This window comes from Mauremys reevesii, linkage group 19 (genome assembly GCF_016161935.1).
Source record: "Mauremys reevesii isolate NIE-2019 linkage group 19, ASM1616193v1, whole genome shotgun sequence".
NCBI classification, from domain to species: Eukaryota; Metazoa; Chordata; order Testudines; family Geoemydidae; genus Mauremys; species Mauremys reevesii.
Window position 1 is genome coordinate 4,098,898 of NC_052641.1, and position 140,408 is coordinate 4,239,305.

A 140,408-nucleotide genomic window follows, 5' to 3' on the forward strand; every position below is an offset into this window, starting at 1 on the left:
CCGTGCCGCTCTCCCTCACCACCAGCAGAATGATTGTGGAGAAAGCCGGCCTCCATCAGCACTGCCCACGGACTAACGTCTCAGTGATACTGCTTTGCTGACCTGACATTTCAAGGAGTCTAAGGTCAGCCTGGAATACAGAGAAGAATCGACATGATCAGGCTGCAGCTTATGAAAGCAGATATGAGTCCCGGCTGGTCTCCCACGCGTCCAGAGCTGGGTCAGTGGGCCACTCCACCCCAATCTCAGGGAGGCTGCCAGACAAATCTCTCACCCCCAAGCAGTGACCCATCACCAGGAACACCCGTCCCAAACGTCCCTCAGAAACCATTACGTGCACGTCACTCCTGTCTTATGCCAGACGAAATATCAGATCCACTCCAGTGTCTGTGGTGATGCCGCGCTCTGGAGACTGGAGCACTCTTACGGTGATCAGGGGCTCTTTTTAGGTCAGCTGAGTGAACATGTGTTTTTGGAGATAATATTGCAGCGTTCTGCCCACCGTGTCATTGATTGGGATGAGTTGGGGGGGGTTAATTAGTTGTGAGCACAGATTAATTTACTCCCGGGGGAATTCCGCACCAATGCACATGCCCAGAATTTATGTCCCACACTTATTTCTTTGTTTTCCCACAGAAAAATTGCTTTCCGATGGGGAAGCAAATTCAAGCCACAAGACCGGTCATGCAACTCTCCCCAGCAGTGTGTTTCTGGTACCCAGGGCAGCCAGCAGAGAGGTAAATCACTGTGGGGCATGGGGCGGGACTGGGGAAAGACATGGCTGGTGGCTCCTACCCTGCGTCAGGCTCAGCTGCTAGTCCCAGCTGAGCAAGACAGGACTTCCTCTTTCCCTGCATGGCATCCGGGGCTGGGTCAGACCCACCCCAGATTTCTCCCCTGGCTATAGGAAACTCGGCAAACTCCCCACCACCACCACCACCACCATGCTTCCTGCATCCATTGCTCCTCAGCTGCAGGGAGGAGAAATCACTGTGCAGGGAGCTGCTCCCCCATCTGTCCAACCCCCATGCAGCCAGACCCCCTCATACCCAGACCCTCCCAATGAGCCTCATTCCTCCTCACACCCAGACCCCCCTCCCAAGCCCCACTCCCCCTGCACCACCCCGATGAGCCACCCCCACCCAGATCCCCCCACCCTTGAGCCACAACCAGCTTCACCTGGATCCCAACCCCACTGAGCCCCACTCCCAGCATCTAGACCCCCACTGCACCCAGACCCCGCTGAGCTCTATCCTCCCCACACTCAGACCCCCCTGCTGAACCCCAACCACCTTCACCTGGACCCCCTGCAGAGTCCCATTGCCCCTGCACCCAGAACACCCCCCAACAAGCCCTTGTGCATCCAGATCCCTCCACACCCAGATCCCCCACTGAGCCACCCGCACCCAGACTGCCCCACACAGAACCCTCTCAACCCACACCTGGATTCTCCCCACACTAAGCCTGTCCACATTTGGATCCTGCCTTGCTGAGCCTGCCTGCCCACACCTGGCATGGAGGGGCAGGGCCCTGGGGTGTTTCTGAGACAGGCCCGTTCCTTGCGCCGTGTCAGGGTTGGGTGCAGCCTCAATACTGAGTCTGTGTTCCGGGGTGCAGCTGCACTATGATCTCCCACCTCTGTGAGCCAGTGGCCTGTGCTCCCCAAGGCCAGGCTGGAGCCTCCACATTTATTTGACAAATAAAATTTGCAGAATTTTTAAATCTTTGGTGCAGAATGGCCTCAGGAATGTTAATTCCATTAACACCCAAATATCCCGTCCTACTGAGCTATGCACGTGGAATATATAAGAATAAAAGACAGAGGGGACAGAGTCTGTACCTGCTTTATACATCCTTGGGTCAGGGCACAGCTGGAGCTTTACCTGACGTTTTCAGACACTTTAGTCCTTTGTCCCCTGCACCTTTCAGATCAGTACCTGCTGGTAGCTATGGGAGCCTCTGGAGGTGAGAGCACAACAGTGCCAGCACAATTCACAAGGACTGAAGGAGCCAACTCCAGCCACAGCTGTGACTCTCTTCCTCTTGGCCACCTCCATGTGCTATGGTCAAGGTGGAACCCAGCCAGCTTTCCTTGCAATCATATGGCACCATGGGAACTTGGCTGCTTCTGGATCTTACTCTCCTGCTGGAGCGTCTCACCTGGGGTCAGTTCATTCGGGATGGCCTGGAAGCGGTATCCTGTCCCACGCAGCGCATGGGCAGCTATGGCAACAGGGGGACAGCTCCACAAAGGGACAGAAGTGCTTCAATCCAACAGGAAGGCACCACTCAGAGCCTCAAAGGCCCAGCTCAGCTAACCCTGTAGGTGCGTAATCACCCTACTCTGCCTGAGCTGGAGCAAGGACTTTAACCCACATCTCCCTGCTGAGCTCTGACCAACACAGTTCTGGGCACGCTCAGCTGGGGCTCTCTCAGTCTCACCTGTTTTCCTTTGTATTAATTAGCTATTCAGTGGGCCAGAGAAGCACAGGAGGATGGCTCTGTAGCCCAGTGCTTGGGGCACTCAGCTGGGAGATGAGACCCAGGTTCAAATCAGGCAGAGCAGGGATTTGAAAGGGTCTCCCACAGCCCAGCATGGTGCCGTCACATCGCTATTGTGAGCACACGCCGGCCTGTTATGAGGAAGGGCTGCCCTGGCTGAGGCACCTGACTCCAGGAGAGACTGGGACCCCCCACCTGGCCAGTCCCTTGGGGAGGTGGGGTTAGGCCACACCCCTTTCCTCAGCATCGCCCACAGGCTATTTCAGATGACTCCCGGCTCAGCTTGCTGGTTTCTGAGAATCCCTTTCCCAGGCATCTCAGTCTATGAGTTGTAGGGGGGGCCTGGGCATCGCAGGGTGCCTAAAAGTTAAGCATTGCAATGTCCCTGGCTGGTATCCTCAACCAACTCTGCCGTCAATCTCCCAAGAGGGATTTTCCATCTAGGTCAATTTCTCTTCCTTCGAGCTAACAGTATCTGCCAAGGTCTCCATCTGCAGAACGAAGCTTCTTGACTCTGAGTGAATGGAGGCTCTTGGACCAAACTCTGCTCTCAGTTATGCCAGTTAAATCCAGAGAAGATCCACAGAAGTCAAAGCTGAGTGATGCCCATAAGCCTGTTTCAGTGATGATCCTGCCTGAATCCCACCCCTCCCCTTGTTTAACAAATGATCCTGGAATTTCGGGGGAGTTTTGAAAGCCATGATCACTAGGGGAGATGCTGGCTCTGCTCAGGCAGCCACTGCTGCAGAGATCTGCAGGGAGATCAGCAAACCTTGGTATGAATGTGATTTATATCCCACAGGCATGGTGAATACAGAAGAGGGCCTCATTCTGCTATTTGACACTGGCGTAAATCTGGAGCACTCAGTGCTGAGGTTTTCTGGCACTCAGGACTGCCCAGACCAGGGCAAAGCAAAGATGGGATATACAAGTAAATCAGCCATCTAGTTACAGAAACATGAAACAGCCAAGATGACCAGTGTCAGGCAAACCTCCAAAGATTCAGATATCAGTTTGATTCAACCAAGTGACCACACGTAGAAGCCGCTGTGAACAACATTGGGTCTGCAAACCAGCCTAGAAATCTCAGTGGGGCAGGCGCCCTCCCAGCACTTCCAGTACGTTCTGGTTCCCAGCCGGCCAGAGCAGACATTGCTGGGACATTCCTGCTCTGCCCAGTTGTGCTGGAGACTCACTGGCAGTGCAAAAGCACATTGGACGCCAGGCCTGTCCACAGAGAGGGGCGTGGAAATGAGCAGTAATGGGGAGTAGCTAGTGAAACATTCAGTCCTCACAGAGATTCATCTGGGGTCAGTTCTAGAGGTGAGGCGAGGGGGCCAATTTGCACTGGTCCCAAGAGAAGAGAAGGACTAAGGTGCATCCAAGTGTGGCCCCCTGCAATCACAGCTCTCTGGTCCCAACCAACCTCTGCCGAACCTTGCACACTGCTTTAGACACTGGCACCCCCTTCCCACTGCCATGGACAGTCCCTGCTGTACATGCACTCAGGGGAAAATGTGTTCCCTGCCCCAACACCCCCCCAAGAGGCAAAGGTGACTCCCCAGGGAGCACTGTGATCCCAGCACCAGGCAAACCCCCCCCACACACACCTGGCCAGGAAGCCTCTACCCCAGCAGCACTGACAAGGCTTGTACATTTGACACCCAATAACCAGCTTTCCATCTCCTATTATTATTAAATGTGCCTTTTATCTGCTCGCCCCACAGACACGCACAGAATCACCTTCACACCCACACCCGGGGCCTGACTTGCCACTGCCCTGCGCCTTGTGCACTCAGTCACAGCAGTGCAATGTGCTTTCACACACACACGGCTCCTCCCAACACACAGGCAAATGCCAGTCCGCTGTGTCTCCCTCTCTCACCGCCCCCCCGTCACCAGCACATTTACCGGGGTGGGGGGGAGAGCTCTCAGAGACAGGCCAGAGGAGAGGGGAAGCTGCTCCGAGACCCCAGTCCTGGGGGAGTGCCGTTGCCCGGGGATAGTTTCTGGCAAAGGGTGTGTGTAAAGATTAATGGAGGGGGAAATCTCTGAAATTCAGAGAGAGCTGCCAGTGAAACTGCAGCAGCGAGGAAGAGTGTGTGTGCACACACACAGGGCATGGGATGTAGGAGTGCAGGGCATTATGCTTGTGTTAGTGTGTGTGTGTATGCTAGACAGACATCTTCAAATCACCAGGGCCTGATGAAATGCACCCTAGAATACCCAAGGAGCTGACTAAGGAGATATCTGAGCCATTAGCAATTATCTTTTAAATTTCATGGAAGGTGGGAGACATTCCAGAAGGCTGGAAAGGGGAAAATCTAGTGCCCATCTCTAAAAAGGGAAATAAGGACAACCCGGGAAATTACAGACCAGTCAGCTTCACTTCTGTACCCGGAAAGATAATGGAGCAAATAATTCAGCAATCAGTTTGCAAACACCTAGAAGATAATAAGGTGATAAATTACAGTCAGCATGGATTTGTCAAGAATAAATCATGTCAGACCAACTTGATAGCTTTCTTTGACAGGGTAACAAGCCTTGTGGATGGGAGGAAGCAGTAGGTGTGGTATATCTTGACTTTAGTAAAGCTTTTGATACTGTCTCGCATGACCTTCTCATAAGAAAACTAGGGAAATATGACCTAGATGGAGCTACTATAAGGTGGGTGAATAAGTGGTTGGAAAATCATTCCCAGAGCGTAGTTATCAGTGATTCACAGTCAAGCTGCAAGGGCACAATGAGTGGGGTCCCGCAGGGATTGGTTCTGGGTCTGGTTCTGTTCAATATCTTCATCAATGATTTAGATAATGGCATAGAGAGAACACTGATAAAGTCTGCAGACGATACCAAGCTGGGAGGGGGTGCAAGTGCTTTGGAGGATAGGATTAACATTCAAAATGATCTGAACAAACTGGAGAAATGGACTGAAGTAAATAGTATGAAATTCAATAAGGACAAATGCGAAGTGCTCCACTTAGGAAGGAACAATCAGTTGCATACATACAAAATGGGCAATGACTGCCTAGGGAGGAGTACTGTGGAAAGGGATCTGGGGTCATAGTGTATCACAAGCTAAATATGAGTCAACAGTGCAACGCTATTGCAAAAAAAGCAAACATCATTCTGGGATGTATTAGCAGGAGTGTTGTAAGCAAGACACGAGAAGTGATTCTTCTGCTCTACTCCGCGCTGATTAGGCCTCAACTGGAGTATTGTGTCCAGTTCTGGGTGCCACATTTCAGGAAGGATGTGGACAAATTGGAGAAAGTCCAGAGAAGAGCAACAAAAATGATCGAAGGTCTAGAAAACATGACCTGTGAGGGAAGATTGAAGTTTAGTTTGGAGAAGAGAAGACCGAGTGGGGACATGATAACAGTTTTCAAGTACATAAAAGTTTGTTACAAGGAGGAGGGAGGCTAGGACAAGAAGCAACGGGCTTAAATTGCAGCAAGGGCGGTTTAGGTTGGACATTAGGAAAAACTTCCTAACTGTCAGGTGGTTAAGCACTGGAATAAATTGCCTAGGGAGGTTGTGGAATCTCCATCATTGTTGCGTCTCGGTGCCTCTCAAGCGGGCATGAACAAAGCTCTTCAGTCAGTATGATTGGCAGCTAAGTCATTTATTTCTCTCCAGCATATTTCATTTATACAATTAATACAGGCAATCAAGCAATTGCTAATTGGTTAATAAGGTACAGACAAGCACAGCTATAACTTCATTGGCTATTTAACATCCTGGCCAACCCTCTAATTTATTATCCTGTTATTTCCTCCCAGCAGATAAGAACGAGCCTCATCCTTGAGACTTGCATGTCAGTTTCCCACACTCTTATGCAAAACAATCCGACACTTCCCCCCTTTTCTCATAATAAAAAAAAAGGAAGGCACAGCAAAACATTTTCAACTTATAGCATCACATTACTACAATCTATTACACAGCAAAACTAAAAGCAAATCTAAACACCAGCTGCCTAACTAAACCGTAACAATATCTTCCGCAATGCCCTATTTTTACCTATACATCCCTCCTCCAGGTAACGCAAGTGGCCCAAGGGGCCAGGAGGGTTCTGCCAATATGCAAACACCCACAAAGCAGGTTTCCAATAAGGGCTTTCACTGCAGCAACATGGGGCAGCAGGCAGAAGGCCGTTGTATTTATGGCACTCTGCGCCAAAATCAGCCAAGGCCGGACCCACTTCGCCGGAATCCACCTTGCTTACTGTCTTCCCATTTCCCATGCGCCGTATCTGATCCAATTAGGCCACCTGGCCTTTGCCTCGCTCTGGCAGTTCCCTACTTTCTCATAACAACATTATCTCATCCCTCTATTCTCGTAACCACGCAGCTGTGATTTTCCACCAAGGCAGCATAGGGAAATTCTCCCCTCTATTCCAAAAACATAAAAAAATTAACAATAACCCATTAAGCAAAGCAAAACTAAAAACCAAATAATACTTCCTCAATCTATAAGGCTTATCCATAACCATGCAATTCATAACATACAACACCAACAACATCAAACAAAACAAACATAAATACACAACAAATAAATGGTGTAAATTCTACAGGATTCCCCCCTTCTCTATAGCACACCAACTTGTGGCAAACTTCTATTACCAAATCATCCCTCAGATGTCAGGCGATCAAACTGACACTGAGGGAGTGGGGGGGTCCTAGAAAAAACACAACATAAACCACATAAAACGCAAAAAACAATTCTGGCCAGAAAAACAAACAAATAAACACCACAAAACAAAACATAAGACACATAACATAAATTTAACTCCATAAATAAATGCATGGTACATAAAAATGCTATACAGCTAACACCAATTTTCTTAATATCTAAAAAACAAAACAAAACTACCCCTACTGGGCAAGCAATCATCACATACAATATACAAATACCCTTAATACCATCAGGCAAAAAAAGAAAAATTACATCATCAATTAAATCATTTACAGTAATACAATTGCATCCTAACTTACTTCTAAATTCAAAGCTATTCACAGCTTAAGGGTTCTTACTATTAACTTCTACTTTTAAACACAAAAAAAAATCACCACTTATATGCCCGTAGCCTAATACAATTACAATTACATAGCACAATATACATTCTTCAGCTAATGCAACAAAATTATTCATAGCCAAACAATTACAAACTAATTTCTTTGCCTACATGTATTTACAAAAATTTCAAAACACCAAAAACTTTTCTCTCTCAGCATTTTTACAAAATTCAGCTATTATTCCCTTTAGCAACCACAGAGTTAACTTTTTACTCTGCCTAACATTACTCGCTTGTAGTTAATTACCTTTTCTATCAACTACACCCTCAAGGTTATCAACCAGTTTTCCAAGCTTGTTGTCTGTTGCCCGCCGCCTGGGCCCGATCCTTTTTTCCTCTTCAAGTTCTCTATCTATTGCGTGCCTGCCTGGGCCCGATCCAAAGCACTTTACATAAAGGTATTTTGGGTCACATAAATTCAAAGCCATTCTCCCAAATTACCTAAATTTATGCCTAAATAACACCATAAACTCCCCCCCCCCTTGAGAATACTCAACAAACCTTTTGGCTGAGTTTTCTCAAACTTTAAAAACAAAAGACAATCAAACTCTAAAAAACCGGGGTTAGTAATGGGGGGGGTAATATCATTACAATCCAATTAGGGAGGGCAATATATGCTAAAAATTTTATCCAAAACACAGGGCGCAGCCTGTAGAATAAATCCCAAAATCCAATTAACATCACATTTCTCAGCAGGAGTCCCAAATTTCTTCCTGCCAGTGTACAATTCTTTGTTTCTTCACCAGGGTCAGTTCTCAATGTCCTTTTAGTCAGGAATTTCTGGACTTTGGCAATATCAACAACGTGAGTGTTTTTTCTTCTTTTCCACCACCGTCGTGGTTCAGCTTCTACGGGGGAAATAATCAGGACGTGGGGGCTGCAGCGGACAAGGGAAAGATTAGCCAGCACGTTACCTTGTCCTTTTTTCCTGCTATTTAAAAGCACAATGGAACTAAAAAATAATTAGGCCAATCATCAGTAGAAAAATTCTTCTGATGTGAAGGGGTCTTTTGCAATAAAATCATGGGTCCCAGCAGTCAGTCTCCTGGTTGCAAAAATGGCAGGGCTGCTAGAATCTTTGGGCAGCTCTTCCATACCTGTAAAAGGAGACAGCTAACACAGTCCGTTAGTGCCTGGCAGGATTTTGCAGCTCTCATTAGCTTTTTTGGGCGGTTTTTCAGCTCTCATTAGTGTGAGCTGTGAGCAATATGTCCTTGACCGGGGCCAAAAGAAAAAAAAAATGAGCTGTCTTCGATTAACTCATGCTGTTCTTTTACTTTCCCTGCTTGGCTTCTTTTAAACTGTAAATCCTGTGTCAGAACACCCAGTTGTTGCTGCTCATACCGGAGAAGCACAACGGTTTTCCCGGCACTGTCCCCGCCTCAGACCAGCCAGCGTGGGACGCCTTCTCCGGGCTGCTGCCAAAACAACTTACTTGCTTGTAGGTCCGAACGACCTCCAGGGCCACGGCATGAGCCTCTGCCTGCGCCGTGCACTCCAAAGTTTTCCCGTCCAGGGCTCGCTTCCAGCGGAGCACCTCCTCACGAGCCTTTGCCTGCTCACGAGCCTCTGCCTGCGCCATGCACTCCAAAACTTTCCCGTCCAGGGCTCGCTTCCAGCGGAGCACCTCCTCGTCCTGTGCCCGAAGGCCGGTCAGGAGGAGCCTCCCCAACTCCCCCTCTCTTCTTAATAAGTAAATCAGTGCAGCAGGGGAAATCTTTTCCCCCTGTCGGTTCATAATGTGCAATAAAGGCTTCTGTATTTTCTTCCTTGTTTTACTCCATACTTGACTCAGGGAGAAAGCTTCCTTATCGCCCTGAGTCACCGACTCCCAAAGCTCGGAGCGTAGCCGCTCCCAAACAGTTTTATCAAAGACTGTATTTGGTTTAACGAAAAGTCCCCTTCTGTGTCCCCACCAGCGGGCGGATAACATATCAGAGGGGAGCCTTTCTCCCTGCCGCTTCATAATGTGCAATAAAGGCTTCTGTGTTATCTTTTCTTCCGCTGATGCAGCGGTTCCCATATTAGCCGCTCACCTCTGAGCTCAGATGCGCCTCTCCTTTGGACGCCCGGGGGCCGGCCCTTCTCCAGCACTCCCCGCCGCGGCTCTTCCGCCTGGAACAGGCCACCGAGACTAGGCCACCGACACTTTCAGCATTCGATACGAATCATGTCGGATAGGCACTCCCCGCCTCTGGGCTCAGGCTCCTGGCCGTTCGCCTCTGGGCTCAGGCTCCCGACACTATCATGATTCAATACGAATCACGTCGGGGTCACCATTTGTTGCGTCGGTGCCTCTCAGCGGGCATGAACAAAGCTCAAAAGTCAGAATGATTTGCAGCTAAGTCATTTATTTCTCTCCAGCATATTTCATTTATACAATTAATACAGGCAATCAAGCAATTGCTAATTGGTTAATAAGGTACAGACAAGCACAGCTATAACTTCATTGGCTATTTAACATCCTGGCCAACCCTCTAATTTATTATCCTGTTATTTCCTCCCAGCAGATAAGAACGAGCCTCATCCTTGAGACTTGCATGTCAGTTTCCCACACTCTTATGCAAAACAATCCGACACATCATCAGGGATTTTTAAGAGCAGGTTGGACAAAAACCTGTCAGGGATGATCTAGATAATACTTAGTCCTGCCTTGAGTGCAGGGGACTGGCCTAGATCTCTCCAGGTCCCTTCCAGCTCTATGATTCTATGCACAGGGCAGTGCATGTGTTTGCATATGCAGGACCGTGTATGTGTGTGCAGGAGTCAGTGTGCCCAAAGTGCACAGGACTGTGTGTGTTTGCATGTGCAGGATGGTGTGTGCGCACATGTACAGCAGAGTCTGTGTGCGTGTGTGTGTGCAGGGCACTGTTGTGTGTCTGCATGTGCAGCAGTCAGTGTGTGTGTGTGCATGCAGGGCACTGTGTGTGTGCACATGTGCAGCAGTCAGTGTCTCTGTGTGTGCCTGCAGCAGTTGGTGGGTGTGTGCGCATGCATGCGCAGGGACTGTGTATGTGCAGGGCTTGTGTGCTGCAGTTGGGGGTGTGTGCATGTGCACGCAGGGCTCTGGTGTGTGTGCGCAGCAGTCAGGGTGTATGTGCAGGGCGGTGTGTGTGTGTGTGTGTGTGTAGAGCTCTCTCTGTGTGCAGAAGTCTGTGTGTGCGCAGCAGTTGGGGTGCGCAAGCACATGTACAGCAGTCTGTCTCTGTGTGTGCGTGCTCAGCAGTCAGTGTTTCTGTGCCTATGTGCATGGCTGTGTGTGTGTGTGTGTGTGTGTGTGTGTGTGTGTGTGTGTACACAGCAGTGTCTGTGTGTGGCTCCGTGTGTGTGCAGCAGTCAGTGTCTCTATGCCTGGGTGCAAGGCTGTGTGTGTACAGCAGTCAGTATGTGTGCCTGCAACAGTTGGTGTCTGTGTGTGTGTGTGTCTGTGTGTGCAGCAGTCAGGGCATGTGTCTGTGCAAGACTGCGTGTGTGCACACACATGCAGCACTCGGGGGGGTGCAGGGCTCAGTATGTGCAGCAGTCAGTGTCTGTGTGTGCAGCAGTGTGCATGTGCAGGTCTGTGAGTGTGCAGCAGTTGGAATGTGTGTGAAGGGTTGTGTGTTTGTGCAGTAGTTGGTGTGCATGTGTATGTGTGTAGTGTGTGCAGTGCTCTATATGTGCAGTAGGGCTGTGTGTGAGAGAGAGTGAGCAGGGCTGTGTGACAGAGAGAGAGAGCGAGCAGGGCTGTGAGAGAGAAAGAACAGGGCTGTGTGTGAGTGTGAGTGAGCAGGAGTCTGTGTGTGTGAGAGAGTGTGCGCGAGCGAGCAGGGCTGTGTGGGTGTGTGTGAGAGAGAGCGAGCAGGGCTGGGGGGGTGAGTGAGAGAGTGAACGAGCGAGCAGGGCTGTGTGTGTGAGAGAGTCCGCGAGCAGGGCTGTGTGTGGGTGGATGTGAGTCCGCGAGCAGGGCTGTGTGTGTGTGTGTGTGTGTGTGTGTGTGTGTGTGTGTGAGAGAGAGAGAGAGTCCGCGAACAGGGCTGTGTGTGTGTGTGTGTGTGTGTGTGTGTGTGTGAGAGAGAGAGTCTGCGAGCAGGGCTGTGTGTGGGTGGATGTGAGTCCGCGAGCAGGGCTGTGTGTGTGTGTGTGAGAGAGAGAGAGTGTCCGCGAGCAGGGCTGTGTGTGTGTGTGTGAGCCCGCGAGCAGGGCTGTGTGTGTGTGTGTGTGTGTGTGTGTGTGTGAGAGCATAGGCGCCGACTTATATGGGGCTCTGGGGCTTTAGCCCCATGAATAAATCCCAAGCAGGGGCTCTGCCCCACCAATGTTTTTTCTCCCCTGCTTGGAGCGCCCCCCCGCCGCTGCCGCCGCCGCCGCCAGGGCTGCCCAGAGCCCTTTAAATCCCAGCCGCCGCCGGGAATCAGAGGGCTCTGGGCTGCCTGCTGCAGCGGGAAGCCCAGAGCCCTCTGATTCCCGGCGGCGGCTGGGATTTAAAAGGCTCTGGGCTCCCCGCGGTTGCAGGCAGCCCAGAGCCCTTTAAATCCCAGCAGCGGCTGAGATTTAAAAGGCTCTGGGCTCCCCGCGGTTGCAGGCAGCCCAGAGCCCTCTGATTCCCGGCGGCGGCTGGGATTTAAAAGGCTCTGGGCTGCCCGCCGCAGCAGACAGCCCAGAGCCCTCTGATTCCCGGCTGCGGCTGGGATTTAAAAGGCTCTGGGCTCCCCGCGTTTGCAGGCAGCCCAGAGCCCTTTAAATCCCAGCAGCGGCTGAGATTTAAAACTCTGCGCTCCCCGCGGTGGCAGGCAGCCCAGCGCCCTTTTACTCCCGGCCGCGGCCGGGAATAACAGGGCTCTGGGCTGCCCGCAGCAGCGGGAAGCCCAGAGCCCTCTGATTCCCGGCTGCGGCTGGGATTTAAGGCTCTGGGCTCCCGCGGTCGCAGGCAGCCCAGAGCCCTTTAAATCCCAGCCGCGGCTGAGATTTAAAAGGCTCTGGGCTCCCCGCGGTTGCAGGCAGCCCAGAGCCCTCTGATTCCCAGCTGCGGCTGGGATTTAAAAGGCTCTGGGCTCCCCGCGTTTGCAGGCAGCCCAGAGCCCTTTAAATCCCAGCCGCCTGGGATTTAAAAGGCTCTGCGCTCCCCGCGGTTGCAGGCAGCCCAGAGCCCTTTAAATCCCAGCGCGGCCGGGAATCAGAGGGCTCTGGGCTGCCTGCTGCAGCGAAGCCCAGAGCCCTCTGATTCCCGGCCGCGGCTGGGATTTTAAAAGCTCTGTGCTCCCGCGGTGCAGGCAGCCCAGAGCCCTTTAAATCCCAGCCGCGGCTGAGATTTAAAGGGCTCTGGGCTCCCCGCGGTAGCAGGCAGCCCAGAGCCCTCTGATTCCCGGCCGCGGCTGGGATTTAAAAGGCTCTGGGCTCCCCGCGGTTGCAGGCAGCCCAGAGCCCTCTGATTCCTGGCGGCGGCTGGGATTTAAAAGGCTCTGGGCTGCCCGCCGCAGCAGACAGCCCAGAGCCCTCTGATTCCCGGCTGCGGCTGGGATTTAAAAGGCTCTGGGCTCCCCGCGTTTGCAGGCAGCCCAGAGCCCTTTAAATCCCAGCCGCGGCTGGGATTTAAAAGGCTCTGGGCTCCCCGCGTTTGTAGGCAGCCCAGAGCCCTTTAAATCCCAGCCGCGGCTGGGATTTAAAAGGCTCTGCGCTCCCTGCGGTTGCAGGCAGCCCAGAGTCCTTTAAATCCTAGCCGCGGTCGGGAATCAGAGGGCTCTGGGCTGCCTGCTGCAGGAAGCCCAGAGCCCTCTGATTCCCGGCCGCGGCTTGGATTTAAAGGCTCTGGGCTCCCGCGGTTGCAGGCAGCCCAGAGCCCTTTAACTCCCAGCCGCGGCCGGGAATCAGAGGGCTCTGCGCTGCCCGCTGTGGCGGGGAGCCCAGAGCCCTCTGATTCCCTGCCGCGGCTGGGATTTTAAAAGCTCTGTGCTCCCCGCGGGTGCAGGCAGCCCAGAGCCCTTTAAATCCCAGCCGCGGCTGAGATTTAAAGGGCTCTGGGCTCCCCGCCGCAGCGGGCAGCGCAGAGCCCTCTGATTCCCGGCGGCGGCTGGGATTTAAAAGGGTCTCAGCTCCCCCCGGTTGCAGGCAGCCCAGAGCCCTTTGAATCCCAGCCTCTGTCCGCTGATTGCCCCCTTCCCAGACCCCTGCCCCAACTGCCCCCCAGAACCTCCACCCCCTATCTAAGCCCCACTGGTCCTTGTTCCCCACTTACCCTCCCGAGACCCCTGCCCCTAACTGCCCCTTGGGACCTCAGCCCCTATCTAAGCCTCCCTTCTCCTTGTCCCCAACTGCCCCCTCCTGAGACCCCACCCAACTTCCCCCAGGACCGCACCCCCTACCTGTCCCCTGATAAACCTCTTAGACTCCCATGCCTATCCAATTGCTGCCTGTCCCCTGACTGCCCCTTCGAACCTCTGCCCCATCCAACTCCCCCTGCTCCTTGTCCCTTGACTGCCCCCCGGAACTCCCTACCTCTTCTCCAACCCCCAAACTGCTTACTGTGCCACTCAGACCAGCGTATCTGGCTCCATGCAGCTCCAGACAGTTGCTGCCATGCTCCCCCATGGAGCCCACAGCCCTCTCCCAACCCCAGCACCTGCCTTCCAGATTTGAACACCTCAAAATTCAGGAGTGCTCAAGCTCGGTTTGGGCAGCTTTTACTTCATTTCTCCCAAATCAGTTTCCCCTGCAAGGTGCCAACTGAAGGTGTTGGAGAACAGAGAGATCAGGTGGCCTCCTAATGCCTGGAAAGAGACAAAGGCCGGAGGAGGGAGGGTCAGTGCCCGTGCGGACTGCTGGGACGTGCACGGGGTGGAAGGGATGGCTGTGATGCTTTGGAACATCTCCATACAAAGCCAGTCAGGACTCTGGGGGAGCCTCCTCTCTCGGAGCATACTGTCTCCAGGGCAAGAAGCTTACACCTTCCTGGGTCTGACCTCGGAGCATTCAGCATGCCCTTCCACGTCATGCACTTTCCAAAGTGAGTCTGCCCAGGCTGGTCCTGGGGCAACCAGAGGTCGCTGCACCCCAACTCTGCAGTCAGATGTGACTCTCAGCCAGACAGTAAAACAGAAGGTTTATTAGATGACGGGAACACAGTTTAAACAGAGCTTGTTGGTACAGAAAACAGAACCCCTCTGTCAGGTCCATCTTGGGGGGTGGGGAGCCCAGAACCAAGTTCTGGGTCTCTCCCAATTTCCCCAGCCAGCTCCAAACTGACACTCCCTCCTCTGGCCTCTGTGTCTCTTCTGGACAAGGAGGCCACCTGATCTCTTTGTCCCCAACACCTTCAGTTGGCATCTTGCAGGGGAAACTGAGGCACCCACACAGTATTCAGAGAAAATATTAAGAACATTCCCACTTCATCACAACAGATGCAACAAAATATAATACTGTATATTGAAGTAGGCAAGTGCTGCTTCTGACTTTCCACTTTTAATTGACCCTTGTAATCTTGTGGCACTGACGCGTTGTAGCTTCATTTTATATCGGCTTACAGGGCGGGAGCGGGGGGGCACCACCATTTTGGGCCCCACCAAAAATTATACAAACCTGCCGCCTATGTGTGAGAGAGAGAGAGAGCGCCCGCGAGCAGGGCTGTGTGTGGGTGGATGTGAGTGAGTGAGCAGGGCTGTGTGTGAGCCCGCGAGCAGGGCTGTGTGTGTGTGTGTGTGTGTGAGTCCGCGAGCAGGGCTGTGTGTGTGTGTGTGTGAGTCCGCGAGCAGGGCTGTGTGCAGCACTCGGGTGTGCGCGCAGGGCGGGTTCGCTCCACCTTTGCCGTCACCTGCCCCTCCAGCCCCGCCCGCCGCTCAGTTCCCGGCACCTGAGACAGGTGCCGCCCGCTCCCAGCAGCTCCCGTGTCCGCCCGGGAGCGGCTCCGGCTCCGTCCTGCCGCGAGCGGGGCCCATGGCGCAGGAGGGGACGGGGCTGCCGCCGCCCGTGGACGCGGAGCCGGGGAGCCGGAGCCCGGCGGGGGCAGCCGGGCGGGCGGAGCCGGAGCCCGAGCCCGCTGCGGGGCTGGGCGGGGAGAGCTGCCCGGAGCACGGGCTGGAGCTGGGCTGGTTCTGCGCCGCTCACCGCCGGCCGGTCTGCGCCCAGTGCGCCAGGCTGGGCGGCTGCCGCGGCCACCGCGTGACGGCGCTGGAGGCGAAGGCTGCGGACCTGCGGGTAAGCGGGGCTGGGGCCGGGGCACCGCTGGCCTGGATCCGCTCCGGGCGCTCCCCGGACGTGGGAAGGACTCGGGCCGGACGGCTGGCGGGGAGAGTCCGGCGGTGGAGCCGGCGCTGCCCGTGAGCGCAGGGGGCTGCCGTGGGGCCGCTTCCCAGCCCTGGGGGTGACGTCCCTCGGGGCTCCGGCCGCGTGTGACGGGAGCGCAGAGCCCCAGGTGCGCGCAGGGCCGGGGTGTGCCAGGCGCTGCGCAGACACGTGCTGGGAGACAGGCCGCCGGGTCCCCCTTGGGCGCTGGGCTGGGCGCAGCCTGGGTCCCTGCGAGCGCCCGGCCGAGGGGGCGCACCCGGGGCAGGGACCGCGCCCACCCCAGCGCTGCCTGAGCCGCGCCAGCCTGCCCGGCCGCTCCCGTGTCCCGGCCTCACCCGCTGGGCGCACACGCGGGGCGGGGCGGGGCCGGGTTCCTTCCCCGCATTCGGGTGTAACCGTGAAGCCTGACAGCGGCCCGCACCGGGCGCCCCTCCCCCGAACACTGAGCCTGGAAAGTGGCCGGCGCCCCAAGCTCCTCTTTAAAAAAGTTTCAGCCATCCAATCAGAGCGCAGAAACGATACCGCGTGACCTAGGTGACCGCTCACGCATCTTCGGGAGTGAGCAATGGGAAGCGGAGCGCGTGTGAGCTCCCCCGGCCGGCCTGGTCATAGCGCCCATGGGCGGGAGGCTCCCCAGGAGCAAGGAGGTGCGCGGGGATCTGGGCCTGGGCCCTCTCTGCGCTACCCTGGGAATTTCAGGCTAGATCAAAATAACACAAATGAAGTGTAAACGCCTCCTTGTTCCTGCCGGTGACTTTCGTTTTGACATGTAAACCCCAGTGACAGGTTTGGTTCCCAGCAATCCCATGGGAATTGTCCTATTGCCAAGGGAAATGACAGATTTCAAAGGCAAAACTATGGCTCAGAGTCTGTTCTGGCAAAACTGTGCTTGTTGCAGGAGGGGGCAAAGGCTGCTTTATGCTCTGTAGCTTGGGGAGGGGGAGGGATAGCTCAGTGGTTTGAGCATTGGCCTGCTAAACCCAGCATTGTGAGCTCAATCCTTGAGGGGGCCATTTAGAGATCTGGGGCAATAATCTGGGGATTGGTCCTGATTTGAGCAGCAGGTTGGACTGGATGATCTCTTGAGGTCCCTTCCCACCCTGGCATTCTATGATTGGGCTGCCCATTCACAGCATAAATTAGAGCAGCCCTAGGACTGCTCCAATTTATGTTTGGCTGCAACAGCCCTCCAAAGTCATCCCAGTTGAGAATAGCAGGAGCTATTTTGATCTGGCCATGCCTGCACCCTCCCCTTGTGCACATGCTATGCCAGTGGCTAGGGAGGTGGCTAAAGCCACTCTGGCAACTCTGCTGTATGGAGAAAGCCATTATGCCAGGGATCGTCCCAGAGGCCATTTCCACTGAGGTTCTGTCGTCTCACATGCCAGAGTGATGTAAAGGAACAAGAACATGACAGAGAATCTGGCCTAGGTGATCTGCATATAATCGTTTCTCCCTTCCTTCCACCTCTTCCTCTCGCACAGATCCTATCGCTGGCAATCGGGAGTCCAGGACAGGTCTTACCAAGGTGGATTGTCATATGATTAAAACCCACTAACTTTTAGGGGTATTTTAGCCCATTTGTGACTTTTTCAGGCAAGGATTGGGTTTTGTTACAAATCTGGGGTTCGTTTCTTTGTGTAAAGCTGGGGTGTGCTTGCAGCTGACTGCAATGGGGCTGAGAGCTCCCGGGGAGCACATGCAGCCCGTGCTGTAGTGAAGGACACTATCTGAGTACAGCACTTCTGAAAGCTGAGCGCTCATGGTGCCCGATGGCAGAGGATGCTCCGAGAGAGGCTGTGAATCCAGAGCTCTGATTCTGTATTTCAGAATAAAATTGTGGATCAGTGTGAGAAGCTCCAGCTGCAGAGTGCTGCGATCACCAAATACATGGCTGAGGTGCTGCCAGGGAAGAACCAAAGTGCTCTGGTAATTCTCTTTTCTTTCCATGACACCGTAATGTGGATCTGAGCTTGCTAGTGCAGCCTGCATCTCACAGGCGAACAAAACCCCACTCAGCAATATTAGTGCTGGCTGCCCAGGGTTGCTGAGATGGCTTTACTCTTTGGTTACTGATTTTATTTAGGCCCTTCTCCCTACCTGACCATCCCCCATAACGGACAGACAGTTTTGCTTGGTCTCCTGCGGTATAAACCCCGACTCTGCTCCGTGAGGCAGCCAGCTGAGCGTATGCACTGTACACATTGCACTGCTTCCAACACCCTCTCTGCTGCCCCATCCTCCTGTAGATGACCTTGGCCTGGGTTCTGGGGGTGTGCTTGGGAGTCGAACCCTGAAGTTTGCTCTTGTATTTGCTCATCTCTCAGTTCAGCTGGTGCTGCTTCCCGTGCTTCCCTCGGGCAGTGCTTTCCTTTAAAGCGACTGTGTCAGGATAACAATACTAGGCCTATTTCTCCCTTTCGCTGAGGCCATGTTACACCTCTCTGGCCGCATCTCTTTCATCCTACACTGATTTTAAAGCCCATTTACACTGCGAGAGCAGGGGAAAGTGGCCGTAGTATAACTGAGAATCCGGCCAGCTATTTCGGTGTAAATCTCTGTGGGTATGTCTATGCTTGTAATGCTGCAGTGTAGACGTTATTACCCATCAGCCTGAGTTATCCACCTCCCCAAGAATTCTTCCATCGACCTAGCACTGTCTACCCAGGGACTTAGGTCGGCTTAACTACGCCACTTGGGGGTGTGGATTTTCCAGTTCTCCGAGCGATGTAGTTATGCCGACCTAATTTTCTAATGTAGACCAGGCCTGTGTTAGCAATAATGGCTTTGAACACTTCAATGACCCTAACTTTTCTCGGTTCCCTACTGGTGCCTGTGCTTCAATAAAAGGCTAGTCAGTTTCAGTTTTGTTTCTAGTCAGTTCACTTCCAGCCTCTCCTGCCCTCCTGCAATGGCTGGGCTGCAAAGACTGCACAGACATGCTTCAGTGCGAGCAGACCCGCTGCTGAGTGAATAGGAGTGTGTGTGGAGGGCGGGGAACAGCAGCTGTCAGGCCTAATCCTGCAAACCCTTCTTAATGTGAGCTGAGTCCAGTGGGACTGCTGCAGGGAGCCGGAGCTGCTATCCTGCACCAGGGGTTGTAGGCTGGCCCTTTGGCTCGTCAGCATGAGATCGTTTCCCTGGTGTAAAACTTGGTTTTTGTATGAAGCTGAAATTTTGGGCCTTGCTGGGTGTCAAGTTGGCACTTAGTAGCCATGGCGATACCAGCTAGTGCCTTAGAAACACCATAGCTGGTAGGTAGAGCGGCCTGGTGCCGATCTCACACTGGTTTACACCACTTTAATCCCAGTGATTTCAGGTGGATTGACTGAGCATTAGAGTGCACTGAAAGCCAGTTCCAGTGGTAACTTTCCAGCATGCCAGTGGTACTGCACGCAGTGCTTGCTGAGCTGAAGCAGGGGCACCTGATACTTCTCCCTGTCCTTGCTGTGGCAGAATGCGGCCAGCTGGGCCCGGGAAGTGGTGATCCAGAGATTGATCTTTGTGAGAAATGTGTGTGAGAACGAAGAGCAGCGACTGCTGGAGAAGGTGCACACGGAGGAGGAGAGGACTCACCAGAGCATCCTGACCCAGCGAGCTCACTGGACTGAATCCCTGCAGAAACTGGCTGCCCTCCGCACCTACCTAGTGGATATGATCACCAACCTGGATGACCACGGCCTGGTGGTAAGTACCACAGTCCTGTACTGAGGAACCGGGCTAGCCTGCAGCCAGGCTTCTCTCGCTGTAGCTGATGACTCTTGAGCGCAGCAGTTCGGCAGCTTGTTGCACTGACAACAAGGAGGCCAGAGTTCAAGAGAGACTCGGGTTTGCATTCCTGGGAAGCAGCTGTGGCTACCCAAGGAGTCACCTGGCTGGAATCACCAGAGAAATGTGGCTGCCCCGTAAGAGCTAGGAACAGGTGAGGGAGCTTCTGAAATGCTCCCACTGGTCTTCCCCTTACTGTGGGTGATGGGAGAATATCAGAATTGTGGTCCAAGCTCGGGGATGCACCATCCTTTGGATGGTCGGCTAGAGCAGCACTCGCTGCTGCATTGCGTCCCCCTCGCCTATTCTCCCTTGCAAGCAGTGGGGCCACAGGGGCCCAGGCAGGGCCTCAGCAGCTGAGGACTGGGCTCGGGAGTCAGAGAGGGAGAAGGCCGGCACATGGTTTTTCATGGGTTTTTCTAGTTCTTTGTTGATTTTAAACACTCCGGGCAGGTCTACACTTAAAACGCTGTGCTGGTGCAACTGCACCGCTGTAGCGCTTTAATGAAGACGCTCTAAACCGACGGGATGGGGGGGGTGGCCAAAATTTTTTTTGCTTGGGGCAGCAAAAATCCTAGAGCCGGCCCTGGGGGCGGTGTGAGGCTTGTAAATGTTTCCACACTGGGTCAGAGGTTGGTCTCTGGCAGGAGCTGACACTTGATGTTAGTGTGACCAGATGTCCTGTTTTTATAGAGACAGTCCCGATATTTGAGGCTTTTTTTGTATAGAAGCCTATTACCCTCCCAACCCCCGTCTCGATTTTTCACACTTGCTGTCTGGTCACCCTACTGGATGTGTGTGAGGAAGGGTCTGGCAGTGCTCCACTCATGAGTGCTGCGTGTTTGTCTTTCCCTTCCTGGCTCTGTGGTGCTCAGACTATGGCCTGAAGCAGGAGAGACGAACACACTGACCTTACGTATAACTACAAATATGATTGATCCTAGAATTGTCCGGTCCGGGGATAGGATTCTCTAACCCCACAATGGAAAATGCCACCAATTGACCACACACTGTGCAAAGAAATCTTCCTGAATTGACTTTGGCCAATTAATGCAGGCTCCATAATGAGAAAGCTGATACAAATGTGAGGTTTGGCTGATAACAGAATGATGTCTGCTTTGGAAACAACAACTCTCCGGAGCTGTCATCACCCCCAGGTCTCAGGCCTTTCCCCGAGGAGCTGGGGGCCTGGGACAGACTGGGGGGGCAGTCAGCATCTGAAACGCCATGAGTCAGACAGCTGATGGGGGCTGCAGTGACTGTGCTAGAGAGCTGCGCTTCCTGTGGGGCTAAACGCACTGAGGCGTCACTGCTGGGCAGCTGCCGGTATGTTATAAAGTCGTTCTCTTGGTTCAAACAAATCGATAGATGGTGGTTGTGCAGAAGGCACTGCGTGTTCTGGAGCTGCCGGCCTGTGGAAATGGCTGGGCCGCTCCATCTGCCCCACAGAAATAGATTTCTGTTAATGATGTCAGACTTTCCTCTTATCACTACTGCTCAGCTGCCTCTGAGCGAGCACAGGATGTCCTTTCCGTGTGGACGTGGGGGAGGGAACGCCACTGACAAGTGCAAGTGGCGGGGTCCCACACCGAGGTGCTGAGGGAATGATGCAGCAGGAACAGGCTCCTGGGTGCAGCGGGAGACCCCGGAGCACTGAGGAGTTTGGCTCCAGAGTTGCCCTCACCCCTGACCGAGGTCTCCCGCGTGTTTGCCTCACACCAGACAAGCCAGCTCTGCTTTTGAGAGCAGCGGTGCCAGCCCGTGGCTCCTGCACGCAGCACCGCAGCTCCCTGTGCCCTGTCCACACTGTGCTGGGCCCGCACTTGGTCTGAGCGTGCAGAGCCCTGATGGCCTGTGGGAAATGCAGCCCAAGAGGCACTGGAGGATGTGCCCCAGCCCAGCCTGAGCCGGGAAGAGGGAGATGGGCAGTGGAGCAGCTCCCTGCTCCTGCGGCGGATGGGGCTGCTCTCCCCCGGGGCCCAGGAAGGACAGTTGTGCTTCCCACAACCCAGACCAGCAGGAGAGAGGGGAAACCGCTGAAGTGCTGCAACGAAGCCTTCTGGGGTGGATGTGGGGCTGGGGAGCTGGAGGACTCCTGCTGCAGATACCTGACTGCAAGGGGTCTGCACTGAGGGGTCTCGGATGCCATTGTGGGAGGCACATTAGATAACAGGCCATAGAGCAGCTGGTAGGAGAAGCACCAGGAGACGGAGCCATCAGGGACGTGGGGGAGAGGATCCTTGGCTACCTGTGGCAGGCGGATTTTCCTGCTGCATGAACTTATTCAATTCACCTGCTTTGGGCATTGCCAGCAGCACAGGTTAATCCCCAGGAGGCCGTTTTAGCCATTTTCAGGGGTTCGTTGTTCGCTGTGACACTGTCTGTGCCCGGGGCGGGCTCGGTGAGGGGGATGGAGGACTTGGGAAGACATCCAAACCCACTGAGACCTTTGCATAAGTGCCCAGGGAGAGAGTTTATTGTGTGAGAACAATGACAATCAACGGCACCCCAGGTACAAAATATACGGGAGTGACAGGGTAAGTCACGCTGGTCGGGCGTTGACCCTCTGGGGAAAAGCATAGGGCCAAATACAGTACAACTCGAAATGAATCGAACTGTGCCAAAGAATCACTGCGCACAAATTCCATGCTTGAATACTGAGAGTCCATAGCTGCAGGAGTATAGTACCGACCACCTGACCAGGATGGTGATGGAGATTGTGAAATGCTCCACGAGATTAGAGAGGCTACAAAAATAGAAAACACAATAATATGGGAGATTTCAGCGATCCCCATATTGACTGGGGACATGTCACCTCAGGACGGGATGCAGAGAGAAAGTTTCCAGACATCATCAATGACTTCTTCTTGGAGCAGCGAGTCCTGGAACCCGCAAGGGAAGAGGCAATTCTTGATTTAGTCCTGAGTGGGGCGCAGGACCTGGTCCCAGAGGTGAATGGTGCTGACCCATTCAGTAATAACCATCATGTAATTAAATTTAACATCCATGCAGGGGAAAATACCAAAAAACCCAACACAGTTTAATTTCAAAGAAGGGGAACTACACAAAAATTAGGCGAGTCCCATGGAACTGAAAAGGAACAGTCACAAGAGTGAAATGCCTGGTAAGCTGCACAGAACTACTTACAAATACCGTAACAGAGGCTCAAATAAATATGTACCCCAGATAAAAACAAAACAATAAGACCAAAAAAATGCTACCATGGTTAAACAGCAGAGTAAAAGGGGGTTAGAGGCCAAAAGGCAACATTTTAAAAATGGGAAGTCAAATCCTTGGGAGAAAACTAGACAGAAGCATGAACTCTGGCAAGTCGAGTGTAGAAGTATAATCAGGCAGCCAAAAAAGAATTCGAAGAGCAACGAGCAAAAGACACACAAACTTACAGCCTGTCAAAGGCTCTGGCGACCCAGCTGTTCGGCTACAGCCATACTGCTAAAAGCCACGTGGTGCAGCTGCTGCTTGTCAGCAGGAGAGCGCTCTCCTGCGGACAAAAAACTTCCACCGCTCGCGAGTGTCAGCAGCTTCGTTGGCAGGAGAGCGCTTCTGCCGACAAAGCACCGGTCAGACTGGTGCTTTTCGTCGGTAAAACTTTTGTCGTTTCGGGGTGTTTTTTTTTTTAACACACCTGAACGACAAAAGTTTTGCTGATGAAGTGCCAGTCTAGACAAACCCAAATAGTCAGTGAGGCCTTTGGACGATTGAGGTGCTAAAGGAGCACTCAAGGAACACAAGGTCATTGTGGAGAAGCTAAATAAATTATTTTCATTGGTCTTCATTGCAGAGGATTTGAGGGAGATTCCCAAACCTGAGCCATTCTTTTTAGGTGACAAATCTGAGGAATTGTCCCAGATTCAGGTGTCAATAGAGGAGGTGTTGGAACAGATTGCTAAATTAAACAGTAATAAGGCATCAGGATCTGATGGTGCTCATGCAAGAGTTCTGCGAGAACTCAAATATGAATTACAGAACTACTAATTGTGGTACGTGACCTACTGCTAAAACCAGCCTTCATGCCAAATGGAGGATAGGGAATGTAATGCCAATTAAAAAAAAAAAAGGCTCCAGAAGAGACCCTGTAAGCCTAGCTTCAGTACTAGGCAAATTGGTTGAAACTAATAGAAAACAGAATTCTCAGACATATCAATGAACATGATATGTTAGGAAAGAATCAACACAGCTTTTGTAAAGGGAAATCATGCCTCACTAATCTATTAGAATTCTCTGAGGTTGTCAACAAGCATGTGGATACGGGTGATCCAGTGGGCATAGTGTACTTGGACTTTCAGAAAGTTTTGACAAGGTCCATCACCAAAAACTCTAAAGCAAAGTAACCAGTCATGGGATAAGAGGGAAGGTTCTCTGATGGATCATTAATTGATTGAAAGATAGGGAACAAAGGGTAGGAATAAATGGTCAATTTTCACAATAGAAAGTGGTAAATAGTGGTGTCCCCCCGGGATCTGTACTGGCACCAGTGCTGTTCAATATATTCTTAAATGATCTGGAAAAAGGGAATGGTGAGGTGTCAAAGTTTGCAGATGATACAAAATTATTCAAGATAGTTCAGTCCAAAGCTGACTGCGAAGAGTTACACAGGGATCTCATAAAATGGGATGATTGGGCAAGAAAACATTGATAAATGCAAATTAATACACATCGGAAAACATAATCCCAACTATACATACAAAATGATGGGGGCTAAATTAGCTGTTACCACTCAAGAAAGATCTTGGAGTCATCGTGGATAGGCCTTTGAAAACATCTGCTCAATGTGAAGTGGCAGTCAAAAAAGCTAACAATATTAGGAACCATTAGGAAAGGGATAGATAATAAGACAGAAAATATAATAATGCCTCTGTATAAATCCATGGTACACAGAAACCTTCAATGTTGCGTGCGGTTCTGGTTGCCCCATCTTAAAAAAAGACAGAATTGGAAAAGGTACAGAGAAGGGCAGCAAAAATGAAAAGGAGACTTCTGAGACTATTGATTGCCACAGTCTCAGGTTTCATTAAAAATACATTAGTTTCTAGCTTTAATGGTTGCAGAGGGAAGCTTTAAAATGGGACCAGAATGCTCCTTAAAAGCTCAGAGACCAGAAGGCAATAAGAGGATCACACTTTTGATTATTTTTAGGAATCATGTGATTTCTAAGCTAATCTCCTGATTTGGAGGCTGAACTCATGATTTCTGAGTGTTTGGGGTTGGTGAGGCTGAAACAGAAATGACTCCATGGCCTCAAGAAAATACGAGGAGAAAATAAAAAAACGGGGGCTGTTCGGCTTAGATAAGAGATGACTAAGGAGGGATCTGATGGAGCCTATAAAATTGTGACTGGTGTGGAGAAAGTGACTAGGGAAGTGTTATTTACTCTTCACATAACACAAGAACCAGGGGTCACCCAATGAAATTAACAGGCAGCAGGTTTAAAACAAACACAAGGAAACATTTCTTCACACAACACACAGTCAACCTCTGGAACTCATTGCCAGGGGATGTTGTGAAGGCCAAAACTATAACCGGGTTAAAAAAAATATTAACTAAATTCTTGGAGAATAGGTCCATCAACGGCTATTAACAAAGATAGTCAGGGATGCAACCCTATGCTCTGGATATCCATAGCCTCTGACTGCCAGAAGCTGGGACTGGACAACAGGGGCTGGGTCACTCAGTGACTGCCTGCTTTGTTCATTCCCTCTGAAGCACCTGGCACTGGCCACTGTCAGAAGACAGGACACTGGGCTAAACGGACCATTTGTCGGACCCAGAATGGCCGTTCTTATGTTCTTATGAGAATTTCAGCTTGTGTGATTGTCTCTCTCCTTGTCCCCAGCACGCGGAGCAGGAGATCTTCGAGAGGTGAGTAATCAAATGTTCACGGCCCCCCTGACTCACCTTGCCCATTCTGCGAGCACCACGGCTCGTGTGCAGCATAGAGCCGCGGACCATTCCCAGGCAGCAGGTGACGCTGACCTTTTCCTGACTGGTGCTGCTTTTGGTCAGGGCATAGTGCCAAGGGGCTGAGAAGTTGCATGCGTATAAAATGCCCCTTCCCCAAAATGTCCCACTGTGGCTTTGCTTCACGTGCTGCACTATGGCTCAGCTGTGAGGACCTAAATTCTTATGTTTGGCACCTAGAAATCCTGGTGGCCAGGACACACCTGTTGGATCTAGATGTAGTAAAGCTGATTTACACAGATGCCCGAGACACGCTCGCACACGTGTGCTGCACACATAGGCACACGCTTTTTCAGTGTCAGCAGATGATTATTTGGGGCTTTATCTAGCTCCCATTAGAGCCTGTGGAAAAGCTCCCCTTGTCTCCCATAGGAAAGTGCTGGGCACTGCCTGTCCACAGAGCCTGCAGTGCTCCTTACCTGCGGACGGGCCCAGGACAGCGTTGCACAGAGGGGTAACAATTTAAAGCTGTCTTCAGCCTTCCTAGCTGAGGGCTCTACATTCACGCAGCCTCCTTATTAAACAGACAAGTGAGGTGCAGCGTGAGAGCCTGGCAGCGCTGCCACTGGTACCAAGCACCCATTGCTGTGTCTGTGCCTTTCACTGCTCCTGAGAAGGGGAACCTGGCGTGACTTGCATTGTGGCCTAAGGCGAAGATTGAAATTGGGCTGTCCTTCCCTGGGTGGGCATTGGTGCCTTGAGTGCCCCCTAGGGGTAGTTCTAATTATAGCACTTCTTAGCACTACCTGGAGTCCTGATTATTTACTCCTGAGGCCATTCTGTGCCAAAACAAATACAAATTCTGCGCACAATATTTTAAAATTCTGCAGATTTTATTTGTCAAACAAATGTGGAGGCTCCAGCCTGGCCTTGGGGAGCACAGGCCACTGGCTCACAGAGGTGGGAGATCACTGTGCAGCTGCACCCCGGAACACAGACTAGCAGTGAGGCTGCACCCAACCCTGACACGGCGCAAGGACCGGGCCTGCCCCAGAAACACACCGGGGCCCTGCCCCTCCGTGCCAGGTGCACCAGATGTGGGCAGGCAGGCTCAGCATGGCAGAGTCCAAGTGTGGAAGGCTTCATGTGGGGGGATCCAGGTGTGGGTTGAGAGGGTTCTGTGTGGGGCAGTCTGGGTGTGAGCAGCTCGGTGGGGGGGATCTGGATGCACAGGAGCTTGTTGGGGGTTCTGGGTTTAATGTAATGGGACTCTACAGGGGGTCCAGGTGAAAGTGGTTGGGGCTCAGCGGGGGTGTGTCTGGGCATGGGCCGGAGGGATAGAGCTTGGCAGGGGAGCAGGGGCAGCTCTAGACATTTCGCCACCCCAAACACGGCAGCATGCCACGGGGGGCGCTCTGCCGGTCGCCGGTCCCACGGCTCCAGTGGACCTCCCGCAGGCATGCCTGTGGGAGGTCCACCAGAGCTGCGGGACCAGCGGAACTTCCGCAGGCATGCCGCCGAAGGCTGTCTGCCTGCCACCCTCCCGGCGTCCGGCAGAGTGCCCCCCGCGGCATGCCGCCCCAAGCACGTGCTTGGCGTGCTGGGCCCTGGAGCCACCCCTGCAGGGGAGTCTGGGTGTGGGGGTGCAGTGGGGGGTGGTCCAGATGCTGGGGGAGTGGGGCTTAGTGGGGTGGAGATCCAGGTGAAGCTGGTTGGGGCTCGTTGGGGTGGGGATCCGGGTACGGGTGGCTTGTTGGGGTGGTCCAGGTGCAGGGGGAGCGGGGCTCATCGGGGGTTTTGTGTGTGGAGGGGTGAGGCTTGGCAGGAGAGTCAGGTATGAGGGCCCTGGATGGATGGGGGTTAGGTGGATGGGGGAGCAGCTCCCTGTAGAAGGATCCCTCTCCCTGAAGCTAAGGAACGATGGGTGTAGGAAGCAGGGCAGGGGAGGAGTTTGCAGAGCTTCCTACAGCTGGGGGGAGAAATCTCAGGGTGGGTTTGACCCAGCCCCAGATGCTGTGTAAGGGAAGAGGAGGCCCCATCCTCTCCAGCCCAGCCAGGGCTAGCAGCTGAGCCTGACGCAGGGTAGGAGCCACCAGCCGTGTCTTCCCCAGTCCCGCCCCATGCCCCACAGTGATTTACCTCTCTACTGGCTGCCCTGGGTACCAGAAACACACTGCTGGGGAGAGTCATATGACTGCTCTTGTGGCTTCCCTTCGCTTCCCCGTCAGAAAGTCAGTTTTCTGTGGGGAAGCAAAGAAATCTGTGGGGGACATAAATTCTGTGCATGTGCAGTGGCGCAGAATTCGGCCAGGAGTGATTGTTGCACATTTCTGCCTTGTGCCTAGCTTTAAAGCCTGAGCAATAAAGCATGGCAGGTGATTAGTGGCAAACTTCAGGGCCTCAGCCTTTCCTTATGAGCCCAATAAACACCATGTGTGTGTGCCACTTACTGTATGGATTTAGCTCCTTTCCATGCTATGTCAGATCCTTCAGGAGTCTCAGCCAGGGCCGGTGCAACCACTAGGCGAACTAGGCAGTTGCCGAGGGTGCCAAGATTTGGGGGCGCCCTCCCCACCCCGATTTTTTTTATACAGTGTTTCAGCCTGCTGCCCCCGTGAGTCCCCTGAGTGTCCCCCAGCCCCAGAAGCCTCCCTGCCTCTCTCTCCTGCAGCTCCACGCTGCCTCCGCTCTGCTCTGCTCCCGGCATCAACTGCTGCCGCAGGGTCCTAGTGCCCCTCAACCACTAGTGGCAGGGCAGGCTGCCCTTCCCCCTCAGACCCTTTTCTTTTCCGGCGGGACCCTCCACCAGCACAGCCCCAACCCTCCCCCCCTTGCCTGCAGTCACCGCTTCTGCCCCACACTGGGCAAGGGTCACCCCCAGTGAGGCTACAGTGAGGGGCAGCAGCAGGGGAGGAGGCACACATGTGATGGCAGCTCCCCCCCGACACCCACCACTGGGGAGGCAAGGGGGCTTCCTGGACCTGAGAAGGGCCCTAGGAGCATGTGCAGTGACAGTGGTGCAGTGTGAGTGTGCTACTGGGGTGGGGGCAGAAGTGGGGGGCCCCTCCCCCAGAACTCACTGCTGCTGGCAGAGAGAGAGCTGGGGGAGTCCTCCTCTCTGTCTCCATCCCTGGGGCAGCCTGACTGCACCCCAAACTCATCCCCAGCCCTGCCCCACCCGAGACCCCACACCCTTCGCCAGTGCCCAAGAAGCAGTCAAAAAAGTGGGACTCCCTGGCACCAAGCAAAAAGGGTCAAGGGACATCGGACAAAGGACCTAGTTCAGGCCAGCTGCCCACCCCAGAGCCGCATGGGGGTTTCTCTCCAATTGGATCCACTAGTCTCCCCAGGGATTCACTGCTGACTCCCGAGAGTGGCACGGGATCCAAACTCACTGTTGTGTGAATATGCATGTGTAGGTTGTTGGAATTTGTCATATTGATATCGTCAGTTGTTGTATGACGGAGTATCCACCATTCTAATTTTATAAATTTTATTAACAACAATAATTGGATATTCTAAAGGTAGAATAAAATATAGTAGATTTGTATATGAAAGAATGAAGAAAGGAAATATACGTGACTAAAAAGGGTGTATTTTTGAACGTTTCTAATACGCAATGGTCCGGGAGGAGGGGAGGGAGAAGGGGGGCGCAAGGTGGAAGTTTCACCTAGGCGCCTAATATCCTTGCACCGGCCCTGGTCTCAGCATGTTACTCTGCTGGCTGTCCCTACCCCACAGCAACGAGGCTTTGTCTATAAAAGGCCTTACAGGAAAATCTGATTGCCCCCCCTTAACACGTTCATTGTACACCCCCGTTCTGTGGAGCTGTCTCAGACCGATTTGCTCTGTCGACTGGAGCTGTGGGAAGCTGAATCACTCGCCAGTATTGGGGTTTCATTTTAAAATGTCAATGTCTGTTTGTAGCTGCCTGGAGTCAAACCCACCTGAAACCAGGCCTGGGGATTCTAGCTGAAGAGACACCTTGTCCCTGGTGTAACTTCGGTTGAAGTAGTTCCTTGTGACACTAGGTTGTGTATCTTCTAGCACCTGACACTAAATCAATCCATTTCCTAATAAACCCTCTCTTTTACTTCCTAGGACAGAGGCAGCGGAGGGAATCCTGGAGCCACAGGAGTCCGAGAAGTTAAACTTTAATCAGAAATGTGTTCAGAGTCCATTACTGCACCAGCTGTGGGCCTCTGCTGTTCTCAGCTGTGCCACAGGTCAGTGTCTCGCTCACAGCCCACATTCCTCTGGGGACTCCTGGCAGGTTGATTCATTCTGCGCCTAAGCAAACATCCTGGCTGCCTGACGTTACTGCTCCCCAGGTTTGTGTGTGTGGAAGCAAGTGGGTGTTGAGAGTCAATCTGTAACTTCAAAGTGTGCTTCAGATTCACTGCATGCACAAGTGCACTTTACGCCAAGCACTTTATGCCTGTTAGTGGGAATTGCTCCCCCACTGGTCACGATTCTCTCAGCAACAGCAATCGCTGAAGAGAACAGAGCTGATCCTTGTTTGCTTCAGCAGGGAGATGCTAAAGAGAAATGACCTAAAGTGCAAAAGTGATGCCAGCTCTTTCGAGCAGCACTGGCCCAGAGCGGAGGCCCCAGGCCTAGCTATAAAAGACCTCATGTTAATAGCAGTGTTGCCAAATCTCACCGCTTCATTGCAAACCTTGTGGATAGCGGCTATTTTACTTAAAAACCCAGCTCCTGGAGACTATTGATTATGTGACAATCTCAGCTTTCCTTGAAAAATAAATGAGTTTCCAGCCCTAATGGTTGCAGAGAGAAGCTTAAAAATGGGACCAGCATGCTCCTTAAAAACTCAGAAACCAGAAGGCAATGCAAAGAGCCTGCATTGGATTATGTTTAGGAATCATGTTGGTTTTTTAAAGCTAATCTCCTGATTTGGAGGCTGAGCTCACAATTTCTGAGCGTTTGGGGTTGGTGAGACTGTAGCAGAAATGAGTGCATGGCCTCAAGAACATCTCTCCCTGAGCCTGAGCACAGTTTTTGGAGGGATTTCAATGCATCCCTGCAGTATCTGCAGCCCTGGGGTAGTGGGTGAGAAGCAGAGAGGGAAACTGACTAAAAGCCTTGCTGGGTACACTGAAGTGCAGAAAGGCAACAAACCTCACAAACCATCCTGTACCTCCCTTGCATGTTACAGTCTCTCTGGGCCGAGTAGCTTAGGTGCTGTTTGGAACACAGGACAGGGGCTTGCTTTTAAATGTATGGACCAACATGTTCAAACGCAGGTGCCTGGAATTAGAGTCCAGGGTGACATCCTGGCCCCACTGAAGTGGGTGGGTGATTTGCTGGCGCCAAAATTTCAGCCATGGAGCCTAAATCTGGATTTAGGAGTCTAACTTCATGTATGCAGGTTTGAAGACGTAGGCCCTGATTTTTAAAAGAAACAAAATATGCTCCTGTGACAGGGTAAGTGGACCCCACACTAACCCAGACAGGGTTAAGCCCCAGGTATTGACAGCGGAAGTCCCGCCCCCCGGCAAGACTGGGCATGCTCCAAGTGCTCTAGTAGTATAAAGAGAGGGAGACGAGTTCATTCTGGGCTGGAGGCCGCAGGGGAAGGACCTGCCCGGGAAGCTCCTGCGGAGGGCCAGCCACAGCCTCTGACTGCACCGGGAATTGAAGCCGTCCACAGCCACCTGCACCCCAGCGACTGGAGGAAAGCCTGGAGCCGAACGGCCCAGCCGAACACAGAGGACCCGATGTCTCATGGGAAACCCTAACACAGACTCTGGTAGGAAGTGACCCAGGGAGGGTGATGGAGTGGTACCTCCTGCCTGGGGAAGCTCAGTGTGTTTAGGTAGGAACCCCTTGCTGAGTCAGTGGCAAGCCACTATGCCACTTTTAGGGCCCTGGGTTGGGTGGGCCCAGGCCCCCCTACTGAGGCTGCCACACCCCAACACTAGAGACTCTGGCCACTAGGCCATGCTACCCTATGCCAAAGAGTTGCTTTATGGACTTCGGCCGTCAGGCCCCACTGCCCTGTAGCAAAGTGTGGCACTATAGACCCTGGCTGCTAGGCCACGGTGCCCGGCACCAAGGGTGGCGCTATAGACCCTGGCTGCTAGGCCACGCTACCCTGCACTGAAGGGCGGCTTTACGGCCTGTGACCGATAGCCCACGCTGCCCTGACCCTAGAGGCGTGGACTGTCACAGCTCCAAACGCATAAATACTTAATACACTTCCCAGATTGAAAACTATCAGCTTAGTGTCTGTCTTCTCCCCAGGGCCACGGCTCTTGAAAGTGAGCATGGCTACCCTAACCTGCCATATGAGGCACTTGGGTACCATAGTGATGGGCATGAGCTAAATACATGGATATGTCAGCAATACAAAGCTGTTGCAAAAAAAAGCAAATGCATTAACAGAGGCATAGCATGCAAGTCACGGGAGGTGATAGTACCACTCTACTTGGCGCTGGTTAGGCCTCAGCTGGAGGACTGTGTCCAGTTTAGATCACCAATGTATGGAAAGGATGTAGAGAAACTGGGAGAGGATCCAAATGTGAGCCACAAAGATTATCCAAGGGATGGAACACAAGCCATACGAGCAAAGGCTGAAGGAGCTGGGTATGTTTAGTGTGGAGAAGAGGAGATTAAGGGGGGACATGATGGCGTCTTCGAATACTTGAAAGGCTGCCATAAAAAAGCTGGAGAAAGCTACTAGAGCCTCCCCTGGGATAGTGCTTGGGGTGTGCTACAGACCACCGGGATCTGATTTGGAGATGGATAGAGATAATGTTTTTAATGAAGTAAACACTAATGGGAATTGTGTGATCATGGGAAACTTTAACTTCCCAGATATAGACTGGAGGACAAGGCTAGTAATAATAATAGGGCTCAGATTTTCCTAGATGCGATAGCTGATGGATTCCTTCACCAAGTAGTTGCTGAACCAACAAGAGGGGATGCCATTTTAGATTTGGTTTTGGTGAGTAGTGAGGACCTCATAGAAGAAATGGTTGTAGGGGACAACTTTGGTTCGAGCGATCATGAGCTAATTCAGTTTAAACTAAATGGAAGGATAAACAAAAATAGATCTGTGAGTAGGGTTTTTGATTTCAAAAGGGCTAACTTTAAAGAATTAAGGAAATTAGTTAGGGAAGTGGATTGGACTGAAGAACTTGGGGATCTAAAGGTGGAGGAAGCCTGGAATTATTTCAAGTCAAGGTTGCAGAAACTATCAGAAGCCTGCATCCCAAGAAACGGGAAAAAATTCAGAGGCAAGAGTTGTTGACCAAGCTGGATGAGCAAGCATCTCAGAGGGGACAAAGAAAAAGCAGAAAGCCTACAAGGAGTAGAGGATGGGCAGGATTAGCAAGGAAAGCTACCTTAGTGAGGTCAGAACATGTAGGGATAAAGTGAGAAAGGCCAAAAGCCATGTAGAGTTGGACCTTGCAAAGGGAATTAAAACCAATAGTAAAAGGTTCTATAGCCATATAAATAAGAAGAGAACAAAGAAAGAAGTGGGACCGCTAAACACTGAGGCTGGAATGGAGGTTAAGGATAATCTAGGCCTGGCCCAATATCTAAACAAATACTTTGCCTCAGTCTTTAATGAGACTAATGAGGAGCTTAGGGAGAATGGTAGGATGACAAATAGGAATGAGGATATGGAGGTAGATATCACCACATCCGAGGTAGAAGCCAAACTCGAACAACGTAATGGGACTAAAGGGGGGGGGGCAGATAATCTTAATCCAAGAATATTAAAGGAACTGGCACATGAAATTGCAAGCCCGTTAGCAAGAATTTGTAATGAATCTGTAAACTCAGGGGTTGTACCGTATGACTGGAGAATTGCTAACATAGTTCCTAACTTTTTCCCCTTTCTTAAAGATATCCAGGTAACTACAGGCCTGTTAGTTTGACATCTGCAGTATGCAAGGTCTTGGAAAAAAATTTGAAAGAGAAAGTAGTTAAGGACATTGAGGTCAATGGTAATTGGGACAAAATACAACATGGTTTTACAAAAGGTAGCTTGTGCCAAACCAACCTGATCTCCTGCTTTGAGAAGGTAACAGATTTTTTAGACAAAGGAAACGCAGTGGATCTAATTTACCTTGATTTCAGTAAGGCATTTGATACTGTTCCACATCAGGAATTATTAGCTAAATTGGAAAAGATGGGGATTGATATGAAAATTGAAAGGTGGATAAGGAACTAGTTACAGGGGAGACTACAACGGGTCGTACTGAAAGGTGAACGATCAGACTGGAAGGAGGTTACTAGTGGAGTTCCTCAGGGATCGGTTTTGGGACCAATCTTTTATTTAATCTTTTTATTACTGACCTTGACACAAAAAGTGGGAATGTGCTAATAAAGTTTGCGGATGACACAAAGCTGGGAGGTATTGCTAACACAGAGAAGGACCAGGATATCATACAGGAAGATCTGGATGACCTTGTAAACTGGAGTAATAGTAACAGGATGAAATTTAATAGTGAAAAGTGCAAGGTCATGCATTTAGGGATTAATAACAAGAACTATTGTTATAAGCTGGGGAGGCATCAGTTGGAAGTAATGGAGGAGGAGAAGGACCTCGGAGTATTGGTTGATCACAGGATGACTGAGCTACCAATGTAATGTGGCCATGAAAAAAGCTAATGTGGTCTTGGGATGCATCAGGCGAGGTATTTCCAGTAGAGATAAGGAGGTGTTAGTACCGTTATACAAGGCACTGGTGAGACCTCATCTGGAATAGTGTGTGCAGTTCTGGTCTCCCATGTTTAAGAAGGATGAATTCAAACTGGAACAGGTTCAGAGAAGGGCTACTAGGATGATCCGAGGAATGGAAAACCTGTTTTATGAAAGGAGACTCAAAGAGCTCGGCTTGTCTAGCCTAACCAAAAGAAGGCTGAAGGGAGATAGGATTGCTCTCTATAAATTTATCAGAGGAATAAATACCAGGGAGGGAGAGGAATTATTTAAGCTTAGTACCAATGTGGACACAAGAACAAATGGATATAAACTGGACACTAGGAAGTTTAGACTGGAAATTAGACTAAGGTTTCTAACCATCAGAGGAGTGAAGTTCTGGAACAACCTTCCAAGGGGAGTAGTGGGGGCAAAAGACATATCTTATCAAGCTTAGTCTTGAAGCCAGTTTATGGAGGTGATGGTATAATGGGATAGCCTAATTTTGGCAATTAATTGGTCTTTGACTACTGGTGGTAAATATGCCCAGTGGCTTGTGATGGGATGTTAGCTGGGGTGGGATCTGAGTTATTACAGAGAATTCTTTCCTGGGTGTCTGGGTGGTGAGTCTTGCCCACATGCTCAGGGTTTAGCTCAGAGGTTGGCAACCTTTCAGAAGTGCTGCGCCAAGTCTTCATTTATTCACTCTAATTGAAGGTTTCGCCTGCCAGTCAGACATGTTAACATTTTTAGAAGGTCTTTCTATAAGTCTATAATATATAACTAAACTATTGTTGTATGTAAAGTAAATAAGGTTTTTAATTTAATTTTAAATGAAGCTCTTAAACATTTTAACATCCAGAGCCCCCCCAGACCGATGACCAGGACCTGGGCAGTGTGAGTGCCACTGAAAATCAGCTTGCGTGCCGCCTTCGGCACACGTGCCATAGGTTGCCTACCCCTGGTTTAGCTGATCACCATATTTGGGGTCGGGAAGGAATTTTCCTCCAGGGCAGATTGGCAGAAGCCCTGGGGTGGGGGGTTCACCTTCCTCTGCAGCATGGGGCACGGGTCACTTGCTGGAAGATTCTCAGCATCTTGAAGTCTTTAAACCATGATTTGAGGACTTCAATGTCTCAGACACAGGTTTGTTACAGGAGTGGGTGGGTGAGATTCTGTGGTCTGCGTTGTGCAGGAGGTCAGACTAGATGATCATAATGGTCCCTTCTGACCTTAAAGTCTATGATTCTATGACAGAGGACAGAACAAGAGACAATGGGTTCAAACTACAGCACAGCAGATTTAGACTAAAACTCAGGAAAAACGTCTTAGCTGTAAGAACAGTAGGACAATGCCACAGACGCCTCAGGGGGTTGTGGAAGCTCTTTCACTGGAGGTTTTCAAAAGGGGGCCGGATAACCATCTGTCTTGACTTGGATGGCTTAGTCACAACAAATTCTGCATCTGAGCAGGGGGTTAGACTAGATCAGTGGTTCTCAACCAAGGGTCCGGGGCCCCCTGGGGGCCACGAGCAGGTTTCAGGGGGTCTGCCAAGCTGGACCCGTGTTACACTTGCTGGGTTCTAGGGTAGAAAGCTAAAGTCCCACCCCATAGGGCTGAAGCCCAGGGCCCTGAGTCCCGGCACCCGGGGCTGAAGCTGAAGCCTAAGCAACTTAGCTTTGCGGGGCCCCCTGTGGTGTGGGGCCCCAGGCAGCTGCCCTACTTGCTGCCCCCTAATGCTGGCCCTGGCTTTTATATGCAGGAAAACGGGTGGTGTGACACAGCTGGCACATGGAGTTTTTATAGCACGTTGGGGGGTGGGAGGGCTCAGAAAGAAAAAGGTTGAGAACCCCTGGACGAGCTGACCCTTGCGGTCCCTTCTAGCCCTGTCATTCTATGATTCTATGTAGCGTAGATAGACTAAAGAGGCCTCGCAAAGCATAGCTCATAGATTCAGAGATTTTAAGGTTATGGGGACCGTTAAATCATCTGGTTTGATCTCCTGCAGAACACGGGCCACAGGATTCATCATGACGAAGGGCTGCTCAGCATGGGGATGTTTACTAGCACAATCATACCAGTATAATTACAGCAGTAGTTATACTGGTATAACCCCCTGGTATAATTCTGGAATAAGATCGTCCACATAGGAAGTTGTTATACCAGTGTAAATAAATCCCCCTCCGCAGACAAGCCCTAAAGCAGAGGCCCCAGCGTGTGAGGCTGTGCTTGGCTCCAGGTGTGCCTGCTGGGAGGGGTAGTCTCTGGGGGCTGCCCCTCTATATTAAAGGTGAGGGAGCCTGCATTCTGCTCCACTTTGTGTAAAGGCAGTGCCAGAGTACGTAAGAGGGTGTTCTAAAGCAGAGGGTGATAAATTGTTCTCCTTATCCACTGAGGACAGGACAAGAAGCAATGGGCTTAAATTGCAGCACAGGAGGTTTAGGTTGGACATTAGGAAAAGCTTCCTGTCAGTGGTTAAGCACTAGGACAAATGGTCTAGGGAGGTTGTAAAATCTCTATCATTGGAGGTGTTTAAGAACATGTTAGACAAATACCTGTCAGGAATGGACTAGTTATATTGTAGTCCTGCCTTTAGTGCAGGGGACTGGACTAGATGACTTCTTGAGGTCCCTTGCAGTCCTATGATTCTAGTTCATCCGCTGCTAATTCACCCACCATTCCTGAGGGGGCTTGGAGACTACTCCTAGATTCATCAATTCCAAGGCTAGAAGGGACCATCCAGTCTGACCTCCTCCATCACACAGGCCATAGAACTTCCCCACAATAATCCCGAGAGCAGATTGCTTAGGAGATAATCCAGTCTTGATTTAAAAATGGTCAGTGATGGAGAACCCACCACAACCTTGGTAAATTGTTCCAAGGCGTAATTACCCACTAGTAAAAATATACAGCTTAATTTTCCAATTTGTCTAGCTTCAAATTCCAGCCATTGCTCCTGTTAGACCTTTGTCTGCTAGACTGAAGAGCTGTTCCCCACATAGGACTAATTCCCCCCACACAGTCACCCCTTAATAGACTGAGCTCCTTGAGCCTATCACTTTAAGGCAGGTTTTCTAACCCTTTCTGTTCCTGCCCCCTCTGAAACCACGGCAGCAGGCTCAGGTCATTAGACTGCCGTGCTCTGAGTGCCAGATGCTGGTTTGTTTCTGGGTCTTACAAAAGTGATCCTGCCAGGTGCAGGACATCAGTGCAGCTGAGGGTGCTCAGGACCTGGCAGGATTAGGCCCAGGATGAGGTGAGCATGTTATTCCCCTCCAGCCCAGCCCCAGCTCAGCCCAGCCCAGCATGTCTGCCTGGGAGGAGGTGACTCACCTGCTCCCAGCCTTGTCTTTATGGTGATGTCTTAAGACACACAGCAAGTGCAATGGGGGAAGGGCAAGGAGAGGCCCCAGCAGATCGAGCCCCTGCCTGGCAGGGAGCAGGACCAGGTGACTGAGCAGCAGAGGCTGCAGCCCCAGCGCTGTACTAGAGGATTTGAAAAGCAAATCGGCAGGGACTTGGGCAGCCGCACAAACATCATCACCCCGGCACCCTCCAGATCTGCTGAGCCAGGTATCCCAGTGCAGCCCAGCCCAGCCCTGCGTGTCTGTGTGGGAGGAGGTGACTCACTGTATCCCAGTGCAGATCAGCTGAGGATGGGCTGCATGGAGGGAACATCCTGCACTGGAGCTGGGCAGAGGGATACGGCGCCGGATACCCCAGGCAGGCCAGGATCATCAGCAAGGGTGTCGGAGCCTTCCCAAAAGTGGAAAGGCCGGGGCCCCTGCCCCTGAGGCCCCTCCCCTTCCCCTCAGGGGCCCGCCCCCCCTTCACCCAGAGACTCCGCCCCCAGCCAAGCCAGAAGTAGAGCCTGTCCCCCTGCCAGGGGCGGCTCTAGTAATTTCGCCGCACCAAGCACGGCGGCACACCGCAGGGGGCGCTCTGGCGGTCACCGGTCCCGTGGCTCCAGTGGACCTCCTGCAGACGTGCCTGCGGAGGGTCCGCTGGTCCCGCGGCTCTGGTGGAGCATCCGCAGGCACACCTGCGGGAGGTCCACCGGAGCCGCCTGCCGCCCTCCCGGCGACAGGCAGAGCGCCCCCTGCGGCATGCCGCCCCAAGCATGCGCTTGGTGCGCTGGGGTCTGGAGCCGGCCCTGCCCCCCGCATCCCAACCTGTGTGGGGTGGGGCCGATAGCAGCCCCCTGCCCATGTCCCTGCCCCCCAGGTCTCCCGCCCAGCACGGGATGGGGGGGAACCAGGCTTACCACAGCTGCCTGCACAGCTCTCCCGGACCCAGCTCCAGGCAGTCCTAGGGTTGCCAGGTGTCCGTTTTTTTTTACCAGAACACCCGGTCAAAAAGGGATCCTGGCGGCTCTTGTCAGCACCGCTGACTAGGCTGTTAAAAGTGTGATTGGCGGGGCTGGCAGGCTCCTTACCTGGCTCCGCGCAGCTCCTTGGAAGTGGCGACATATCCCTCAGCTCCTAGGTGGAGGGACGGCCATGGGGGCTCCGCATGCTGTCCACACCCCAAGCACCGGCTCTGCAGCTCCCTTTGGCCAGGAACCGTGGCCAATGGGAACTGTGGGGGCGGTGCCTGCGGGCAAAGGCAATGAGTGCACACCACACAGAGCCGCCTGGCCGCGGCTCTGCCTAGGAGTGGGAGGAACATGTCGCCACTTCTGGGAGGCCCCTGAGGTAAATGCCGCCTGGAGCGCACACCCCAACCGCCTGCCCCAGGCCTGAGCCCCCTCCTGCACCCACCCCAGAGCCTGCACCCGCAGCCGGAGCCCTCACCCTCTCCTGCACCCCAGCCCCCTGAGGCAGCCTGGTGAAAATGAGCGAGTGAGTGAGGGTGGGGGAGAGTCAGCGACGGGGATGGGGGATAGAGTGAGTGGGGGCAGGGACTCGGTGAAGGCCAAGGGTGCTCGGTTTTGTGCTATTGGAAATTTGGCAACCCTAGCGGGGCCTCAGAGCTGCAGCCCAGCCATAAGAGCCACGCCGGCAGCTGTGAAAGCTGCAGCAGACGATCCACCTGCCCCCGCCCAGAGCAGCCCCTGACCTGTCTCCGCCCCCCGGACGCCTCGCCTAGGGCAGGTGGAGGCTCTGCGCGGCTCCCACAACTACTGGCCTGGCAGGGGAGTGGGGCCTCGGGCGGCAGAGGAGGGGAAGGGGGCGGGGTCTGCCCTGGCCAGGCCCATCCACTTTCAAAAAGTGTGTGTGGGGGGGCGGCTATGGCCTGAGTTCCCTGTAAGCTGCGCGGCCGCACAGCAGCCTATTGAGCACTGCGCAGGGGCCCAGGGAACCTGCCCGGACAGGACCTGCCGGGGGGGCGCTTATCCGGTGGCCCCAGCCTGGGAGCTGCTGCAGGGAGAGAGGGCTGGGGGGGAGTCCCCACTGTAGTCCCAGGGCAGTCTGCACCCCAACCCCCTCATCTCTGGCCCCACCCCAGAGCCTGCACACCCAGCTGGAGCCCTCACCCCCCTGCACCACAACTCTCTGTCCCAGCCCTGAGCCCCCTCCCACACTCCAAACCCGTCGGCCCCACCCCAACCACGTGGATTTTTGTATGTGCCCCAGTTGAAGGTGGTGTGTCACACATCACCCCCATATTGGAGCACATAAAATCCATTCTACACATGGGTGGGAAAAATTAGAGGGAACACTGGCTATGGCCCCCATAGCCCCCCCGATTCCGGCACCACTGATCATCAGCCGTGGTGAGAGGTAGAGAGCCCAGCCAGAAGGGACCCAGGATCCTCTGTCTCAGTCGAGGATTGCAGCAATGGGGGAGTCTACACCAACAGGGGATGGCTGGGCTATGAATGGGCTCCTGCACACTGGGAGTGGGGCCAAGCTCCCACCTGTGCCCCTTGCCTCCCCATCCATCAGAGCTGAGTACTTGTCTGGTTTGCTAATCTTCCCGCCACTGGGCCCAAATCAACCATTCATCCCCAGTGCGTTCTGGGCTGCCCTGGGCCAGGGCAGAGAACCGTTTGGGAGAGATGAGATGTCTCCTGCGCCTACATCTGGATCTGCACCAAGTCGAACCCAGCGCTTCCAGAGCTGGGTGGGGAAAGTGCGTCCTCAGGGCCACATGCAACCCCTGCCTTCATCTTGGGGAGCCCAGTGGCCAGGAGCCTAGTCACACGTGGGCCTGGGGGGAACCTCAGGTGTTGGACATGTTCTGCGCCGTATTACACTTTTTGTTTGAAAGGGGAAGAAGCCTGCAGAGAGGCTGCCCTGGCACCGGCCCCAGCCGAGTCAGGAAGCCCACACGAACAGCTGGATCTTCTGCATCAGGTTGGGGCGGGGGGTCAGATGGAAGCCAGGCACTATCTGTGGATGGGTGGTGGCCTGTGAATGCACCTGCCTCCTCCCTGCTTGGAAACAGGTGTGGCCAAAGCTGCCAGCCCTGTGGCCGTGCTGCCCTGGTCCCCACTGGGTACTACCCTGGGACCAAGGCAGAGGTCTCATGCCTTGCCCTGCCCCTGCTCCATCCGCAATGTGCTGGGAGCCTGAGGCTTCCTGCTCACCAGCCACTCTCAGCACAGAGCCACTCCAGCCTCTGGGCCAGCGTCTCCCTGCCCTGCTGTGTCCAGGCAGCAGGGTGGGCGAGCACTGCGGAGGGGAGATGGCTCATGATGGATGGGATGGAGGGAGCCAGTCGGGACCTACTGCAGGCTACAGCTGGGAGAAGCCCAGGAGCCAGTGCCCAGTGGGACTAGCTGGGGTACATCTAACTTGCGCAGGCAGAGTCCAGTCTGAGCTCAGCCCCTTCCCCCGGGAGCTGGCCTGCCGGCCCTGGAAGGTGGTGCTGCTGGGCGCCAGAGGAAGCCGCGTGGCCACTACACGGCTACTGCCTAGGAAGGCCTATAAAAAAGGGAATGTGGACATGAGCCCAGCTCCCTCCCCGGCCCAGTGCTGCCGGGGGAGACAGGCTGATCCTGGCCGAGGTCCCGCTGCTCAGCCTGTACTGATTGTTTGGCTTCCCTCGCAGGTTTGGAAGAGGTTCACGTAGATGAGAAAACCATCAGCCCCCTGCTGGCCCTGTCTGAAGACAAGAAGACCTTGGCGTTCAGCCCCAAGAAGACAAAGCCCTATCCAGACTGCCCAGAGCGCTTCGATCACTGGCCCAACGCCTTGGGCACTCAGGCCTTCCACAAAGGGACCCACGCCTGGAGGATCCGCGTGGACAAAAGCTGCGCGTACAAATTGGGCATTTCTTATGGCTCCCTGCAGCGCAAAGGGCCTGGCAACGCAGCCCGGCTGGGCTACAACCCCTTCTCCTGGGTGTTCTCGCGCTATGACAAGGAGTTCCGCTTCTCGCACAACAGCCGTCATCAGGTGGTGGAGCTAGTCAAGTGCCCCGCGCAGGTGGGCGTGCTGGTCGACTTGGAGGGGGGGGAAGTGCTGTTCTACGACCCTACTGCCTGTGTCATCCTCCACTCACACCGTGAAGCCTTTACTGCACCCATCTACCCCGTGTTTGCCGTGGCTGACCAGAGCATCTCCCTCGTTCAGTGAACGAGGCCTGGCACAGGGGCAGCAGCTCACCTGCCAGCTCTGTGCGGAAAAGGGGGAGCTTTCTGCAGAGACACACAATTTGGCATGCCACCTGCTGGATCTTCAGTCACTCCAAGCAGCCAGGATGGGGCTGGCAGCCCGAATGCACTGACACCTCTGTCCAGGGTCCCAGGGGGGCCACACGAAGACTGCTCATCAGGGCAAACTGCAATGAATGGGGCAGACTATCCCCCAAGCTGGAGGTTATTTCTAATAATTAGATTCACCAATCCAGCAACAAAACAGCTTCTATAATATCTTCCTGGTTACTCAGAAGCCACAAACACGTCCAGCCCTGGGCTCCCACCCAGACAGTCCAGTCAAAGATAATGAGGATTACTGAAAATCTTATTCATCATATAAAAAGTTCTACTACGCCCAAAAGTTCGGACACATTACCTGCCAAGTCACTGAATATTTCAGATCTTACCCAAATACACACTTACAGCCAATTCTTATTAACTAAACTAAGATTTTTTTAAAAAAGGAAATTGAGTATAGGTTAAAAGAGCATTATACATACAGATATAAATAAAATTCTTAGTTTCATAGTAGAGTCGAGATGATAAACTTTAGAGTTGCAAAGAGTTCTTTCAGAATTATTTCCATAGGTTATAATTAAGGCTACGATTTAGTCACGGGTATTTTTTAATAAAAGTCACGGACAGGTCATGGGCCATAACCCATGTTATTGTGACCTGTCCATGACTTTTACTAAAAATACCCCTAACTAAATCTTAGGTGCTGAGGGGTGGAGCGCTCCAGCAGACATTGCTGCTCATGGGCGTGGGGGTAGCCTAGGGGGCAGCTGCAGAATTCACGGAGGTCCCGGAAAATCATGGAAGCCGTGACTTCTGTGACCTCCATGAAAGACTTGCAGCCTTAGTTATAATACAGTGTCCACTATCAGGGTGAGCCAGACTGGAGCTGGAGACCTCAGTCCTGTGACTCAAACTTCCCCTGATGAAGCTTAAGCGGATCTGAGATAACAAGAATGCTTGTTATAGATCCTGGCAGTCTCTTGACGGCAGGTATTCCTTGGGCGAACAATAATGGCTTTGAAGTAGAACCTCCTATTTCCTAAGCACCACTGGTGATTAGCTGCATCGATTAACATAAGGCAACTGCCCATCTCCTGCCATTTACAGGCAGTTTACTATATAACACACAGAAATAAAGACAATGATATTACTACAGTTATGGTTCATCTCAATGAATTAACAGAATACGGTGACAGACAGGAACCGTTTGGGTACATTGTCAACCTCTAACAATATATATGTAAACACACACACACACACACAATCATTATCTGCTATGATGTCGCTAAAGGTTGAATCTGGGTTAGTTACCCTGTTAGTGCTAAACCCCTTCTGGCTGAGTGTCACATACCTAAATAGGCTCAGACTTCAGCCCTGGTGCCTGCTCTGAGTTTGTTTCGTAACAGCAGTAGCCCCCTAGAATTCTTTCTAGGCAATGTAGTTGCCCTACAGGATCGGCTCACTGGCCCATCTTGTCGCGTAGTGGGCCTCTGGCTGGAGCCAAGCCCTGAAGCTTCAGAAGTGGAAACTGCCCATAATGCATCTGGCCAACTGCACAACACTGTACTTAGAGGGGAAAAATCCATCCTTCCTGACCCTTGCAAGAAATCATCTTGTGCCTTGAACCATGAGAGCTGATGACCCCGAGCTTAGCCTGCAAAACTGCAACCGTTTATTGGTCACAGAATTCTGCCGTTCTTTAACACGCCAGGATTTGCCATCTTGTCCTGCTGTCTGAACTGCAACAAATTTTGCTTTGGCCTAATTCCTTTGACAACGCTCCATTGACAGTGTTGTCAGTTGGTGGCTGTGTGTGGCTCCTCTCAGCGTGCTGCACCGGATCTGGCCAGCTAGCTGATACAGCAGGCCTTGCGTAAAGTGCCCAAGACCACCACAGACTTGGTTCGGTGGCAAAGGCACTCGGCCAGGTTTATTGTGAATGAAGCATGGTCCTAGTGGCTGGTAGACTCTTTGAGGACACACACGTATTGAGTGGTGGGACCTTCTACTCCCCCGAGGATGGATAAAACAGTGCTCCTGCACCCCCTCTTTTATACACTGACACAAATACGTTACATATCCCCCCCGATGTGATTAGCCACCACCCTTTACCTTGTACCTGTCAGCTTAAGCCTGCCCTTCAGGCCTTGTTTCACTCGGGGTCGGTGTGTTTCTGTTTCATCGCCCAGCATTGTGTTTACGTCTGGAATGTGCACACAGCAATACTCTGTGCCTAGCACTTCTCGGGCGTGCCTGTGTGTTTTGCCAAGGTCGTGTGTCAGACCGGGAGCCTGCGAACAGGCAGCTGCTGTGTAACAGGGCCTGACGCTTGCTCACTTTGCTTTATAGCAGCAGGGCTTGACTTTTGCTCACTTTAGTTCAGGCCTTAGGCCTTGTATCAGGCCCCATGCTTTGGGCTCTCTGTCTACTACATACAGCAATTAGCTCTACCGAGAGCCAAAGCCTCACATACAGTGCGGCTGCTGCAGCCAATGTGGCCTTGGGGCTCCAGGATCAGCTGTCTACGTGGGGGGCTAGTTCTGCTGGATAGCTCAGTGGTTTGAGCATTGGCCTGCTAAACCTAGGGTTGTGAGTTCAATCCTTGAGGGGGCCACTTAGGGATCTGGGGCAAAAATTGGTCCTGCTAAGGAAGGGGCTGGGCTGGACTCGATGACCTTTCAAGGTCCCTTCCAGCTCTAGGAGATTGGCATATCTCCAATTATTACCTTACCTTAGAAAAGAGGTGCCCTACACTGAAGCCTGAACTCAACACTGGCACGTGCAATCTGCTCAGCCTTGGTGGGGACGTGCAGTGGTTACAGCCCTAGCCGGAAATGTGGGCAAGTCGTGATTCTGACTGTGCGACACACTGGGATGAGTCCAGTAATAGCCGTGCCTCAGTTTCCCCTCTGTATGTGGGGTTGCCCTGCCAGACCTCAGCAGGGAGTGGCAAGGCTAAATTCATGGCTGCACGAGAGGTGCACAGAGTCTACCAAGCTGAGCGCCATAGAGAAGCCTGTCGATAATACTATGTACAATCTGGTTCATTTGTTGGGGTGGGTTCAGGTTAGCAGTAGGGACCCTGGGCTGGTTTCTCCCCTTTTTAAACATAAGTATCTTGATTTTTAACCCCCTGACTGTTGCACGCTCCAGGCTTGTCTAGATGACCACTTAGTTTGCAGCAAGCTGGGCTGTGCATTTAGTTTGCCACGCACTGAAGTGCACTTTGATCTGCTCCTGTTTCAAAGTGGATCAGCAACAGGGTCACCATGGCCGGTTAGTGCGTGGCAGGGTAGTGCAGGGTAAACTGCTGCACACGAGCTGTCTAGACAAGCTCTTAGGCTGCTTTGCACAGCACCTGCTGGGGCATTGCCACACAGCTGCAAGTCCAGGCACTGGGAGCAGTGCAGCCACCACTGCGCAGCATTGGCAAAAGCATCTGCTGAGGTTTGGGCAGCGAAAGGGCCATTGGCTAGTTTCTCTTGCCAGCCAAGCTCCCATCAGCCTCTGGGAAGCAGCAAGTGCCCTAGTGCTGGGCTGCTCTGGTTTCCAATGCTCTCCTCTATGCTGCCTGCTAGCGGGTTCTGCTAAAATCCTGACTTGGAGCAGAGCTGTCAGCATCCCCAGGCCCAGTCTTTGCAGAATAGCAAGGGGGGGAATCCCATGGGATCCTCCGCCAGCATCAGGGCACAGGCACTAACTGCCCCTAGTGATGTGCCAGCTTCTACAAGAGCAGACCCGGCAGAGGTCCCATGCAGAGAGAGCCTGCAGGGGTGGGCAATGGCTGCCTTACAGGCCAGAGCACGAGCAACCCAAGAAGTGGGTGGTGCTGTCTGGGAAAAGGCTATTGTCAGGCAAGGGGATCCACTGAAGTCAACACACCTCCCATGTTCCTCGCTGGCAGAGCCACACAGGGCGCTAGGCCAGGCCAGTTGTACCAGTGCGGGGAACGAACCTGGCCCAGAGATGGGATTTCTGCTTCTGGCTTTGTCTGTTCATTCAAGTGTGCAAGAAATGCCGTCTTTCCTTGCACTAGGAGGGGTTAACACCTGGGCTCAGAGCTGCAATGGACAGGACACTAGGGGACACTCTGGAGATGCAAGTTCTGGTCTCCACTCTGACGTGCTGGGTGACCTTAGCCCTCACCCCTCGGTTCCCCCCTGTAGAATGACGATAATCCCCCCTCCCCCGTTAGGTGCTTTGAGAGCTATGGAAGAAAGAGGAAGAGAAGTGCTGAGTATCTGTAGCAGTTTATTGCACTGGATGACTAATGTGCTGTTGTGGATGGTGCTAGTAGGTACTTCTCAATGAGTTCAGAGGGGTTTCCTTAGGCCCTCTCTATAGCAGGACGTGCAGATACTCTTTAGGACCTGATTCACCTGGTGGAGAACCAATCCTCCCCGCCCCCCCGCAGCACGACTGATCCCTCTTTCTAGCGACAAGGTGTAAGGAATCTGTTTGGTCCCTGGTGATCTCTGCGGAGAGGCGAGGGATTCCCCGTTAACCCTTCTCGATAACAGACAGCAAGTGGGTAAGTGAAGGCAGGACGTGCTGCTTTGGTACCTTGAGCTCCCAATTGTTTGCAGGCCCGGCCCTCGTGAGCAGGAAGCTGTGCATGCCCACATCTCTGGCTGCCTTATAATCCCTCACATAACTGTCCCCCACGTGAGCCGCCTGATGTGGGGCTACCCCAGAAATGTGCAGCGCCTTCTGAAAGATCCGCTGGTCTGGCTTGGCAAAGCCAGCCTCCTCCGAGGTCAAGACAAATTCAAAATGGTGCCTGAGGTTGCAGTGAGACAGAATCTTCTCCAGCCTCTTGTCGAAGTTGGAGATTACGGCCATACGGATGCCCAGCTGGTGGCACTGCCTCAGAGTCTCCCTGGCGCCTGGTAACAACTCCCAGTTCTGTGCACTGCAGAACTCCTGATAGAGACTTTCTGCAATGGTGGCGAGGAGCCTGTCTTCATGGACACCAGCGAGTCTGAAGGTCTGTTTGACAACATCCGCCCACCACTGCTTGGAGCTTAGCCCCTGGTTCAGGCCATAGTTGGGGAAGTGCTTGCTCTGGGCTTTGTATGCCTGATGGAAAGATTTATTGAGCGCCTCAGGCTGTACATGAACTTCGTGAACTCGGGCTGCAGCAGAGTAATTCTCTCCTACTGGGTGCCGGAGCCGGAGCAGCGTGTCCTTCACGTCCCACGTCAAGAGCCGGAGCCGAAGCATTGCTTCACTGAGGCTGAGGAGCGAGGAGAACCTAGACCACCAAATCAAAGGAGAAGGATCAGACAAGCCGTAGACCCAACCCTCTTATAGGTCCAATGCCAACAGAACACTTCGCGTGGGGCAGCGAGTGACTCAAGCGATTAATACTGGCACTGGAGCTTTTCAGCCTGGGGTAGCCTCACAGCACCCGTGGCTCATGGGTTCAGATTCCTCCCGGGCCTGGAGTGAATGAAAATGGTTTCTATCTGATGGCTGTTCTGTAGCTTCTTTGAAGTGAATTGCTGGGTCTCAGCCAGTTCCTGCCAGATGTGTATCCGTGTCACAAACCCACCATTAGCACTGACTAGCCCTCTGCTCAGAGGCTCAGCCGTAGGTGCATGGGGACTGAACTCCCCTCTCAGCCACAGAAGTGGTCCCCCCAGGTTTCAGTAGAGGCACGATGGCAGAGCAGAGCAGGAAAGCTTGCCCTCATAGTTGCTGTGCTGTGGATACAGCGAGGCCCTCACTGCCACCGCAGTGAAGTCAGTACCGGCACCAGTACTTCAGTCACTCAAAACCTGTACGAGCACAGACTCACCCCTCATGTCTAAAATGATTTAATTCATGACATTATCATGTTAGATACAGTTTTTCAGTGAAGATCCTGTAGATCCTAGAATGCAGGACTTTGCACCTCTTTGTTTGCAGGAGAAACTCAAACTGCTGATCTTGTACCATTTGTATTTGACTTTAATTTGTATTTCTTAACATGAAATGACAAAGCTGACCAGTATCCACAGACACTGGGTAGGGAAATTAATGCAAGAGAAATAAATGGGTAACAAGATAACCTATTTAAGACTACCAAACTCCTGTAATGAATTAGAACTCTCCTGCTCTTAAATAGGTTACAATTCAGTTTTACACCTGGGGGAATTCTGCGCCAAAAAAATTAAAAATTCTTCACCAAAAATAAAAAATTCTGCATACAATATTTTAAAATTCTGCAAAATTCTGCATATAATCTGCAGTATAATCATGCCAGTTTCAATTATTTTGGTAATTTATTTAACTATAATACAATAGATGGAGAATGGGAGTGGGCAGCATTGGAGAAAATCCCCAACCCCCCTCTGTCTAATAGTAATGTAGCTAGTTAATAGTCAACAAATATATGCAGCCCTATGCTCAGTGTTACATCATAGGCAACTGAAGAGCAAGTGAGGGCTGGGGAGTCAGTCACAATTTATATTGGCTACTGAGCATTTACTGAGCATCTCCAGAAAGGTTAGTAGCAAACAGTTCATGGAGCACATTGTGATAGGAAAATTTTTCAGTCCAAAAATTTAGACCAGTTCTAATCCCTGAAGCACCATAAACTTTTATAAACCATACTGTCCTTTAGAGCACTCTGACAATGTAAAGGAGCCTTACAACTTTTACACCTGTTTTATACTCTTGGGAAAATTCACTAAGCAGGCAGGCTGCTACGTTCGGGGACAGAGCCTGCCCCATGCCTACCTCCGCAGAAACACCTCAAAGTCCTGCCCTTCCACGTTGGGTGGGCTGCAATAGCTACTGAGAGGGACAGAGTCTCTCTCTCGCACGCACATCCAGCCCCTCCACGGCAGCTCCGGTCGCCCAAACTAAGGTGCCTGTGCTGCTGGGGAGGGGCAGGTGACCAGTCTTGCAGCTTTCCTTTGCTTCCTCCATCAGAAGTCATTTTTCCGTGGGGAAACAAAGAAATCTGTGGGGGACGTGAATTCTGCATGTGCACAGTAGCACAGAATTCCCCCAGAAGCAAAGCTTGTAATTTTGCAGTATAACAGAATGATATCATAAAACAATCAGTTTCTCTATAACGACATGAACTTTTGTGCAATTAGCCTGTATGTGAGGTGGCAGGATTATTCAGCACCAAAATAATACTCTGGAAGAAACAGCCAGACCAGTTTAGCAGGAAACCGAAATCAGAGTTAGTGGCTAGGAATTCTCTCAACATCAGACAAAATGCACACCCACACAGCAGCTGTCCTGGAGAGTCTTGCAGTCTCTGCACTGAAGCCTGACTACAATTTAAGGGCAGAGTAACACACACTTGGGATAAGGATCCATTTCCTTCTGCTGTATTAAGTGATCAGTCTCAGGCCTGCTCTACACTGGGGGGTCGACCTAAGATACGGCGACTTCAATTACGCGAATAGCGTAGCTAAAATCGGCGTATCTTAAGTCAACTTACCTGACTGTGAGGACAGCGGCAAGTCGACCGCTGCCGCTCCCCCGTCGACTCCGCTTCCGCTTCTCACGAGCTGGAGTTCCGGAGTCAACGGGGAGCGTGATCGGGGATCGATTTTATCACATCTACACTAGATGCAATAAATCGATCCCCGACAGATCAATCACTACCTGCCAATCTGGAGGGTAGTGAAGACCTGCCCTCAGAGGAAGAGGCTGCACTGACAACTCTGATGAAGTCCTCTTGGCATGAGGCAGGTACATGCAAAGGCAGCAGCAGTGGGAGTTCAATTCTGGCCTCTCTGCTGAGGCTAGTGCCTAAGGACTGTGTCCAGAGGGGCTGAAACAATTTGTACAGTGGGGGAGCTGAGAGCCATTGAACCAAACTGGAAACCCTGTATGTGATGGAAACCACTTCAAGCCAGGGGGTGCTGCAGCAGCCCCCACACCTCTAGTTCCAGCACCTATGGCTGTGTCATAAAAACAGCCATACAGGGTCAGACCAAGGTCCACCTAGCCCACTACCCTGTCTTCCGACAGTGGCCAATTCCAGGTGCTTCAGAGGGAATGAACAGAACAGGGAATCATCAAGTGATCCATCCCATCGCTCATTCCCAGCTTCTGGCAAACAGAGGCTAGGGACACCATCCCTGCCCATCGTGGCTAATAGCCATTGATGGACCTATCCTCCATGAATTTATCTTGCTCTTTTTTTTAACCTTGTTATAGTTGTAGCCTTCACAACATCCCCTGGCAAGGAGTTCCACAGGTTGACTGTCCATTGTGTGAAGAAATACTGCCTTTTGTTTGTTTTAAACCTGCTGCCTAGTAATATCATTTGGTGACTCCTAGTTCTTGTGTTATGAGAAGGAGTAAATAACACTTCCTTATTTACTTTCTCCACACCAGTCATGATTTTATAGACCTCTATCATATCCCTCTTAATCGCCTCTTTTCCAAGCTGAAAAGTTCCAGTCTTATTAATCTCTCCTCATATGGAAGCTGTTCCATGCCCTTAATATTTTTTGTTGCCCTTTTCTGAACCCTTTCCAATTCCAATAGCTCTTTTTTGAGATGGGGCGACGACATCTGCACGCAGTATTCAAGATGTGGGCGTATCATGGATTTATATAGAGGCAATATGATATTTTCTGTCTTATTATTTGTTCCTTTCTTAATGATCCCCAACATTCGGTTTGCTTTTTTGACTGTCGCTGCACACTGAGTGGATGTTTTCAGAGAATTATCCACAATGACTCCACGCTCTCTTTCTTGAGTGGTAACAGCTAATTTAGATCCCATCATTTTATATGTAGAGTTGGGATTATGTTTTCCAATGTGCATCACTTTGCATTTATCAACACTGACTTTCATCTGCCATTTTGTTGCCCAGTCACCCAGTTTTGTGAGATCCTTGGGTTCTTTATGAATACTTAAGCCCCTTTGTTTTCAGTTTAAACTGATTTTTACCAAAAAATTCCTGGGTTCTATAAAAATATTACTCATTTTTTTTCCTGATTTTCACCCTACTTTTGTAACATTCAAATATATAAAAATACCTTGTTTTATTAGGAAAATACAATATATTGCATGAGGTCTATGTATTATGATCATACATTAGTCTGTATATGCAAAGCTGCCTGTTGAAGGAAAGCTATGCATTAGTCTAGAGATACACACAATAAACCAACAGGCAGGCATGCAAACTCTGAAGTGCACGTGCATCTGAACATACTGATGAATCTCACACCGAGCATGTACAGATTTCAAAGCTGTTAGCAGATAATGGTTTAAAGACTTGACACACTAAAATGGGAAGAAAACGAAAATCTGCATCCAAATAAGTTTCAGAACCCAAGGCAGTATTTGAAAGTTAAAAAACCAGGAGAAAAGGATGAAGTTGAGTGTATGCGCTGCAAATGGTCGGGCCCAATTATTAAATGTAACTATTTATGGGCTAATAGTTCTAAGTCTACAGCAGTAACTGTTCATTCAAATGAAAAGTTTTATTTGGGGATTGGCGATGCGTTGTTTTCTTAAACTCAGAGGTGGCCTGTTTTGGTTTCTGTTTTAGTTCTGCAGCAAGCTGCATTGATGAAGGGAATTCAAAGCATTAAATACTCCCCCCGCCCCTTCCGTCCACAAAAATAAACCCTGATATTTATCCAGAAAAATTATATTTTTTGCACGGTTTTTGCTGTTGTGGTTATAAACACTGATAAATTCCCAGGGAAATACAATGCAATCTGCAGAGGCAGGGCCTTGGAATATGGAGCTAGAACGTGCGAGCCGGGGGGGGGGGGGAAGGTTTTTGGGGAGCTGCCCGAGTCTCCCAGCCCATGTCACAGGGAGCACAAACAGCCAGCCGGGGGGGGGGGAGGTTCGGCTCGCTCCGCTCCGCATTGGGTTTAGATCTGACCAGGCGCTAATGCCCGTCACCAGTGTAGCGCCCCGGCCCCGGTTCCATTGACCGGCACGTTTGGGTTTAAAGCAAAGGGACGAGAATCCCCCTTTGTAAAACTCCGCTGGGGGCCCGGGCCCGGGCGGCGGGAAAGGCCCGGGGGCTCCGGGCTGCCGTGAGCTCGGGGCCGGGCCGGTCCCGCTCTCGGACCCGGCGGCGCAGCGCCCTGCGGGGAGCGGGCTGGGCCTGGCCGGAGCGGTGCCGCGGGAGCTGCCGGGAGCCCCGCCACTGCAGGCGGCTCCTGCCCGGATCGCTCCGGAGGAGTCGCCGGCCAAAGCCAGGCCGGGCCCCGGCCCGTCCGCGACCTACCGTGTGGTGCCGAGCTGAGCCCCGCCGGGAGCGGCACCTGCTCGGGCCGCCGCCGCAGCTTCCTGCCCCAGCCCGCCCCACCCCACCGGCCATGGGGTGCAGCCCCCCGCCCCCGCCTGCTGTGGGTACAGCCCCCCCCCGACCCCGCCACCGGCCAGGGGGTGCAGCCCCCCCCGCCTGCTGTGGGTACAGACCCCCCCGAGCCCCCACCGGCTATGGGGGTGCAGCACCCCGCCCCCACCTGCTGTGGGTACAGCCCCCGAGCCCGCCATCGGCCATGGAGTGCAGCCCCCGCCTGCTCTGTGTACAGCCCCCGAGCACCCACCGGCCATGGGGTACAGCCCCCGCCCCACCTGCTCTGTGTACAGACCCCCGAGCCCCACCGGCCATGGGGGTGCAGCACCCCGCCCCCACCTGCTGTGGGTACAGACCCCCCGAGCCCCCACCGGCCATGGGGTACAGCCCCCCCCGCCCCCACCTGCTCTGTGTACAGCCCCCCCCGAGCCCCCACCGGCCATGGGGTGCAGCACCCGCCCCACCTGCTGTGGGTACAGACCCCCGACCCCATCGGCTGTGGGGTGCAGCCCCTGTAGGTACAGCCCCCGACCATGGGGTGCAGCCCTCCGCCCCGCCTGCTGTGGGTAAACCCCGACACCCCATCGGCCGTGGAGTACAGCTTCCCCCGCCCCCGGTAGGGTACAGCCCCCCCGACCATGGGGTGCAGCCCCCCGCCCCCACCTGCTGTGGGTACAGTGCCCCCGACCCCCCATCGGCCATGGAGAACAGCCCTCACGACCCCCCATCGGCTATGGGGTGCAGCCCCCACCTGCTCTAGGGTACAGCCCCCCCAACCCGCCATCGGCTGTGGGGTGCAGTCCCCCCGACCCTCCCATCGGCCGTGGAGTGTAGCCCCCCACACCTTGACCCTCCCACCTGCTGTAGGGTACAGCCCACTCCCAGATCCCCCAACCGGCAATGGGCTACAGCCCCCCCATCTCCCACCAGCTGTGGGGTACAACCCCATGGATTGATACTCACGCAGCCGATGGGTCTAACTCTCTATTAAGGCAAAACACTCAGCAAGCAGTGAGTGATCTGCGGAGGGAGATGCTCATCCGGACCATCTCATCAGTCACCTCCAGCACCAGGCAATACAGCTTTAAGCTCCCTTTGTTACACGAAGGTAGCGGTAATTCGTTATCTGCTCTCACAGCCATGGGTTAGTCTCCCGTTGCCAGGTTAGCTCTCCTCCAGCCACCACAGCTGGAGCAGTAGTTCAAACCAGTCTCTTCCAGCTTTTTAGTGACTTATTTTTCTCACAGCCATGGCTATTCCACAGTGTTGTATATCCCACCCCCCCTTCTTCTGTTAAACGGACCCCTAAAATTCACAGCAGGATTCTGTGAGGCCTAAATATGACTTCATCCCATAGACCATGGGGTACAGTCCCTCCCCTCAAGCCCTGGGGTAGAGCTCTCGCCCCCTCACAAGCTGTGGGGCATTGGGCAGATTGGCCTGCAGCAGTGAAAGTAGCAGACTACCATAATCCCTTAGAAAGTGTAATCCTCCGAGTGACCAATCGGTAGGGCTCCCTCCCCCATAGCAACTGAGCGTCTCACCCACACCAGTGACTTCACCCTTACAAAACTGGGGCGCTCCACTCTGAAACAGGAATGGCGACTTCCTTCCCAGGACTGAAGGTGACCAGGTGTCCCGTTTTTAAGGGGACAGTCCCATTTTTGGGGACTTTTTCTTATATAGGCACCTATTACCTGCCACCCCCATCCCATTTTTTCACAGTTGCTGTCTGGTCACCATACCAGGAATCCACTTTTTATCCTTGAACAAGTTCCTTTCCCCTCCAGAGGGCATCGCTGCTCTGGCCTCTTTCCCTTTCTCCCATCATTAGGGTTGGCCTTGTCTTCTCGTTGCTCATCTGTGCAAACCATCAAGGGGAAGAGAGGCTTGTAAGGTAAACTACACCCAATCTGCCAGCAACACCCTACGTTTCTTTGTAGTCTGTAAACTCAGCTGAGGACGGGCCTGTCCTTTTCTTGGAAAGGCTACAATCTGTCAAGCTAACAGGGTGAGGGGCTGAGGGACCTGCTTCCTGAGTCAGAGGAACAGGGAATGCGGTTGGTGTGACTGTACCTCCAGGGAAGATCGCAGATCTGTGCAAACTAGCACAGCGTCTTCCACAGAGGAGTCAGGCTCTTCCCCACCCCTGAAATTATGGCAATGCAGATTGAAACGAAATCCCTGTTACCCAGAGGAGCGTGTAGCCACTTCAAGGTGCAGTGGAGTTCCCTCCACCCTCTTCCTTACCAACAACATCAAGCTGCCGTGGTTGTAGACTTGTGGTTTGTTTTTTGTTTATTTTCAGCTGAACTCACTCCAGGCATTGAAGAATGTCAGAGGCTGCTGCTAAGACTACCAAAGCAAAGTAGCTCTAGCAATTAATCTGAAACATCTAGACTTCATAACAGTGTGATCAACGTAAGAACCATGGTACAAATTAAAGTTCTCAGCTATGTTATTAACACCACGTTAGACTGTTAGGATGAAGTAATTTTAAAGTGTGCATTGGACAGCAGAGCCAGTCGGGCGACCTCATTGCCTGGTTCTGCCTGCTGCAATGCTGAGTTTGAAACATGGCACAGGAACAAGCAGTGGGTTAAAACAATTATTTTCACTGGAATTTTTAAAATAGGGAAACATTTCTAGTGCTCTTGGGTTTTAGAGAGAGATTATTTTGACAATACTTCTATATAAGGTGACAGCATCCTATCAGGGAATCAAAGGCAGAGCTGAACTGTGAGTTGATAGAGCCAGTGTGAGTGCTAGGAGCTGGTCGTCTTGGTGCTCAGGGCTAAAAGAACCCCTAGTAATGGTGGGCAGAATGTGCAATGGTCCATTAGCGATCAGGACATTATACTTCTGAAGCCCTTATACTGCCTAGCCCCACATGCCCTGTCGCCCTCGAGACAGCAGGGCCACAGCTCAGAACCAGGTCAATCTTCTCTAGTCTATGCAATGACAACAGGTTTAAGGCACAAGCACGTGTGGAGGGGAACCCCCGCTCCCTGAGGGCTCTGAAGCATCTTGGGGTATTTCTCCATATTAAAAAGTTTGAAACAGCGCGTTCACCAGAGGAAAGTGTTAGTGTCAGCCCAGTGTCTGGCTGACCAGCAAGGGAAGCCCTGCCTGCCTCTGCTGCTTCCACGCTTGTGAACCAGACAGTGTTTCTGTGCAGAAAGCCCAACCAGGGGAGAGCAAAGCTCTGCTGGGGGCGGTAGCAAAGGAATTATGTCACTAGTGTACTGCAGGGAGAGCATCTGCAGTGAACGCTTGAGACACCCCCAATGAACTAGCACTCCTGTGAGCAATGTGCTGGTGAACTGCCCCACATCAGCCTTCCCCTGTGTTCCCAACCCCCCGGCTAGACTGAGGAGGGCATCGGGGTAGAGGAATGGTCAGGAATGGGCGCTTCCTTTACGAAGAAGCTCATAAAAATTGCCCATCTGGTGTGTCACAGCGACACATTAAAAGAAACCATCACATTAAGAAGGTGCTTCTCCAAGGGGGGGGGGGTCGCTGGGGAGATCAGTTCTGGTCCTAAGGCATTTTGCTGCCAGAGGAGGGTCTCAGCATTAAGCCCAGTTCTAAAATAACACTTAAAAAATTGCTCTCCTTTGGCTTCTGTGGGCTCAAGTCAGCTCTAGTGTAGGCAGGTGCAGCACCCCTGCAGCCAGTGGTGCTGGACCTGCTTACGCTGGGGCTGGATTCAGCCTTGTATCTCTAAGGCCCCATAAAAATCCTCATTTTGCATATCAGTCCTTTCCGGTCCTCGCAGGTTTCCTTCTGTGTGTTGCCTTCACTCAGGCACTTCACGCCTGGTCCTCCTTCAGCCACTTCAGGAGCTGGGGCACGTAGTAGGTGATGATGATATCAGCTCCTGGAATGCAGCAGCAAGGAACGTGTGAGGAGCTGCTAGACACAGTGTCAAGCCAGCATTCCCATGCTCCACAAAGTCCCACTCCATGCCAAGGAGCTGCCATCCTTCCCTCCCACCAGCCAGCCCCCAGTGACTCTAACATGCAGCCTGCAGGCTGGGTCAGACCACAGTACTCTCTGTGTGGCCCACATGACCTTGAGCTTCTTCAGAATCTCAGCTCTCTGTATTCCTGCACCCCATGGCTGCTGAGAGAACCGTCTAACCATGCCCTGGGAGTGAACAAAGCAGGGATATCTGCCTGAGCCTGCAGACAGCCTGGAACAATGATTCTGAGGTACAACTCCCATGGCCCCGCATCACCGGGGGGAGCTTATAGTTCTGAGTGTATAACTCAGCCCATGGACCAGCATTCCAGTCAAGAACTCGCCCCTCTCCTCTGAGGGATTTGGACACCTGCTCCAACATATTCCTTAGCATCAAGCACCAGCTAGTGGGGAATTCCAGCTCCAAGAGGGGAGCCGGGTCTCGTGTCAGATCACAGGAATGCAGCTGGGAGGACGGGGGATTCCAGAGTCACAGTGGGACTGGACCTGGGTTCATTGTCTCTCAGCTAAAGGAGCTGGGAGCCTGGGCTCTAAAACAGGAATCAGCCCAGGCAAAGGGCTGCTGAGCTTGGGCCGTGTTTTCCCAAGAAAATACTGTGACGTTGCACTCTACATGATTTTCTGAAAGTATGCTGATGAGTATGAATATAATGTAACTGGAATATGCTTCATGCAAAAGGTCTCTTGTAAGGTATCATTACAAAGCTCATCATCTACTGAGTGTGATCATCCTATTTGTATAAATGTATCACTCTTGTATCTGAAGCTAGAAATAGGAAATATAACTCTGAGGGCCTACTGTAGTTATGCAAAGTGTGGGCCGTTAATGGTGGTTTGGAATCTTGATGGCTCCCATTAACCAGGACCAGCTCTGTTTTACTTGTAAGTCCTCCTGTATACGTGTGTGCTGGCAAGTGGGTAATGAAGTCTTACAGAGCCATGTGATCATGTCACCTGAACTGGAATCCATCTTTAACCTGGTGCTTTTCCATTGAGAAGGAGGGGGTGGGAACCCAGAGAGAGACAAAGGATTCCTGCCTTATGCAAAAGATATATAAGTGGGTGGAACAGAACAATGGGCGGCCATCATGAGGAATTCCCTAGCTACCACCTAAGCTGAAACACGGGCTGTACCAGGGGAAAAGAGTGTGCCCAGACTAGGAAGGTGTCCAGTCTGTGACAGAAACTTACTGAAACAACTCTGAGAGTGAGATCTTATCTGTATTCAGTTTTGTTACTGTATTAGACTCAGACTTGCGTGTTTTATCTTACTTAGTAATTCACTTTGTTCTGTCTGTTATTACTTGGAACCACTTAAATCCTACTTTCTGTATTTTAATAAAATCACTTTTTACTTATTAATTAACCCAGAGTATGTGTTAATACCTGGGGGGTGGGGAGGGGCAAACAGCTGTGCATCTCTATCAGTGTTATAGAGGGCAAAGAATGTATGAGTTTACACTGTATAAGCATTATACAGGGTCTAACGGATTTATTTGGGGTTTGGACCCCATTGGAAGTTGGGCATCTGAGTGTTAAAGACAGGAACACTTCTGTGAGCTGCTTTCAGTTAAGTCTGCAGCTTTGGGGCATGTGGTTCAGACCCTGGGTCTGTGTTGGAGCAGACGGGTGTGTCTGGCTCAACAAGACAGGGTGCTGGAGTCCCAGGCTGGCAGGGAAAGCAGGGGCAGAAGTAGTCTTGGCACATCAGTTGGCAGTTCCCAAGGGGGTTTCTGTGATCCAACCCATCACAGACACATTCAGAAATAAGCCCCAGTGAATAGATTCCTTTCATCCAGTGGGCTCCCTGCAGCCTGGGGAAGATGGAGACCCCTTTGCTAGACGAGGAGCCAGGAGATGCAGCAACTCGCCAGGTCACCCAGGAAGTGGCTGAGCTGGAGTAGAACCCAGGAGTCCGGGCTCCCAGGCCCCCTGTGTAACCACACTTCATGTTTCCTAAGGAGCCAGACAGAACTCCACTTGGATTGCTACCGAGCTGGCTGGAAAAGCACAAGCCGTGTGGGGCAGCGCGTGGTGCTTTAGAAATCGGCTTTTCTTAAAGGATTGAGGTGTTTGGAGTTCCACTGGGCCTGGCTCTGCATTCCAGGGTCAGCCTCCAGCACAGTCATGACGGTGACTGGTCCCGTAGTCTCGGGGGACTCCCAAGATTCAGGCTGCCACACCACCACAGTGGGCCCAGAGGGGAAGGGAATCCAAGGCCCCAGTTCCTCCAGCAGCTTGAGGCTTTGCTAGTCATGACGCTGACCCTGCCCAACCTCACTCACCTGCTCGCCTGAACCCGGTCATCACCTCCATGACGGCAGCCTTTAGGTTAAAGGCCCCTGCCTGTGCGCCGTGCCACAGCATGGCAAACTCCCCCGACACGTGGTAAACAGCCAGTGGGTGGGTGGGATGCTGAAAAGAGCAGCAGGAAGGTCAGTGAGACAACCCTGACCCCCAAGCTGCATGGCCCAGCTCTGCCGAGTCCTGCAATGCTGGCAGCAAAGCAGGGGCTCTAGGCAGGTTGTTCTGTAGCCACCGACTCTCAAGGGAGCAGTGTCTGCAGTGTGCCCATAGCAACCCCACCCACAAGATCAGAAGCTCTGGGGGGATGGCAGGCGCCAGCACTTCATGGGCCGGTTGTTGGTGTTTGAATGGCTGGGTTAGAAACACGCAGCTCCAGTAACGGAGGAGTCAGGGCAGAGCTTCCAAGCAGCAAGGCCTCTCCACCCCAGATGGGCACGCTAACCAAACGCCTGCCATTATCCCAGCCAGAGCAACTCACTGGACTGCTGGGGGCTACAGCAGCATGCCCAGGGGGAGCACGGTGCCAAGGAGCCTCCCGCTAGGGTCAATCACCTGGAAGGGGCTCCAGGGACTAGGCCTGCCGCAGCTTGTACTCCCAGCTCAGGGCGTTTTCTGCCTCTGCTAGGCCCAGGGGACTGTCCCTTGGCTTCAGTCTCCTGGGCGAGCCCAATGCCCACTCTACAGCCACCCACTCTGTGCCCCATTTCCAGAGACAGTCGCTGCCGAACGGGGCTCACTTTGGCCTTGACATCTCTCACGAGGTCGAGGTACGGCAGCCCCGGCTTCACCATCAGCATGTCTGCTCCCTCCCGCACATCCCGGTCCTGCAAGGAGAGAACAGGTCGTGGCTCGGGCCTGTGAGAACAGCACAGGGACTGGGGGGGACCAGCGAGTCAGCCTGATGGCTGCAGCCCAGGTCCTGGCCCCAGTGGGAGGGGAGAGTCTGCTCTTCCCAGCACCCTGGGTGCTCCACACGGCCCTAGCAAGGAAGAGAACACAGCTACGGGCAGACCAGCAGGAGCCAGCCTGCAGCCAGCCCCATTCCCAGGCAGGAAGGGGGCAGCAGACGATCCCCGAGGCTGTGATGTGAAAGGGGCGACAGCGGGTCTGCGTTTCAAGGGAAATGGTGCGCTTGCCCAGGCAGCCGCCGGAAGCCGAGGCTCCTTCACGTTAGACCCAAACACGACACCCCGTCCCCTGCCCCGCAGAGCTGGTGTTGGCTCAGCCACTCCCTGCTCTGTGTGGCTGACAAACGTGAGCCACCGCAAGCTGGGTCACAGGGGCTGAAAGACTGAGCTGGGCCCATGGCCTCTGAGTCCTCAGGCCCACATGCCAAGTGAAGCCAGGAGAGGACCAGGTGCTTGGCACTGCTGGGCTGAACAACCCCAGGGGTTAGCAATCCCCCAGCTCGCTGCAGGAGATCCTCAGCTGTTCCAGGCCAGTGCCACTCCTGGCTGCTCCCACCTCACAGTACTTCCTTGGGCCCTGACTGCCCTCTCCCCCCACACACACACTGGGGGGACCCTCCAGGTGAGGTGGGGGTCTAATCGGTGGGACAAGCTTGCCCTGCCGCTGCCCAGGTTGTCCCAGAGCAGGTACAACAGGCCTGCGGTCCCGAGGCTCTGTCACACCACGACGCCCATTCCGGTTATGGAAAGAGGTCAGGTCTCGGAGAGGAGGACAGACCCACCTCCCCACTCAGCCCCCAGATCAGCTCTTGGCACCCAGCCATGCGGAAGCCACTCTGCTGCAGGACATTACTGTGACACCAACACCTTCTGCTAAGGGCAGCTGGGCTGTGGACAGGCTCACTCACCACAGCTCGCAGGGCCAGGCCCCGGGCGCCCGGGGGAAGCTGGTAACAGCGCCGGTCTCCGAACGCAGGTTTGGACAGCGCAGCGTCTCTGGGAACACGAAGGAGACACCAGGCAGTAAAACAGCAGTCTGGCTTCAGAGAATTCCCAGGAACCGGCGCCCCCCCTCCCAGGAGAGCCCAGACACCAGGCGGCCTGCCCGTAGTGACCCCTTGCTGGGCTGGAGCAAAGCAGGGGGAAGGAGGTGCCTTAGTAGCATCCCATCCTCCCAATCCAGGAGGCAGCGGCTCGCTTAGCCGCCACGAGCCCACCACTGAGAACTCTGCCCCCAGTGAGGCCTGGCGGCCTGTGACAAAGTGGGAATTTTTGTAATATGTGTGTGCGTCAGTTTCCCTCGTATTTTGCAAGGCTGCCCAGTTGAGGAGGGTGGGGAGCAGTTTGCTGTCAGGGCAGGCTAAGAGAATATCGCCTGGCTGGCTGATGCTCCGTCTACACTACAGCTTATGTCGGCAAAACTTACATCACTCAGGGCTTGTCTACACTACCCATGGGATTGGCGGGCAGCAATCGATCCACCGGGGGTCGATTTATCGCATCTAGTCTAGACACGATAAATCGACCCCCAAGCGCTCTCCTGTCGACTCAGGTACTCCACTGGAGTGAGAGGCGCAGGCAGCGTTGACTGGGGAGTGGCAGCAGTCGACTCACTGCAGTGAAGACACTGTGGTAAGTAGATCTAAGTACGTCGACTTCAGCTACGTTATTCACATAGCTGAAGTTGCGTAACTTAGATCAATCCCCACCCCCAGTGTAGACCAGGCCTCAGGGATGTGCATAAACCATCCCACTGAGCAACGTAAGTTACACCGACAGACGCGCGAGTGTGGACAGAGCTTCTCTTACCGACAAGCTCCGGCTGCTCGTGGGGCTGGAGTAGTTAAGCCGAGGGAAGAGCTCTCGCCCATCGACTGAGAGCAGCTACATTAGAGAGCGTACAGTGGCGCAGCCACACAGCTGTAAACTCTCAGGCCATGTCTACGCTAGCACTTATGTCGGCAAAACTTCTGTCGTTCAGGGGTGTGAAAAATGCATCCCCCGAGTGACATAAGTTTTCCTGGCATAAGCGCTCGTGTGCACAGCGCTGTCAGTGGGAAAGCCTCTCCTGACGACACAGTAAAGCCGCCACTCATTGGTTTTATTATGTTGACAGGAGAGCTCTCTCCCACAGGGGCGGCTCTAGCCATTTCGCCGCCCCAAGCATGGCGGCATGCCGCGGGGCACGCTCTGCCAGTCGCCGGTCCCCCGGCTCCGGTGGACCTCCCGCAGGCGTGCCTGCGGATGCTCCACCGAACCCGTGGGACCAGCGGACCCTCCGCAGGCATGCCGCCGAAGGCTGCCTGCCTGACGCCCTCCCAGCGACCGGCAGAGCGCCCCCCGCGGCATGCCGCCCCAAGCACGTGCTTGGCGTGCTGGGGCCTGGAGCCGCCTCTGCACTCCCAGCCGCATAAGGAGGCTACTGGAGTGACCTTACAGCGGCATGGGTCATTAAAAAGGACTGGCCTGAGGACAATGGCAAATCCAGTCAACATGACTGACACCTAGCAGGGAGGTAGATTTTCCCTCTCTCAGGTGGAGAACAAAGGACTGGGAGGTGGGGGATAAGAGTTGGCTGCTGGAAGGAGTCAGGGCTCACACCTGGGAACTGACCAAGGAAGTTGGATGGAGACAGACGGAGCTTGGGCAGTGGGGTTCACTACAGCTTGGCTGGGCTCTGGACTAGCCAGAATGGTCTGTGCTTTAACCTTCAGTTCTCCCTGCCAACCTAAGGACTTCCCATGCTGTGTTCCAGCTGACTAATAAACCTGACTGACCTGACAGCACTGTCTGAGGTCTGGTCTACATTACAGATCTGTATCGGTATAACTGAAAAATCCATCCTCTGAGCGACATAATACCACCGACGTAACCCCCTGTGTAGCCAGCGCTATGCTGGTGGGAGGATTCTCCTGGTGACGTAGCTATCGCCTCTAGGGGAAGTGGATTAACTAAGCCAATGGGAAATCTCTCTCCCATCAGTTTAGAGCGTCTTCATGAAAGCACTACAGCAGTTCAGCTGCGCCAATGCAGCATCTTCAGTGTAGACGTGCCCTGAGTGTCCCTGCAAACACTCGCAGAGGTGCGTTAATCCCTGCAGAGTGTACAAGTCTCTGCCACGAGTCCGTCTCAGCTGGACTCGCTGGACAGAGCTCCCGCTGGGAAGCAGGGGAGCGGACGGCCCAGAGGTCCAGTCTAAGGAGGTGGTGAGGCCATGTGGCTTGCCCTGGAGGAAGAGTGAGACCCCAGCAGGTCTGGCACACTGCAGGGGTTCCTCCTAGAGACTGTTCCAAAGCTGGAGCATGGCACTGATCCTGTGGATCTGGACACAGCCCCACCCCAGCAAGCACACAGGCAGCAATGACACAGTCCCTCACTCCCAGCTCCCCTAGGGCAGTGGTCCCCAAACTTTTTCCCTCACACTCCCCGGGGCTGGGAGCAGGGCCACAGCTCCAGGATGGGGGAGCCGCAGACAAGGGTAAGGGAGCCTTGGCCAGGGGCTGAGGCTGGCAGCTGGGGCCAGAAGTGGAGATGGATGACACTCCCTCCCCGCCCCCCAAGGGGCCCAGGCCTCAGCCATGCACTGCCCTAAATGTTCCTCCGGGTCCCTCTCGGGGGGCATGCCCCACAGTTTGGGGACCTCTGCTCTAGGGTCTGGAATGAGTTAGTTCAGACCCCACTGTGACATTGCACTCCATGTGTTTTATGGAAATATGATAATGAGTGTAAATATAAAGTCACTGGAATATGCTTTATGCAAAGGGTCTCTTGTAAGGTATCATTACAAAGCGTATAATCTACTGGGTGTGGTCATCCTATTTGTATGAATGTATCATTCTTGTATCTGAAACTAGGAATCTGTAGCATAACTCTGAGGTCCTATTGTAATTATGCAAATCTTGCAGGACAGTGAACAGGTCACATGATACTGGAATCCATCTTAAATCTGGTGCTTTTCCATTTAGAATGAGGGGTGGGAAACCAGAGAGACACAAAGGCTTCCTGCCTTGGAACCACTTAAATCTTACTTTTTATACGGAATAAAATCACTTTTGTTTATTGATAAACCCAGAGTAAGTGATTAACACCTGGGGGAGCAAACAGCTGTGCATCTCCCTATCTGTGCTATAGAGGGTGGACAGTTTATGAGTTTACCCGGTATAAGCTTTATACAGAGTATAATGGATTTATTTGGGGGTTTGGATCCCACTGGGGACTGGGTGTCTGGGTGCTAGACACAGGAGTACTTGGTGAGCTGTTTTCAGTTAAGTCTGCAGCTCTGGGGGCATGGCCCAGACCGGGGTCTGCGTTGCAGCAGGCTGGCGTGTCTGGCTCAACAAGGCAGGGTTCTGGAGTCCCAAGCTGGCAGGGAAAATGGGCTCAGAGGTAGTCTCAGCACATCAGGTGACAGTCCCAAAGGAGTCTCTGTGACCGAATCCATCACACCCACCTCTCCCCACTTTTCTGAGCCAGAGCTCAGCCCACGCAATGGACCTGCCAGCCCAGTGAGTTGGGACCATCCCCAACACTCCCTCTCTGGGGTGAGGGGGACTCTGTGCAGTTTCACAGCAGTTCCAGTCGACTCCACCCTCCTGCTCCTGCCCCAGGTGGCCCTGTTTGAGAAGCAGCTCACAGAGCTGAAGCCAGGTGGGAGCAGAAGTCATCTCCAAGCCTGGCAGGAGGAAGAGTGAATCCCTGCAGAGCTATACTCTGAGGGACAGATGAAAATCCCTGTGTGGGAGCAAATACTAGCCTGCCCTCCCCATCCCTTTCCTGGAGAAGGAGATAAATTCCCCATTTTACAGATGGGGAAACTGAGGCACAAAGCTCAGTGCAAGTTAGTGAGAGTCCCAGACTCAGAGCTCAGGGCTCGGGAGTCCTACGTTCGAATTGCTCGGCTCTGCAGGCCAAACACGAACCCTTTGGGGTCTGACACGGAGCCTGGCCAAAACATGGCATACACCCACCCCCGCCCTGGGAGCCACTCACCTGAAAGGGCCATAGAAACAGGAAGCAAACTTGGCGCTGTAGCTCATCACAGAGACCTGCAGGGGCGGGAGAGACATGGCAGGGAGATCAGAGTTGCCTCCCAGCCCAGCGTGGAGGTGGGGGAGAAATTCTCTGCTACGATCCCTTGTACTATGTTTTCCAACCCCCCCCCAGGCAGAAGCCTTGGCATTACCTCTGCTCCCCATCCACGGGCACGCCCTTCCCATCCACACCTGCTGGGGCCTGGAAGCCCCTCCCTGTGGCCCCCTGGCCGACCACGGTGGGAAGCAGGGAGCTCCCTTCTCCGCAGGCCCTGTTCCACACCATCTCCCCTCCAGCACGCACACAGCTCCAGCTGTGACACCGCTCCGTACTGAGCCCGGACTGACCAGAGGGCGTGCTGCCCCTGCCCACCTTGTTACCCATGTTATTGGAGATCAGAGCCTCTTTCATGGCTGCGACGCGCCCGTCCATCATGTCCGAGGGGGCCACGATGTGGCATCCTGCAGGGAGAGAGCACGGGCGCTGAAGAACTGCAAGGAGCAGTCCCTGCCCCCGGAGCCACTCCTGGCATGGGGGGACTCAACATTGATGTCCCAGCAGCCAGGAGTGCCAGGACCTGCCTGGGGAGTAGAGCCACTGAGCCTCTGCTCAGTTTGGCTGGGGATCACATGTCAGAACCTGCTGGAGGAGAGCAACTGGTTCGGACACCCCAGTGTCCCACGAGCTGCAGGCAGAGCCAGGGGAGACGGGATGGGCCCACAGCCCCTCAAGGAGAGGCCAGTGGCTGCTGCCCCCCTCAGCATTGCTCAGATATGTTCCTGGTAGGGCCACCGAGCAGGGCAAAGCCAGGCAGCCAGCAAGAGCCTGCTGCTGCTAGGAACCCCTCTCACCTGCCTTGGCATAGGCTAGCGACACTTCTGCCAGCCGCTGGCAGCTGGCCTCGTTCTGGATGGTGCCATCCTTCCGCAGGATCCCTGCAAGGCGAGCCCAGGGTTAGACGGGAGCAAGGAGTCACAGAGCACCAGCCAGAGCTGCCCAGCGCCCATCCCTACAGGAGCCAGCAGCAGGGGGCTCTGGAGAGGGGAGGCAGCCTGACACCACACCCAGCTCTGCAGGATTGCAGGGGGTGACTGCGGGGAGGGAGCAGGTTCCTGGAGATGGCTGAAATCTGGAGGGGGGTTCAGCACAGCCTGGGAGTGAGACCAAGGCCCTGCTGGCTGGAGGTGGCGTGTCCATCCCAACCGCTGAGGGAGCAGGGGTAGGACAAAGGAGGGGGGCTCCCGTGGTCGTGCTGGGGAGGGAGGGCCCTGGCAGGCAGAGCCCTGCACACTAACTCACAGCTGGTGGTGGGAGCACGTATGAGGCGAATGGAGCGGCCGGCTGTGCATCGCTGAGCCCCATGGCAGGCTGGCCTCCACGCTCACTGCCCTGGCACAGCCGGCACATTGCACCACGGACAGGGGGCAAGGCGCAGCCCCAGACATCCCCAGCAAAGAGCCCACTAGCTGAGCCCACGCCAGCGAGGCCCTTCCTCCCCTCCCAGCCGGCAGCCTGGCTCATCTCGTGGCCACCAATTGGTGCAGAGGAGGGTGGGTGGGGGGTGCCCGCCCTGGTGCTCACCGCAGTGCCCGTGAGAGGTATAGGGGCACAGGCAGACGTCACAGGCGATCAGCAGCTCTGGGAAGGAGGAACGGATCTTCTTTATGGCCTGGATGGCCGGGGTGTTCTCAGCATCGGCAGCCGAGCCCCTTTCATCCTGCAGGGGGAAGAGATGCGCCCCTGTAAATCCACAGGGCACCCTGCGCCCCAGAGACCCTCACTTCTCCGCAGGGTCCCCTCGCCCAGCACAGACCCCGCAGGGGCCCCAGGCGCAGCCGCTCTGCACACAGCTGAGGGTGCAGGAAGGAGGGGCCCACCTCCTGTTGAAACTGGAGCCTGGAAAGGGCTCAGGGAGTTTCTGGAACAACAGGAGATCAGATGTGGATTTACATCTCACCCCAACCACAGCAGCTCCCCCAGCCCCTTGGGGGGGTCAGCAGTGACTGATGGGGAGCACGCTCCCCATGGAGCCATCCACCCTGCTCCCCACAGCACAGCACTGCCCCCAGTGCCACCCAGGGTCAACACTGACTCCGGGTGAGCGCCCCCTCCTGAGTCACCTGCTCCTCTCCCTGCAGCGCAGCGCCTCTAGCGCCAGGCTGGGCACTGACGAAGGGCAGTGGGCCCCACAGCCACCCAGATCACTGGGGATGGTCTGGGGAGGTCTCCCATCCAAGTGCTGTCCTCTCTCTACCCTGCTTAGCCGACAGATCTCACCAGCCAGGGCCCAAGCTCTCAGAGAACAAGTGAAAATGCAGCAGAAGGACAAAGCTGGTGGCTATGAACCTCCCAGCTCATCTGTTCCCCCCCCCCCAGTTCTACCTGGGGCACTGCATTAAACACCCCATAACCCTTCACCCCATCCCCCGTTCTACCTGGGGCACTGCATTAAACACCCCATAACCCTTCACCCCACCCCCCGTTCTACCTGGGGCACTGCATTAAACACCCCATAACCCTTCACCCCACCCCCGTTCTACCTGGGGCACTGCATTAAACACCCCATAACCCTTCACCCCAACATCCAGTTCTACCTGGGACACTGCATTAAACACCCCATAACCCTTCACCCCACCCCCGTTCTACCTGGGGCACTGCATTAAACACCCCATAACCCTTCACCCCATCCCCCGTGCTACCGGGGGCACGGCAGTAAAAACCCCAAAACCCTTCACCCCACCCCAGTTCTACCTGGGGCACTGCATTAAACACCCCATAACCCTTCACTCCACCCCCCGTTCTACCTGGGGCACTGCATTAAACACCCCATAACCCTTCACCCCACCCCCGTTCTACCTGGGGCACTGCATTAAACACCCCATAACCCTTCACCCCACCCCCGTTCTACCTGGGGCACTGCATTAAACACCCCATAACCCTTCACCCCATCCCCCGTTCTACCTGGGGCACTGCATTAAACACCCCATAACCCTTCACCCCATCCCCCGTTCTACCTGGGGCACTGCATTAAACACCCCATAACCCTTCACTCCCACCAACCTTGGGGACTTTAGTGGGGACGCCAAAGATCAACACGCACTTCAGCCCCTCGTCCACCAGGGGGCGGAGCATCCCCTCCAGCTTGTTGACTCCATACCTAGAAGAACACAGGTGTGGGGGTGGTGCTGGAGGCCACCCCAGTGCCCGTCCCCGACACAAATCAGCCAGGGCTCTGAGCTGGGTCAGTGCACGGCAGGCCAGGCACCGCTCTGCAGGCTGGCTACCCACAGGCAGCCCGGGTGCCAGACCAGTGTCCCCAGGCAGGGCGTTCCCGGGGTAGCGCAGCTGTCAAGCAACAAGGATCCCCGAGAAGGAGCCCCCACATGGCCCAAGGCTAGTGCGACTAGCCGGGCGTGGCTCTGCCCATCATTAACTCTCCTCGATGCCAAGGCCAAGTCCCCCACCTCCTGGGAAGGCCTGTGTAGCCAACCCTCAGGCACTGCCGGGGACGGGGCCTCTCCCCACGCCACCCAACAGGGCACTCCTGGCTCCCGCTGCCAGGCCGGCCTCGCCCCCAGCACAGGGAGAGCCGCGGGTGTCTCCTCCCTGCCCACAGAGCCCCACGCAGGCTCCCGGGAAGCACTGACTCTCCCATTCTCCTCTCCCATCCTACGGGGGTTTTATCCCTTTCACTGGCATGGCCATTCCTGCCCAGCCAGTGCCATTGTGTGGAGGTGCCTGGATTCGGGGGGGTCCCAGGTGAATGCTCCATGCCCCACCCTCCCCCCGGCACCAGCCAGGGGATAGGGCCAGCACTCGGTGACATTTTCCCTGTCCTTGCTTCCTGAACGGGGGCAGGGCAGGTTTCAGTCCCACTTAGTGAAGAGCTTTGCAGGCAGCTGAGCATTCAGCCAGAGCAGATGCCTGCTGGAGATCCCGGGAGCAGCCGTGGGAGGAGCAACCTGGCGCCTTATCTGGGGTCCCCAAGGGGCAGTGGGCAGGGCTGGCTGGCGTTGTCTCTGCTGCCGGGGGACCAGCCCAGGGCCCTGATAGACTGATCCCAGCCCAGCCACCTCAGCAGGGCGAGGGCGACGCTCCATTATCTCCCCGTTCATTGCAAGGCCCTGCCCAGCCTCAGCTCTGCTGGCTTCGGCTCTGGAGGTAGGACCAGCGGTGGCAGGAAATGCATGGAGGGCGCCTGGGAGCCACCACCCCACGGAGGGGGGATCGCAGAGGGTCGCCCTCCGCCCTGACCGTGAGCGGGACCAACTCCCCAAGCCCAGCAGCATCGCCCTTGTTCAGACCCAGGTCCCCCAGACTTAAACGGGCAGGGACTTTAGTCTAAAAACCCACCCCAGCTCCCGCCTCCCCACTTCTCAGGCACGACATCTCCCTCCACAAGGGCCGGGGAAGCCAGGCCAGTGCCCTGCTGACGGCGACTGCCTGTCGCCTGGTGAGATCCAGGGCCGACGGAAGGGGACGCGCCTGCTGCTGCTGGAATTAACTGGTGCATTATGGGAATTCCTGTAGCTATCCCATAGTGCCCCAGTGCGTGCTCACAGTTCACCCTCCCCAATGTCCCCATGTGCATCCCCAACACGGGGGCAGTGGGGACTCCACTGTCCTTGGCTAGAACAAGATGGAGGACACAGAATGGCCAATAAGAGCTCCCCACCCTGAGCCCAGCAGCCTGGAGCTAAGGCACACGGCAGGGAGCCCTGTCCGGACTGCAGAGCCCCACGAGCACAACGATCTCCGCAGGCTCCTACCTGGCCTGTCCGGGGAGGCTGGCGATCGGCTCCACCGCATCGGGGCTGTCACTGGGGAGTCAAACAGGACAAACAGCCAGTGAGAGTTCGGCTCCCCACGAGGTGAGGCTGCGAGCAGGGAGAGCCCCGTGACCGGACACGGCGGCTGTGTGTAAAGCCGGGCAGCTGAGCGAGTGAGCCGGAGATTGGGCTCATTCCCTGCACCAGCTGCTCAGTCCCTAGAAACGCAGCGTCCGAGGCCCATGAGCAGCAGGAACAGGCATCCCACCCCCTTGCCACTCAAGTCCCAGAGCAGGAGCTCTGCAATGAGCCCCCGGGGGCCAGCAGCTTAGACCTCGACGCTGCAGTGCAGAGCCACCGGGAGCTCACCAGAGAGCAGAACAAGGCCCTGCAGCAGCAGGGCCAAGGCAGGTGACAAAGGGAGCTCTCCGGCTCGCTAGGGGTTAAGGTCTCAACTTCCTGAGCCTGATCCCCAGGGTCCCTGCCGCTCTTGGGGGGGCGGAGCCGGGGAGAAGCGAGGGGGACACCCCGCCCCGTCTCTCCTTTAGGTGGCGGCACACACTGCATTTCCCTTGCGGCCGGGAGGGGCAGCAAACTTCATTCAACGTGCCACCCTAAGAGTCACCGCAGCGGGCAGAGACCAGTGGCTGGTCAGTTCTGCCTCCCGTGCTGGCTACAGAGGATCATCTCACGCCGAGGAGAGCCCAGCCCTGAGAGCAACCAGGCCAGGCTTCCCGAGCCCCAGAAGCTGCGGCAGGTGCCACGCAGGGAGGGGCTCAGAATGAGGCAAGTTCACAGCCTGGTGAACCGTCCAAGAGACCAGATGTCACGGAGTCCCCGGGCGCTGCTCTGGAACTGCTCCCTACGAAGCCAGGCAGGTCTCTGGGGAGCCTCCTCTCTCTGAGCAGACTGTCTGCAGGGCAAGAAGCTCACACGGCTTCACCTCCTGGGTCTGACCTCGGAGCATTCAGCTATGCGGCCATAGAGAAGGAATGTCTGGCCATGGCGTGGGCTCCCAAAGGCTGCAGCCGGATCTATCTGGGCGGCGCGTCACTGTGTACACGGACCACGCGCCCTGCCGTGGCTGCAGCAGATGAGGACTCGCTGCGGGAAGCCAGAGGGCCCTGCACCCTGACTCTCAGCCAGCCGGTAAAACAGAAGATTTATTAGCTGACAGGAACTTAGCGTACGACAGAACTTGTTAGCACAGAATCAGAGACTTTCAGCAAAGTCCATCTTGGGGGGAGGGGAGCCCAGAGCCAGGGCTCTGGTGCTCCCCCGGCGCAGCATCTGTGCAGGCACCAGGAGCAACCTCCGCAAAAGTCACACGCCCTTATTCCCACCACCTAGACATTGGCGCAATACACAGGGACACTGAGGCACACACAGCATTCATGCAGACTCGCATACAACACAACAAGGGAAAATCCCCACTTTGTCACACCAGATTCCACAGGGCTCACGGCCTCATTCAAACACAGCCCGCTCGGGGGGGATGTACAGCTCTAAGCCCGCCAGCATCCCATAGGCCACATCCGAAACCGCCCCAGCTGGGCAGTGCCCGCAGACTGGCTCCACCACCCCAGGATGGACCCCTCAGCCCAGCAGCCCTGGCATTCCTGGGAGGATTAGCAAACCGCCCCAGGAAGGCACCAGGCTGGTCACAGACACACGCTGGTTCAGATCCAGGGAAGGGTTGCAGTGAGCAGCTTCCCCACGACGTACGTACAGAGGTTCCTACGGGGTGACATGCCCATGGCCACTTCCGCTCCGATGGGAATTCAGAGCAGCGGGGCAGGAGGCTGCCCTGCCCTTCCCCACCCAGCTAGGGCAGCACTGCACACGCCGCCAAAGGCAGGACGCCGCTGTAGAGGGACCATGGCTCTGCTCGGGATGGCAGCTCCCACGTCCCGAGGCAGGTGGCCTGCAGACTCAGGGGCTGCACACCGGCCGGGAGCTGCTGCCCCTTTGTGTGACCTCCTCTGAAGCAAGGAAGCTGCTCCACGGAGCTCTGTCTGCACAGAGATCTCCTCTCGCTTCCCCAGCTGGGAGCACGGGCTCCAGCCCTCACTTACGTGACAAAGATGGGGTAGATGAGGTTAGAGGCATCGAAGGCTGTGGCCGAGGTCTGCCAGGAGCGCAGCACAGGGTGGAAGTAGCCGCTGTGGAGCACAGACTGCGCCTGCATCCTGGAATCTCAGCAACGGGAGAGCCTGAAAAACACACGGCGAAACAGCAGTTTAGAGGCTGCATCCCAGGGAGAGTCACTGAAGCTAGTGCCTCAAGCCCTGCTCCAGGCAGCCTCTGACAGGCTGTGCCCCGGGGGAACACACGAGCATGGCTAAGCAAGGGGCTTCCACTGCTTCCCTCGGGAGACGATTCCACAGTTCAGTCGATAGCAACTGATACTCAAGCCAAGCTTTCCTGTGATTTGCCATGTGGACAGGGCACTGGGCTGGGAGCCAGGAGACCTGGGTTCTAGAGAGACTCCATGCCCCCGTTTCCCATCTGTAAAACGTGGATGTTATTCACCCGCCTCTGCAAAGCGCTCAAAGATCTATGGGTGAAAAGGTGAATTATTCAATTCATCCACATCTGTCACCACCAACCACCCCTGGCTGGCTGCCACAGCACCAGCACACCGTGTCCCCATGCCTGGAACGCTGCAGCTAGCACTTGGGGGCACCCCTCACTTGAAAGGTGCTTTACAAAGCCCGTCTGAGTCCGGAGAAGCTGGGTCAAAGAATCCAGCTGTAATGGTCCAGCCCAAACATACTCAACCCTTCAGGGCCTGCTGATGCTGCGGGAACATCTCCCCAGACCAGCACCACTCATGCACCAGCGAAGCTAATTTCTGTATCTGTTAGTTACCCAGTCCCAGGTAACAGTGACAAACAGGAACTGAACTGCCTGTGTGCAGGACCAAGCCCCATGTACTGCTCCGGAGGTATCCGCACACCATCCCACCAAATGCTTTCAGCTCTGGTTAGTACGGAGATTTAGGTGGTGCAGATCCCGTTCTCCCCATGGCCACGTGGCTTCTCTCCTACAGCAATCACAGCAGGGCTCCGGCAGCGGCTGTGCCCCAGACAGCTAGAGCTGCAGGAGGCAGAACGCAGTCACCTCTAGCGCTACATGTCCCCGAGAGCGTGGCCGACAACATCAAGTGATGACTGAAGGAGGAAGCAAAGAGCATGAGGATCCAGTCGGCAGCATTATGGTCTGATATCTGGCAAGCCACTACAGCTAGACAGCAACCTCCTTGGGAATCCCCTTCGCAAGGTTCTCTACCAGCCATGCCGTCCGACTGTCCCACGGCCACTGGCCCTTGGCCTCGCAGCGCTTCCTGGCCTGAGCCCAGGGCTGGACACTGTCCATCCCAGCGGGGCCAGCAGTGACAGACCCTTCTGCAAAGGCTGCATGTGCACTGGGGAGGAAAAGCAGAGGCACCCCTCAAGTGGACACGTGGCTACTGCAGCCCGGCTATTGCCGTGAGAAGAGGAGGCTCAGAATGGGGAGTCAGTGGCGGGGGTCCCCGAAGGAGCCAGGAGAGGCAGGCTGCAGTGCAGTGACTGCCGCACACGGGACGCCTGGACAACGACCCCTGGCTTGCTCAGCGTGGCGGTGGAGGCAGCTGCCGGCTCTGACCAGGTATCCAACAGGCAGGCTCCAAAGCTGCCAGCGCTGGTGAGCTGCAATGGGCCAGGCAGACACCACATCCCCTCTCCTTGTGTCACTACCATGGTGGGAACCCCCCCACTCCACATCCATTAACGCAGTGAAGGACACTGAGTCACACTGCTCTAGGGAGAGGCTATGTCCCTCACAACCCTCGGCCCCGAGAGAACCCCGAGATACAGCAAGAATGAGGCTGCCAGCGTCCAGCTGTGCACCAGCCAGCCCCTCAAGCTCCAAGGGACCTGCCTGAGCCCCCTCAATGCTCCACCTCCCTGCACAGCCGCAGAGGGCAGCTGTGCACAAAGGGCCTTCTGCTGCCAGCCCAAGTGATCGTTGCTAGCCTCCAGCACCTTGGGGAAGTGCCAGGAGCAGAGAGACTGGGCTTCTGTTAGAGAAGCTGGAGCCCAGCCAGTAAAAGAAAGAAGCAGATGTGAAAACCAGAGACCAGGCACCGACAGTGGAATCTCTCTGTACCCTCCCACCCACCAGGACAGTATCCGGGCGCATTCCTCGTAAGATCAACAGCAACTGTGTAGTCCCCGGCGCACCTCCAGCATTTCATTTGCAGGGTTGAAACTCTGCTTGGGGTAGAGATTTTGTTTCTGAAATAAGAGTTCGAAAAGCCTGACCCGGTCAGCGTGGCCATGCCAGGCCCACGCAGGATCGTGTCCTACACCAAGCGCTTGGTCCAGTCCCACAGATGGCTCAGACCCCTTCTTTGAGCAGCAATCCCAGAGCTTTCCCCATACTCAGATTAAGCCCTCGCGAAGGGCGAGCAGGAGCCGACTAGCCCCTATTTGCTAAGAGCTGCGTTCGGGGGGTTGAGTTCTAGTCTATGGCAGCCTCATGATTACCTTGTGCTCCACACATCATCTGTCGTCCCCAGCTTTGTCTGGACTACGGGTTAGAGTTGTGGTGCTGGGTTGTCGTCTCTTCTAGAATTCTAGCCCAGACAAAGCAATTGTACATTAGCACCTGCTGAACCAGCTCACTTACAGCCTAGTCTGCCAGCTCCTAAGGCAGCGGGCTCCGATCCCGGGCTGGGCCTGCAGGCACACCCCCAACCGAATACAGCAGCAAAGCACCGAATGGCAATGAAGAGCTCCAGGTAAGGACCTGACAAGCCAATCCCCAGAGTTGTGCTGCATGGGAAGTCACCGGGAGAGGAGCTCTCCCAGCCACAGGTCCTGCCCTCACTGCGGGCAGCCAGACAGTTACCAGGTTACAGCTTGCTGACGCAGGAAGCAGCCCGCCCCGGCAGATCGACTCGCCCACAGAGGGCGGGAGGATAGTAGGGGAGTCTGGAACCAGCAGCTCCGTTGCTCTCCAGTTCCGCCTCGTAAGGGAGGGAATATGGGAGGCACAGGCAGCTTCGGAGAATGACGGTGCAACGGGGGCTTTAAGAATTCGGCCCTTGGCCGGAAAAGGCTGGAGGAGCCAGAGACACAAGAGGGGGCAGACAGCACCTGCTCAAAGGTCTTCGCTCAGAAAAAGAACCGGGCCTGGAGCAGCTGGCCCCAAACGGGGATGTGGGGAGGCTTGCAAGGGAGAGAGAGGAGCAGGGACTGTCTGGGTGCTATCGTCATGTCTGTATTTAGGCCTTGGCAAGGACAGTTCGTAACCAGGCTCTGCTGCATGGGAAACGCCGGCCCATCACGCGCAGGGGAGGTCACCTGCAACTCGCAGCCCAGGCGAATGGAGCTGGCCAGGTGGGTGCGTTTGGCCAGGCCGAACTATGACAACGAAGTCACACATGTGAAGCAGGCGCATGGTGTCCGGGGTGGGGGGCAGATGGGGTTTGAGCAGATACCAGATTCCCACACACTTTGCAGCGAGCAATCCAGCTCCACCGCGTGCGTCTCTGCAGAGGGAAGATACAGTCCTGTTACCGGGACTGCCTGGGAACGTGGGCGGAGCGGTGCCAGGCAGGGCACCCAGCACAGGAGGAGCAGAGCGGCACTGCCACAGGCAGCATGACGCAGAGCAGAGCAACGCTGGGGGAAGAATTGCTGGGGAAGCAGCCCTGAGCAGAGCCCACGCAGTGAGGCAGAGCCCAGACCCACCGCCTGGGGTCCCACCGGGACATGAAATGGCCTCCGGGGGGTAGCGTTCTGGACGACGGCCACCAGGCAGGAGGGTTAACGCTGGGAGCTACACGGGGCTTTCTGGGGGTATCAGAACCTTCCCTGAATTCTGAGCAGCAGCATGACCCCCCCTCCCTCCCCGGGCTGGCGCTGGCAGACAGCTTCCATCACCACCCTCTGAACCTCCCCAAACCTCGAACCAGAGCACGAGGGCTTCAGGGAGGGTTAGGGCCATGTCTGCCCTCTGACTTCACCACCCTGCCTCTCTCCACGGGCCCTTCTCGGAGACTGGCTCTAGCTCGGTCACAAGACACGGGCCGGATGCAGGCATCACTGGGGGACTCTCTGCCCTGCATTATACAGGAAGTCAGACTAGACGAGGGGTCGGCAACCTTTCAGCAGTGCTGTGCCGAGTCTTCATTTATTCACTCTGATTTAAGGTCTCGCGTACCAGTCATACATTTTAACGTTTTTAGAAGGTCTCTTTCTATAAGTCTATAATATAGAACTAAACTATTGTTGTAAGTAAAGTAAATAAGGTTTTTAAAATGTTTAAGAAGCTTCATTTAAAATTAAATTAAAATGCAGAGCCCTCCAGACCGGTGGCCAGGACCCGGGCAGTGTGAGTGCCACTGAAAATCAGCTCATGTGCCGCCTTTGGCACCTGTGCCATAGTCTAGTCCAGGGGTAGGCAACCTATCTAAAGCTCCTTCTGGTCTTAAAATGTCGGGATCTAAATGGGCCAAAGGGACAAGCCTAAATCCAAGCATCCCACAGTCAGATCCAAGCTCCGGCACTCAGGTTTGTCTTATTTTTGGCTGAAAATGCGTTACAAGAGCAGCCAAGGCACATGACCTGATCTCCCTCGAGCAGCAGCCTGCATCAAGGCAAACAGCCTGCCACTCCCTCCTTCAGCTCACAGGGCAGGGGCCTGTATGCCTGGTGCGGAAGGGCGGGGGCCTGTCCTGCTCTGTGTCCTGACAGGACTCGCTCCATGACACCTCTGCAAAGCTCCCTGGAGAGCCTGGGGTTGATCTGAGATGCTGCTGGGGGGTGTCTCACTCAGTCTAACTTCAAAAACAGCCACTTCAGCGCCACTTCGGGGTGAGACCTTCATACTCGAGGCAGATTCCAGCCCATGCTGCGATTGCTCCGGCTCCTGCCTGCCGCAACCCCCAGGGCCAGTGCTAGCTCCAGGGCATGCAGAGGTGAAGCTAACCCGACGGTTACACCGTAGCAGCCAAACGAGAGACCAGCAGGGAAGGGAAGCAACCCGGCTCCCCTTTCACCTCAACACACGTTTGCAACAACAGCCTGGTTCTGCCCCATGGCAGCAGGGAGGAGGGTCGGACTCAAACCCCCACGGCTCTATCCCCGGTACCTCAGGAAAGGCTCCTATGGAGCCGGCCTGGGAAGTGAACAGGGCAGATACTCCAGCCTCGGGGAAAGTTGCCTCTTCACCAAGCCTGACTTCTGCAGGCAGGGGTGCGGTAATAACTGGGCCTACACATCTACCCTAATTGGAAGTTCAGCTGAGAGAAGCCTCTGGGGGCCAGAAGCTGGGAGCGGACGACAGGGCATGAATCACTCAGTGATCACCTGTTCTGTTCATTCCCCCAGGGCACCTGGCACTGGCCACTGTCAGCAGACAGGACACGGGCTAGACGGACCTTTGGTCTGACCCAGTCTGGCCGTTCTTATAAAAGTTCACAAAGTGTCACAATAACCTATAGCAACAAATGCCGATGGGGAAAGGTACAAAAGTGAGACAAAGACTGAATTAGTCCAAACACAAAGACAGACTGATGTAACTCAAGGACTGTGCTGAGATCATGCCTGGTAAACAAGTGACGTGTGGGACTGGAAATCAATGGACCAAAACTGGGTTGAAAATTAGGTCTAATTGGTGACCACATAAGAAGGGGAGAGACTATTCCACCCATTGCTCCCATTGGGGGTCATTAAAAAGTTCCTTTTTGAGGGAAAATGAAGAAAAAGAAAACTCAACAACTGCTAAGTGAAAGCAGGGGAAGGAGTCAGTTTTCCCATCATGGCTGCCAGCCGCACCGTCTCCTGGGACCCTCCAGAACACTGCTCAGCCTTTGTCGTCCTAACCCTGAGAAAAGTCCTGAGCAGATCGGGTCAGAAAAAGGGGGCCCAGGTGATACTGTCAACTCCCCAGCTCTGGCTAAATGTCAGCCACCACCTGGGATGTGAGACTGTGTCCCCCCATCCGTCCTTTCCTTTCTCCACCTTATTTCATCTCTTTCCTATTCCTCCCGTATTTCCTTTTGTCTTAAAGTCTGTCTTAGCAAACCACGGTTGCCCATTTGTGCCCAGAAAGGCAAAGGAAAGCAATCCCCTAAGCAGCCTGATGCTGTTGCAAGTGCCAGTTCTGACAATGGCTAGTGAGACCACAGGCCGTGCCTGCGTTTGCCAGCAGGGAGGTTGCAAACAAATGAAAGTCAACACCAGAGACAGAAACTGCATCTTTAAAACTCTGCTGTTCTTTTCTCTTCCCTCTCGTGCGGCTCAGGGTGTGGCAGTGAGTGGCTGATTTAGCAGGTCATGCTCTTCCCTTGTCAGCAGCATGGGAGTAGGTGGTGGTCTGGAGCAGGGGACCGGTCAGAGGAGATCTAAATCTAGCACCCTGTCCCTTTGGAGTAGGTAGAGATCCCCATGGTATTTACTTGTGTGGGCAACATTAGGGACACTGGCCAGGACCCTCATCATTAATTTCAGCCCAGATCATCATATTCTGTCCCAGTTTCAAATGGAAACAGAAGGGGCAGAAAGCTACTAGGGGAGTGGCTGTTCTAGATTTAACTTGGCAAATAGGGAGGAATTGGATGAGAATTTGAAAGTGGAGGGAAGCTTGGGTGAAAGTGATCATGAAATGAGAGAGTTCATGATTCTAAGGCTTCTAAGGACTAAGAGGGAAAATAGCACCATAAAGCTAATGGATGTCCAGAAGGCGACATTAGCAAACTCAGGGCGTTGGTAGGTAAGATCCTACAGGAAGCAAGTCTAAGGGGAAAACATTTTAAGAGAGTTGGAAGGTTTTCAAAAAGACATTTTTAAGGGCACAAGAGCAAACTATCCCACTGAGTAGGAAAGATAGGAAGCCGGGCAAGAGACCACTCTGGCTAAACCAGGAGATCTTCAATGATCTGAAACTCAAAATGAAAGTCCTACAAAAAGTAGAAAATAGGCCAAATTACAAAGGATGAATATAAACAAACAACACACGTATGTAGGGATAAACTGGAGAAATGGTTTGAAGTCAATAGGATGAAATTAAAAAAGGACAAATGCAAAGGACTTCACTTAGGCAGGAACAATCAGTTGCACATGCACAAAATGGGCAATGACTGCCTAGGACGAGCACTGCAGAAAGGGATCTGGGGTCATAGTGGATCACAAGCTAAATATTAGTCACCCGTGTAACACTGTTGCAAAACAAGCAAACATCATTCTGGCATGTATTAGCAGGAGTGTTGCAAACAAGACACGAGTAGTAATTCTTCTGCGCTAATTAGGCCTCAGCTGGAGTATTGTGTCCAGTTCTGGGTGCCACATTTCAGGAAAGATGTGGACAAATTGGAGAAAGTCCAGAGAAGAGCAACAAACATGATGAAAGGTCTAGAAAACATGGGCTATGCGGGAAGATTGAAAAAAATGGTTTGTTTAGTCTGGAGAAGAGGAGACTGAGAGGGACAAAAATAGTTCTAGGACAAGAAGCAATGGGCTTAAATTGCAGCAAGGGCGGTTTAGGTTGGACATTAGGAAAAACTTCCTGTCAGTGGCTAAGAACTGGAACAAATTGCCTAGGGATCTCCGCCATTGTCTAACCTGCTCTTAAAAATCTCCAATCACCTGTCAGGGATGGTCTAGATCAGGGGTGGGCAAACTTTTTGGCCTGAGGGCCACATCTGGGAATAGAATTGTATGGCGGGCCATGAATGCTCACAAAATTGGGATTGGAGCACATAGGAGCCGCAGCAGGGCCATGCGTCTGCTTCCGGGAGCCGTGTGGTGCGGCCTCCGACACAGCGCCCCAGCTGGAGCTCCGGAGCAGGGCAAGCCCCAGACACAGCACCCTGGCTGGAGCTCACAGGCCAGGTTAAAACACCCCATGACCCATAGTTTGCCTACCCCTGGTCTAGATAATACTTAGTCCTGACATGAGTGCAGGGGACGGGACTAGATGACCTCTCGAGGTCCCTTCCAGTTCTATGATGCTCCCTTTGTTCGCTTTCCTAAGCCAGTATGGAATGGGGCTGTCATTCCACCCCAGAGACAGCTGGGGATTAGATTCCCACATGGTTTGCAGTGAGCAATCCAGCTCCATCACGTGCATCTCTGTAGAGAGAAGATACAGTAGATCACTTTGGGAAGGAGGCCCTATAGAAGTGTTATAAATGTCATCATCCATTTATTTGGGACTAGAGGGGTGGGGGGGGGAATAATGGAGTAATTTGGTACATACGCTAACCGGGGTAATAGCTAGCTTAGCCTTGAGAAGCTGGGTGCCAGCACCTCAAGGTGCTTGTGGAAGGATACTGTGTGGGAAGATCATGGACTCTCTCACAAACCCCAAGGACAAGAGGGCTGCAAATCCACAATACCATCCATGTGAGGCAAAGGGACTATGGCCAGGACCTGAACATTTTACCAGGTGCCTAGTAGCCAGGAGCCTGAGGGCTAGGCTACACTAGAAGCTATGTCTGGGCTGATGCAGCTACGCCGCCGTGGCACGTCTGGTGAAGACGCTCTATGCCGACGTGAGAGAAGCTCTCCCGCTGAGATAGCGGTGTCCACACCGAGGCTTAGGAGGGTGCAACTTATGTCCCTCGGGGGCGGGGGGGGGGTGTCTTATTCACACTCCTGAGCGACACAAGTGGTAGTGTGTACAAGCCCTAACCCCACGAGCCAGCGAGATACAAATTCCACGGGAATGGGGGCTCCACCAGCAAAACCCAAGAGCAGCCGGTCTTGGAGAAGGGCCCAGCCCCCGCCAAAACAGCATGGAAAGGCCAAGGATGCGGTCTGGGAACTCTGTGCAGGGCTCTGCTTTTCATACCAGCCTCTACCACCCTCATCTAGATGCCAATAGGAGGAAGGAGCTTTCTGACCGTCTCCCTACTCCTGAGCCTTCTGACTGCTGCGAGAGTGGACTGCCTGCCCCACTCTGCCTGTCAGCCGGTTATTGGGTCCTTCCCAGGACTAAGATCAGTGCCTGCCTCTGTCTTGTCCAAAGTTTCCCTCCAAAGCATTGTGAAATTGACATGATGGTTGTAGATGTCACTGCTGCCCAGGAGGATCTGAAGAACAGCCTGAAACTGACCAGTCTTGTCACTTTCGTTAACCTGCTGCTGCTTTGGAAAAGCCCTAGCATAGGCAGGGCAGTGGTGCACTCAGACAAACAACACCGCACTGGTCACATTTTGGTGCTTCTCTTTGTAACCATATGGCTAGAAGCTAGATTAGACCTACGTTAAAAATTTTGCAGAAATTGATAGCTGAGACCCTCACACCCCCAGGGAAAACTTCCCACTCTCACACAGATGCAAGCACTGCTCACTGGGCCGTCCAATTATCTGGGTAGATACCCAGGAGAGCTCTAGGGGGTCTGATGGTCCCCCTCCATGCTGCTGGCTTTAGTCAAGGGCATGAGCACGTACATCAAGCAGGAGTCTGTTCTTCTGGTGAAATGTTTCCTGTCTATGGTGTTCCTAAGGCACCTGGACTGTGGTACCAAAGCACTGCAGTAAGCGCGTCTTTGAGATCATCTGAACCCATTAGGAATAGTGAATGAGCCTGTTCTTTAAAGTCACCCTAAGGTCATGCCCTTAGGACTGTTACTGGATAGGTATGAGGAGTCATTAACCGAGAGGGGACTGGCCAGTCCACAATAGCATGCTACACTGTTACACCTATGACAGAGGGACCAGCAAGATACCACTTTGCTCTGGGTAATCTATGCAAAGAGGTTTGGCAATAGTGCAAACAGGGGTAACCATCCCCCACAGATAACCATCCCCCATCCCGCTCACTTGCGGTGGTAGAAGTCAGATGGAGGGAACTGGCTGGGCAATCATCAGAGAACAGACGTCTTTATCTGCCAGAGAGATACCAACTGCCCAAGACATCAGGTTAGTCAAGAAGCAACAAATTTCTCTGGGCCATGAGGCAGCTGCTGGTGCCCTGCAAGAACAGGGTTAAATGCTGGAATGTTGTAATCTCCTTACCCACTGATGTAAAAGTGATTTAATGTTTGTGCCCACTGAGCACCCAGCACACCACAGGGCATCAAATCTCCCCACCCATCCCTGCAGGGTGAACAGGAGGTCATCTAGTCCAACCCCCTGCTCAAGCAAGCAGAACCAGCAGCTCATTCCCAGTCATTCTAGGCCCACAGGATAAGGCAAAGGGGGTGGGGGTTGGGAAGTGGATAGGACCGAAGTCAGGAGACCATGGCTTGTTTCAGCTGAACTGACTCACAGAGATCTGCTTACAGTTCAAAATGCGACATAAATCTAAAGCCAGGCCAGGAGGGAGGGCTTCCCAGCACCCCCCTGTACAAGAGCAGGATTAGCAGTGCCCGAGGATGTTAATTACTTACAAGAAAAATCTGCTGCTTTTCTAAACTCAGAAATACACCGGGTTTGTCCAGTACGCGCCTGACCCTCTGGCTGCCTTGGCTGGGAGCCCTGCTTGCGCAGCAGACGCTTCGGTAAATTCTGCTATTTCGACCCAAACTCTGACAAACATTAACTATTGCAGCTTGCACGAGATGACCCCTTCTAGCTGTTCCTTATTTCATATCACTGCCAGTGCCTTCAGCTCTGGGAGCTGACAACGTCGAGACAGTGCTTGTACAGGACACCGCAGTCCTGGTCTCCGTGCCCCGCACACAGGCTAGGGATGTGTGTGCGATGTCACAGGCCCACACACAGCACGGGCTGTGGGTCTCACACTGAGCAGCGTGTGCGCCCGCTGCAGTGCCCATGTGAAAACTGCAATTTGCGTGTTTACATGGGGAAATGCCAACAGTTAAATCACTGGGACCAGCTTGTGGCAGCAGATCACATGGGGGGGGGGGGGGCAAGGGGGAGACTCCGGACTTGGTTTCATGCTCCTCGTGATACAGGCACCCGCAGGCTCCTGCCCAAGAAACCAGCTGCTGAGGTGGGGAGTAGCTCGAAGGGGAACATCCAGAAGGAACAAGCTTCTGCCTCACCCGGCCACTTTCTCCTCTGCTCGGGCTGCGGCCCAGCGCGGTGCCCGGCACAGACTGAGGCAGAGCCGCAGAGAGCAGCACCGGGCCGTGCAGGACCCCTGGGAGCAGCATGGGCTCGGAGGGGACAGTTCCCCAGGAGCGGGGAGGTTACAGCGGCTCCGGGCCGGCGCTGCCCCCTCCTCTCCTGCTGGGAGAAGGCCCCAGCCGGCTCGTGCAGGGGGCCGGGGCCGGGCCGGGCCAAGGGGCTCCGGGAGGAACCTCTGGCGGGGCAGGGGCATTGGCTGGGTTAGGAAGGAGCCACCCCCGGGGCTGCAGGCTGGGACCGGCCCGGTCGGAGGGGCGCGCTCCAAGCCGAGCCCCGGGAGCCGGACTCGTCCGGGGCGGCTCGGCGCGCTGCTCCCCCCGCCTCGTGCAAAGCCCCGCACCGCACCGCACCGCACCGCCCGGCCCGGGCAGGGACCCGCCGGAGCAACGGGCCGTGCGGGCCCGGGCCGCCCCCGGCTCACCTGGGCCTCGCCGCCGCCGCGCGCTGACCTGGCTCCGCACCGCACCGCGTGGGGGCCCAGCCCCCCGGAACCAGCTGGGCCCCGCCCCGCACAGCCCGGCCCCGCCCCCGCCAGCCGGGCGCGGCGCCCCCCTGCGGCAGCCGGCGGGATTGTAGCGCCCTGCGCCTGCCCGGGGCCCCACAGCCCGACCCCACCCCAGGCCATGGGGAGATGCGGAGCCAGGCAGCGCTGCAGCTGGATGGGGCGCAGAGGACAAGGAAATAGCAAAGGACAATTTTTATATTTTTTTTTTTTTTTTTTTGAAATTTACAATTTGATTTTCAAATAAACAATTTATTCTTGTTCTTTTTACACCGGACACATTCATTTCAGATTGATCAGAATTTTAAAAAGAAGAGAAAAATTTAAAAGTTTTAAAAAAATTTTTTTTTTAGAAGAGATAAATTTTTTTAACAAAAGGGCTTTTTCAGCAGGTAGCAAGGTGCTTGGTGGTGTGAAGAGATTCTTACAGGTAAAGATCTTTGCAGCAGGTCATAAGTTTTTTTTAAAAAATAAAAAAAAAAACATCCATACCAGAATGCACACTGTATTTTTGGCTGTTTCATTGCTCCTCCCATCTCATTATTGTAGTAAAAAAGGGGGGGGGGGGGGGGAGTGGAGAGAGAGAGAGAGAGACAAAGAAAAAAAGGCATGCAAGCAAATTTTTTTTCCATTTTTTTCATTTTCAGAGGGTTTTTTTTTTTTTTTTTTTTTTTTTCTTTTTTTTTGATGTTTTCATATGTACCATCAGCAGGAAGAGATCAACCCCACCTCCACAAGCCGCCTTCAGCTGCAGGAACCTCTGGGGCTGCTGCCCAGCTGGAGTCTCCATCTGAGCAGCCTGCAAGAGACACCAATTCCGCGTGTATTAAATGTTGGCTTTTCACCCTGCAAGTGTCACCCACACATTGGCACTGGAGTAGAGGGGAAGAAAGTGAAAAGACCAACTGAAAAACACGATCTGATTTTTGTTACAATCTCATGATTTTGGTTCTCTTAAGGTTGGCAGTTCTGCAGATGCTACCCAGCTTCCCCACAGCATATGTGAGCAGTGAGCTCACATGCAAACTGAATGGGCTGGGGGTTGAGTCTGCTGCCTTATGTACCAAAGAAGCCATGGGAGATCCTGAGTCACCAAAAATAGAGGGGGGCGGGGGAAGAGTTCAAAGACTTGCCACTGAGAGGGGAGATAGTTTCCTCGGATTCACACAACCAAGGGCATCCACCCTGATGCTTTTACATTGATTTGTTTCTGTCTGTCTTTTTCTCTTGCTTTTGTGTTTTTACTGCTATTGTCACTTACTGGAAATTCACCAGTCACCATCCCACCACTGTGCCATGGTTGAGGGCTAGCTGCACCTCTGCCTCTTCTGTGGGCTCTCTCTGAGTGCACCCCGCCGGGTCTTAGGCCTCAAGGCTTCACCCCTCTGGGACAGAATCTTGTGATTTTCCCCATGCAGACTGGGTCTCAGGTACCGCCTCTATGCACCAACTATGATCGCTCAGCAGGCCTGACCAGATGTCCCGATTTTATAGGGACAGTCCTGATTTTTGGGTCTTTTTCTTACATAGGCTCCTATTACTCCCCACCCCCTGTCCTGATTTTTCACATTTGCTGTCTGGTCATCAGTCCTAAACGCTGTCTCCCCTGTTTAGGCAGTGTGATCCTTTATTGGACAGGCCGAGTCTTGTGTCTGCCTTGAGCCCATGAGGGGGACAGAGTTAGACCATCCCAGTGCATAGTCCTGGGTGGTTGCTGTGGAGATTGTACCTGGGCTACTGTCTATCTTCATGCATACATTTCCCAGCCAACCAGCTATTGAATTAACCCAGTATGGATAAAGTAAACACCTTTAGAATATTCAGACAAACAAATACAGCACATAGTATTCATAGATTACAGAAAGCAGGGCCGGCTCTAGGCACCGGCACTCCAAGCATGTGCTTGGGGGCGACACTTTTCAAGGGCTGGCATTTTGGCCCTTTGGGGGCAGCACTTTTCAAAGGGCGGCACTCTGGCCTTTTTTTTTTTTTTTTGGCTTGAGGTGGCAAAAAACCTGGAGCCAGCCCTGACAGGAAGCTTCAAATCCATCACAGGCTACTGTGTTTTTATCAACCTGCTGAGGATCACAATTAGGATCTGACTCCTAATCCCTTCCCCCAGGTGTCCACTTCAGAGGCTGAGGCACCCTATGCATGTGGCTGCAGTAGTAAGCAACAGCAAGTTTTGCTCACCGCATTGCAGAGATGGGCACCCTGCTGTGCAAAGCCCTGCTGGTCACTGAGCAGCCTAGAAATGGGGATATGGCTCAGGCCTAGCTAGAGAGTTGGTGGTGATGCACTTAGCAGCTGCAAATGAAACTTCAATTACCTATTGACAGTGAAAAGGGGATTGTAGATTTAGTTCTGTGCTACTTCTGAAGCATAAAGGAAGTCATGGAGTGAGACCATGCAGTCTTAGCATGCAGTATTCTCCACCTTCAGTGATTGCAGGATACACTCTAAGTGAAGGGCGAGGGTCTCTTCTATTGCTGCTAGAAGTCTGCCCTGTGTAACCCTCACCCTTCAGGTTTAGGGGCAGATCTACTCATGCCAGAATAAGTCTCCTCTTCACATTCACACCCTTCAGCCCCTCCGTTTGTATTAAACCCAAATTTACTCCACGTGCTCAGAGTGTGCTAATGGTTAGAGACCCAGAGACCATTTAATGAGTTAGTAAAATCAAGAGCTGGAGAATTTCATGGGGATTGTGGCAACGGCTAAAAACCCCACTCACAATCTGGGCCCCACTGTGCCAAGTACTGTAGAAATGCAGCTGGAGAGATTGCTGCCTTCCACACATCGGTGTATTCACAGTCTTTTTTCTCCCCAAATTCTGCTTTCAGCAGGAATGGGAAACCAGTGCAGGGGAGGAGCCAGTATTTACCTCTCCATCGTAGGGAACTCCAGTGCAGAACGTGTTTGGATCAAAGAAGCAAGTTGAAGATCCATCAGACTTAGGGTTGCCAGGCATCCGGTTTTCAACCAGAATGCTTGGGTCGTTCTGGTCAGGCCACTAAACATCCAGTTGGTCACAGCGTCAGCAGGGAAGGCAGGCTCCGTGCCTGACTCCCGGGAAGTGGCTGGCATGTCTCTACAGCTCCCATTGGTGAAGGCTTTTTATAAGAGCCTCCTCTGGGGAGGGAAGGAGGACTTCAAAGAAAGTTAGCTTCTCTCAGTCTCTCTTTAACGGGGTTGTAACTGATTACCACTCTGGAATGCTGCAAGGATGACTATACTCAGCATCCGACGAAGTGGGTATTCACCCACGAAAGCTCATGCTCCAAAACGTCTGTTAGTCTATAAGGTGCCACAGGAGCCTTTGCTGCTTGTACAGATCCAGACTAACACGGCTACCCCTCTGATACTATACTCAGCTACTAAGCCTGCAACTAGGGTGACCAGATGTCCCGATATTTAACCCTTTATCCTGTGTCCCGATCGATGCAAGATTGGGACACCATTTTTCCTGATATCCAGGTAAAATTTAAAACTTGGTACAGTAGAACCTCAGCGTTATGGACACCTCTGGAATGGAGATTGTCCATAACTCTGAAATGTCTATAAATCCAAACAAGATGTTACGGACTTCAGCTACTGTCAGGGCTCTGGCGGGAGGTCAGGGCTCCGGGTTTTAGATCTGAGGTGAGCACTGGGGCTCAAGGCTTCAGCCCCATAGATCTGCTCCCAGTTTCAGCCTCATTGGATGTGCCAGGGCTTGGGGCTTCAGAAGCCCTGTAGCTCTGTTCCTGGCTTCAGCCCTGGCGGGGTGGGGGGGACTCTACGAGGGGAGCACTGGTTTCTACCCTTCCCATAACTGAAGTCCCGAGCCCTGACGCCTGCTCTCCCCCTCACTGAAACTGGGACCAGAGCTGTGAGGAACCCCAAGCCCCCCTTCAGTCCCACAGCTCCATTCCCAGCTTCTGCCAGGGGGAGGAGGACGCCAGGGGAGGGGCACCTCACAGCTCCGCTCCTGGTTTCAGTGGGGTGTGTGGGGGGAACGGTAAATCACCCCCCCTCCACCTGTCCTGATATTTTACTGTTGCGATCCGGTCACCCTACCTGTGACTGTACTGGGCCAGCCCCAAATGCAGCCATTAACTCAGAGTCCCTTGAGGGTGAGGAAACAGTAAGTGTGAGGTAACAGACTCTGCCAGAGTGCCCAGGTCGGGGAAGGGAAGGATGCGCGTTTCAAACACTACAGACAAGGTAGGTCAGTCAGAACATTATGGGTTGTAAAGCAAGAGACTCCCACTTGATTGTTAGCTTTCTGATTCATCTTGCTTTGGAGATGAAAGCAACTTTTGCCACTGCCTTAGCCAGCCAGCCACACATCATACCAGCTCCCAGCACACGCTGCCAGCTAACCTGCCTTGCAAGGGTTCCCTGTTGCCATTTCTCAATCCACTCCCTAGGACCAGGGCATGCTAGTTTGATCATGTTCCTGTCCCAGATCTTTGCACGGTAACACCCTCCGCAGTCGCCAAGCCAGATCAGGGTTCCTGCACAACTTCAACTTCTAAAGATTCGGGAACTTCCCAGGGTGGGCGTCAGAGAAGCGTTACATAGTGACTCCTGAGACAGACACTCGTTCCGCAAAGGGAGACTGAGCCAACACCATCCTTCTTAGAACTCCACCAGCTCAATGGACAAGGGATGAATTTGGCCCATTCATATTAACTAGTTCATTCTTTGCCTCCTCGCGACCCTTTTCATCGTAGAAAATGTCGAGCTGGAAGGGACTGTGAAGTCATCTAGTCCAGGCCCCTGTGCAAAGGTAGGGCCAAGGAAACCTGACAGAGGTGTGTCCAAACTGTTCTTAGAAATCTCCAAGGATGGGGATTCCACAGCCTCCCTTGGAGACCTATTCCAGAGCCTAGCTGCCCTGAGAAAGTTTTTCCTAATATCTAACCTAATCTCCCTTGCTGCAGGTTAAGTCCACTGCTTCCTGGCCTACCTTCAAATGGCCTTCTCTTGGCCCTGGCTCAATTGTGAATGGCCTTCACTCTTGTTCCTCTTCTAGGCTGCTGTGGGCAATGTGCTGGAGCATGGTCCCCTGCCGGTTAAACAGAGGAAGGGGAGAACATGTGTTCTCCCACCCCACCTGTTCCCTCTGGTTCCAGCAGCCTTGCCTGCATGAGGTGAGCTGGCAATCACAGCAGCACAGTAGCTACTGGACAAGTGCTCCTTTCACCACAAATCCCGTCACATTGGATATGGATAGAACCGAGCCTCCGTGTTGGCAGCATCAGCAGAAAAACCTAGAACTGAATGGTCAGCGACTCCTTCCCATTGCTGTGTGGTCAGTCTTAGGGCACGTGAGCAAGGCAGTGCACGGGAAGCTTGCACTGCTGTCTCTTGTGCCATAAAGAACAAGAAATAGAGGAAGAGACCAACAGAAAACACATATCGGCAGAACCGATTCTTAAAACACATTTTTAAGTTTTGCATGAGGAGTCAGCAGCTGTGATTGCCATGTACAAATTCCCCAGAAGTTTCTGAGAAACTTTGTTACGGAGAGGCACAGGGCATTTCCTGTAGACAAGAGCTCTCAAAGGGAGAGTCACTGATACAGGGAACATAGAAACCAGTAACCAAGTAAGACCCTATCAACACTGACCAAATTATCCCCAACCACCTTCATGTTGCTCACTCTCCATGGATGGAAGAATGATCAGCAGCACTTCTCTCAGTTGCAAGTGCTCAGAAGTCACATTGTGGCTACACATCTGATTTTCCAGTCACACTACTTCCCTGCTCTGATGCTCCCTTCAGTGGCCCTTCATCCATGCTGGGTCCCGTAGGCAGGGCCGGATTAACGCACGGGCTTTAGGGGCTGCAGCCCTTTTGTTCTGTGATGCTTCCCACGTTTAAATGAACTGAGTTAACTGCATGAGAAGCAACAAAGTAACAGAGCCCAATGCATCACCAGAAACAAATGTGCCATGGATGCCCATTCTCTGGCTGAAGAGCGCCTCTTTCTGTGGAGGGGCAGAGGCCAGCTGTTAGTGATGTGCTTGGAACTTAAATTACATGGGTGCAAATTAACAGCAACCCGAAGCAACTGATCAATATCACCCTGGAGCTCCCACCAACCTGAGGAGAGGAGTTTGGTTGAACAGCTGAATGGCTCCCCGCACCAGGCGGCTGAGGAAGGAGGTTGGGCATGGAGGAGCAGGAGGAAGCCTGCTTAGGCACTGCACAAACCAAACAAGAATTCTTTCTACTTTGGTATAGAAAATCAAGCAGTGAAATGAAGACCAGCTAGGAAGGCTGATGATCTGTACACAGTAGATCTACATTTTAGTTAGGATTGGTGGAATGGCAGAAACTCTCCAACACACACATGGGAAAAATCCAGCTCCTGGTTGCAATACCGCAGGACAGTACCTGGAGCAGTGAACTGCCTGATTTCAGGGGGATGAGCACCATCTGCTGACAAGTCCAGGAACACCATGAATAAGCAGAGGGATAGTCCTTTCCCTACTGGCCTTACTAAAGAAACAGCCTAACCACCATCTAGGCTCCCATGCCGAAGGAAGGAAGTGAATTCAAGGACACCAAAGCTAAAGCGGAGCTTATGGTGGCCTGTCTCCCCACTGAGGGAGTTTGCACCCCCTTTGTTCCCCATTGAGGAGTTCTGTTGGACCCTTGGCTGCTTCAGGATTCCCAGACAGCAGCAGCTGTAGCTCTTCTGCAGCTGGGAAGTAGGTTGCAACCTTTCTCTCAGCCCTCGCTGCCATGATCCACCCCTTGGTAGCCCCCAGAGTGTATTCCTGCTAGGCACTCTCTAGCAGGTTCCCTATGAGGAAGTGTCGGAAATAGCATCTGCACTTGGACTGGAAAGGTTCTGCATAGATCTCAACTCTTGCTGGAGCAAGTAACAGTCCTGGATGAGCCTCCAAGAAGGTCCCATCTCCTGCAAAGACAAGTTTCATCCTAGTGGTAGCATAGCGCCAATGGAGCAGAGTTGGTGAGAGCACTCAAGGTCCCAGAGCATGACACAATCTCTTTAGGTATCCTACAACCAGAACATTAAATGTTTTGAAAATAAGGATCAAGACCTTGACTACGATGCAGTATTCTATGGAAAGCCAGCATAGCAAAGGACAAGGATGATGTACTCCTAATACACTGTGTTGCTGAGGAGACACTGACTCCTCTTGTACCAGCCAGAGTTCATACTTTCTAGCCCACAAAACTGTATTGCTGTAATCCAGCTGGGAGGCAGCAGCTTGTCTGCTATTGAGGCTAGGTCAGCACCTAGAACGTTGGCCAGAAGACTGCACCCCAACCAGAGAGAGAATTAATCTGTTGCAGATGTGGATACAAGGGCTCTCAGCAACAGCAGAGTGTTGTAGTACTTCTGGCCAGCAGGCTGACTGGTTACGTTGTGAGCAGGTGTCTTGGACTGGTGTAAACCACATTGTAGCTACTAGCTCTTTGAAACCTCACCTTCTTCCAGCATCGCCGCAGCCTTAGTAGGGGATTCAGTGAGCAAAGCAGTCTGGTGACAGAGATGCAGCCAGGTGAATGAAGACTGTAGGGCCACCCTCTACCCAACATCCCTTCACTTCCTAGCTTTAGTTCCATGGTTTGACTGAATCCAAATTGTGAAGGGTCTAGGACAGTGTCTCGACCTGTCTGTGGAGCAGCGCCCTGACAGTTTAGGAAGGCAACAATCCGGTCTCTGGTCTCAAAAAGGTTGAGAAACATGCACTAGATTTTCTGCACAAGCTCAGTATGAAAGGCCTGTCAAATGAGTGTCTTCATCCACTGCAGTATCGGATATGCTGATGAGGGTCTCACTCAAGCCTGGTCTACACTAGGCGTTTAAATCGGTTTTAGGAGCATAAAACCGATTTCTAACCGTCCCACACACACTAGGAGGATATATATTTTTTTTTTTTCTGGCTCTTTAAACTCTGTACTCCTCCTACCGAGAGACGGAGAGCTAGTGCTAGTATACATATTACCGGATTAGGTTAGTGTGTGTGTGGGGACTGATATTGGCCTCGGGCGGGCGTGTATCAGTGACAGCCCAGTGACCGCTCTGGACAGCATTCTGACTGCGGATGCACTGCCGGGTAGACAGGGAAAGCAAAAACTTTTGAAATTCATTTCCTTTCCCCCAGTGTGGAATCTCTCAGCACAGGTGACCACCACAGCAGCTCACGCAGCACAGTTAACAATGCTCTCTCTTGAGAAATGCAAAAGAGCCCCAGCATGAGCTGCACGGGAGGTGTGGATGATCTGATATATGGGAGAGGGACTGCAGTCAGAAGAGACAAAAAATCAAAAAAACAAAAAAAAAAAAAAAGAAAGAATTTAAAAAATTTCTAAGGACGGACGCAGGCAAGGCAGGGAGTGGCAGCAGTGCAAGTGAGGGAGCTCAGGGCTCAGACAAGGCCAAAGAAAAAAGCCCAAGCAAGCAAAAAAGGGTCAGGGCAAGTGAAAAAGCTATGCTGAGCTGCATGCAATTGCAATTTTAGGGGCACAAGTACCCACCTGAAGCACCGTGGAGGTGGAGTGGGGTTGTAATCTGCCTGCTGAGCCTCTGCCATGATGAAGAGATAAGCAAGGATGAAGAAAGAGAAGAAGAGGAGGAGACAGAGCACTAGCAGCCCCAGCAGCCAGAGCTTTTATCACCAGGCCTGGCCACCGTCCTCCCAGCAGCCCTCCCCTCCCAAGCCCCCACAGACAGCCTGGCCATGGAAGAGGGAGCTCCCATGAGTGGACCTTGCAAATAGCATTTTTTTTTTTTAAGCATTTTATTTTTTGATTTGAAGCCTTTTGAGGACTTGGGATGCATTCGGTATTGGGATAGTTAAAAAGATGTGTGGGGATTGAGGAGGAATCCCGAGAGGACTCCTCGGACATCAGCGCTCCTGCGCTCTGTCCAGAAGCCTTTTGGTGGGTGCAGAAGCAAGGCAACCTTGCAGCGCCCTCCATGGCATGGGCCAGCCATGCCATGCACCATGCATGTAGCATGTAATCAGGCAAAGGCAGCGTTATATCAGGCCGTGGTGGTGGGCAAAGCATGGCATGCAGAAGCATCCGCCTCTTTATCTTGTTCTTCATTCCTCAGCAAAGTTATGTCAGTCAGGTGATATCGTTCAAAGGAATTTAAGTAAATTAAGAATTTATTTCTACTGGGTTCGTGGAATGCAGGTTCAAAGCTTAAAAGCCACAAAAAACCACTTTCGGGGAGGAGGTGGAGCGGGGAGGGGGAGGTTGTGTTTTGCCACGGAAATCTTTTTTGTTTACCCCAGTGGCCAGGTGGGTGGGGGGGGGGAAAGGGGTGGGTGGGTGGAGCTAGGGTGGTATTAGCCAGAGCAGGGTTGAGGGGTAGCCACTACAGAAGGTGGGTAAAGGGGGAAGGGTGTGGAGCCATGCAAGCTGAGGCCTGATGCCTGGACCTGTGTGTGGCTGTGTCTGTAACTCCTGAGTGCAAGCACTCACTATTAAGATGAAAAATGCACCTTGTAGGGGAATGAACATGTGCTAGGTGTGAAGTTGTGTTCACTGTGAAAGTGAATAGTGATGTGGTAAATAAATGTATCTTTCTAAATATCTGTCTCTCTGTATGCAGCTTTGCTCCTCTCCCCATCCCCCTCCATCCAAAAGGCTCCCAAAGATAAAAGAAAGCTAGCATGGAAAAAGAAAGCGGATTATGGAAGAGAGAAGCGAAAATGATGTTCTCAGATGATGATCTGGAAAGTTACACGCAGTATGAAGAGCTCATCTGAAATGAGTGGAAGGCGCGAGGGGGGAATTAGAGGGAAGAGGGAGGAGAGGGAGAGGACAGGATGGGAGGTGGGGCAGGAGGGACCGGCGGAGAACGGTGAGGGGGTGGCGGCAGGAAGGCGGCGGCAGGATCAGTGGCGGTGCTGGATGCAGCTGTGGGCAGGCTGCGTGGCTGGACTGAGCTTCAGGGCGGCAGTGGAGCGGCAGAGCTGCAGGAGCGGCAGTACCAGCACTGCACCCCCAGCTCCCACCACACCATTCCTCACCACCATGTCTCCATACCAGCGTCACTCCCGTCCCCGGCCACCCCCCCCCCACTCCACCCCTGCCACTCCACCCTCCACCCCTGTACTCAGCCCAACCTTTTTTTAGCTCGGCCTTCCCTCCTTTTTTCCTCCCCCTCCTTTCCTCCTATCCTCCTCCCCTTTTACACCACACCTTATTAATAAATTTTAATTATTTTTAAAAAGATTTTTTATTTGAAAGTAAAGTAAGTAACAGGGACTGGAGGAAGAGGGAGTTTGGGAGGAGGGAGGTTGCTTCTTGGGGTGTTCATCAAAAAACAAACAGGAACACCAACACTGGCCATTCTCTGAGCTTGAGTTTCTTATGCATTCTCTGAGCTCTTTCTCTGCTCTGGCTGCCATCCTTCTAATCTCCCGTGTGCTCTGGTGTCCTGCTGCAGCGTAATGATCTACCTCCTGATTCCCCCAGGTCTCCCCCTTACTCCCTTACTCTCTCAGAGAGATCTCACAAATCAGCAAGCAGTAGCAACATACTGCAGCAGCAATCCTCACACATCTCATGCTACCCCTCATGCTAGAAGTGCATCTGTTAGCCTATAGCTTGCCACAGTCTTCTTTGCTGTCTCACAGAACAGACTAACACGGCTACCCCTCTGATAAGTAAGGGCATAACACTTGGCTGAGGTCTGGTCGGTGGCTGAGTTCTGTGCCAGCGTGTGCCTGAGCGTGCAAATGCAGCGCACAAATGCATTCCACCACTGCCCTGCATTGCTCAGCCTGTTGGATGACTGCTGCTGTGTGCGTGTATTGCTTCCTGTGTGACCACTGCCAGGCTAGGTGTGGTGGGCTTCATGGATACAGGCAGGCACAGATATCAACCCAACTGTTATTTTGACAGGCATTCCAACATCCTCAACTTGCTGCAGCACGTTTAAACAGTGTCCCAGGAAGTGATGGTGGCCAGTTAGACCTTCCTGGCTCCCCACGTGGATGAAGCGTTCCTTGTGATCTACAGTGCTGTTTGTGCAGCACCATTGAAAATGCCCCTGTCACTTTCGTGCTGGGTGCCCTGGCGCTGCGGTCTGTTTCTGGGCTGGGGATATTCCATCTGCCCCCCCATCCCCAGGATCCCAGTGCAGCAACTGCCATCCATACGTTTCCACCCATCATCAGATTGAACCCAGCAGCAGCAGCAGCAGTGAGCCCTTGCATACTTTAACCAGGCCAGCATTCCCCTTTTCCAACTGTTCCTGATGCAAATTGAAGTCCGACACAGCTGGCGTTGCAACCAGCTGTCTCACAGGCTACTTGCCACTTCTACTGTGAGGCTGCTCTCATGGGCTCTGCTATATCGTCAGCTGGCAGGGGGGGGGGCCAAGCACAGGAAGTGTTCATGCCCTTGTGCATGCTTCAACGCCTGTTTCAGCAACCACTGATCGTCAACCTGTCAAGTTCAATGGCCCAACACCAAGTGCTTTGTTCCATGATGTGCCCCCCAAATCAAATGTCATGCCATGCCACCAGCCATCTCAGAGTCCAGGGCCCAAAGCGCCAGGGGCTCTGCACGCCCATCTCCATCACTGTCATCACATCCTCATCCTCAGCGCGCGCCTCCTGCTCCTTGCGCCCCTCACTTCGGATTCCTGGTGTCTCCACCTCTGCACGGTGAGTGCGTTGGTGTTTAAAACTGTCACAATTGTGTGAGAGTGTTCCTGGCTGTCCATTTGTGCTGCTGCTGCGAGTAGCAAGCGCAGCAGTTGCATCCAAAAAAAGCAGCAAGCGGTTGTCTGCTGCTCAGGAGGGAGGGTGAGGCTGTACCACCCCACAGGCAGGCAGAGATTTTTGCCCCAATGCCAACTCAGATCCCAAATTACCCAGAAATGGATAGGAGGCTGGGATGGGCATGGAACTGCGGGGAGAGCCTGGCAGTGCTATGGGAACAGAGCGCTTGCACTGGATAATTTAGCAGCTTTGCCTTTGGGAAATGGGTTATTTTTAAACTTAATGAAAACTGGTTTAATTTTTTTCGGTGTTTTTTACAAAAGTAATTTCGGCCTCAGTCTTGTTGAAGCTATTCCACTTTAACAATCAATTGGGCCAAAACCAGAGTCACTCTACAGTCTGGAGCATTCACCTGAGAAGCAGGTGATCCTTGTTCAAATCCCTTTGCACCAGGCAGAGAGGGGAATTGAACTGGGGTCTCCTACATCCTGCGGGAGTTCCCTGGCTGCAGGTTTTATGGAGTCTTCTTCCTCCTGATTTACTCCTTGTAACACGCCAAGTCCCTTTATGGATCCAAGCCTCCATGACTGGCTCACAGCAGAAGTCTGATGACATGCTCAGTTAAAACCTCCTCTTATCTACTCCTTTAGCAATTTTATGTGAGGCTAGCACCTGTCTTTGGCTACATGAGCAGTTTATGGTTGTGTAACTGAAAATAGCTTATATTACTACTGTCTGGAGGAAGTAAGCACTGGACCCATTTCCATAGAGAACTTGGCTTTTATTTAAATAAAATATTGTTCCTTCCCAAGAGGAGATGGAGCTCAAGTATGTATTACAAGAGAAAAACAGAGCCGCGAGGATGATCTCCTTGTATAACTGAACACCTTCACAGAGACAGTCACACCTTCCGTTGTTTTCAATGTGTAGTCCTGCAGCAGCTGAATAACAGATCTTTGCTGATTGTCAGATAGTGACTTTCTCCACCTGGGATCTGCATGGAGGAGTTATCACAGCCGTAGCAATGTGAGGGCAGCATAGCTCCTGCAATGTTTGCTGTGTGCGTGTTGCTCCAGCAGAACTGAAAAAAAGTTGTGCTGTTTCATACAAGCACTCACTCATGTTTTAACTGGTAGATCAACAGAGCTGGTGAATTTTTAACAATTTTAAACTTATTTCAAATTTTTCCAACTTTCCTTTGTCAGATTTTAGTTTAGGTCAAATAGCTGAGTTAAGTTCTTCTTTAAAGACCACACAGAACTAGGTTATTAAAGGATGAGCTCCTCCCAGGAAGTACCTTCTCCACATGTAAAAGGGGAAGGTGTTCAGGAGCAAGACCTCAAGTACAGAAAGACCCAAACTACTACAAATAGGAAAAACAATTAGATTGGGACGACGCTTCCTTTAAACTTCCATAGGCCCGATCCACATTACCTTGAGAAATAGTTTGCCAGCAACTCAATCCAAACCTTCCCCCAGCATCACAGTTGGGACACAGTTAAGCTTTCCTAGTAGTTACTTTTCTTTCAGGTATTTTTATAAAAACCCTGCCAGGCTCAGTATTTTTAAAAAACAAAAATAAGCACTTATGGTATTAAGTTATGTTACAGAAGCACAGTACAGTCCTTTGAATTTGACTGATCCTGAGCAGAAGAGTGAGTCCTGTGGAGAGCTGATCCTTGTACAGTAGTATTGCCTACTGGGACTGTCAGTCACTTTGGAAAGAGAAGGCACGATCAGAATGAAAGGATCCAGCTAAGACAACCTCAATCCCCACCTTATACAAAACCCTCATGTGCGCAGCATTCTAAACCATTATGGCACCTCTCTAACATATTACATGGAACCTAATGCAACAGGCCTAGGGCCTATTAAATTCAAACTCAGACCTAGTTAGCAAAAACAAACTTATTCAACACTTTTCTGTAGATTCTCCTGCACAGCTTTCTCTGTTGGAATCTCTGAAATTCCATTTTGCATCACAGAGCAAATCCAGTATTAAAGACCAGTCATGTATATTAATCAATGGCTCTTCAGAATCTGGAGAGTGTGTGCCCAATGCCCATGCAATGGGAAGACGTGGCCTTTCCACTACAGAAGCTGTGTCAGTCTCATCAGGGTGCCCATCTACATCTGAGAATTAAAGCCAGGAGCGATGGGCCCCAGAGGAACAACATGAAGCTTTGCTGGAAACTGGAAAACAAGAGGACACAAGAAGTTTGATTTACAGTATTTATATCCCTAGGAAGAGAGCCCAGGCCCATGCGCGTGTCTGTCTCTCCAGGAAGCTCAGTTATCCACCTCTTCATCATCATTTTGTTCCTCCTCCTCCATCCGTTCATCATCATCATCATTCTCCTCCTCCCTGCTCTTGTCTTGTTCTTCAGAGTCTGCCTTCTTGTCTTTGTCTTTCCTTGCTTCTTTCTTGCCTTTTTGCTCACGCCTGTAAACTAACAGAACAAGAGAACTACAATTGGATACACGTGTGTCATTGTAGGGACAAGCTAGAGTGTCTCCCATTCCTGTGACCCAGGCTCTCCCCTTGCTCTCCAGGCTTATAACAAATAGAGCACGGACCCTCTTGAGAGCAGGTACCCAACCTGTTATTTGAGTTGTGGTGAGAGACCCCACAGGAAGTTATGTTAAGTGCTGTTCAGCAGAAAGATGGCGAGAAGGATACAGGAGCTCCTGTGCATTACGCAGAACATAAGACTTCCTCTACACAGAAGTGATGGGGGAGATGGATTAGATGAGTCACCTTTGTGAAATTACATCATATCAGTTCTATTAAACTACATGTTCATATGTCCCCATAAAAATTGCAATGTCTGGCTTTAAAAATAAATAAATAAATACATAAATGATAATTAAGGGAACATAAGAGTTGGATGTCTGAACTTCTGGGTAAATAGGACTCAACGTCATTAGGACTAATTTAATGTACAGTTAGACAACATGTTACCTTCCAATGATTCCTTTAAAGGGGCTATGAATCTCTGGAACTCCATTTCCTCCATGGCTGAGAGGACATCTCCAGCATTCAGTGTTTTCCTCTTCCCTTTCACTGCAAAGTTATTTGCACTAAAGAGAGGGAGAAGAATTAATATCAAAGAGCAAACCATCCCCAACTACTGGCTGATTAAAGGGACAACACAATCACAGTCCTCAGAAATGTTTAATCACTATTATAAGCAATACCTAGGATGACTGACCAAGAAGCTAACTATGACAGAAGAAAACAAAAAAATCACCTTTGTTTACATTGTGCATTTATGTGTATATAGTCAGTTGCATTGTTTCCCTGTATAGTCAGGGAGTTTTCCATTTATGTGGGTTTTTCACACATGTAACAGGAGAGAAAATACATATTTAAATCTGGTTCTAAAACTATTAAAAGTGGCAGGGTGATTCAAGGACACAGTAACAAATATGTAGTTACTACAAGTGTAGTTGAATTCATTTTTTTAAAAGTTGACTAGTATTCAATTTGATGGTATACCTTTTATTATTACATTTTAAAGATGTTTGAATTTCAACTGCTATAGATTTAAACAGAGAATTTAGGTGCAGGAGGAAGCTAAACCCTTTAAACCTGAATGAGTAATTTAACATACACGATGAAACATGCCTAGTTAGTACCTACACTGCTTAGGTTAACACTCAGACGGGAAGTCGTAAGGCTATAATGGGTTCACATACCCCAAGAACAAGGAGCCCTTATGTAAATTAATGTTTGCTATAAAAAGGCTCTATAATTCTATGATCAGTGTTTTCTGAAAAATGATAAAGTGTAGTGATAAAGGTAAATCAAATGTGATGGTTCAGGACACAAGGTGATCACTGAAGGCGACAGGAAGTAATACACCACCACCTCTCTAGGCTCCTAGGACGTATATACTGGGCAAGTAACTGAGGGCATTATGAAGCAGCAAATACTGGCCACTGACACAGAAGCAAAGCATTTGCCCTGTTGATTTATCACTAGCCCCTCTCTGAAAGTTAGCAAGGCAGCATGCTAATTAAGAAACTAATTATGAACATAAGACTATATTACACAAAGGTCACATTACAAACTAAAACCAGATGAAACTTTATAATGCCTCATGTACATGAATGATAAACATGCCTTTCATTACAGCTACTGCAAAAATTCTCTCCAAGAGAGCCAACAAAAAGGCTAGCTACAGATCAGATGGTCCATTGGATCAGATCACCAGTGATGCTTACCATGATGTTGCATACAACACAAACACACTTGCAGCTCGAGATATTGCACTCCGAGCTTCTTTGGAAATGTTTACTCCATCAGGAAGCTGGGAAAAAAGAAATGTCATTTTATCAGATGAAATTCAAGCCATGTGGATCTGGAGGCTATCAAGTCCTGTCTAAAAGGACTGAAAGCCACCAGTTCAGTCAAGCCATTCAGAGTGTTTGCAGTCAACAATAAATGTGAGAAAATGAATTTTCTATAGTATTTTAATGAATCCTAATGTGTGCCCCAGTTTTCCTCTGCACTTTGCCCTGTTACCTAGTAGAGGGAAAAGTATTAAGTCTGGGGCAATGCAGAAGATCAGATGTAGGGGGTCACCTTCTTGTTTGGACTACAGTGAATAGGGTCACAAGGAATTGTCTGGACCCTGCTGAAGGTGACTCTGTATCAATGCAGAATCCTAAAGAGACAATGGGAAAGCCCCAATGACCACAACAATGACACCTAGGAAACAGCAACGAAGAGAAAGGGGTTTCCCCTGGACCTCTCAGCAGGGAAGCTGAGCAGAGACCCCAGCTATAGAACAAAGGACTGACACATGACCAGCAGAGGATAAGGGTGGACTTCTGGTTCTGGAAGAGGCTGGCTGCTCTCTCCCGGATCTCACTAAAGAGTCAGAGGGAGACAGGGACTGAAATGGAGTTCACTACACCTTGGCTAGTGAATTGCTCTGGTCTGACCAGAATGGACTATGCTTTAACCTTTTACTCTGTTTTGAAAATGCTGCCCAGGTGTTAATGCAAATACTGGAGAGGTGCATTAGTTCCTGAAGAGTGTACAAGTCTCTAACCAGGAGTCTACGTCAGCTGGACTTGCTGGGCAGAGCTCACAGTGTGAAGCAGGGGTGCTGGAGCAGACACACAGTCTAGGACAGAGGTTCTCAAACTGGTTATTACATGGGGGGCGGGTCGCGAGCTGTCAGCCTCCACCCCATACCCTGCTTTGCCTCCAGCATTTATAATGGTGTTAAATATATAAACAAGTGTTTTTAATTTATAAGGGGGGTTGCACTCAGAGGCTTGCTATGTGAAAGGGGTCACCAGTACAAAAGTTTGAGAATCATTGATCTAGGAGGTGGCGAGGCTGCATGGCTTACCCTGAAGGACGAGCGAGACCCCTTGGAGTCTGACACATTAAAGGGGTTCCTTCAAGAACCTGTTTAAAAGCTGGAGCAAAGCATAGATCCATGACATAAGGCTAGAAGAATGCTGCTGCATAGATAATTGTCCTAACCCATTGCTCTGACTATGTCACCCATCTCTTTGTATCCCTCCACTGGCTCCCCCTTCTCTAGTGTTTCAATCATAAGATACTTATCTTCACTTTCAAGGCCCTTAACAATCCCGACCCTACCTATCATTTCTTATTCGTTACTGAGATGTTGACTCTCACCTCTGATCGGCCCACGATACCAGCCTCCATCATGCACTTGTTAAATGTTCAAATGAGCCCCTCTGGTGCTTTCGCCCTGCTGCCCCTCATGCCTGGGAGGAGCTCCCCACTAAATATCTGCAAAGCCACCTCATTATCCTCCTTTAAACCCCTCCTCAAAACTCTCCTTTGCCAGGATGCCTACAAGAACCCTAACAATGAGTGAACCTGTCATGATGCTCAATATTATCCTACTGTTTCCTTGTGCTCCTCCATCTGCTTATATCCACCTCTTGTCTTAGGCTGTGAGTGCTTTGGGACAAGACCTTCTTTTTGTTCTGTGTTTGTACAGCAACTAGCACAATGGGATCCTTGCCCATGACTTGGGCTCCTAGGCACCACAATAATACAAATAATAATAATATTCCAGATACATCTAACATCTAAGTACAACAAGAAGCTGGTTAACTGAATGGGCTTAGCCAAGTCAAGAACACAGCCAGAAGACAGAGGGAAAGTAACTTTTGCAGTAGCAGTGGACTTGGCCTCTGCCTCAATCTTAGTCCATTTAATTGTTTCCAAATCCCTAACATAGAAGGATATTCTCATAACATGCATCCATCTATTGATCCTTCTTGGTCTTTTGGCTAAGATCATGTGTAGCATCAATTTAATGACTGAGACATATTGTATCTCATTTGCTGGCAAGGAACTGGACTTATCTAGTAGCTATTTTCCTTCTTTACTCTGCTCTTATTTGGGAACTGATTCAAGTATATACAGTATTGTCAGTGCTCTGTAAATTATAAGAAATTTACAACTGTGTATCTTAGGGTTTTCTATGATTTCCCATTACCATAGTGTGTGGCTGTGCAGAATCCAAATGTTTTCCAGCACTCTGAATTATTTCAGGTTCATGGTAAATGTGGCAATGGATGAAATATTAGATACTGGGGAAAGGGGGAAAAAAGAAAGGGGGGAGGAAAGCAGCATGGGCGATAAGTAGGAAAAAATCCTTTTATCCAGTACCGTTTCTGTCAGAAAAGAGAGTCTCTCTTCCATCTCAATAGGCAGTCAACTTGTTCTTTTGCCAGCTCAGATAAAGTTTGCTTGGCATTAAATAGAACACACATCTTTAATTTAAATACAAAAATATTTTATGGCAGATTATTTAAAGAAGTAGAACCACTGCATCCAGCAAATGACATCTCTCTCACACCAGCTAAAGCTGAAAACAAAATGCAAGATTTTGCACTTGGGATAGTTGGAAACAACCCAGAATTTGCTACTTTGAGCCCCTTATAAAACTACAACTTAAAAAACAAAACGTTTCCACCTGAAAATGCTTTACCTACTACTCTAAAAAATAATATATACAAGAAAGATTATAGAAAAGTATTTCTCTATTTTTCCCTATCTACCTTGAGCATTTGACAGCACTGGGCATAAAGAATTTCATTTTACCATGAATAGTCAGATTTCCCTGTTTGAGTAGGTCTCTCTCAAACCAACAAGGGGCAGAAAAAGCATTAAAAAAAAAAGGTGACCGTAAACCCACAAGAATTGTCAGGGCTTTTTTTAGTAAATGATTAGATTTCAAGTTGACAACTTTCCTGTTAAACTGTTCTATCATCTGCAACACAAAAGGAGATTTAAAAATTACATAGCATAGGGCCCAGTTTCTGTAGAACAGGCACATTTTACTCCTTTAAGGTTTTCAGTCTTCACATCAATCTTCTTGCACACTTCTATATCTCTGATAATACTCACTGCTTCTTTAATTATCCGAGTGATGACAGCATTGGGCAAGTTCAAGTCCTCTGGTCTTTCCGCCATCTTTGAACACCTAGAACTGAAATGAGAACTAGTCATCAGATATTTTTTCTGCTGAGCAGCTCTGCTTATAAAACAACACTTGTCTCGCTATTACAGTAGTTATAAGTAGTTCTGCTATGTAAAGTGTACTCAGCAGCTCTGCCCCTGTGTTTAGTCTGGCATCTGCCTATCCATGAGATAATGTCTGTACCACTCTTTATTCCTGTTATCTCTGCAGAACCAAGAGAACACTGACTCCCTGGATTTCTTTTTCTTAACTTCCTGTGCATTGTCCACAGAGATATTAAATCAATTTCAATCACTTACACCCGAGTAAAACCCGCCACAACAGAGGGGCTACTCAGCTGTCAGCAAGCGCAGGAGCGGCGGGATCTGATTGACTGGGGAAGAGGAAAAGGCAGGAAGAGCCCGGCTTGGTTCTCAGACCCGAGGGAGTCTGCAGGGCTGGCAGTTAGCCAAGCCGCCTGCTGACTGGTCAGCCGAGCAGATCTGGAACCAGCGCGCCAGTAACAGCCCGTCTCCCGGCAGAGCTGCGCTTTGGGGCGGGCGTTACAGGGAAATATGTTGCCAGTTCCCCCCCAGCCCAGCCGCCGCCGCCGGGCACTGGGGGCAGCGCGAGCCTTACCCGCCACCAGCCTGTTAACGGACACCCGGGGGCGGCGGGGGGTCAGGGGGAGCCACAGCCCCGCCCCGCCCGCCCGCGGGGCCGCATCTACGCGGCGGGAACGGGCGGGGGCGGGCAGGGGAGGCCGTACGGCGGGGGCTCGCTCTGGCGGCGGCCCGGGGGGGGGGTCTGACGGTGCCCGCTCCCTCGCGCCCCGCACTCACGGGGCAGGGCGGCCGCCGGCCGCGTGCAGGCAAAAGGCCTCGCGAACTGAACCGCGCGCCCAGCCCTTGACCTCTCACCTCTGACCCCTCCCAGCGTGCAGTGCGCGGGACACAAACTTCCCCCTTCCCGAGATGCGCCGCGGCAGCTTCCGTCTCCGCCCCTTCCCCGAGCGTCTGCTGTTGCCTGGTAACGTGCCCTGGCGGGCGGCAGAGGCTGCGGCCGCGGGCAGGTGAGGGGCGGCCCCGGCCGGAGCGCAGCGCAGGGCGCTGCACGGGCAGGGCCGGCGGGGGGCGGGGGGCCTGGACGGAGGGGAAGGGGCGGGGGCTGTGACGGGGCGGGTCTGGGGGAGGCAGAGTGGCTGCGCGGCTGCTGCTTTGGGTTTCCTCCGTGCCGCCCTGTTTTGTGGTTCCGCAGTTTCCCAGCTGTTCGTCCGTGGCGCTGCCCCTCCCCTCTACGTGCCCAGGGCTGGAGGCTGGCGGAGAATATGGTTCTAATGCCTGAGCTCCGCCCCAGCTGTGTTTATTCAGCGAGGTGATCCAGTGCCCTCACACCCCTTCCCACCCCATGTGCCTCTTTGCATCTCTGGACTCCCCCGTCGCATGGCAGTGTAAGAGCTGGGTGATGTGATGCTGCTGCTGCACGGGAAGCTTTTTATTCCTGAACAGAACTGAGGACCCTCCCATTATCCTGCCTATTGCAAAAATACGCATGCTGGAGACGTGCTAGTCACAGAGTGCTCACACAAACACATCCCGAGATCAAGTGGTACCCAAACATCCCAGTATCAAGGATGGTACAAAAACATTACCTAAGGCTAGCAGGCGGGAGGGATAGCTCAGTGGTTTGAGTATTGGCCTGCTAAACCCAGGGTTGTGAGTTCAATTCTTGAGGGGGCCATTTGGGGATTGGTCCTGCTTTGAGCACAGGGGGTTAGACTAGCTGATCTCCTGAGATTCTATGAACACACTGACCCTCCTAAAAATGAGATCAGAATAACAGTATGTAATATAGATGTACAAGATGATGGGTAAAAATTAGCTACGTTGGGGGCAGTACTAACTTGTTTGTATTGGGGTTTAAAATGTATTTCAGAGGGAGTATCTTTGTCTAGTCTTAGAGAGGAACGGAAAGTCGAGCTGGTCCATTGCTATGGGCATACATGTATTAGTTGTCTGGTAGAGTCTGTAGGATACTAGTACCATGCTTTGTTGACAATAAACCTACCTGGATGCCTTTGTCCCTTAACGGATCTTGTGGTGATTGGGTGGTTTGCTCAAGGTCTGCCGTGCCAGCTATCTGTGCAGGGCTGGAGCAGAACACATACACACAGCCCAACATCTAACCACACCCTTATAGTTCCCAAAGTCTATTGTCTCTGTCTCAAGAGCAGCTTCCTGGGGTGCTGATTCTCTCCCCTGGTGTGATCACTAAACTGCCTCCTCCATTTGTCAGCTTGATGGCTTTGTTTGCTGTATATATAAATAGACTTTCATTGTCCTCTGCCTGTAATCAAGCTGCTCATACAGGTAAATGCATGTTCCTTTGTCTAGGGCAGGCTAAGTTTATGCACTGCCTCCCAAGCACATTTTAATTACATATTTCTAGCACACACATATAACTCTTTGTACACAAGCCGTTCATACATCATGTAATGATGTTCAGGACCAGCATGTTACCAGTGTACATGTGATACCTTATACAATATCTTTTAGATACATATTATGACAACGGTATGTTGGGAATTGTGATGGGTTCTGTCACAGACACCCCCTTGGGACTGTCACCTGATATGCTGAATTTACCTCTGAGCCCGTTTTCTCTCCCAGCTTGGGACTCCAAAACCCTGTCATATTGAGCCAGACACACTAGCCTCCTGCAACACAGACCCAGGTCTGGTCCAGACCCCCAAAGTTGCAGACTTTAACCAAAAACTGCTCAGCAGGTCACCTATTTCCAGCACCCAGACACCCAGTTCCCAATGGGACCGAAACCCCAAATAAATCTGTTTTACTCTGTATAAAGCTTATACAGGGTAAACTCATAAACTGTCCACCCTCTATAACACTAATAGAGAGATGCACAGCTGTTTGCTCCCCAGATATTAATCATTTACTCTGGGTTTATCAATAAACAAAAGTGATTTTATTAAGTACAAAAAGTAGGATTTAAGTGGTTCCGAGTAATAACAGACAGAACAAAGTAAGTTTCCAAGCAGAATAAAACAAAACATACAAGTCTAAGCCTAATACATTAAGAAACCGATTACAGGTAAATCTCACCCTCAGATATGTTCCAGTAAGCTTGTTTTACAGACTAGACTCCTTCCTAGTCTGGGCCCTATCCTTTCCCCGTTACAGTCCTTGTTAGTTCCAGCAGGCATCTTAGATGAAAAGCAGGGACTTTCTCATGACTGAGACCCTCCTTGTCCTGCTCCATGCCCCCTTATAGCTTTGGCACAAGGCGGGAATCCTTTGTCTCTCTAGGTCCCCACCCCTCCTTCTAAATGGAAAAGCACCAGGTTTAAGATGGATTCCAGTATCAGGTGACATGGTCACATATCACTGTCAGACCTCATTTTTCATTACCCACGGGCTGGCCTACGCATACACAGGCAGGCTTGCAGGTAAACAGAGCCATTGTCCTAGTCATTGGGAGCCATCAAGATTCTAAACCACCATTAATGGCCCTCACTTTGCATTATTACAATAGGACCTCAGAGTTATACTTCATATTTCTAGTTTCAGATACAAGAATGATACATCCATACAAATAGGATGAATATATTCAGTAGGTTTTAACCTTTGTAATGATACCTTACAAGACACCTTTTGCATAATGCATATTCCAGTTACATCATATTCACATTCAGTGCAACGTCACAGGGGTAATGAGTGTGTCAGACCTGATGTGAGTTACAGTATGGTGAGCCCTCTGCCAGTTGGCATTGGGGGGGGGGTCCCAGGGTCACACTCACCAAACTGTCCCAATCAGTCCCTACAGTGGGTGCATATGAAGACAACCCAGGATATAAGTGGGAAATTATGACCACTTCTTGTGCCGTTATTTTATGGCAATCTAGATGATTCTTGTTCTTGTTAACATTTCTCACTGTGCTCAATTCTTCTGTTTTTGCAGAGTATTCAGACATACAGTATTGCCATTTTACTGCTATTCATTAATGTCTGGGTGGTTGCAAAGATGGTGACTGCAGATGACAGCCAGTGGGATGAAACCATCTGTGACATGGCTGTGTGCCAACACCCACAGTGCTGGGACACTATAAGGAGGATTGAACAGGGACATCCTCGGATCCGTTTAAGAAACTTTGACTCACTCTGCAGGGCTTCTTCTTCGGAAAGCAAAGGTAAAACCAGTGACCAAGGCCCTGTCTTTTCTAGGAGGAAAAAGATTTATTCTGAACTCGAGTTAGCTAACTTCAGGGACAATCCTAGTGCAGTCAAGGCAGTTTGTAGTTTTCACACAAGTTAGGTCGAGTTAAAGACTACTCATCATTTTTTTTAAGCTAGAAAGGATCATCTACTGTGTCCTCCTGCATAACACTTGCCATAAAATTTCACCGTCACCCTTATGTTGAACCCAATAACTTGTGTTTGACTAAAGCATATTTTCGAGAAAGGCATTTAAGTCTTGATTTGAAGACATCAAGATACAGAGATAGACAATCCACGACTTCTCTTGGTAGTTTGTTCCAGTCACCCTCAATGTTAAAGGTATGTGCCTAATTTCTAATTTGAATTTATCTGATTTAAATTTACAGCCATTGGTTCTTGTTATGCCCTTCTCTGCTAGATTAAATAATCCTTTAGTACAGAGGTCCCCAAACTGTGAGACATGCCCCCTTGTGGTGAGGTCGGTCGGGGGCGCCTAGACAAAAATGAGAATAACTCCAGGTCATTCTCTTCTTTAAGTTTCATCTAATAGAGATTCAGTCCTGTCTGGAATATCATGCCAGCTGGAGGCCTCTGCCTCAGGCTGCTCTCCCAGCCGGCAGCACCTACCCCAGCCCACCCCTTGCTCCCATGGCTCATGAAGCCTGGACAGTAGTAAGGAGCAGTTCAACTATAGGCTGAACAAGTGCAGAATGGTGGTAGAATGTGCCTTTGGATGTTTAAAAGCTCGCTGGCACTGTTTGCTGACTAGGCTGTTTGCGATTACATTAGAAGAGCACAGCAAGGTGCGCTGCGCATCACAGAGGCTTTGAAAACCAGTTTCATGACTGGCCAGGCTTCGGTGTGACAGTTGTGTGTGTTCCTCCTTGATGCAAACTTGCCCCCTTTGTTGATTTTAATTCCCTGTAAGCCGTGTCGTGAGTCGCCCCTCCCTCCGTGAGAGCAACGGCAGACAATCGTTTCACGCCTTTATTCCTCAGACAACATACCACGGCAAGCATGGAGCCCACTCAGATCACGGCGGCATATATGAGCACTGTAAACACCACGCGCATTATCCTGCAGTATATGCAGCACCCGAAATGTCAAAAGCAGGTGAGGAGGCGACGGCAGCATGGTGACGAGAGTGATGAGGACATGGACACAGAGTTCTCTCAAAGCACGGGCCCTGGCAATTTGGACATCATGGTGTTAATGGGGCAGGTTCATGCTGTGGAACGCCGATTCTGGGCTCGGGAAACAAGCACAGACTGGTGGGACCACATAGCGTTGCAGGTCTGGGATGATTCCCAGTGGCTGCAAAACTTTTGCTTGCATAAGGGCACTTTCATGGAACTTTGTGACTTGCTTTCCCCCACCCTGAAGCGCAAGAATACCAAGATGAGAGCAGCCCACAGAGTTCACAAGCGAGTGGCGATAGCCCTCTGGAAGCTTGCAACGCCAGACAGCTACCGGTCAGTCAGGAATCAATTTGGAGTGGGCAAATCAACTGTGAGGGCTGCTGTGATCCAAGTAGCCAACGCGATCACTGAGCTGCTGATATCAAGGGTAATGACTCTGGGAAATGTGCAGGTCATAGTGGATGGCTTTGTTGCAATGGGATTCCCTAACTGTGGTGAGGCAATAGATGGAACGCATTTCCCTATCTTGGGACCAGACCACCAAGGCAGCCAGTACGTAAACCGAAAGGGGTACTTTTCAATGGTGCTGCAAGCACTGGTGCATCACAAGGGACATTTCACCAACATCAACGTGGGATGGCCGGGAAAGGTACATGATGCTCGCATCTTTAGGAACTCTGGTCTGTGTGAACTGCTATAGCAAGGGACTTACTTTCCAGACCAGAAAATAACCGGTGGGGATGTTGAAATGCCTATAGTTATCCTTGTGGACCCAGCCTACCCCTTAATGCCATGGCTCATGAAGCCGTACACAGACACCCTGGACAGTAGACAGGAGCAGTTCAACTATAGGCTGAGCAAGTGCAGAATGGTAGAATGTGCATTTGGAGGTTTAAAAGCGCACTGGCACAGTTTACTGACTTGGTTAGACCTCAGTGAAACCAATATTCCCATCGTTATTACTGCTTGCTGTGTGTGCCACAATATCTGTGAGAGAGGGCAGACGTTTATGGTGGGGTAGGAGGTTGAGGCAAATCACCTGGCCGCTGATTATGTGCAGTCAGACACCAGGGCAGTTATAAGAGCACAGCAGGGAGCGCTGCGCATCAGAGAAGCTCTGAAAACCAGTTTCATGACTGGCCAGGCTACGGTGTGAAAGTTCTGTTTCTTTCTTCTTGATGAAGACCCTCCCTGTTGGTTCACTCTACTTCCCTCCCCTCTCCTCTTTGATCTCTGCTTGCAAAGGCAATAAAGTCATTGTTGTTTCAAATTCATGGATTCTTTATTAATTTGTCACACAAATGGGGGGATAACTGCCAAGGTAGCCTGGGAGGGGTGGGGGAGGAGGGAAGCACCGGTTGGGGTGGCGGAGGAGGGGAGGAGGGAAGGACAAGGCCACACTGCACTTCAAAACTTATTGAATGTTGCTTGCGCAGTCCTCTGGGGTGGAGTGGTTGTGTGGTTGGAGGCCCCCCCCGCCACTGTGTTCTTGGGCATCTGGGTGAGGAGGCTTCACTGAGATGTCCCTGGAGAATTCCGCTCCATCCCCATACCCGTTAACAGACTTTTCCAGTAGCTGTACTGGCCACCAATGCACCCCAAGTCTTCAGGGCAAATTAATAATTAAACATGCTTGCTTTTAAACCGTGTATTATATTTACAAAAGTAAACTCACCAGAGGTTCCTTCTCCGCCTTCAAGGTCCGGGAGCCCGCATTGGGTGGGTTGGGAGGGTACTAGATCCAGGGTGAAAAACAGTTCCAGGCTGTCGGGGAAAATGGTTTCTCCGCTTGCTTGCTGTGCGCTATCTTCAACCTCCTCCTCCTCCTCCTCCTCCTCATCTTCCTCGTCCCCAAAATCCACATCCCTGTTGCATGAGAATTCATTGATGGAGTCCACGCACAGGGGTGGGGTATTTGTAGGGGCACCCCCTAGAATGGCATGCAGCTCATCATAGAAACGGCATGTCTGGGGCTCTGACCTGGAGCGGCCGTTTGCCTCTCTGGTTCTTTGGTAGGCTTGCCTGAGCTCCTTAAGTTTCACGCGGCACTGCTGCGGGTCCCTGTTATAGCCTCTGTCCTTCATGCCCTTGGAGATTTTTTCAAATATTTGGGCATTTCATCTTTTGGAATGGAGTTCGGATAGCACGGATTCGTCTCCCCATACAGCAATCAGATCCAGTACCTCCCGTTGGGTCCATTCTGGAGCTCTTTTGCGATTCTGGGACTCCATGGTCACCTGTGCTGATGAGCTCTGCATGGTCACCTGTGCTGATCAGCTTGCCACGCTGGCCAAACAGGAAATGAAATTCAGAAGTTCACGGGGCTTTTCCTATCTACCTGGCCAGTGCATCTGAGTTGAGAGTGCTGTCCAGAGCAGTCACAATGGGATAGCTCCCAGAGGCCAATACCGTCAAATTGCGTCCACACTACCCCAAATTCAATCCAGCAGGGTCAATTTCAGCGCTAATCCCCTCATTGGGAAGGAGTATAGAAATCGATTTTAAGAGCCCTTTAAGTTGACAAAAATGGCTTCGTTGTGTGGATGGGTGCAGGGTTAAATCGATCTAACACTGCTAAATTCGACCTAAACTCGTAGTGTAGACCAGGGCTGAGGATCACATTAGCCCTTTTTGCCACCGCATTGCACTGGGTGGTTATGTTGAGTTTTTTGTCCACACTGACCCCTAAATCCTTTTCAGAGGCGTTCTTTTTCAGAATCACTCCTATCCAGGACACCCCCAGTTCTGTAGGTACGGCCTGTATTCTTCTTACATGTATGACTTTGCATTTGACTGTGTTAAAATATACTTTGTTTGAATGAGCCCATCTTACTAAGCAATCCAGATTGCTCTGTATGACTGCCCTGTTCTCCTCATATTTATCATTTCACCAATATTCGTGTCAGCTGCATATTTTACAGAGGGAGCTCAGTCTTTAACTCCACCTGCTAACTCATGTACAAACTGCAAACTGCCTTCTCGTCACTAGGATTTCACCTTACGTTAGCTAGTGAGTTAAGAATACACTTTTTTCTTAATGAAGGCACATTTCAAGAGACTCAGTTTATCAGCTCAGAAGGAAAACCCTCCAGCTCTTCTATCTTTCCTTGCATTGCCTGCCAGTTTTAAATATGTACATGTAATATATTCATACTTAGAATATATTATGAATATACTGAGGTTACTGATCCTGCTCATGGGTCACATGTATAACTCACTTATTGTCCTTGTACTGCCCCCGCCCCCACCTGGAATTGACCTCAACTAGCTACACTGAGGTAAAAACTACCTCCACTTTGTGTCTGCTAGGATTTTACATCAGAGCAGCTATCTTGATGCAAAAAGGCACATTGTTTTTGCAATGAAGACAAAGCCACTAAGGCCAAAATCGTGTTTAACAGCATGCTAGTTAAAATGTGTTAGTTCACATGTTTTCCAACAGATTGCGTGCATGTTCCCAATTAGACAAGACTGGGTAAGAGACATCTAAAGCTTCAGGTGCAGCAGGAAGTGCTGTTGGATTCAGTGTTGGCATTTTCCCCTTAGAGTCAGTACTGAGCCAGTACCCCACTATGGTTTTTGGGATTTCTATAATAATGTCTTTCACATGAGAGGTAAAACTGAGGTCTTGACCACTTGTGGTTATTAAAGATCCCCTCACTCTTTTTCTGTAAGAAGGAGATATTAAACTTGGTGTCTCAGCCAAATTCCAATGAAGCAATGAAATTCAACATCCCTAAAAGTTCCCCCTGCAATTAGATTTGTATTATCTCCATATCCTCTCAAACTGTTGTGTAGTATTGCTCTGCACTGTTAAATAGCTGCAGAGGTGGCTGCACTTAGGTGGTGGGTTAAGTTAGTGTGACATGTTCCCTACCTTTCTGGTCTGGGAGTTAGTGGGGTTGTGTAGCTTAATTAACTATTGTTTGTAATGTATTTTGAGATCCGAGGGAAGGCAGAGTATTAATTATATTATAATTAGTTACTAATAAACTGGGCTAACAGGACACTGACAAAGCTGTAATAATATCTAAAATGAGCAGTATACAGTATAGAACTAAATGGTCCCACTAACTGTAGAATTCTGTAACATCACATCCTCAGTGTTCACAGTGTCTTTGCTTTTAATTTTTAGATGAATTACCAACACTGAAGATTATAAACTTCCCCAGCAATTGCTCTCCCCGAGGAAGGATCAGATGTTCCAATTGTAACCGAACTATTTCCACCTTCACTGCACTTGAGACCTCTTTCTCTCCTTCTCTGTATGAAACTTCAGACTATGACTTCTCTGACCGAAATTCTGAAGTCAGGTGAATTGGTGCTGAGTTCCAATCTCTGGGTGACTTTTGAAGGTTGTCAGTATTCCCAGGACTAAAAGTCTGTAGCAGAATGATGGCACCCTTGTTTTTCTGACAGAGGCTGAGAAGAATATTAGTGTTTTCGAGATTGCAGTTGCCATGGGGAATGGAGCATGTCACCTTCTGCGTTTTATACATTGCAGACCAAAGTGTGAGCACTTTTGGCCCGATTCTGCAAATAATTACACATATGCTGAACTTTACTCATGTGAGTTGACCCACTGATTTCAATGTAAGCACATGCATCAGTTTGTACGATCAGGGCTTAAGAAATAAATGTATTTAAAAGACCAGATTGGTCTTCTAGAATATGGGATATATTGTTATTAAATATTAATATTGTTCATATCAGTGCCAGGTCCCCCTTGTGCGAGGCACTGCACAAATCCACAGAAAGACAGTCCCTCCCACAAAGAGCTTACAATGTAGACCAAAAAACCCAAAACAAATTAAAAGGTGTGGAAAAGGGATACACATACGATCCAAGCCCTTGATCTGTACATGCTAAACTTTATGTACTGAGAGTAGTTCCCATTGACTTCAGTGGGACGACTTGACTGTGTAAAGTCAAGCATGTGGGTAACTACTCACAGGACCAATGCCCAAGACCCGGTTCTGTCACCAACATTGGAATTTTCACCCTTACCTTGGCATTTCCTAATTTTTGAATGCTTCCCCCTCTCAAGCTCAGGGCAAGGTTAACCTTCATCTTTCCATGGATTTCCTTTTAGAAAGGAAAAAAAAACAACACCCAGGAAGGAAGATAATTTCCAGTGTAATCTGCAAGTTTCTTGATCTGGAATGAGTTGGCTTGGCCCTCCTGAACACTGTCCTCCTTAACTGAGGCCTTCTAAACTGAGGCCAACTGTGACCAAGGCCTCCAAATCCAGCTGTTTCAGCGTCAAAGTTTAGAGCACATTAGCCACCCAGAGTTTATATCAATCCAAAGCTTTAGTGCTTCTTAGAGCATCATGATAAACTGCTCTACCTGTTGAGAGGGATCTAAAACCCTGAAATCTACTGGATGGGTGGCATTTCCTGTGTGATATGCAAAAGAGAACACAAGGCAGCTGCACCAACACAGAGAATTAAGGAGGAGCTCTCCACTGTAACTGAATTTCCTGAACATCTTGAGCGCGTGCATTGTTGCCATTGCATTAATCCTAGTTGTGTTAACCGTGCTTATAAAGTGCATTGAAGAGGAAAAGTTCAGTGTAATAGATAGATTCTTAGATCTATCATAGATCACAGATCATAGAACTTCCCCAAAATAGTTCCTAGACCAGATCTTTCAGAAAAACCTCCAATTTTGATTTTAAAATTGTCAGTGATGGAGAATCTACCACTTGAGCCCTGCAAATCTGATTTGTATCTGCGGACGATGTTTGCAGATCACATGCGATACAAATTTTGTATCCGCACAGGGCTCTATCTTCTGCAACCTTAATAGCAACTAGTGTCCTTTGCATGCTGTTAGTTTATATTGGTCTCACGGTGATTTTGGTTTGTGCCTATATTTCAGTTCAGAAAGAACCCATTTCCCAGGACTGAACTCCGCGGTAGAGTCACACACGATCCCACAGACAGAGATGAGCTTCACCTACTTGAATAGAGTTGGAAATGTGAGTGATTTAAATGGGAGAAAGTTGAGTGGTTGCAAGGATCTCCTTTTTATAGAACGCAGGGCTAACCTTTGAGCTTCTGGTAAGTTGCCAATGGGGCCCTCAGCTGAACACTATTTGGGCATCTTGTGTTATGGCACAGAGAAAAGCAGCATCTCTCAGTGTGGCTGATATTTAGGTATATGTCTGTAAATGTCGATTTCACTGCACACAAAGAAAAAATGTTTCCATCAATAATAATTGAAATTTACAGAAAGGGAAAGAAAGAAAGAAAATGCTGCTTGAGAACTTAGTTTGATTTAAGGGTATTTATATTGTATATTTTGACATGTGATGTTGACATTTTGTGTTTTAGTGATTATAAATTCATAAATGATCTGGAAAAAGGGGTAAACAGTGAGGTGGCAAAAGTTTCAGGTGATACAAAACTACTTAAGATATTTAAGTCCCAGGTAGACTGCGAAGAGCTACAGAAGGATCTCACAAAACTGGGTGACTGGGCAACAAAATGGCAGATGAAATTCAGTGTTGATAAATGCAAAGTAATGCAGATTGGAAAACATAATCCCAACTCTACATATAAAATGATGGGGTCTAAATTAGCTGTTACTACTCAAGAGATCTTGGCATCAGTGTGGATAGTTCTCTAAAACATCCACTCAATGTGCAGCAGCAGGTAAAAAAAGAGAACAGAATGTTGGGGATCATTAAGAAAGAGATAGATAATAAGACAGAAAATATCATATTGCTTCTATATAAATCCATGTTACGCCCACATCTTGAATACTGTGTGCAGATGTCGTCGCCCCATCTCAAAAAATATCTATTGGAATTGGAAAAGGTTCAGAAAAGGGCAACAAAAATGATTAGGGGTATGGAATGGCTGCCATATGAGGAGAGATTAATAAGACTGGGACTTTTCAGCTTGGAAAAGAGATGACTAAGGGGGGATATGATTAAGGTCTATAAATTCATGACTGGTGTGGAGAAAGTAAATCAGGAAGTGTTATTTACTTCTTCTCATAACACAAGAACTAGGGGCCACAAAACAAAATTAATAGGCAGCAGGTTTAAAACAAACAAAAGGAAGTTGTTGTTTTTTCACACAACGCACAGTCAACCTGTGGAACTCTTTGCCAGAGGATGTTGTGAAGGCCAAGACTATTACAGAGTTAAAAAAAGAACTAGATACATTTGTGGAGGATAGGTCCATCAATGGCTATTAGCTAGGATGGGTAGAGATGGTGTCCCTAGCCTCAGTTTGCCAGAAGCTGGGAATGAGTCACAGGGGATGGATCACTTGATGATTCCCTGTTCTGTTCATTCCCTCTGGGGCACCTGGCATTGGCCACTGTTGGAAGACAGGATATTGGATTAGATGGGCCCTTGGTCTGACCCAGTATGGCCATTCTTATTTTTTAAATCCTTATTTTTTTTAATATCAAAGTCTGTCATTAAATAATCATCTAACCCCACCCCCAATTGTCTTACCCCCCATAATTTCCTCCAACTGTGAACATTTAAATCAATAAAAATAGATTTTTTTCTTAAAACCCATAATTTTATGCAGCTTTGAAAATTGAAATTGATACAAAATTTACAAATGCTTAAATACCCATTGATATAACCCATCAATTTTTAAAAAAATAATCAAATTCTGCCAAGCCTACTGCTGTTCATTGGTTTACATCCAATAATGGAAATTGATTCTGTGACTTTTTTGGTGGAGAAGAGAGTTGGTGCAGTCTTTGCAATTATTCACTTTGAAATTATGCTCTGGGAAATCCAGCTAAGCAAACTCTCTTCCTTTAAAGCAGCTCTGAACACCTCCAATGTATTGATTCCTGTCCTCATGTGGGAGGTGATGGCTGAGGCAAGGCTTTTGACAGAGGGCTGGGAAAGTGCTCTAATGTTCTTATCCAAATCTTGTTCTACAGCCCTCAAGAGGATCTTCCAGCAAAACCAGGGAGACTGGGATTTGGTATTTTTAATATAAAAAACAAGCAGCGCTTTTAGCATGTTTTCTTTTTGAAAAGTTATGACATGCAATCATAGAATATCAGGGTTGGAAGGGACCTCAGGAGGTCCTTTAGTCCAACCCCCTGACAGATTTTTACCCCAGGTCCCTAAATGGCCCCCCTCAAGGATTAAACAACCCTGTGTTTCGCAGGCCAATGCTCAAACCACTGAGCTATCCCCTTCCCCTCTTTTGATCTTATCAAAGAGAGCAAAAGGCATAAGTACTTTCCCTTTGCAGTTCCCCTTTAATATTGCCGAGAGAGCCTTACATTTTACTTGATTCCTCTCATTCACATTGCATCTGGCTAGCTAGTTTTTTAGGTTTAATAATAATTCACCTGGATCACCTGGATTGATCGGTCTTCAGCTGTCATTAAGACTGCACCGATCAAAACACATCCACCATTCTTCTCGCATTCTTGCCTTTCTTCTCCACATTCACCTGAAATGTTTAACAATGTCATCTTCCCATCTTCTTGGCGGCCGACCAGGTGGTCTTTTCTGTTCTCGTGGGTACAGGGTTTTAATAATTAAAACTTTTTATTTGCATAGTGCCTTTCATCCCAAAGCCACTTTGCAGACTTTAGAAGGATTATTCATCTGCTGCAGTCACCTCTTGGATGGAATGCAGCAACTGTTTTCCTCCAGCAATACTACCCAACAGATGGAGTTTTTAGGAGGGGAAATGAAGAATGATTTCTCATGGAGAAATGAAATTACAGGATGAATTTTAAGGCAGCAAAATATAATTATTTACCTTAGACTTTGACTAGGCCACCAGGATTAACATTCTGTCTCTTGTGACAAGTGCCTCCGAATCTTTAATGATCACAAGTGATTTGGGCATTTTTTTTATAGTTATCTCATGTAAAAGAAAACAACAGTGTAATACTTGGCACCTGCAGTAGTCCAGTGACTCCACAGCACCATTGGCATTGGCTCACTACTGGCTCAGGGAAGAGAACCTCTACAAGTGACTAATCATACCATGTTTATGTCATAGCTCCAAGTGATGGATCTCAGTGAGGTTGCAGCTCCCAAGCAGGACTACCATCCAGACAGTGGAAATTTGATTGTTAAATGGGTTCCAAATATACGCAGAAAATCTCAGCGGCCTGAGGTGGAAGCAGTAACAGAGTAAGTACCATAGTGATAAATGCAATATACGCTGGGAGAGTCCGTCTCCTAAGAGTGACTAGCTGAAGGTCACATAGTTGCCCCTATTTTCCATAAAACAGAACACATGGCAGTCACCCTTACCCAGAGGTGTGGCCTGCAGAGGCGCCACATCCCTGTGTACAATGCACTCTGCTTGGCTCAAGATGGAGTGTGTAGTCTTTGCTGGTCATACCTCTGTATTAAAGCTGGGATGAGTATTGTAGAAGTTCACAAGCTGCACTTGGAGCATCCAGGCCAGAGATGAGCAAAATGTGTCATTTGCATCAAAATCACATGGCTAGCAGGTTTCAGTAATAATCCAGCATCAGTAGTGTTGTAGCTCACAAACCTTAGTTGCTGCAGCCTCAGCTGTGAGACTGTGAAGGAAATGGGACTGAATTGTGTTAAAAATGAGTTTGAATCCTACTAATGGCAAATGAGACCTGATGTAGAAGTTTGAGAAGCTGGGAAGAGCCCTCCAGGCACATGCTGTATGTGAATGCCCCTCTCTGGCTTTTGCCTGTACTCCATCCTTCTCCAGAAGTACGTCTACATGCGTCTCATGCTTTTAGCCTCAATCACTGTTCCTCACTTTCTCTCTCTTTAGCACAGAGGGGTAGGATCTAACATACAAGGGCTCAGTTTTCATAGCTGCCTAAGGGATTTGGATGCCCATTTCCCATTAAATATAATGAGGACTGGGCGTCTAAAGCCTTCAGGTGGCCTGGTAAATCTCAGCCAAGCTTTCTGGTCAAGCGCCCAGGCCACCTTCCGATATCAGTTACTGACGTCTGTGGTGTAAGTGAGATTAGAGTCTGGCCCCAGTCTTCAGGAGCTACTTTACAGTCGTTTCTGTTGGATTAACGAGCATGTTCATAGAACTTTCGTGTTCGTCGTACGATGTCAGTGATTTAAGAACAGACCCCCATTTGGGTGAGATTCCTGGGCTGGTACAATGACTTATACAAAATAGTCGTCAGTGGTGCATGCATCAGAGGGGTGTGTAATTTGCATATTTGTGTAACTAATCACTAGAGTAGACATGGCCTGAAATCCCCAGGGTGAAATTCACTTGTAGTGCAGAGGGGAGACTTCAGGCAGACCCCGTCTCTCATGTGTGAGGTGCTGCACTACCTGAATGCCTCCGAGGACTGCATGCCAGCTCTGAACAGGCTGGCATATAAGGCAATATTGAGTGGGGGCAGGGACACAGGATTCATGAATACACACATCTAGAGTGTCCCTAATGCCTAGCAGCCACTCATACAATCTATGAACTGGAATGGCTGTGCAGGAGCTGCCCCACCCAGCCACTCGCGCCTGTTGGGCTGTGGAGGTGGTTGCCAGACTCTCAATGTAGTTATTTGTTTAGGTTCTCTTGTTGTCAGCCCAGCCCAGCCGTAGTTTCCCCAGTTCTGCTTAGCCACCAGCCGTCCTTACCCCCCATGATACCCTCCACAGGCTGGAGCTCCTTCGCACAGTGGGGATCTGAGTCAGGTCTTTAACTCCAAGGAGTCTGGCTTGGGCACCTTGCCTAGTCTCTCCTCTTTTTCTTAAGACTCTCGTTTGGCTGGAATTTGACTTCTGATCTGTGGGTACTTGTCGTTGAACACCACAGAATTAGCCCTTGTCCCCAGAGCCTGTGCTATTTTAGGGAGTGTAAGAGTCTGGAATTCAAACCCAGACACCCCTCCTTTGTAGTACACAGTGTCTCCACCGGGCTCTTATGTTCAGGCATGGTGCCTGTTAACCCTTTCAGACATATTTGTTGCTAGTTTTATTCTGTTGTCTCTCACTTTGGGACTAGGGAGAGAGGCCACGAGAATCTTTCAATTCCCCCTTCCTTTGGATCCCTGCCCTTTAGGCTCTGCTTTTGGCTCCCAACCTTCTGGCCAAGGACAGCTGCATCAGACTTCCCTTAACACTGTTCTCTTCCCAAAAAACAAGAGCGGTGCCACTTCAGCAGTAGCTCAAATGAGCTGCTTCTTCGGCGCCAATTCAGCAGCAGGTCCTTCACTCCCTCTCCTCCTCTTCGGTGGCACTTTGGCGGCAGCTCAAAGAGGAAGAGAGGGAATGAGGGTCCTGCTGCCGAATTCCCACCGATGACCTGGACGTGCCGCCCCAATACCAGACGGAGGGCTGCCCCTTTGAATTGGCCGCCCCAAGCACCTGCTTCCTTACTTGGTGCCTGGAGCCGGCGCTGCTGTTAAGAGCTTCATTTGTAGCAGTCCTGCCTCCAGCAGCATGGAACTGCTACAAGAGGAGACTGGGAATCCAGTACAGGACTCCTCTAAAGGCACTGGTGAGCATTAGGGACTTTGGCTACTCAGATGTTGGTCTGGATCTAGCTTTATTACCTCTCAGGTCAGCTGGGAGTTGAAGTGTCTGGTAAAGGCTTATGACATGCGTATCTGTACTTCTGTAATTCGTTTGATTCCTTGTCCTTTTATTTGTTTAGACTGAAGCCTTTAAGAAGACTATGTGTTAAAAACCTTGCCTCTGAAAGTCTCTTTTCCCTCAAAGAACGGCAAAGGAAAGGAAGAGATCTTGACATTGTGAGCTTCTTGAAGGTTTGCTGGTGGACTAGCCATGTGCCCAGCCAAGTGCTATACTGCAGGGATGCAAACAGACCACTGTAAAATGGGCAAATGCTTGTGCCTTCTGGGAGTGAGGAGGGCTCAGGACTTTGCCTTTAGGGATAGCACACAAATGCCTCTGGGTATATAGTTCCCAGCTCACGGATGGATAAAGGGTGGTGGAGGCAGGGTGCTCACTTAGTCCCAGGAAGAGAGGTATTGCTTCATGTTGCTCCACAGCAAATGACCAAGCAGCAGCATTGCTGTATTCCAAAGATGTCCCATTCCGCTGGGACGAGGACGCGAACAGGGATAGGGTTAAAGGCAGGATGGGGGGTGGTGCAGAAAATCCCCACTAATCCACTGTGCCTCATCAGCTCGCCTTACTGCACACAATGGTATTTAACTGGCAGCTTGCTTTTTTAAAAACACACGTTCAGCAATAGTTCCCTTTGAGGAGGCACTGTCTTCACTTTCTTCATGTTTCTGGTTGGATCACATGTGCATTATACCATCCTCTTACCTGATGGGGGTAAATGCCTCTTCTATTGGTTGAGGATCAAAGGCTCATCCTCCTGGCTTCTCCCACTGGGAACCATTTCTACTAGAGAGAGGTCAGGAAGGGCTTTTAGACATGCCAGGAGAAAGGGCATCAGGGCATGTTTTACTCTTAGGTCTGTATTTCACTGTAACTATTCTGCTCCCCAGAAGAGAAAGAAGTCCAAGAAGGTCCCTTCAGGAGGCCAACCCTATCAACTACTTACAAAGAGGAGTCAGAAAATTAACTTGGTGACCAAAAAAATAAAATCAATCCCAAGCCACAGAGGTGACAGGTAAGTCTTTTGAATTAGAGCAGAAAGCCAGCCCCCAGGCCACTCTCTCTAGCCCAGTGTGCTGCCATGCAGGCTGGCTGAGCTTCTGTCTCTTTCAGGCCACTGCTGTTGGCCCAGCACAGATGCAGGCATTGCCGAGGTGACACTGCTCTAAGGGAGGATCCACACTCCTCCACTAACAGCCCCTACTGCTCCCTTCGGGGTCAGAAGCAGAGTTCCAGCACTCTGTTTCGCTTCTCTGTGCACTGGGGGAGGTTACATGTGAAAAGGCAAAGGGAGATTTACAGTGGCTTCCACTAGCATGACATCCTGGGGGGCAGGAAGACTGCAGGCTAAGGAGTGGTTAAAGGGGGAACAATGGCAGCTTTTCATGCTGGTTTCTCTGCCCCAGCTCCAAGATCTTTGTTTTCTCTTGGGTATGGCCAGCTCAGAGGAGGCCCAGCTAAAGAAGGGAAAGGACACAGTAAGGCGGTAGGTATATGCAGTAGCAGAGGAGACCTCAAAGCTGCATAGGAAGGGTTGGTCAATCCCCCACCTCCTCAAATAGAGATTTATTTTATGAGTCTGTGGCTTTAATTTAGTACTAATATATTTCCAGCTTTAGCAACATCAGCTGCAAACTTTCCCCTCTGAAATGATGCAATACTGACCCTTTTGCCTTGTGTTGTCTTCAGTTCTGCAACCAAAGAAGGGAAGTCAAAGGATAGTCAGATAAAAAATAGGTATTCTTCCCCCAGGGACCTGCAGACTGCTACAATAGTGGAGCTGCAAGATCAGGGTGCCCTGCAGCTGGGGAACCGGAGAGTGGATGTGCCTGATGCTACAAAGAAGCACATGCGTCCTTTGCTTGTGCAGAAGGTACCCAGTTTATACAAACACGTCAACGCGATGAGAGCCTGACTGGCCCTAAGGCCAGTGTAGAACTGAAAGCTACGGTAGCTGGTTTTCAGGCTGAGCCCCTCTTTGCTAGCAAAATGAAAGACATGTCTCTGGAATGCCCACTCCATCTCTAAAAGGCCACTGCCATTCATGTCGCTCTTCCATAGGTCTCTCTCTCCAGCTCATGGCTTGTCTGACATGGCCTTCTCTTACAGAGGCCTCTGCTTCTCTACCACTCCCTGTGTGGATCCAACTACTGGGATGCTGGGCTTCTCCTCTCTTGGTCCTCCTGCTTCCAACCTTTCCTGCTTCCCCCTTCCCACTCTTTCTCCTCTTGAACCGCACTGCCTCTGACTCTCCCTCCACGCTGCTGTCATCTACTCACTACCCAACTGCTCCTCCTCAGCCTTCCTCTCGGCTTTCCACTCCTGGCTCTCCTCACTGTCTCCCACACTCACTTATCCTTGGTGACTTCACTTTCTATGCTGATGACCCAGCCGGCCACTTAGTTACCCATTTCCTCACCTCTGCATTTGACCTGCAGCCCTGGTTCATCTCTCCCACTTGCCAAAAGGGTGCTCACTTGACTTGGTCTTCAGCAAACACTGCTCTCTCTGTTGTGGCGTTCCCCCTCTCTGACCATCACCTGGTACCATTCTGCATCGCCAGTCAGTCTCCTCCACCCCCACCCCCACCCATGCCCTGTCACTTGGCCTTTCAGTGACTGTCGCTGTGTTCTGTGCTCCTACAGCATCTAGCACAGTAGGGTCCTGGTCCAGGTGCCTAGGTACTATAGTAATTACCAATTCAGTATTATGTATTTAATAATTTTAAAGTGTTTTCTCCAGTATCTCAGTTCTTTACATGGGGGCAAAGCTGGACAGCTGGGGCATTGGCAGGTGGATAAGGAGCCTTCCCATGGTTTCACTGACTCCTCAGCCTGGTTAGCTGAAGGGCAATGATGATACTATTAATTTGATATTGATAATGTACAGACCATATGCTGTAAAGAGCTACGGCTCTGGGGAGGCGCTACTGGGTGTTGAAATAGAAGGAAGGGCAATTAGATTTCAAGACATAAGGCCGTTCTCAACAGCCCACTTTTGAAATCCAGCGTAACTGCCCCTGGAAGAGGCCAGGGATCAGGTCCCATCTGGCACTGCAGGGAGTTGAATCATGGCTGTGATGTCACCCATCAGCTAATCACAGCATGGCTTGGCAATGAGTGGCCCCAGCTGTACTCTAATGGGAAAGGCTTCCCCAGGCCACCTGGTATTTATAGCTGTAGAACCCTTCACAGCTTCCCCAGCATTTAGAACCTAGGGGCTTGTCTACACTGAAAACACTGCAGTTGTACTGCTGCAGCGCTGCAGGGACAACACTGCCTGCACCAACGGGTGGGGTTCTCCCATGGGCGCAGGCACCCCACCTCCCTGCGAGGGAGGTCTGCGGATTTGTCACACCCCGGAGCTGCATAGTTAATAGACTAATTTCCTAGGCTAGACCAGGCCTTACAGCTTTCTTCCCAGCATCCCCCTACTACAGCGTGCAGCTGCCCTGCTGGACAGAGGCTGATATTGCCCCAAGCAATTTCAACAACTGTTAGTGCTTTAAAGCTGCAAGCCTCCCTCCCCATGTGCACTTTGGCTTCCCTGCACACTAACTCACACACCTTCTATTCAAATAATAATGAGACAAACACTCCGGCCTGTGAAGGCTGAAAGGGGCAGATGTGGGATGGGGAAGAGCATATGTTGGGTAGGAGGGGTGAATAAACTGATTCTTTATTAAAAATGCTGATTGAAGCTACCAGGTTAAACTGTGATATTTGGACTGTTTCTTTAGATTCCAGTAGTGAGTTTGAAAGAACAAGGCCTGGAAAGAATGAGCAACAGACCTTATCTGAGGAAACCATTTGAAGGTGAAACTGGACTGGATGTTAAAACTAAAGCTGCCTTTAAACCCTTCCTGGTGCATTTCCCCACTGTAATGGGGTTCACTCACCATTGGTGGGGCCCCCTCCTTGCAGCTCTGGGATTAGTTCTCCACCAGTCTGATGCTCCCTTCTGTCAGTTTCTTGCCCTGTGCTCTCCCTCTTTCTCTAGGGCTCAGGATGCCCCTTCTTCGTGACTCAGCTCTCTGGCCAGGTCACTATAGTTCTCCCCTTCCCGGGTATGAAAATCCCACTGGATGAGTGACCTGCTTGCCCTTCCCATCAACCTTCTAGTCCCAGGTCAGATCCAGTGCCGCTTTCCCAGCAGCTGGTAAGGGAACCTGGGCTGGCCCACTTCTCTGGGTTCCAGTCCAGGAACTCTATATCTGGCAACTATAGCTCCCAGACCCTGTTGCTGTTTCCCTGGTCTCCTCCTTATCTTCTGGACCTCCTCTGAGTTTACCGGCCCAAACTCCCTCTTCTCAGGGAGTAACTACAGACTACTCCTGTTCTGTCATCTTGTCAGCCTTGGTAGCCCCAAACACATCATCCCAGGAGTAACTGCAGGCTATTTCCCCTGCAGCCCCCTTCTCTTCTTAGTTTACTGGCTTTATACAAGCTGCCTGCCCCTGCCTAGCCAGGCTACATCATCAGTCAGTGTTTCAGTCTCTGGATCTCCCAAGTGCAGTCTATCAGGTTAACTGTCCTAACAACCTGCAATGCCTTGGGTAATGGAGACACCCCATGATACAGACCTTCACATGTTTAGATGTCTTTGAGGTGTAAACTTACCTCTGAATTGCCCAGGTTCATGATGTTTGGGTTGGGGGATAATTATGCCATCCTGTAATGGTTTTTACCCCGCAGTTACCATCTTACTATACTATTCTTCTTTTGGAATTTCCTTTCTTTTAATTATTAAAGACTTCCTACATGAACACCAACCAAGAAACTTAAGAGAATACTACCATGCAGTATATTTAAGGATTTAAAGATCTATAGTATCAACCTTAAATCATTGGGTTAAAATTTAACTTTCAAGGGGAGATTCACCAGTACACAGCGACCAGGGTGCATTGGCAATCAAACTGGGTTTACAGGTGCCTTATATCATCAAGGCAGTGCACAGCCATTCAAAGCTTCATACTGCTAGAAATATCACATGGAAGCGTGGTCTTTGGAGTTCTTGTTTAGTGTTTGTCACACTGTCTGGAGTAGCTCCCAACTGTGAGTGCCAATCTTTGGTCAGATTTAACTCAAAAAAAAAATCACACCACATCAGGTTTCTCCCAGTCCCAATAGACCAGTCACTTACCCCAAATCAGTTGGTACTCCAGATCTTACACCAGAGACAACACTGGCAGCCAATTCGGTAGAAACTAACTATAGGTTTGTTGGGTTAGAAAAAAGAATGAGTTATTGAGAGTTAAAGCAGGTAAAATATAGTAAGTGAATCACAGGGTTGTAACTCCAAATAGGGTCAGTGGTGTAATAAACTGCCAGGTTCCCCAAAGTCTCTCAGGGCTACTCAGAATAACAGGGGATCTCTGTCTTCTCATTCCGTTATTTCTTCCTGTTAGAATCCAAGCAGTCCAGAGACACATGCTCTTCCCTTGAACTGGTACTTACAGCTTCTTCTCCAGAAAACAACCTGATCAGTGTTTTTACTCGCACAATGGCCACTTGCTTTGCAATTAGCATTTCCAGTTACAGTCCCTCATTAGCATTTCACTACATTTCTTTGATGAATAATTTAGTTACAGGGTTATACACAAATGCAAATGTTTGTAATAGCAAACAATCGGGTATTTCACTAGTTTTCATGAATTGAACACCTGAGTACATTCTCATACTAGCACACCCTTTAATCTAATTACAGGGATATTGTCATAAACAGATAGTTAAGGGTTAATGTCTCTTTTACCTGCAAAGGGTTAAGAAGCTCAGTAAACCTGGCTGACACCTGACCAGAGGACCAATAAGGGGACAAGATACTTTCAAATCTTGGTGGAGGGAAGTCTTGTGTTTGTGCTCTTTGTTTTGGGGGTTGTTCGCTCTTGGGACTAAGAGGGACCAGACATCAATCCAGGCTCTCCAAATCTTTCTGAATCAGTCTCTCATGTTTCAAACTTGTAAGTAATAGCCAGGCAAGGCGTGTTAGTCTTATTTTTGTTTTCTCAACTTGTAAATGTTCCTTTTTGCTGAGAGGATTTTACCTCTGTTTGCTGTAACTTTGAACCTAAGGCTAGAGGGGCTTCCTCTGGGCTATATGAATCTGATTACCCTGTAAAGTATTTTCCATCCTGATTTTACAGAGATAATTTTTACCTTTCTTTTTAAGAACCTGATTGATTTTTTTCCCTTGTGTTAAGATCCAAGGGGTTGGGTTGGTGTTCACCAGGAACTTGGTGAAAAAGCCTCTCAAGGCTGCCCAGGGAGGGGAAGGTTTTGCGGGGACAGAAAGTGATCCAGACACTGAAATTTCTGGATGGTGAGGAACCTTGACAGATATACATAATGTAAATGTAATTTCAGGGGTAGATGCAATGTAAATATAATGTAATTGCAGGCATCCGGTTTCGAGTAAGTGAATATGATCCCTTTAGCATCACTTTTGATTTCTATTACTTTCCAAACTTAATTTAAATATATACTAATTAGGGCTGTCAAGCAATAAAAAAATAATTACACAATTAAAAATTAATTGTGATTAATCACACTGTTAGTAATAGAATACCATTTATTTAAATATTTTTGGATGTTTTCTACATTTGTAGAAAGGCTAAGTTCTCTGCTCTGTACCCTCCTGTTTTGGCTCCTTAGGTATGAAGAGCCATGAGACCAAACTAGAACAGCAACCTGGCTATGCTGAAGCAGAGCCAATAGTACTCACCACCCAGTCTCTGGAGTCCTGCACGCTAGATGGCACAGAGGAAGCCTCTGCAAACAAAAAACAACTGTCACAAAAACCAGTAAGTCTGGGTAAAGCAATGTCTAGCAACAGGCCAGAAAGACTAGGCTTCCCTGCCAGGAAAGGGACCCTGGCACTATGGTTAACAACAGTCGTCACCTCAGCCCTGCATAGGATGTGCCACAGATCCCCTGCCTGTGTGCCTCTCCTCTGCCAAGCAGCAGCAACTGCAAGAAAAGAACCAACCCTTCAAACCATCAACAAAACCCTCTGTCTGCACTGGAGTCTTCTGAGCCTGTTCACTGTCTGCTCTCTTTGAGGTCCCAGGCCCCTCCTTAGGTTACATCCTCTCTGCTGGGATAAATGGCAGGGTGACAAGGGTTAACTGCCAAGCAAAGCCTCTTGTTTATCCCCTGCAATAGATACCAGTGCAGGGGCAGCATGTTTTTCTTTCCATTAACCAGCACAGAAGAGTTCTTCTCCAAAGGCCAACTGTACAACAGAGCCCAGAGAACAGCTCTGTGGCTCCAGCATTCATCTGTACACAGTCACAGGCTTGAGGAGTATCACTGAGAAGGTCCAAACCCAGGAATGTGGATAGTCCATGTTCTCTGTTCCCTGATAATCACATCATGCTGCACAAAGCAAGCTCCTGGCCGTGGGTGACCAAGGAGGTTTCATTTGTCTCTGAATGCTCAGTAATTACACTATTGTAGAGATGCAAATGTTGACATTAATCTAGCACAGAGGTTCCCAAACTTGAACAACCTGTGAACCCCTGTCACTAAAATGTCAAGTCTCACGAACCCCCTCCTAAAAATGAATATTTCCAGGGATTTTCTCCTTTACCTGAGTATAAATTATAAAAGCAGTGATCTTGCAAATATAACATTTGTTTTTATGACTTGCTTATTACACACTATTTATTATTAATTATTATTTATCATTACAGTATTTTTATTGCATTATGAAAATGGCAACACTCATCCAAGATCTCACTTTCGTAGCTTGTATCACTTTGAATAAGCCTGTTATAAGACAAGGCTCCCATGTTTCATCAAGGAGTATCAGATGTGAAACAGCAGGAAGGGATTTAAGAAGCCAACTCAAAGAGTTCCTCCTACACAAGCATTCAGGTCTTGAGCAGTCCAGGCAAACAACGCACATTACAACAAAGCTTAAACTTGTTTTTCATAATAATTTTAAAAACAACACTAGCTGCCTATTTAATTTTAAAAACAGCAAAAAATATCCACCTCCCTTTTCCGTTTCTTATAAGGAGTCTTGAAGTTTGATAGATATGCTTGCTTCGTTCTGCTTAGCTCTGGGAAGTCCAGGGGCTCCGGGCTCCGTGCTGCACAGGGTTCCTAGGGACAGCTGTGTCTGCCATTAGGGAGTTTTTTCCTGAGAACCCCCTGTAACATTTTGCGAACCCCCAGGGGTTCACAAACCCCAGTTTGGGAACCACTGATCTAGCATCAGACTCCTCCTGGTCACTTGTATTGATCGTGAAGGGTTCAGCCAGTGGCTTTGCCGAGGGAGACTTGGGTTTTGGATCAGCCTTGACACTCTCCAGAACACAAGTCTCCCTCAGCCTTGACCCTCCCCTCGCAGTAAAGAACTTATATGCAGAAGCCGCCTTGTTCGTAAAGAGTCGGGGTAGTTGAAGCTGCCCTAGGTGAGCCGCTCTGTGTGCAGGGACAAAAGGGAAATGAAGAGTGTTATGGGGGGAAATGAAAACGGATTCTCCTTTTGATTGACATGATCTTCTGGGATCCTGACTCACTGAGCCTAGAGCCTGTTACCATATGTCCTGGCTGCTGCTGAGTGAGTGAGGAGCAGAAGTGAGCTCAGCTGCTGAAACAAAATAATGAGCAGCTCTAGAGAATCTCCCCTTTTATTTGATATCCTCCTAACCCATCTGTATTGTCTGTGAACCTTTTTAGTCTGCAGAGCGGGAATCCCAGGAAGGGGAAGGCCCCAAGCAGCAACATGTGGGACTTGGGAAAAGAAGGTCTTCGGGGATGTATGTGTTGCACAAGAGCAGCACGGCAAGCCTGGTCCTTGAGGGTGAGTGATGAGAACGTCTCCACTGTACTGTAATGACAGCGCATTAGCCATTTCTTTGCAGTGTTATGCATTCACCATGTCAGAATAGTGCAGGTGGGTGTAGGAGGGACGGCACTTTAAGTACATGTGCCAAGGGCACTGCCCCATTGCTGATTAGCTGCATTCCAATTGGCTTAGTGAGATGAATGTTGTAGTTAGGATCGTAAGAGTTGCCACAGCATCTCAGACTGTTGGGCCACCTAGTCTGGTATCTGCCTCTGGAAATGGCCATGCTGGATGCACCAGAGGGAAGCGAAGCGGTGTATTTCTAAAACACAGCTTATGGATCGAAGCACATTTGTTCTTAAAACACACTGAACTTTTACGAATAATCAATTGTTCGCAAATTCACTCCAGAAAATGCAGCAAACCCCCTATTTAAGAGACCACTCAGAGGACTGAAAAAAGGGGACACCGAAGGGAGGCTACTCTCTGAATGAAGGTGTTTAAGGCTTGCTCTTTAAAATCTGAGCTGAATACCATAGGAGATGACTCAGTTTTTACCTATCTGATACCCAGCATAATCCTATTGGTTATCACAATGTTCAAAATAAAAACATGTCATTTCAAAAATAAAATACTTGAAATACAAGTACAAAATACAAAAACGGATTTTTAATGTCTAAAAGGTCATCTGTAGCTGGAGGGCACCAGACACAGGTGGAATAACAGTGTAACATTTATTCTATTGAATGGCTGTTGGGTGTTTGAGTGTAAGAGGCAGCGGCAGAGAGACATGGAATTGGAGCTGGAGGCGACACCATAGGATAATAGACTGTTCTGTCACATGGGGCCAAACCCACCAGTCCTGACTCAAGCAAAACACGAGTTGAATTCAGTGAGTGTTTTGCCTGAAGAAGGGCCTGTGAGATTTGTCCCATGGTGTTTTGTTTTGGCATATATCCCTCAGAGACGTGTTCCTGGGCACTGTTTGTCAGAGCCCAGTGAAGAAAACCAAAATACAGAGCAATGCTAGAAATGGTATGTCCTTATCTCTCATTCTCTGCTCAGGTGTTGGAGAAAATGGGTACCTGCTGTCAAGGCCAGAAACACAGTATGAAATGTACTGCAAGCGTCTAGCAAGCAAGAAGGAAGCAGCACAGGCACTGGGCTATCTTCAGGGAGGGAGCAGCCAGCGGCCGCCAGGCCCAGCTTCTCTGACACCAGACAATGATAAACATGAAGCTGACTCTTACCCTAACCCTCCTCCCCCTTCCCCTTCTCCTTTCCCATTGAGGGAGAATGACAAGCCTTCCCCAGATGTAGAATCCCCTCTCTTCAGAGAGGACAGCACTCTAAGCCCGTCCAGTGAACAAGGCCACCGTCCTGATTAACCCTTCAGTAGACAAATGCAGTGGGAACCTGACCCTATAATGTGTGGCGATTGTAAATGAATGTGCAGGTTAAGGCACAGTGTGATTGATGCCAGGCGCTCTCCATGGGTGCCTGCTCTTGCCATTGACAGCTGCGTCAAGAGACCAAGAAGAAGGGTGAGTGAAGTAACCTGCCTGCTCCAGGGACCTTTGAATGTACAGGACAGGTTGAATGCTCGGTGCTTTGTAATTAAAACCACAGCTTTCCATCCTCCTGCCTGGGTGTCTGTCTATCCTGGCTAGTCTCTCCAGCACTCCCCTGCAGCTCCTGTAACCTTATACACCCAATGAAATAGTTACAATAAGGAATAAAACCAAACTGAATTATTTACAGTTCCAGCCTCCAGCGTGGTTCCAGGTCATCTAATTTAGTGGAGGAGTGTGAATAACATGATGAGTGATACAATGAAAGAGTTTATTTAATAGGAAATAGTAACACAAACAGGCATTACACTATAACCTACACTGAACTGATATTTAGTCTAACGTGAACTGATACATTTAGGGGTGATCAGTCCCTAAATCAGAAGTGTGGGTATAAAACGTTCTCTACGGTGCCTTGAGGGTGCATGGCTGCACCTAATCTAAAATTAGCCTGCTACCCTTTTTATAATCAATTATAATTATGCCCCTTAATTAACATTAAACCCATCTGTTACCATATCTATATTTCCACAACCATAATTAAATATTTTTTACTTTCTCATTGGCTGTTCAACATTAAACATCCTCCTAATTAACATTTACATAAATGCCATGTCAGTAACTATCAATTCAGATTGCATTTTCCAAAACATGAACATTTTATCGAAAACATTTGTAAAAACTAATTAGGACTAAAGCATGTTTACAACACGGATCTGTCCTGACTTATCTTCAACTTGCCTCTGAATTGTCACTTTACTCATATTTTTCCAGACCTCGTGTGACTATTTTTAGGAAATAGATTTTGGGCCTATTTACATTTCAACCCTTTTCTACATAAACATGAGCCACTCTCCTTATGGCACTTCTGCCCCTGCCAGCCAAGGGCCCAGCGGTGGTTCCCTCAGGCAGCAGGGTGCAGCAAGGCAGTAACCTAGGGACAGTATTTATCCTGAAGGGGTGTAAAGCTCAGAGTTTGTTAATGTTTCTGCATAGTAAAGAGCTCTCCTGAGCTCTGCTCCTAGACCACCCCCACTGCCCTGGCATAGGGGATGGCATCACCACTGCCTCTCACTAGAATGCCCAGTCTGGCACCAAGCAGCTGGCAGATGCTGAAGGCTTTAACTTCCCATATATACAAGGCCTGGGGTCTCTGCAGTGAGAGACAGACATGCTTCACAAGAAGTAAAATTTGGGCAAAAGAACCTGCTCTGGACGCTGTAGGCTTCTGTGACTCCAGAACAACTAATGCAGGCCAGAGCCTGGCAATACTTCCCCAATGTGGAGAGCCATAGTCCAGATTCAGCAACCAAAACAAATCCAGGTCCTGTTCCGACTAATTAGCACCAGAAACTACCCAGGACAGATCTGCTTGTCTGTTGGAGAAGTGCTGCTTTCATGGTTCATCAGAATTGGCCTTGCTAAGTTGAGAAGGCCACCTCCACTGTCTAGGTGAGCCACCACTGAGGGTCAGCTGCTTTCCATCAGCCCTAGATAAGATGAAGAGGGAGGGATTCCCTCCCCACTCATGAGACCTGTCTAAACTATGGTCAGGAGTCAACGGGGATTCGTCTGGTCCCCTGGGAACATTGGCTGGCTTCCTGCTGAGTGGCTTATAAAATAACCATCTTAAGCTCTCTTGCAAGCCTTGTGCCAATTTGACCCGGACTGTCCCTGCATGAGTGTGCAAAGTGGGGAGGATGCCCATAGGCTGGCTACAGCTGCAGCCCTTGGGGCGTTGGCCAACCCAAAGAGAACATAGAGGAGGCAAGGCCATGGAGAGGAGAGCCTCAGTTAGTGTGCTCCCCTGGCAAGCAAAGGAGCTTCTTTCTCAGGCACCACAAAACCCTGAGCTGGAGTCCTTTTGGCCTATGGTTCCTAGGCAGGCCTTGACTGAAACCCCAGTGTTTGTTGTGAATTGGGGTGAGTGAGGTCCCGGTTTCCCCAGAATGTCCTGCGAGGTGGCCATGGCTTTAGAATGAAGAGCCGCCCCTTTTACTCTTCTCCCGCCCAGTGGGGAGTGCCCCTTCTGTGACCTCTGGTCTGTTCTCATACGCTCGCCTCTGCTCTCAGGTGCAGCATTGCCAGCCCCAAGCATTCAAAACTCACAGGTCAGATCCCCCAAAACAACAGATTTTAAAGAACGAGAAGAAATGCTGGGTTCTTTGCTTTGCCTTCGGGGGTTTGAATTGGTAGATTGCACTTGAGTCACGTTTTGAAGCTTTTCTCTGCAAATCATGAGGGCTGGAACTTTTTTCTTTTTTGTGAGGAAAGCTGAAATTCTTACCTAGTCACAGATGCTGGGGCTTTAAGAAAACTACTGAAGAGCAAGAGATTCGTGATAAAAGGGTGAGAGTTAGCAACATTGTAGCAGTGTGTTAAAGGCTGCACGCTACCCTCCCCCTGCAAGCACCAGCTCCGCAGGTCCCATTGGCTGGGAATCATGGCCAATGGGAGCTGCGGGGGTGGCACCTGTGGACAGGGCAGCTCGCACAGCCGCCTGGCTGCACCTCCATGTAGGAGCCGGAGGAAGGACATGCTGCTGCTTCTGGGAGCTGCCTGAGGTAATCGCTGCCTAGAGTCTGCACCTCTGGCCCCCTCCCATGTCCCAACCCCCTGTCCCAGCCCTGATCCCCCTCCCGCCCTCCAAACACCTTGATCCCAGCGCGGAGCCTCCTCCCACACCCCAAACTCCTAATCCCCAACCCCACCCCAGAGCCTGCATCCGCAGCTGGAGCCCTCACACCCCCTTCTGCACTCTGAACCCCTCAGCCCTAGCCTGGCGCCGCCCCCGCTACCCAAATCCCTCAGCCCCAGCCCCAGCCCAGAGCTCACACCCCCTACCGCAGCCTGGAGACCCCTCCGGTACCCTGACCCCCTGATTTCTGGCCCCACCCCAGAACCAGCACCCCCAGCCCAGAGCCCATAACCAGTGGCGTAGCCAGGTGGAGGAAACAGGGGGAGCAATCAAAAAAAAGGCGCCACCCGCTGCAGCGCTTTTACCGATGGGGCGGTGCTTTTACTCACCCGGCGGCGCTCCGGGTCTTCGGCGGCACCTCGGCAGCGGGACTTTCACTCGCTCCGTGGGGCTTTGGTGGCATTTCGGTGAGTGAAGAGCAGCAGGCCCGGAGCGAGTGAAGGGCCCGCCGCCAAAGTGCCACCGAAGACCCGGAGCGCCGCCGGGTGAGTAAAAATTAAAAAGGCACCAAGAAATTGACAAGGCACCACCTGTGCTCTGTAGGGGAGCAGCCGATGCCCCGCTCCCCCCAGCTACACTACTGCCCATACCCCCTCCCACACCCCTGCCTCAGCCTGGGGCTCCCTCCCATACTCCCAACCCCTCGGCTCCATCCCGGAGCCCCCTCCTGCACCCCAACCCCCTTGACCCCCAGCTGGAGCCCTCACCTGCTCCCACATCCCAACCCATTGCCTCATCCTGGAGCCTCCTCCTGCAGCCTGGACTCCTCGTTTCTGGCCCCACCCCCAGCCGGAGCCCTCACCTCCTCAGAGCAGGGTGGACATGGCCCTTGTTCAGCGCAGGCTAGCAGCCCTGCTGGGGCTCAGAGGGGCAGGGGCATGGGGCAGGGAGCAGGGTCTGCTCCAGAGGGAGGCCTGGAAGCAGCAGTCCATGCAGGCGAGGGAGAAGCTGGGAGACCTGGAGCCCCAAGTCTGTTTCTCTTATCTGGAAGAGAACTGAGTCCGGGGGATTGCTGGCCCTTGGGTGTCACCCTTCTGCACCTTGAGGAGAGAGCTCTCCTGCTTCTGGTATCACCCACCTCACCCCAGCAATGGGTCCCTCCTGCACTGGAGAGCTGGGACTCCGCTGGCTCCCGAGTCACCTGAGGTTTACACAGTACCCAGCACTACCATGTCTGAGCCCCTTCCAGACTCCAGGGCTGGGATTCTCCTGAATCCTGCCTCCCTCCTCTCCACCCCACTGCTGGGTCTCTCTCCTGCCCACCTCAGCGACTCAGGGTTTGTCTCTAGGAGGCTGGGGTAGTCAATTATTTTTTGTCAAGGGCCAAATTTCTTGGCCAAGGGGTATAGTCAAGGTCTGGACTCCAAAGAAACATTTTTCACACTGCAAGGGCCCCTGTTCAACAAGCCCATACAATGCTGTGAAACGTACCTGGGGACCATTGCTTCTATTTTTAGTGCATTAAAGGAAAATGAAATCAAACCACCGTATAACCGAAAAATAACCTCCAAGACAGATGTAATAAATGACATCTGAGAGTTTGAGAAAGTAAATAGATAAAATGTCAAAGAGATGCAAATATTAGCATTAAAAGACTTTCAGACAACTCTTTTAATTTTGAATGAGTTTTGTCAAATACAATTATTGTTGGCATATCTGTATATAGGCAAATAAACATTCAAAACTTTTCAGCCTTTTGTGGTTTATTTAACATAATTATCAGAGTTTGAAAGAAAATGCCATTCAGTACACATGAAGTCTTTATCTTTTGCGATTCAGGTCTTTCCAATAACAAATACACACCCACCTACGTGTAGAAAGCAAAAGAATCATGAATAATTACTGTGAAATACCTGTTATTACTGTAGTATTACTACTGCAAATGTAATTTTATACAGCAATACAAATTTAAAATAAAATATGCATGAATAATATATAATTATACCACTCGCCATCAGTGGGGAAAGTGACAGGTCCTTTGCTGGACAAGGGTCTGGAAGTTTTGAGTGAGTTCAGTCAAGACAAGATGGAGGCAGTTGCACATGAGAACATAAGAATGGCCATACTGGGTCAGACCAAGGTCCATCTAGCCCAGTATCCTGTCTACCGACAGTGGCCATTGCCAGGTGCTTCAGACAGAATGAGCAGAACAGGTAATCATCAAGTGATTCACCTTTGTTGTCCATGCCCAGCTTCTGCATGGATGATTATCAGTCAGAAGGGAGCAATTATGCGATTAAATGGATAGCTCAGTGGTTTGAGCATTGGCCTGCTAAACCCAGCGTTGTGAGCTCAATCCTTGAGAGGGCCATTTAGGAATCTGGGGCAAAAATCTGTCTGGGGATTGGTCCCCCTTTGAGCAGGGTGTTAGACTAGGTGACCTTCTTGAGGTCCCTTCCAACCCTGACATTCTATGATTCTAAATGTTGTTCATTATTGAGAATGCTGACACACACAGACTCAAGCCACACATAGTCAAAATGTTAAATGCCATCTTCCTCAAGTGTGGATAAGTGGAGTCTAGCACAAGGGTTGGCCAGAAAGTTTCAGTGTGCCTCACCTTAAGCACATCATCTGATTGTAAATCAGTAAGCTCCAGTTGTAGTTTTGCTTTTTCGTCATCTGGAAAGAATGCTTTTGCTTGATCACACCAAGTGCCATTTGCTGGTACCACAAATGGGTTCCTTACAAACAGGAAGATGTTGTTAACACTTTCAAATTCTTGAAATCTCTGCTGGAAGTTTTGAAGGAGCCTCTTCAGAGATGATACCATCTGGTTCACATCTGCAGTGTCCTGGCAGCCTAGCAGTGTTGGGAAAAGCAGCACCTTCCCAGTTTCCAAATAACTTTTGCAAAGACTCAGTTTGGTTTGAAATGAAGTGACGCTGCTGTGGAGATCAACTACATTGTGATTTTACCTCTGTAGCTTTAAGTTGAAATCATTTAAGTACATAAGAACAAAAAAATGGCCATACAGGGTCAGACCAAAGGTCCATTTAGCCCAGTATCTTGTCTTCCAACAGTGGTCAATGTGAGGTGCTTCATAAGGAATAAACAGAACAGGTAATCATCAAGTGATCCATCCCCTGTCGCCCATTCCCAGCTTCAGGCAAACAGAGGCTAGGGACACCATTCCTATCCTCCATGAACTTATCTAGTTCTAGTAAAGCAACAAAGAAGTCCAGGATGCTCATACTTGCAAACCTCTCAAAAATGCATGCAACTCTTCTGCCTTTTTCCATGGAATGTTATGTTGATATTCTTCATATGAACTTGAATTTCCCACAGCCTTCTTAGTACCTGCCTGTGCTCAGCCAGCAATGTCATTATGAACCAACAGGCCATTGTAATTGGCAGATACTTCTGAAAGAAAGCTTTTGAACTCTCTGTGTTGCAGTGATGACTTGAACTGATGGAAGTTGACAGGTTTAATCACCATTAACATTGTATCATGAAGCTTTGTGCAAAGTGCGGTTTGGTGGATTACACAGTGACAGGAAATCAAATTGGGGTCCAGATCTTGCAGAACCCAGCCATGGCAGTGAGAGTGCGGAAACCTGACCACTAAACCACCAGGGAGGAGAGGGCAAGAGGCTCCCTCTGCGCCCAGGTCCGAGACCAACCAGGAACATGTGTGAGACAGATGGCAGGGTGAAGAGAGGCAAGAGGACCAGTCAAAGGCCCTTCAAAAGTAGGCCCTGGAGGATGGAGTTTGAAAGGAAGGATGAGGGAAGGAGAATGAAGGAGAAACGAAGAAGACACTTGAAAAGGGGAGACAACAAACTGGGTCCCCCTGGCCCCAGTAGTGAAAACACCAAAACCTGACCCCTAGACCATCTGGGATAAATCCCAGCAATGCTTTGGGCTGCACTAAGAAGGCTCCTCACAAAACCCCCTGCCCCTGCCAGCTCCCTGTTCTCTGCCACCTCAGAGCACACTTCAGTTCATCTGCAGGACAGCGCGTCACATCACCTGCCTGAAGGCAGAAACACCCCACTGGCTACCCCTGGCACTGGCCCCTCCAGAGAGGGGACGAAGTGCGTCAGACCATCGCTCCATCTGCTGCAAGAGCCTCTCTTCTCACAGCGTCCCGTGCCAGGGACCCACGAGGGGACGAAGAGAGGAGGGCAGTTTTGACTGAGTCGCCCCCTCCCCCGTCTTCTGACAGCTGGAGGTTTCGGGACCCGCAGAGCATGGGCTCCCGCCCCTGCCCGTCTTCGCTAACAGCCGTTGAGGGACCGATCCTCCACGAACTCATCTCCTTCTTTTGGGAACCCACTTACGGGGTTGATATAATGGTGTTCTGTTTGTTTCTCCTTTATTCTCTATCCTTCTCCTAATGCTTCCTAACATGCTTCTCTGAGCTGTTTCCACTGCCACTGCTGCTGCCCATCGAGTGGATGTAGCCACCATGACTCCAAAACCTCTTTCTTGAGCAGGAGCAGCTAATTTAGGGAGCTTAATGGGGAGATGCGCTGGGACTCGCGAGTTTAGCCCTGTGGGTAAGGGAGAACAGGGCATCAGTCCCAGTATACCTGCCATGGGGCTGAATCCGGAGTCCCAGCGGGGCTGATGCTCCGAGTCCTGGCCTGCCCAGCTGTCCACTAAAAAGGCTCTGGTGGTCCTGATTTGGACTTCCCCTGGCTTGGGCTCCTGGTAGCTAGATGTATCTGCCATGCACGTTCTTTGGGCAGCTTTTTCCACACTAGGTTAGTTCAGGGGCCTCAGCAAGCCCTTGGGCGATAGCTGGATACATGCAGCCTCCACACATGACCATGGATTTGTCACTCCCTGGCATTCCCCGCTAGAGCTCCTAAGCCTGTGGCTAAGTACAGGATTTCCTCCCCCCTTAGGAGCCAGACTGAGCCGTTAAACTCAAAACCGTTCAACTCTGCCTCCCCTGCCCGTCCCAGAGGGGACTCCGGGTGCCTTTATCCAAAGAGAGCTGGGCGCAGGAGTGGAAACAGCTCCTCTTTGCCATTTGATAGGGAAAGGGGGCCTGTACCTTTAAGACTGGTCGATTTCTTTTCAGACATTCCCAGGCAAGTTCACAGAGGCTCTGGGCTGTCTGGCGTGTGCTGCTTGCAGGTGAGCACCAGGCTTTGCCATCGAATTTCACCCGCTAGACCCTGTTAATTTAGGAGGTAACTGGTGCTGGTTACTGCATCTCCCACCCTGGGGATTGTCTGGACTGGTGCTGCTGGTTTTTTAAGGAGATTTGTTGTAAACTGACCCCCCGTTAAGGGTGGAAGGAGTGATCAGTGTAGAACGGCAGCAGCTGGGGGCTGAACGGCCTTGCTGGGAAGGTGCAGAGACCCTGCCATGTTCTAGCTTAGGGGCTGGGGTGAATGGAGCTGGCTCTGCCCGGACCCGGGAGGAGGGAGGTCAGGGTTGCACGTTTTGCTAGTGGGCAGCAGCGAGTCACTAGTATTTGCAAGCCCAGCATCAGTGCGGGTTTAAATCCCATCCCCAGAGGCAGCAGCATTCAGGGGCTGAGACTTTGCAGGTGTTAGGGGCTGCGGTTTGTCCAGGGTGTGAGGTGAGACAGCAGCTGGTGGGACTGTCGCTGTGGCACCATTGTTGGCATTTGGGTTTGGGGCCCATCGTGGATGCATACGTTCTCCATGGTCCAGTCTGTGGCGGGCCAGAGCGGTGGCACCAGTGCTCCCAGACAGGGTAGTTGTGTTGCATGGCTGAAGGGAGACGCAGCGAGCTCCTTCTCGCTGTCGTGGCTGGAGATGCCTTGTGCCAGTCGCACATTTGGGACTGACCCTGGGGTCCTGTCCATATCATGCCCCAGAGGACAGTGGCTGGGATTCTAAGTGACCAGGCGAGGCCAGAGCCACCCCTGGGGCCAGTTGTGGTGCAACTCACACTTCCCTGATAGAGGAAACGTGTCAGCGATGCTGCCCGTCATCAGAGCTCCCGGCAGGAACCATGTTCCACCAAGGCTGAGGGTCTGTGGGAGCCCCACGGGTGCAGTGGCTGAGAGGAGGGACCCAGTGTGCCTCTGGCCGTGCCCACTTCCCCCACCCCCTCCCTGCGTGACGGACCTGTGCCAGGGCCTGCACCCACAGAGGGGACAGCACGGCCTCTAGGCTGCAGTGGGTTGAACGGCTCCTTCGGGTCAAGCTAACCTGGCATCTTGCAGCTGCGTCCTGCCTGTGGCTGATGCTCAGTGTTTGCTGTGTCTGCTAAGGGCATCATGCTGCCAGCAGTGCAGAGCCCCTCCCGCCTCACTATTCTTAGGGGGTTACACCAGCAGTGAGATTGGCCCAGGGTTGCTGTTCCAGGCTGAATGCCTTTACTTACAGAAGTGATTTGATTTGGTTAGAAACTAGAACGATCTCAAATCAACGTGGCACATGTTAAATGGATTAAAACTGGCCAACTGATAGACATGAAAATGTAATTGTAAATGGGGAATCACCCCCCACTTAGAGCGGGTGTGTTTTTAGTGGGGTCCTGCAGGGTCCCATCAGTTCTTGGCTCTAGGCTATTTAACATTTTTATCAATGACTTGGAAGAAAACCTATAGTCATCACTGATAACATTTGCAGATGGCAAAAAGGTTGGGGTCGTGGTAAATGATGAAAAGGACAGGTCACTGCTACAGAGCGATCAGGATCAGAGCCCAGCAGTGGGACCAGGGTCCCGCGGGCCACACAGGACCCACGGTCATAACAGTGGCAGTGGGGAAAATGTACTTTTCTGTGGGCAGGATGTGTGTGTGTGTGTGTGGGAAATAGACTGCGGGGAAACACTGAATCTCTCATTGGTTTGTCATAAATCAAATTTCAGCACTGTCAAGCAAGTTTTTCTTTTTTTTTAAAATAAAGGTTTTAACACTTACATTTAAGCGAGGGATAGAAAGAAGTTTGATGTCTATTATAACAAGAGTTAAAGTATTTTTACATGATTTAAGCAAGTTTTGTTGTATTCTTTTAGTAGTAAAATTGTGTCTGAATTCCATTTCTATACATAATATATTAACCAACTGGTTTTTGTTGGCTTTTTTAGTAGCATGGGGGAATCTGTCTCTCGGGATTTGTGGAATCTAAGGTTTCTGTGGGTGGGAGCATGATAGAAATGCAAGAAACAATGAGGGAGCGGGTGGGAGTGGGCATTTTGGGGAGGGTGGGAGCAGGATTAAAAAGATAGTCCCACGCAGGGTTCTACTCTGAATTGCTTGGTAAACTGGGTGCAAGCAAAGAACATGCATTTTAATACAGCTAAATATAAATGTATACCTCGTGGAGCAAAGAATGCAGGGTGGGGGACTCTATCCTGGGAAGCTGGGACTCTGAGAAAGGGTAGAGGGTTATGGTGGAGAATCAACTGCAAACGAGCTCCCAGTGCAACGATGTGGCCAAAAGAGTGAACAGGATCTTTGGATGCATAATCCGGGGAATCTCGAGTAGGAGGAGAAAGGTTGTTTTAGGGCTGTCAAGCGATTAAAAAAATTAATTGCAATTAATCGTGCGATTAATTGCGCTGTTAAACAATAATAGAATACCATTTATTTAAATATTTTTGGATGTTTTCTACATTTTCAAATATATTGATTTCAGTTACAACGCAGAATACAAAATGCACTTCAGATTTTTTTTATTACAAATATTTGCACTATAAAAAAACAAAATAAATAGTATTTTTCAATTCACCTAATACAAGTACTGTAGTGATGACAGTACTTTGTCATGAAAGTTGAACTTACAAATGTAGAATTATGTACAGAAAAAACTGCATTCAAAAATAAAAGAATCTAAAACTTTAGAGCCTACAAGTCCACTCAGTCCTATTTCTTGTTCAGCCAGTTGCTCAGACAAGCAAGTTTGTTTACATTTGCGGTAGATAATGTTGCCCGTTTCTTATTTACCATGTCACCTGAAAGGTGTTTGTATGGCACTGTTGTAGCCAGCGTCGCAAGATATTTACGTTCCAGATGTGCTAAAGCCGAGGGCTCCTAGACTGCTGTGTCCACTGGCTGATTTCACTCTTAGCCTGGAGGTGTTGATGGCTCCAATTTTGCCATCAGCAGCATTGACATGTTTCATTACCATTCCCAAGAAACCCCACGGGTTCACAGCAAGCATCACACTGCATCTACCAGGCATTCAGCAGTGCATCTAGGAACAGTTGTATCCCTCCTGCCCCAGCCTGGGCAACGAGCTTGGTGGTCTCAGCATATTGTCTTCCATGCACACTTGTCCAGTTTGCAAGCAAAACTATCAATGGACAATGTGACGCGGCTCAGTCTATAGGGAACGCAAGCCCAGAGCTGTGCAGTTCGGGCGGGAAGGGCTGAACTGGCATAAGATCTGCATGAAACCCCTCTGGGCACTGGAATTCCATCAACTGAGGGCAAAGCTGCCATCCTGAGAGCGCTTAGCAAGACAAACAGCCACATGCCCCAGGCAGCTTTGCAGCACGGTGGGGTCCAAAATGTCCCTCCTTTGCCCTGGCTCTGTCAAATCTGCATTATTTGGTCTCCCACTTGGGTGAGTTAGCGGCTCCCCCCAGTCAGACTAATTTAAATCCAAAGAGAAGACAATGTTTGCCTCACATGCCAC

General features: G+C 51.1%; 5 protein-coding genes across 17 annotated transcripts; 2 read left to right on the top strand and 3 right to left on the bottom strand.

Moving 5' to 3' along the window:
* Positions 1–15,277: 15,277 nt before the first annotated feature.
* On the top strand, positions 15,278–42,953 carry BSPRY (B-box and SPRY domain containing). Of its 2 annotated transcripts, none has more exons than XM_039506886.1 (6): positions 15,278–15,745; positions 17,666–17,764; positions 19,292–19,522; positions 25,458–25,483; positions 29,624–29,748; positions 41,192–42,953. In XM_039506886.1, exons 1-6 carry the CDS (start codon positions 15,485–15,487, stop codon positions 41,716–41,718), a joined length of 1,269 nt encoding a protein of 422 aa, XP_039362820.1. In that variant the 5' UTR covers positions 15,278–15,484; the 3' UTR covers positions 41,719–42,953. The 2 variants fall into 2 exon arrangements, with proteins under 2 accessions (XP_039362820.1, XP_039362821.1); XM_039506887.1 differs by lacking the exon at positions 15,278–15,745 and adding an exon at positions 16,438–16,482.
* A 2,966-nt stretch (positions 42,954–45,919) lies between these two features.
* Positions 45,920–53,254, bottom strand: HDHD3 (haloacid dehalogenase like hydrolase domain containing 3). Of its 2 annotated transcripts, none has more exons than XM_039506889.1 (2): positions 53,044–53,254; positions 45,920–47,052 (listed from the first exon to the last, which is right to left on the bottom strand). In XM_039506889.1, the coding sequence occupies exon 2, from the start codon at positions 47,019–47,021 to the stop codon at positions 46,299–46,301; it is 723 nt and encodes a 240-aa protein (XP_039362823.1). In that variant the 5' UTR covers positions 47,022–47,052; positions 53,044–53,254; the 3' UTR covers positions 45,920–46,298. The 2 variants fall into 2 exon arrangements, with proteins under 2 accessions (XP_039362823.1, XP_039362822.1); XM_039506888.1 differs by lacking the exon at positions 53,044–53,254 and adding an exon at positions 52,006–52,066.
* A 778-nt stretch (positions 53,255–54,032) lies between these two features.
* ALAD (aminolevulinate dehydratase) lies at positions 54,033–82,676 on the bottom strand. Of its 6 annotated transcripts, none has more exons than XM_039506639.1 (12): positions 82,591–82,676; positions 71,155–71,292; positions 69,080–69,130; positions 67,371–67,467; positions 65,892–66,027; positions 65,162–65,245; positions 64,691–64,771; positions 64,269–64,324; positions 60,188–60,275; positions 59,109–59,195; positions 58,350–58,479; positions 54,033–55,960 (listed from the first exon to the last, which is right to left on the bottom strand). In XM_039506639.1, the coding sequence occupies exons 2-11, from the start codon at positions 71,265–71,267 to the stop codon at positions 58,397–58,399; spliced, it is 876 nt and encodes a 291-aa protein (XP_039362573.1). In that variant the 5' UTR covers positions 71,268–71,292; positions 82,591–82,676; the 3' UTR covers positions 54,033–55,960; positions 58,350–58,396. The 6 variants fall into 6 exon arrangements, with proteins under 6 accessions (XP_039362573.1, XP_039362572.1, XP_039362569.1 ...); XM_039506638.1 differs by having other exon boundaries at positions 64,683–64,771; XM_039506635.1 differs by lacking the exon at positions 82,591–82,676 and adding an exon at positions 73,754–73,955 and having other exon boundaries at positions 55,825–55,960; positions 64,683–64,771.
* Positions 82,677–95,148: 12,472 nt separating this feature from the next.
* POLE3 (DNA polymerase epsilon 3, accessory subunit) lies at positions 95,149–102,898 on the bottom strand. Of its 4 annotated transcripts, none has more exons than XM_039506769.1 (5): positions 102,688–102,775; positions 101,794–101,875; positions 98,610–98,695; positions 97,345–97,463; positions 95,149–96,832 (listed from the first exon to the last, which is right to left on the bottom strand). In XM_039506769.1, exons 2-5 carry the CDS (start codon positions 101,857–101,859, stop codon positions 96,672–96,674), a joined length of 432 nt encoding a protein of 143 aa, XP_039362703.1. In that variant the 5' UTR covers positions 101,860–101,875; positions 102,688–102,775; the 3' UTR covers positions 95,149–96,671. The 4 variants fall into 4 exon arrangements, with proteins under 4 accessions (XP_039362703.1, XP_039362705.1, XP_039362704.1 ...); XM_039506771.1 differs by lacking the exon at positions 102,688–102,775 and adding an exon at positions 102,485–102,546; XM_039506770.1 differs by lacking the exon at positions 102,688–102,775 and adding an exon at positions 102,166–102,435.
* Positions 102,780–129,271, top strand: C19H9orf43 (chromosome 19 C9orf43 homolog). Of its 3 annotated transcripts, none has more exons than XM_039506766.1 (12): positions 102,780–102,917; positions 105,824–106,052; positions 111,355–111,532; positions 113,103–113,202; positions 116,225–116,358; positions 118,838–118,934; positions 119,664–119,788; positions 120,526–120,646; positions 122,513–122,588; positions 125,424–125,572; positions 127,458–127,581; positions 128,632–129,271. In XM_039506766.1, exons 2-12 carry the CDS (start codon positions 105,887–105,889, stop codon positions 128,952–128,954), a joined length of 1,593 nt encoding a protein of 530 aa, XP_039362700.1. In that variant the 5' UTR covers positions 102,780–102,917; positions 105,824–105,886; the 3' UTR covers positions 128,955–129,271. The 3 variants fall into 3 exon arrangements, with proteins under 3 accessions (XP_039362700.1, XP_039362701.1, XP_039362702.1); XM_039506767.1 differs by having other exon boundaries at positions 119,667–119,788; XM_039506768.1 differs by lacking the exons at positions 102,780–102,917; positions 105,824–106,052 and adding an exon at positions 106,121–106,419.
* The last annotated feature ends 11,137 nt before the right edge of the window (positions 129,272–140,408 follow it).

Bases quoted from the DNA above. Each gene is read 5' to 3' on its own strand.
- BSPRY (XM_039506886.1), top strand. From the start codon at position 15,485: ATGGCGCAGGAGGGGACGGGGCTGCCGCCGCCCGTGGACGCGGAGCCG. The intron at 15,746-17,665 runs GTAAGCGGGGCT...TCTGTATTTCAG, and splicing joins CGAAGGCTGCGGACCTGCGG to AATAAAATTGTGGATCAGTG. The intron at 19,523-25,457 runs GTAAGTACCACA...CCTTGTCCCCAG, and splicing joins TGGATGACCACGGCCTGGTG to CACGCGGAGCAGGAGATCTT.
- HDHD3 (XM_039506889.1), bottom strand. From the start codon at position 47,021: ATGCTTCGGCTCCGGCTCTTGACGTGGGACGTGAAGGACACGCTGCTC.
- ALAD (XM_039506638.1), bottom strand. From the start codon at position 71,267: ATGCAGGCGCAGTCTGTGCTCCACAGCGGCTACTTCCACCCTGTGCTG. The intron at 60,276-64,268 runs GTGAGTGGCTCC...TCGTGTTCCCAG, and splicing joins TGTTTCTATGGCCCTTTCAG to AGACGCTGCGCTGTCCAAAC. The intron at 55,961-58,349 runs GTGAGTGAGGTT...GCTGCATTCCAG, and splicing joins GACCGGGTTCAGGCGAGCAG to GAGCTGATATCATCATCACC.
- POLE3 (XM_039506769.1), bottom strand. From the start codon at position 101,859: ATGGCGGAAAGACCAGAGGACTTGAACTTGCCCAATGCTGTCATCACT. The intron at 97,464-98,609 runs GTAAGCATCACT...CCCTCTCTTTAG, and splicing joins GTGTTGTATGCAACATCATG to TGCAAATAACTTTGCAGTGA. The intron at 96,833-97,344 runs GTAACATGTTGT...TTGTTCTGTTAG, and splicing joins TTTAAAGGAATCATTGGAAG to TTTACAGGCGTGAGCAAAAA.
- C19H9orf43 (XM_039506766.1), top strand. From the start codon at position 105,887: ATGGTGACTGCAGATGACAGCCAGTGGGATGAAACCATCTGTGACATG. The intron at 119,789-120,525 runs GTAAGTCTTTTG...TTCTTCCCCCAG, and splicing joins CCAAGCCACAGAGGTGACAG to GGACCTGCAGACTGCTACAA. The intron at 122,589-125,423 runs GTGAAACTGGAC...TTGGCTCCTTAG, and splicing joins TCTGAGGAAACCATTTGAAG to GTATGAAGAGCCATGAGACC.